Below are 114177 nucleotides of genomic sequence, written 5' to 3'. Positions count from 1 at the left end.
CTTCTTCTTTCGTAATATTACAGTAGCTTATTTTTAGAATTCGTCTGAGGCACCATTGTTGAAAGACATTGAGTTGGTGAGGTGACGTCTTGTGATACAATTCCTATAGTTTTGCCAATTGCCACCTTTTCTTTACAATAAAAATATGTTACAAACTTACATATTTATTGTGATGTTTACATGGTACATGTTTCGCTCCTTTTTGTGAGTATCATCAGCCAAACTATCATTAATCTAAGATTGTGTAAGTTCATAAAACAATTCTTTGGTTCAAAATTACTCTTATAAAACTAATTGACAATCTTATAATATTTTAAAGAAGATATTCAATACTGTTATGAAGTTTTAAGCAACGGGAATCAACAAAACTAGCCAGATTTCAAAGGTTTTTTTTTTATTTTTATTTTATTCTCATTTTAAACAATTTTAAAAAGATGTTCACCGGATAAGTTTCGGCGATAAAATGTTTAGACTGAAGAAGATTTTAGACAAAAAGTGTTAACTTAAGACATAATTTTATTATAGTGTGATTTTTAAAATATTGTAAGATTGTCAATTAGTTTTATAAGAGTAATTTTGAACCAAAGAATTGTTTTATGAACTTACACAATCTTAGATTAATGATAGTTTGGCTGATGATGCTCACGAAAAGGAGCGAAACATGGACCATGTAAACATCACAATAAATATGTAAGTTTGTAACATATTTTTATTGTATTGAAAAGGTGGCAATTGGCAAAACTATAGGAATTGTATCACAAGTAGATCTTCAATACGGACGAGGAAAACGTTGTTTATAACCTGCAACGAGGTGACGTCTTCCAAGTATCTCATGCATATAGAACCATTGGCATCATAATGGACACTTAGAACTGTAACTTTATGTCTGTGGAAAGTGAAATTGACAGTTGAGCTTGAGGGCAGCTCATTTGTAGGAAGACTGCAGGGACTTTTCCAGTTCTGCTCATGATATTAATATCTGTGTTCCTGTTATTAATCACTCAATTTTCCACGTGTTACATATTTATTTTTATTTTTTTGTTATTTCAGATAATGTTTTGTCACTAAGAAAATGTTCAAATATTGTCAATGGTTCGGGATTATCCCTAAAGTTAACATGGATCCCACTATTGCCGGTAAAATCAAATCTGTTGCGCGGCCCTCCAAAGGTAATCCAATTTCTTCTCATTCGTGTTTGTCATCGTGGAATTCATCACTCGATTGGGAAGAATAATTGTCATTTTTTCTTCACTTTCAATGGAAACCAAGAGCATTCGCTCAGTATCACTGTTTGCTAAATTAGGTACTTTGTTTAGCGCAGGAGCCATATTGCTTCAACTGCTGACCACGTGGAAAACGTGTGCACAGGTACATGAATTCTACATGGAATATACGATATTCTATGGAAATAAAATGTAGTACTTTGTTGCAAACTAACACCAATAGATGTCAGAAGTATCTATAAACTTCTGACCCTTATAAGTGGATGACGCTTATAAGCGGTTCATGCAACTTGCGAATAATTACCTTGACGTTTATAGGCGGTTGACACTGGGAAGAGGTTATCTTCAACATCTTCCAGCCAATGCTGTTTTACTGCTACAGGATCTGTCCCTTTCCTGAATTTATATGCATCAACTTTGTCTTCTCAGCACTTATCCGTAACCCCACAAAATCAGCCTTCCTCTCTACTTTAGTGGCGGAGAAGACGGCGTCTTAATATCTGAAGAATCATTCACGTTTCCGTGGCAACATGGAGGTGGTGTTTGGTATCCCTTGGAGATAGCGAAGAGTAACTATGACAGTAATATAAGCCATTGTAGTCACTTGGATGGCTATTATATTGATCTTCCGGGGGGGGGGGTGATGACCTGAATGTTTGGCCTCTTAACCCTTTGGAGTTCAATTATATTTCCAATATTTGTAGGTCCAGATTAAAATCAAGCAAATATGAAATGGAAAAATCATATTTTATACGATTAACACTTTGAATGTAAAGTAGTACCATTACAATAAGATGAAGAAGAATGTCCACGTAATCAATAGATCAGTAATCATATTAATTGCTTATAAAAACCATTGGTGTGCATGCTGTGGCTAGAAGAGAAATCATACTACAGTAGAATGTAGACATTATTCCATAGATGATTTATTTCTAGAAATAACACTTCTAAGAGGAAACAAATTACTTGTAGATGTCAGTACTGTACAGAAGTATAGATGTGCTATATACAAAAGCATGGCTGCTATTTCCCACAAATTTGTGAGAAATATAACCTTAAAGGTAGTTCTGACCTGGTCCAATAGAGGACCTGAACTGCGTGTCAGCCATGTCGATGAGAATAGGACAGAAGACTCCAAAGGGTTAAAACAACAAACCTTGTCATCTTTTTGATGGTTCCAGGTATTCTGTTTACCAAATACTATCTACTTCGTAATAGTGAATCTGTAGAATCTCTGGATCTACATTCTGCAGGAATTCACTGTAAGCCAAGTCTTGAACTTAAAATATTTTTAAAATGTTGATTATCCCTAAGCTTTTTCAGGCTGGGGTATAATATCCTTGCTGCCAAGGTATTGGTCCTTCCAGATAAATATACACAATTATAAAGATGGAAACCTTCTATCTAATCCATACTTTATTGATATATAGCTTCTGAAACATATCTTTATCACATTAGTATGCAGGACCCGTTTCAACCCCTATTCAGGTCATCTTCAGCTGATCATAGAACCTAATATTAACATAATGTACAATTCAAACCATCATTGAATCCAATAATGAATATCACATAATACAGATAATAATATTGTAGTGTTAAAATATGTTCTGGTGTTTTTCTCTTAGTCTAAAATGTTCGTCAATGTTCATATCACTTACAATATGCGTCTCTAAAACTCCACTTAATCTATTCCTAAATGCCACATAATTTGTTAAAATAATGATGTGTAATGTTCTTATAACTTAAAATTGTTCTATAGCATTCTTATAGCACACAGTAAAAACATTTTGATCTGAACTAGTTCTAAGTAAATGTTATAACTTATTTAGTTTAATATTAGTATTGAAGAGGTGTATTTTTAGTTTTACTTATCTATTAGAATGTAACTATTGCAATTTTATTTCAAGAAGTGAATTATACCATAAGTAGAAATGACCCACTTGGTGAACAATAATGGTTAAAAGTAAAATTTAATTCAATTACTTTTACCCAACTACTTCCCAATTATTTGCCACCCCTTCCGATTTACCCAGAACCTTTCCGTTTTTTAATTTGTCTTCCAATTTTCCAATTTAGTTTTACTTCTTCCTACTTTTACCAGTAAATAACCTCCAGTACAGTCAATACTTTTCCCGTAGGATAAAAGATAAATAAATAACCTCCAGTACAGTCAATACTTTTCCCGTAGGATAAAAGATAAATTCTCATCTGCTTGTATAATTTATGCAACTCAATTTGGAGGGTATTTATTTGATGCATTATTTCGTGAGTATATCATCCTTCGCCTTCGTGTGTCGTGTTTGCCGCTCGCCACAACTGCATGTGTGCTTTACAGTTGGGAATTCAGGACAGCAATCATCCTGCGAGCAAGAGGGCCTTGCGCGCACTAGTGACTACGTTATTCAGGATGAAAGAATAAGTTTGTTATTGTGCGGTTCGCACGCTGTTAACGTCTTTTCTGTGCATAGTTTCTTTGGAGTTGTAGGCCAGGTGTTTTTTCTTGCAGTTCTGTGCTTTTCCCCCTGTTGAAGTTCAATGTTAATAATGTATGAGACATATTGATCTGTTTTATATGTGGTAGTTTGGCATATTTCAGTGCATTTGTGTTCATTCTTACTTCATAATTTTAACGAGTTGAATGTAGTTCAGAGAGTTGTGTCGGTGACAGTTTCTGATATTTTCTCTTTACGTTATGGCCATAAAACATAACAAACGTTATCTCCAAGTGTTCAGAGATACATATACGATAGAATTTCCATTCATTTTACAGTCTAATAAAGGAAACTATTATCCAATTAGTTCTGTTTGTCGGTGTGATATGAATATTATTATTCTTATGTATGTGTCATAAATGTCATTTTCTTGTAACCATATTTATGTTTTCTTAGTTTAAGATTTTAAATTTACTGGTCAGTTCGCCTTGTAATTGTAGATATGTATGCCTTTTGTCTTGCCCTTTTTTCACCAAGACTGTGGCACGATATACGTGATGGAATCCAAGAATTTAAAAAATCTTCCTATTTTTGATTTCTGAAAGTTGGCAGGTATGCATTACATACCAAGCACGTGGTATGATTTGAGCCTTACTTTGTGGTTTCCTCTTGTAAATAGTTCAGTGAAAGAACTAATAAAATAATGTGATATTTTTAATTCAGTGAGTTAATTGTGTTATATACGTGTAAATGTTGATTTTAATGATACACCAAATTAGATTTATTTATTTATAGTAGAGAATTATAAAAAATAGCTGGAATACTATAAAATTCTAACCTAAACATTTGTAATAGAAGAGCACTGTACTGAGCCAAGGATGTTCTTGAATAATAAATACTAAAACTAAGGAGGACGTGATACAGTATGCGGCAAAACAAACATTCCTGAAACTACAAACATGCTCTGAACATAAAGATACGTCATTATAACCTGAAAGGTGGCAGCAACATGTATCTATCTGCGTCGGTGCAGCTTATGTTCAAAATGTGCCTGCAAGTCTTGTGCATTGTTCGTAACGGTCCTGTACGTTGTAGAATGTATTGATAAACACAGGTTGCCCCGAGGACACAAAAAATGACCGAGTCTCCTCTCGTAATTCAGGAACATTCTTAGGTGGGTCATCTGACCAGAAAATGGATTCTTTAGTCATATTCCATATGTAGGCATCTGAAGGCCTGTTTACACTCGGATGGTAATTTAGTGGTAACTACTAAACTTTTAACGTATTTTAAGTGGCTTGTAGCATGTGAACTGTGACTTTAGTGGTAAATAAGCGATTAAGTAACAGTTTAATCAAGTGGAATAGAATCCCGTCTATTTTTCCTTTTATGCAGACCTCCCACAAGCCGCGCGCATCCATCGGAGCAGTAGGGGAAGCACCGTACTTGCTACTTACCACGGACAAACAGGTGCAATTTAGTCAAGTTCATAAATTGTGAAGCACCAGAGTTGATCATCGTTGTGAGTTCATTTTTATTTCGACCATTCTTTCTAATTGCTGAGAACAGTGGCTGTGTGGACAGAAGATAACACACTAAAATTCGTTAGTGAATACGTGCAGTATGATTGCCTTTGGAATATGAAAATGCATTACGCATGATAGTATATTCTGTCTTTTGTATCAAAGGTTCAACTTTATGATGTAACTCATTAAATGTTACTTCTGACATTCGCAGTGTTAACATATTCCTGTCGATCCTCCTTGGCTATTTCTTTAAAGAGAATTGTACTTGCTCCGAGATTATTCCTTCTGGTTATCCATTTCCTCTCCCATTTTCTTTTTCTCCCAACATAGGTCACCTAATCCTCAGCTTCCTCTAAATGTCATCTAACACGCAACGAATAACGTCATTAACAAGTCGTCAGTCTTATATCTGATCTAACTAACGATGCAAGAATGACTGAATTACATGACTTGAGTGACAAATTGGCATTTACCACTGTACTAAATGCTGTCTTACGTTTAAATGAGCCGCATTAGTTACTTACTAACCACTTACTAAAGCCTTTGTGGCTCAGACGGCAGCGCATCGGCCTCTCACCGCTGGATACTGTGGTTCAAATCCCAGTCACTACATGTGAGATTTGTGCTGGACAAAGCGGAGGCGGGACAGGGTTTTCTCCGGGTACTTCGGTTTTACGTGTCATCTTTCATTCCAGCAACACCCTCTATTATCATCTCATAGCATCTCTCAGTCATTAATATCACTTTGGGAGTGGCGTCCCCATTTTACTAATAGCCTATATCTGGTTCATTCATTACATCCCTGACCCGGTCAAAGACTGGAAAACAGGTTGTAGGTTTTCATTTTCATTTTCAAAACCACTTACTACTATACTAAACACTGTCTGTGTGTAAACCAGCCATAAGAGCATGAAATCCAGGGAGTGGGAAGGGTACGGATATTTAAACAATCTCCAAATATTCTTGCAGAAGGGCAGGTGACCCCCTTGCAGTGTGGGCTGTAACTCCATCTTGCTGCATCCACTATCATTACAGTGGCAGGTGTGTCACAAATTTCAGTACTGTGTGATATTCAGATTATAATTGTAATTTCAGTACTGTTCATTTTGCCACATACAGTGGAAACATGGAAGAAAAAGTGAGATATTCGAAAAGAACATATTTTTATGCCTTGTTGGTAAGAATCATCAAATTGTACATAATTCCAATTGCCATTTTTAGCATTAATCCATCTTTCTTTATCAAATACTATACTTACCCAACCAAAAGCTGTGAAATACCAAAAAATGAATATTAAAAAAACAGTTGAAATCTGCTCAAGTATTTTTCACAGGGAATTACAAAACATGATGTTCAGTATAATTGAGATAGTATGTCAGGAATATCATGTTCATTCATGCCCACAATCAGTTTGATAACCTGATTCTTCAAAAATGAGGTTGCCATGACAAGTAGTTTCCACGTGACATCAGTGAAAATGAGTTTCGGTGAATCTTCGTTTCCCTTTTCCTTTAATAAATCAAAGAAAGATTAGTATGTTGTTATCATTATTTCTATATTTAGTTTTACATTTCTGGACATATTTAAAACTTTATTATACTGTTAAGATATAATGAAGACATTTCAGTCTTGAAGAAAAGAGAAATATGTAATAAAACCTATTTAAATTAATTGTTTGTCACTTTATACTCAAAGAATACCATTTAAAAATATCTTAATTAAAGTACATTTTTAAGGTTTAGTCTACAAATGTGAAGTTTCAAATGATTCCTCTGAACCTGCAGTGCAACAGATTGACATTGTCCTGAACAACTTGTTTGCTTATACCGAAGTGGGCACAGAAGTCACAAAAGAATTAGGGAATTGTTCCCATGCAAACAGCCAAAAACCTTATAACAGTAATGTCTTTGTATATCATCGGTGCGCCTGTGAAAACTGCTATATAAGGTTAATGGTGATGATTATGTTAACCTTATATAGAGGGTAATGGTGGTGGTGATGATCATTATTATATGCAGACGATGTCATGTTAGCTAACAAGACACGTGAGGGCCTCGAACAGCTAGTGCAAGATAGTGTTGGCTACTGAATGCATGATTCGAAACAGTGTATTGATTCATTCATGTGTCCGAGTGAATCGATTCACAGGAACGGCGAGCTCACGGCACACGATTCAGCTTACTCCCAGCGGACAGTGCTGAGTGGCGCGCTCACTGGGCGTTGACGGGGAGCCGAGCTTCCACTGCAGCGAGACAGTGAATCATGGCACATCAAAAGAATCGTGAACAAGTGCGGCTCAGTGAGACACAAGATACACACGGCTCCTTATCGGCTCACTGGACACGCGGAGAGCCGAGCTTCCGCTGCAGCGAGACATACAGTGAGCCATAGCACACCGAAATCGTGAACGAGCACGGCTCAGTGAGACACAAGATACACGGCTCCTTATCGGCACACTGGACAGTTGGACACTGGCGGAGAGCCGAGCTTCCGCTGCAGCGAGACATACAGTGAGCCATGGTACAGTAAACTGAAAGAATCGTATGCTATAATGGATTCTCGAGCTCAGCTCATTTGAAAATAATACCCATTTGCATTCACTGTCCTCTTCTTACAGGATGGTTTAAATAATAGATGGTTTTATTTGCAGTGTTAAAAAGGTAGTCACAACATAATTCTGAAGTAGCTAGTAAGTAGGCAGGCTATTAGGTTATACTATTTATTAGTTTAATGAATCTTAGTATTATAACTTAGTTGACATTTGACAATTAAACTCTACTCTAGCCTGCCCTATGACTATGAGTCATGCTCATGACCACTCAAAAGTACCTGTTTTATATTGGGAAGAACGGCTAGTATTCTCTCAGTTCATATGTCACATCGTTGCACAAGACTTCAATCATATGTGGACAGACGCAATAACCTAACCAACAGTATGTTGAATCGAAAACCAGCGGGCTACTGTACATCTCGGGTAGCCTATACAAAATATGACGATTTAAAACATCCTCAGCTGATAGAAAAATACCTATTTTCAAAAATGACTGAGCGAGTTGTCGTGCAGTTAGTATCGCGTAGCTATGCGCTTGCGTTCAGGGGATGGTGGGTTCGAATCCCACCGTCGGCAGCCGTTAAGATGGTTTTCGGTAGTTTCCCCATTTTCACACCAGGAAATGCTGGGACCGTACCTTAATTCAGGCCATGGCTGCTACCTTCCTAATCGTAACCTTTCCCACCCTGCGTCGCCGGAAACCTTCGATGTATTAGGGTGACTAGTATTTTTTTCTAAGAAAGGAGTTCATAGCATGAAGACCAGATGGCAGCTGCGAGCACTGAATGGTGTTGCTGCTGTCTTACCAGCACATACTACACAGATGCAGTAGGAGCGGTGACTAATGTGCCGTGAATCGGATCACTGTATCGATTCAGTAACATGAACGGAATCAACTGAATCGATTCAGTAAAATGATGTATGTCTCAAATATTATTACAATATTAGAAGTCCACCTGTTCAATACAATACAATATGATCCACTATTTCATATGGTCAAAATTTTTTATACATAATACATAAAAGTCAATGGTACGTTTCACCCTCCTTACGGGCATCATCAGCCTATATCAATCTTAAAAATAATACATATGGTGTCATTCTAATCTTATAAATTATAGGTTAAAATGTTGAAAAATGATTTCGTAAAACATTATACAATAACATCTAAAACAACGATAATGCACCAAAGTATGTTAAAAGAGTAAATTAACTGTTTTTGTAGATTAAAACGTGGTTAAACATGAATTCTGAGAGTTTAAAACTAAAATGGATCCTTTTTTTATAATATCATTAAGACTGTGATGGCCTTGAGTGTAAACACAATCATCAAAGGGGGATATTTCTTCAATTCCCATAGTTTGAATCCAAGATGGTAAAATCACTGTCAGTTATTTAAAACGGAAGTGTGAACGTAATAGACATGTTAAAATGTATACGGTTGGTATATCTGAAGGTAGAAAAGAATATGAAACTTCTTGTAGAGGCGTTGCTAATGATAAAACGTATGTCAAAGCTGGCGGATGTCAGTAATTATGTTGGTAGTCAATTGGATCTAAAAGACAGTCAAGTTGATGTTATAATTCTGGTGAAACATTTGTTGGAAGAAATGATCAAGTTTTTCTGAAACAAAATGTAGAAGAACCAAACCAAACCAAACCCCATGGCACTACAGCCCTTGGAGGGCCTTGGCCTACCAAGCGACCGCTGCTCAGCCCGAAGGCCTGCAGATTACGAGGTGTCGTGTGGTCAGCACGACGCTTCCTCTCGGCCGTTATTCTTGGCTTTCTAGACCGGGAAATGTAGAAGAAAGTTGGTTAAATAATACCGTACTGTACAAGAGACTTCCCGTACGTCAAAAATGCCTAAGGCGGTACTTACTCGTACGGTGCATATTAAGTACGTCGGGTTGTTTCAGCAACACTAGCTTGACTGAACTTTCTACTTCTAGTATTATAACGGTGTGGCTGAGGCAGTGAAGGACATGGAGGGGGGGGTAATGGTGGGTGGATCCTTGCGCGCATGTGTTGTTATTGGAGGGCTCTTACGAGCAAGATGGGCGGACCTAACATTTGACGAGGTGGTGGAAGCTTTAGAACGAGAAGTTCTAAAAGTTTGCGGGATTGCATTATGTTTTGAATTCACCATGCCTAATAAGAGAATAGTTACTTGTAACTCAGTAAAATGAATCGAATGTCCCATCACTAGTGCAAGAGTGGAAGATGAATCTTGAAGAATTTGGGATGAAATTAAATCTGAAGAAGACGGAGTATCTGGAATGTGGTTGTCTAACTGATGGCACGATCACTGTGAGGGGGGTGTTCCACTTAATGAAGTGACCCAGTTCAAATACATTGGGTCATGCATCTCCTCAGACTGCAGTACGATTCCTGATGTCAAGACAAGAGTCAGCGCCACATAGATGAAGTGACGTCAAGTTACTGGAGTCCTGTGTGATAAAATTCCACCGCACAGTAATTAGACTGGTGGCCCTTTTGGACCTGAATGCTGGCCTACAATATCGAAGCAAAAACAGGCACTCCATGCATTGGAAATGAAGATGCTGCAGTGGTCCAATGGGTTGATTCGATCAGACCATATCAGGTACGATGCTGTGCAGAAGAAATTCAAGATTGCCCCGATCACAGAGAAAATGTGTGAATCACGTCTGCTATTGTATGGGCTTATACTCCGTAACAGTGAAACCTCAGCTGCAAAGACTGCCCTTCAACTGAACATGGAGGGTCACCGACGTCGAGGGTGACCTCAAACATGGTGGCTGGATAGGGTGAGAGATGACATGCGGCTCACCATTCTCAGCCCTCGGGACACTCTGGATCGATTGAAGTGGAGGAAACATTGCAAGAAGGCAGACCCCACATAAATGGGAAAATGCAAAGAAGATGATGATGATGGTGGTGATGAAATGAAATGAAATTGTCGTATGGCCTTTAGTGCCGGGATATCCCAGGACGGGTTCGGCTCGCCAGGTGCAGGTCTTTCTATTTGACTCCCGTAGGCGACCTGCGCATCGTTATGAGGATGAAATGATGATGAAGACAACACATACACCCAGCCCCATGCCATTGGAGTTAACCAATTAAGGTTAAAATCCCCGACCCGGCACCCTCTGAACCGAAGGCCAGTACGCTGACTGTTCAGCCAATGAGTCGGACATGGTGGTGATGATGTTAGAGAAATAGTGGTTTTCACAGCCCCAAAAACAATATATTTTTGGAATAATTCACCGTGGGCTCTTTTTTACTAGTGATGGTTAATCTTTATCAGTATTGAATCAAACTGTGGTGTCAGTGATGAAGCCTGATCTCGATTTACTTCACCTGCCAGGATACTTCCATTGGCTGGAAAGCAGTGGAGTTCCTCATAGACCTTAATGTTTTTGATAACCAGGACTGATATTATCTTGCATCAGAACAGATGATGTCTTGTATTTCTTAGGAAATCCCCATACTGGTAATAGCCAAGGACATGTACAAGAGTTTTAATCTTGTTTTTATCTACAAGGAGTAACGTCTTGACTCCTTCCGTAGAGAGTTTTCACAGGGGCAACTGAAACTATATTTTCATTGAGGAAGCAAAATGCCTTGAGAAAATGATGTATAACTGTGAAGGATATTTAGTGGTAGGTATATAGTGATGAGTTTGAATTGTATGTTTATTGTCTTGGAATAAGACACTTTTACACTCTATAGAAAAAAAAAAAAAAAAAGACTTACTGGGAAGGCGTTGTCCGATTGTAAGGAAATTACGTATGCAAAGACATTCGGACCGACATGCAAATGATTAAAGTTTCGTGTCCAGTGAATGAATAGTTGGAGCTCCCGCGCATCTGAACTGCGCATGCATCAGGTGTATATAAGGCGCAATTCTGAAGCATATGCTCAAAGTAGCTGTTGCATTCAACTGCGCTATCTTAATGTCGGCTGTAAGAATGCCACGCTGAAGGATTCGTGCTCATTACGAGCAGATGTCAGAGTCTGAAAGAGGTCGTGCGATCGGATTCTGGTTGGTCGATTCGGGCAGTCGCTGGACATTTGGGTTGAAGTGATGCGGCGATCAGATAATGCTGGCAAGCGTGGGCCAGCAACGGCAGGCATCAGTGTCAGGACGGCATGGTCGACAGAGGGCCACAACAGCACGGGCAGAACAGCTGTCACAGCACCGGAGTCGTCATTATCAACGATCCAGTGTGACCTGCACACATGTGTCCACCAGGACCATCAACAGACGCTTGACCGAGAGGAATTTGCACTGGCCCCGCCCGTTACGCCACTTACCATTCACACCTGTTCACCGCCAAGCCAGATTACAGTGGTGCCGCGCTCGAGCAACGTGGAACTGCGCTGACTGGGGACGTATACTCTTTAGTGACGAGTCCCGTTTCCTACGGTGCCCTGATAACAACTGCAGACGTGTTTGGAGACGTCCAGGCCAGCGTGGGGATCCTGCCTTGAACATCGCACGCCACACAGCCCCACAGCAGGGGGTGATGGTCTGGGGTGCCATCTCCTTTTGATAGCCGGACCTCTCGGGTAGTCATTCCTGGCACACTGACAGCACAGCGGTATGTTGATGACATTCTACGGCCGGTTGTGTTACCGTTCGTCAGCGACATCCAGGCCTTACTTTCCAACAGGATAATGCCCGGCTGCACACAGCACGTGTTGCTATGAACTGTCTTCAAGCTTGCCCTATCCTTCCTTGGCCAGCTCGGTCGCCGAATCTCTCTCCCATAGAGCAAATTTGGGACGTAATGGGAAGGCAATTGCGAACATCCCGGAATATCGCCGATTTAGCCCAACAGTTGGAGACCATTTGGCATGAAATTCCACAGGATACCATCCGGGAACTTTATCAGTCTATGCCACGTCGAGTGACAGCTTGCATCCAGGCCAGGGGTGGATCAACACCTTGTTGACGTCCTCACTTTGTAACGCTCTAACTCTGCAATAAATCATTTGATTGTTCTGGACATTTGATCGTTTGTTTTTCTATGTCTGTTCTTCACATCCTCCGATTTTTATCACCATCGGACAATTCCTTCTGGGTGCGTCGTTTTTTTGTTGTTGTTATACAGTGTATTATCATCGTTACAAAATATACTCCAAGAAACTTGTTTGTAATGCCTATTTTACAGCCTCTATGACAACCAGACCGTATTTTGAGAATCAATCAGTCACCACTGATCTGCAGTTGCACAGGTGGCAGATTCCCTATCTTTTGTTTGCCTAATCTTTTCTTAAATAAGTGCAAAGAATTTGGAAATATATTGAATATCTCCTTTGGTAAATTATTCCAATCTCTAACTCCCCTTCCTATAAACAAATATTTGCCCCAATTTGTCCTCTTGAATTCCAACTTTATCTTCATATTGTGATCTTTCCTACTTTTAAAAACACCACTCAAACTTATTTGTCTACTAATATAATTCCACACCATCTCTCCAATGACAGCTCGGAACATACCACTTAATCTCGATAAATAATTTTCATTTCCATGTTGATGCTACTTACTTCAAATCTACCTTAAAAAAGATGTTCCATCAAATCAATACTTGTTAAGTACTGAACTAGTGTAATAATGAAATAAACTAGTTCAGTACTTAACCCTAGAACACAAACCCTAATTTGGTAGTACATAAACACAAACCCTCGTAAAATTTACGACTATTTATTTCCATGATGATAAAATGTAATTGCACACAAAATGTAATAATATAAGAAGCATGTATTAACATGTAAGTTATTTTACAGAGTGTTAACTCCTAGTTTTTCAAGTCCCTGATCTCTCATTTAGAGCAGTTAGTGCAAAGATTTGCTCTATGTTCCTGGCAATACGGGCGGTGACATTTCCTGCAGTATGTTGTCGTCATTCGCCTTTACTGAGCAGGACAGATGTGACAAATAGTTCTCTTGCCAGTAATAACCAATCCTTTACATTGGGTAGATGAACTGTCGCTTAGAACACCCTGTATAATTTCTCGTAGATGTGTTTGTAAGCTCGGTGTTTCCAGTCTCTTCGCCATCCATGGTTTGGTGTGTTCTTCACTTGGACGTATGAGAAAGTCTTTTCTCGGCAACTTGCAGCCACCTTGACGCTTATTATTGTTACAGTATATAACCCACGAATTTACACATGTGCTATTCAGCATTCCGTAAAATACACACAGTGGCCACCGCCTGGTTTTCCGGCTACAACAATAGCAATTGCACATTTGATCGTGAGCATCCACTCCATACTTAGTTGCATTGTAATCCTCTATAATGTGTGGTTTATGACTAGTGTCACTGATAGTAGGTTGTTCATGAGCAGTGGACAATAAAACACTTTATTTGGCTTTGCTTTGAATGAAACCAGAGTTTTTTCACCGTCAAAGCAAAACATAGATGTGCCAACATTTCTGTTTCTTGTCGACAGTAGTTCTGGTGGTATATCAGGTTTAGTGGTGCGAATAGTACCAATTAACGTCAGTTTGTCCTTTAAAAGAACTGTCAAAGCAAAACATAGATGTGCCAACATTTCTGTTTCTTGTCGACAGTAGTTCTGGTGGTATATCAGGTTTATTGGTGTGAATAGTACCAATTAACTTCAGTTTGTCCTTTAAAAGATCATCTGCAAGCTTTACTGAGGTAAACCAGTTATCTACTGTGACATTTCTATTTGATCCTCGTAGAATCTTGGTCAGTTCCTTGACATAGAATTCCCCGAGAGGCATTCCATCTGTCTTTGAACAATTGTCTAGGTAAGGCATAGCATCTGTAACGTACTTGGTCTTTGTGTCACAGGCCATTACTATTTTGATGCCGTATTTGTTGGGCTTACTCGCGATATACATGCGGAAAGGGCATCTTCCACAAAAACCCAACAGTTGCTCATCCACTGTTACAAATGGGCCTGCTTTATAGCACGTTCTGCAGTTGTGAACAAACTGTTCCTAAATTTCACGTATTGGTGCAAATTCCTCCTTACCTGACGAGTTTCCTTGTCGTCAAACCTCAAGCACGATACTAGGAATTCAAACCTCTCCGAACTCATGGTGGCTTTGTACCTAGTACCACACAAATCTGCAATGAACATTTCTTTGACTGACAGGTGATTATTTTTCAAAGCTGCAGTTAGTACAAAGATTCCAAGGAGTGCCTTTACTTTTTTTTCTCTCTCTCTCTCTCTCTCTCTCTCATTTGTATGGACTAATATTGTGTTTAATAATTTAGATTACAGTCACATGCATTAAATCAACGACAAGGGTGTTTTCCACAACCATTATGGTGCCACTGATGTTCAAGAAATAGTCTTTAAATGGACTATTTTACGACTGATGGACTTGACATGTCCAAGATACATTCATCAAGGACTTGTTTTTAAAGTGGTTTCCTTTTCAAAGTATGTTTCTTCTTTTTTAGATGTGCTCTGTTTCATGTTTTTAATATACAGTCAACTATATATGGCTGAAGGACCGAAACTAATACCAAAAGTCAGTTTCAGTGAGAATATAACAGATTAATGGAAATTTAGTTATATTTGGCATTGTATAGATGTAATGAATATGCGGTGAATGGGTATTACATATAATAATATGTAATTGCTGTCAATACGGATCACAAAGAAGCTTATAACATAAGAAGCTAGAGACGGTTTAAGTCGACATACATAAAAAGAGTTCTTTGGTTATCAAAATTCATTCCTTAATGCCTAGCCTATGCCTTAATGAGAGAGCTCCTTTTTGGTGAGGAATTGAGATTCCAGTTAATTCTCCAATCTACACAAGGGTAGGAGGAAATATTGACATTTATAAGCGAAGATCTCACAGGAATATGCAGAAATCGTATGACTTGCGACATTTGGTGACCTGATTTTTAGTGCATCTTCTTCACCACAAAGTGTGCAGGAACAAGAGTTTTCATCAGACTTTCAGTCCAATGGGAAAAATAATGTGATAGATATCATGTCATGACGTGTGTCCCTTACACAGTTAATGTGGGCATGTTTTTGGGCTGGAGATCTATCTGGAATTAGTATCATCAATTTCCTGAGACTACTGTAACTGTGGCAAGCAGGTTCATCAGGTAAGTATACCAGGCCATCAGCATCGTCTATACATTCCTATAAGAACGCAACCTTTGTGAGAATGATTATAATTTACTACCCATCTTACTTGGTAGTGATTTGAACATCGATGTGAAGTCAGCACTTGTTCAAGAGTTTCTCTCCTTCAAGTGTGATAGACTGGCCCTCGAATTAAACGACGACCCAGCCATTTCCACTATGAGGAGTAGTACTTGTGCCATGCTGTGTTCAGTCGCCATGTAAACCAGATAACAACTCAACAGCACGTTTTGTATTTTTCCTATTGTTTTCCATTACACCGAGTATAACTAATGTACTCCAACCTAGACTGTAGATTAATGTATAAATAAATCTTTGTTTTATTGCATCAGTATTGTATTTTATCTTCATGAAAAATACTTAATTAAACCTGTGCACTTGTGTACTTTATTACAGACACTTGCACTTTTCACTCACACATTTTCTCCACTACACAGAAGATCACAGAATTGTGGATATGAACTTGCTCTCATCTTCTAAGTCTAAAAACTTATCTATGATCCTATGCTTCTCCGTGAAGTGGAGAAAATGTACCAGTACAAAGTTTTTTGTAAGGAATATTGATCTCGAAATGTACTTTGCACATTTGTGCACTATATACATTATTATTATTATTATTATTATTATTATTATTGTTGTTGTTGTTGTTGTTATCATAAAAGAGTTTTAATTTGTACAGTTAAACTTACAACTAGAGTGTGGCTTGTACAGTACCAACTCAAATACTTCTTTATCTTTTCTTTTTTCTTTATCTTCTCCTGCTTGCCCATACACATACTCTAAATTATGTTGCATGATCATTATTTGCATCACAATTTCATTGCACCCTCCCCTAGCATTGTAGAACATGTTCACATGTCACTAGACCAGGCACGTCATTTGTCTTCCATTTTCAATGTTATGTATGACTAACGTTTTCATGTCAAGTTTAACACTCTTTTAATAGAGATTCTAAACCTGTAGGGGTGCCCCCGTGGCTCAGTGGGTGGTGTTCCAGCCTCTCACCACTGGGTTCCGTGGTTCAGATCCCGATTACACCATGTGAGATTTGTGCTGGACAAAGCGGAGGCGGACAGGCTTTTCTCTAGGTTCTCCGGGTTTCCCTGTCGTCTTTCATTTCAGCAAGAATCTCCAATATCATTGTTGGGGATTCGAGATGAATACATGAAGACACTACTTTCCAGCAATGACATATCTTTGATATTTTCCTTTAAGTCACAATTACCACCTCTTGATTAGGCATTATGTACGACACAGAAGGGAATAAAGGTATAGACATGTACTGTAAGTCAGTACTCCGTGGTTATAAACTTAGAATAAAAGTCACTCTACACTACATTTGCGAATTTTGTAGAACACTGGAATGATATGCTACGGTGGAAGAATTTCTTAAACTGACTAGTTTGGCTGGAATAACATTGTCACCGAAGATTTTGAGGATAGTTTTGCAACTGTTGGAGTTCAATGCTGATCCATTTATGATACATGAACTTCTGTGCAAGATATTCAGTCTTCAGAGGAGTAACCAGAGCAGAGACTCCTCCCGTTCGGGCAACATGTGCAAATCTTTCCATTCCTCAGACGCTTCACTGAAAATTTTACAGGAAGTAAAGAAGAAGACTATGTAGCAGTCTTTGATATTGTTATGGGCTGAAGCTTGGAAGTAGTGTGTACTTGTGTCAGAACTGACGTGGAGATTGGATTAAAGTAGGTTTAAAATATCGATCTTGCATAATAGAAGGATATCCAAAGATATGTCACTCCTGGAAAGTAGTGACTTTATGTACTCACCTCGAATCCCAAAAATAATTTAATTTCCTCTGTCAGTCATTATTATATTTCCCATATGAATGTGACAAGCTTAAGCAGCTGGTACAATTCCTATCCTCGCCGCTAGATGGGGGCTTCATCCATTCCGTTCCTGACCTGGGCGAATGACTGAAAACAGGTTGAGGAATTTTTTCATTCTAAACCTTTAAAGGACTTGGTCATGGACGATACGAGAAGTACAGGAAGACTAAGACAATGATGGTTAGACTCAGTATCAAATGATTGAAAGATAAGATGTACGGTATGGAACTAGTGGTCACAGAGCTATTTAGATATAGAGGATTGTGGAAGTGTATAGTAAGTTCACAGAGGTTTGCAGACTGAATGCTGAACAGTCTATAATGAAGATGTATGTAAATAAACTAGTGCATTGCACCATCGTGCACATTTAAATTGCCAATGAATAGTAATTATTTTAAATCATAATTTCATAACGGAATCTGAGAGAGTAAAGAATGTAATTGAATGTTTAAGTGACATAGGGTATGTAGGGAAAGAAATGTCTTACCTTGGAAGGAATCAAATATCAACTCTTGCTTAGAGCCATGAATTTGATGTTGTTCCTCAAGATGTGTTATTAAATTTATTTTGAAATGGAAGCTTGCAGTACACAGTGGTTCCAAACAGCGATTCATTAGCATAGAGCATACTTCCTCCCTTTCTCCATGGACTAATTGCATATGTCTCCCAATATTTTTAGAATTAATACTTACCCATACTGACAGCAAAAGATCTGATAATTCGACAAAGTCCATACAGAATCCAGGATAGTGTACCAAAAATTATGCTAAGTTAAACGTAATAATGGATCAAGTGAAACATACCGAGTCCGCCTCTATGGTGTAGTGGTTAGTGTGATTAGCTGCCACCTCCAGAGGCCCGGGTTCGATTCCCGGCTCTGCCACGAAATTTGAAAAGTGGTACGAGGGCTGGAACAGGATCCACTCAGCCTTGGGAGGTCAACTGAGTAGAGGTGGGTTCGATTCCCACCTCACCCATCCTGGAAGTGGTTTTTCGTGGTTTCCCCACTTCTCCTCCAGGCAAATGCCGGGATAGTACCTAACTTAAGGGCACGGCCGCTTCCTTCCCTCTTCCTTGTCTATCCCTTCCAATCTTCCCATCACTCCGCAAGGTCCCTGTTCAGCATAGCAGGTGAGGCTGCCTGGGTGGGGTACTGGTCATCCTTCCCAGTTGTATCCCCCAACCCAGAGTCTGAAGCTCCAGGACACTGCCCTTGAGGCGGTAGAGGTGGGATTCCTCGCTGTGTCCGAGGAAAAAACTGATCCTGGAGGATGAACACATGAAGAAAAAGAAACATACCGAGCAAATTGATTAATTATTATTATTAATTAAAATACCAGAGAACAGTAAATCGTGCAAACTTCATCCAGAATCCAAGACGATGTACCAAAAACCAAGCAGAGTTAAATGTAATCATAGAAAAGCCCAGAATAATAACTGTAAATCGAGAATTTCATCCAGAGTCCAAGACAATTTTTAATGTAATAATAGTAACGGTCCGCCTCTGTGGTGTAGTGGTTAGCATGATTAGCTGCCAGCCCCTGAGGCCCAGGTTCGACTCCCGGCTCTGCCAAGAAATTTGAAAAAGTGGTACATGGGCTAGAACGGGGTCCACTCAGCCTTGGGAGGTCAACTGAGTAGAGGTGGGTTACATTCCCACTTCAGCCATCCTCGAAGTGGTTTTCCATGGTTTCCCACTTCTCCGGGCGAATGCCAGGATGGTACCTAACTTAGGGCCACAGCCGCTTCCTTCCCTCTTCCTTGCCTATCCTTCCCAATCTTCCCATTTCCCCACAAGGCCCCTGTTCAGCATAGCAGGTGAGGCCGTCTGGGTGAGGTACTGGTCCTTCTCTCCAGCTGTATCCCCCGACCCAAAGTCTCATGCCCCAGGACACTGCTCCTGAGGCGGGAGAGGTGTGATCCCTCGCTGAGTCTGAGGGAAAAACCAACCCTGGAGCATAAACAGATTAAGAAAGAAAGTATAATAGTAATGTAATAATTAGAGCCCAGATTTCCATGTACTATCAATTCTCAAAATATGCATGCATTCATGCACTATCATATGACAAAACATGCACAATAAACTGAAAAATATGCACTATCAAAACTCAGTTCCTTTTGAAACACTGTACAACAACAACTTCTTTTTCTTTTTGGTCTTTGTTCTACATCACACCGACACAGATGGGTCTTATGGCGATGATGGGATAGGAAAGGCCTAGGAGTGGGAAGGAAGCGGCCGTAGCCTTAATTAAGGTATAGCCCCAACATTTGCCTGGTGTGAAAATGGGAAACCACGGTAAACCATCTTCAGAGCTGCCGACAGTGGGATTCGAACCCACTATTTCCCAGATGCAAGCTCACAGCTGCATGCCCCTAACCGCATGACCAACTCACCCAGTAACAACAACTACTACCGTCATTTCTCCAAATTGTCATCAATTAAGCTCACCTGTTTATCTGTCAGCACATTCTTACACACAGAAAATGATCTTTCCACTTCACAAGAACTGGGCAGGTGCGTGCTTAAATGAAACCATTTGGGAAAACGTGAGGTCAATTTGTACGTACTTTGCATTTTCACCACAATGCTTCTTATATAAGTTTAACAAATTCAAAGTTAGGATTTGACCGGATCACTTTGTTCGACCTATCTCTAGCTAATAATAATGTACAACGGGTGATTGTTTGGTCCGCCCTGTCAATATATTATTAGTATTTGAATAATTTATACGTACATGTTTCGGGAGCCTTAACTCCCTTCGTCAGCGTATTTACATCAAAATCTCTAGCTGCTGCAGCTACTTCTCCGTGCGATGATTGTAGATACCTTTGAATGCCCACAATAACTGGTAATGATTGCCTGCTGCGATAACAAAGACGTGTGACGAGTGAGGGTTCCATGTAGGAAATTCTAAAATAACAACGAAAGAGGGTTCAGTGCAAAACCAAGGATTATAAGCTGCTATCTCAGTTACAGAAGTGTAATACGAATTTTGTTTTGTTCGTCTAACATAGGCGAATAAATGAGCTGTCAATGAGTAATGCACAATTTAAGGTTCAATTTATAGCAGGGCCTCTCAGGGTGCATGCACTGTGCACGGTCCAAAAGACGACTTCGCTTGGTTGACCAGAGTGCAGACCCCCACTCCTTGATTTGGAGTAATAGCGCTGTCTCTCTCTTTCCCCACACCTGTCTCCCTCTTCCTCACTTGCTCCGTAGCGCTCCAAATCCGTGCCGAGCTTAGCTGAGTAGCCCAGAGACGAAGCGCTGGTCCGAGCCGAGTGGGACCGATGCACTGTGCACAGGAACTCTGTGCCGCAGTTTGCACGCGTGAGATTTCAGGCATTTGAGAGGCCCTGATGTATAGCAATATATAACTGGGATACCTTATTCCTAAGAATTACAGAGATCTACGTGGGGACTTACGGCTTACGTCAATGTTTACTCAAGCAACAGAGAAGAAAGTGCTTGTTTAATTGGTTTATAGGACCTCTACTGTATGTACTAACTTTCGTTGTAACATAAGTTCCGTATAGGGATAACTAAGTACCTATGTGTTAATATAAGAAAAGATCTTCATAGAGGTAATCACATAAACGGGATTGTAAATGAAGTGTTGTAAACAAGATAAGGTTTACAAGAACACAACTTATTTATTTGCTTCAGACAGAATTCTACAGCATGTACAGGAATAAAACATAAAATTGTCTTGAAGCAAAGTAGATGATTAATCTTGAGAGAGTTTCTGTTTCTATACACTATGTACACTCTGAATATATTTACACTCACTGCTATCTTGAAAAGATAGTTCTTGGGAAAGATATAGTTCGTGATAGTTGAAAACTATCGTTTGCACTAGCATAGATTAGCTAAGAGAGTTCCTTCTAACTTGAAGTGTCTGAGTTCATAAGCTTGTACTAAATGAAAGCTATGTTCACAATTAGAGAATCTAATGTGTGTGTCGGAGCTTGAGTGAGCTTGGGGATGTGTGGCATACAACATCGGGGCTCGACATGGATGAAGGAACGGGAAAGTGGAGTAGTGACCTGAGGTGAAACCTCATACTACCAGAATTCCGTCCACCTGGTCGAGACACATTTTTAAGAGGAGTAGCCTCCGTGTTCGACGTTCAGTGTATTCTGGAGCAGGACACAGGGGAGAATCCTCATGAGTGACTTTTTTTTTTTTTTTTTCTGGGGGGGGCCCCCAAAGCCCGCTCCCCCCGCGTGACCAACGACTCAATCTACATGGCCTCCGACATGCTATTATTTCTAAGAAGAAGAAAGAGATAGCAGGGAGGAGTGGGAAGTGATACATGGAGTATCTGCCTGTTTCCATGCTACGCTACCAGGCGATATTGTGTTAGGTATATGGTATTGAAGTATGGTATTGAAGGGTCAGGGAAAAACCACATAGGCAGAAAGAAGAAAGAGCCTACATGTAAAACCTGACATCTTTTGATAGCACATGCAAGGATGTGGGCTGGAGAAAGACCAGAGGTTGTGTTAGTTAGGAACAGGTAACATGCATAAAACATAAACCAATTCCTTGCCATTCCATCGCCTGGGGATCAGTCCGTCTGGGCATTTCTGTGACTAGCGCGGTCCTTGCCGGCTGCGGAGCCATGCGTCGAGTACCACTAGGGCCCGTCGCACGACTCCACCTCCTTGGGGTACCTCGTACCCAGTCTCCGATCCCGGAAAATGAAGCCAAGCCCGCCAAGGCGGGGGCCTCCTGGAAGGGGGTGGGTCATGGCGCCGGGCCTCCTTCCTCTCTGCCCGCGCCATGGCCCGGTAGACAGGGCAACTGCGATGGGAGGCCGGGTGGCCCCCCGAGCAGTTGGCGCACACCGGCGCGTCTCTAAGTGCTGCGCAGGCCGTGTAGTGGTGACCACCACCACAGCGGTTGCACCTCACCTCAAGCCCACAGCTGACCTGACGGTGGCCCCACCTCAGACAGCGGAAACACTGCAAGAGCTGCTGAGGGGGACGTTTTACTCTCACCTGACTGCTGCTGCCCGCTGAGTTCCTCTCCTGATTGGCTCCTCGGTCGACTGCGGTCCTGGGAGCAGTCCTGGGTTGCGGCTTGGCGGTCCTCTCCGTCGCCTTCTGCTTCCTGGTGCGGCGTCGTCTTCTTCTTCTTCCCGGGGGTTGCTTCTCTTCGGGGGAAGAGGCCTCGTCCTGGTGGCCCTCCTCCCGGCCTGGTGACCCCGGGGTAGCTGGTGGCTCCGCTGCGTCGCCATCTTCTTCTTTCTCCTGGCTGGCGGCGGCGTCGGTCGGTCCCAGGGGTTGCTTCTCGGCGGGGGAAGAGGCCTCGTCCTGGTGGCCCTCCTCCCGGCCTTGTGACCCCGGGGTAGCTGGTGGCTCCGCTGCGTCCCCATGTTCTTTCTCCTGGCTGGCGGCGGCGGTGGCGTCGGTCGGTGCTGACACTCGACTGCGTTCCCTGTCCTGGGGGGCGCACATCGAGGTCTGCAACTCGACAGACGTGCAGGCAGGTTGGACCTGGCCAGCAGTCTCAGTACGCCAGGGGGCGTCCTTCTCCACCGCTGTGCTGCTTTCCACCATCACGGGCGCGTTCCTGGTTTGTGCCCGGGTAACAGGCCCTTCCTGGTAGGCCTGCGTCTGCGACCACTTCGCCCTGATTGGCGCCTTGTTGGTCTGCGTGTACTTCGTAAAGTACAGCTTTCCAACTGAAGTCGCGGCGCTCGGAAGCGCCGCCGTCGTCCTCGGTCATTGGCTCCGTCTGCGAGGCTGCCTCCTGGTAGCCCGAGACGTCCAGGTGCTCCCTGAGTCCTGGTAGCCGGGCAACCTGGAACTGCTGGGATGCGCGCTCCTCGTAGACCTTGTAGCTGGCTGCGTCGTTAGGGCGAATGATGATCGCCCAGGTAGGAGCAATAATGCCGATGATCGGCAGGAGTGGCTCTCCGATGTACTCCGCAGTCGCATTGAGGTGGTCGAATACGTGCAGCGTCCCCTGGTGGTCGTTCTCCCCCAGCCAGTTGAACACCACCAGTCCCGGGCATTCATAGCTGGGGACATCCATCGTGTCGAGCGCGTCTAGTAGCTTCTCAACAGCTCCCTGGTAGTCGTAGTCGACCAGTCTCACTGGTATGGTCGGCTTCTCCATCCTGGTCCTCCTGTATGAAATCCTGAAACAGAAGAAAGAGCGAGCACTGAAAAGTGCTACAGCCCAGACAATGCTCCTTCGAAGATGTACTAATAAGTACAAGTGCCTGGCTGATACTTGAGAAGTACAGAGCGCCTGGCAAGGAGAGAGAGTGTGGAGCGAGAGGCACGTATGTCCTTCCGCTACGACAGTCAGCTGCTCCTTTCATGAGTGACAGACAGGGAGCTCCTTATATACTGCACACGACGTAACAGACACGCGCACTGAAGACTGCGCGTCGAGTCTCGAATGATCCACGCTTGCGTGCGTGCGTGCGGCTGGCTGGCGCTGAGCGAAGAGAGCGGAGGACATACAACACCCTCTCCTCCTAAATACGCCGATACGGCGTGAAGCGGCGGCGGCGCTGGCGGCGGCTACGATGCTGGGCAGGAGCTTCTGACGTCTCTGTTGTATTGTCCGGAGCTGTGACTGGGCGGAGTGGCGCTGCATCGTCCTGAAAGGAACCCATGGTTATTAAATGGTCTAAAGCTCGTTCAGCAATAGATTTATCTGGCTTAACAAGAGAATCAATAGCTGGATATGGACGGTAGTGCAGGCGTATCTGGTCCTGGTGGCGGCAAATGCGTTTCTCAGCAGTCTGAATCTCGTAGAGACGATGGCCCAAAGATCTGCAGATGACACCAGGTAACCAGAGCGGGTTTGACTTGAATGTCCTTATGTAGACCCTGTCGTTGACGGTGAACTTTGTTGGCGAGGTCTTAGTCTGGGCCGGAAGAGGCTGCAACAGAGAAAGTAAAGTTCTGTGAGGTCGTCCATGGAGCTTTTGTGCGGGAGTGACATTATCAGCGCCGGGCAGAGTTCTGTAGTTGCTTAAGAGTTGTAACAATGCTTGGTCTTTAGTTAAGCCTGAAGAGACAGCTTTTTTCATACTTTTCTTAAAAGTTTGTACAAAGCGTTCAGCTTCACCATTAGATTGAGGGTGAAAAGGCGGTGCTGGAATATGGCGAATGCCATTATATGTACAGAAGTTCTTAAAAGCAGTAGCTGTAAATTGCGGTCCATTGTCAGAAATTAGGACTTGAGGTAAGCCTTCAGTTGTAAATATTTTCTGAAGAGCACGAATGGTAGCTTCTGTAGTAGTAGTCGAATGCATATCCACTACATAGGGAAAGTTCGATAGAGAATCTATGACGATGAGCCACATGGAATTGAGGAAAGGACCTGCGAAATCGATGTGAACTCGTTCCCATGGAGAAGTAGCAGGAGGCCATGAAGCTAAATCAGAAGACAGGGCGTTCTGATTAATTTGACATTGTTCACAATGGCGGATGAGCTTTTCGATGGCGGCATCAATACCAGGCCAGTAGCAGTGTTGACGTGCCAGTTGCTTAGTGCAGGATATACCCCAATGATTTTGGTGTAACAAGTCGAGAACTTGTGTCTGTAGACTAGGTGGGATAACCACTCGGAAGGTGGTGCCGGTTTCGAGGAGTATAACTCCGGCACGAGTCGTAAGACGATGCTGAATACGATGATAAGGCGCAAGGTGGGCAGGAAGTTTGTTCTCAAGGGGCCAACCATTGCGGATGTAAGTACGTACCGTAGCCAGTGTACTGTCCTTATCCGTAGCTTTAGCAATGCGGGTAGCGTCAATAGGAAAGGTGGATACGGTGTCTTCGAGTTCTATGTCTAATTGAAGACATTCGGATTCTTGAGAATCGAAGGCGGTATCAGGACCGACTGGTAAGCGAGAGAGAGCATCAGCATTACAATGCTGGGATGTGGCACGATAAGCGATCTGATAGGAATAATCAGAAAGGAACATGGACCATCTTTGAAGCTTTCTGAGGGAATGCTCAGGGATCTTATTACCAGGATGGAATAAGTGTACTAGAGGCTTGTGATCAGTAATGATCAGGAAATGGTTGCCATAGAGATATTCATTGAAACGGCGAATACCAAAGATGATTGCTAAAGCTTCTTTTTCTATCTGGGAGTACCGACGTTGATGCTCATTAAGTGTCTTCGAAGCAAAGGCGATGGGGCGTTCTTGTCCGTGACGATCCTTCTGGGAGAGAACGGCGCCGACGCCGTAATCTGATGCGTCAGTAGCTAGCGTGATGAGCTTGCCAGGCTGAAAATGAGTGAGTTTAACAGCTTGAACAAGGGCTTTGTTGATCGTTTGCCAGGCCTGTTGGCATTGCGGAGACCACTGAAATTTAACACCTTTTTTGCGTAAGGCGTTTAATGGAGCTGCAACTGAAGCGAAGCGGGGAATGAACTTGTTATAGTAGTTCGCTTTGCCTAGGAAGGATTGGAACTGCTTGATGTTCTGTGGTACAGGGATGTTTACAGTCGCCGAGACATTCCGTTCACTAGGTTGAATGCCGTTTTTATCGAGGATGTGTCCCAGGTAGTGAACTTGTGGCTGAAAGAAAGTGCATTTAGCGAGATTCGCTCTTAGGCCATTGTCTTTCAACTTCGTGAGAAGGAGGCGCAGATTATGGAGATGTTCTTGATGATCTGCGCCAGTCACAATAATATCATCAAGGTAGTTAGCACAACCGGGAATGGAGGCGGTGAGTTGAGCTAAATAGCGCTGAAAAATAGCAGCTGAGGAAGAGACGCCGAACGGGAGACGCTGGAGCTGGAGCAGTCCGATAGGAGTGTTGAGTGCTTGGATTCTTCGTCTAAAAGTAGCTGTAGATAGGCTTCTTTAAGATCCACTCTAAGAGAAGAATTGTCCACCAGCTAGACGACGGAATAAGTCCTCTGGACGGGGAATTGGAAATATATCTGTGTCGATTTGTGCGTTGATCGTAGATCGGAAATCCCCACAAAGTCGTACATTGCCATCAGGTTTCTTGATTACAACTAGTGGAGTGGCCCATTGACTGGAATTGACTGGTACCACTATTCCAGCTTCTACCCATCTTTCTAACTCCTTAGTGACCTAGTCTTGAAGTGCCAGGGGTACTGGACGTGCTTTGAAAAAGCGCGGCTTAGCTCCCGATTTCAGCTGTATGTGATCTGTATAGTTTCTGGGTTTCTGTTTTATTCTAATTAATGGGACTTGTAAACCGATGGTTATAATAATTGGATGATGCTGGCTGAGTGGAAAACCTGATAGTAAATATCTTGTGTGAGGTAAAGGAATATGGTTAGCATCCATTGTTATTAGACAGAGATCAGGATTGGTGTCTTTATGCCATCTAGCAGAATGGAAAGATCTTTTCTCTCTTGCATCATAGGACAGGTGAAGTTCGATCTGGTCCATCCAATCTGAAAGCTTTCCTGCGTTTTCATTGCTTTTGCCATACTCTCATGAAGTGTGATGACTGTTGAAATCGCCAAGTTAAACACCTGGATGACTTATGGCTGTCAGTTTGACATGCATTGCATGTAAGCTTTGGGAAAGCATTCTTTCTGATTATATTAGACATGTTTGCAAAATTAATAACTGGTTTGATAGAAGGCCGTTTGGGTTTAGGAATGGTTATTCCACTGAAGCTCAGCTTGTAGGATTTCAACAAGATATAGCAGATATCCTGGACTCAGGAGGCCAAATGGACTGTATTGCAATTGACCTATCTAAGGCATTTGATAGGGTAGATCATGGAAGACTCCTGGCAAATATGAGTGCTATTGGACTAGAAAAAATAGTGACTGAATGGGTGGCTAAGTTTCTAGAAAATAGAACTCGGAGAATTAGAGTAGGCGAAGCTTTATCTGACCCTGTAATAATTAAGATTGGAATTCCTCAAGGCAGTATTATTGGATCTTTATGTTTTCTTATATATATCAACTAGCTGATGTACCCGTGCTTCGCTACGGGATTCTCAGAAAGACTGACTTGGTGGTTTTCCTAACTGAATTCAACATAGGTCATTACAAAAACGTCAGTAGGAATGTAGCGATTGAAAGCAATGTTATTATATAAAATACTCGATCAAATGAAAAACCGCACACTTTCTCACTTTCAACGAACAATACTACGGTGCCGATCTAACAGTCCAAAGTTCTAGAGCTGGAACAACCAGGTCGCACACTGCCATCAACACTCCTCTGTCATTATTCCATTAAATATGCACGCTACTCATTCCAATCAGTGCCTCAGAGTAGGGATTGAATAGCTCGAATGCTATGATGAACCACTGTGTAACGTACATGCAGTATCAGAAAATGTATGAACCAGAGGAGTGGCATGCTAAAGAAGAAAGTTTTCCAACTCCCTATCTATTTCCGCCAATGTTCAGTCAGGCTGTTATACTCGGTACGCAGTAGTAATCCCATCTATCGGAGTTGAGCGGCACGAAGAACATCACAACAAACAATGGTCAATGTAAAGTTATTGTTGATCAGTGTTATGCACTTTGGATATTGTAGGCCTTCTGAAATACCACTCTTATCATAGTCGGTACAGTAAAACTGAATGAAACATAAATGATCGGATATTGTATTGTCTATAACTTTTGTTATGTAGTACCATACTTTTCGATAGCACCAATAACATAGGTACCGGTATTTAAAAATTAAAGTTCAGGCGCCTTCCCCTAAACTACCATTTCATCTCGGGAAAATAAAATTATTTACAGCTTAGACTGTAGTTTCTTATTCCCCGACTCTACTGTATATAGTGGTTTTCATTAAATTCTGTTAACCCATTTTCTCGTGGCTCGGCGTTGATATGGACTTAGCAATAAAAATACAAATTCATTAATATCTGTGTTATCAGAGTCGGTACGGTAAAAATGTATAAGACATAAATGATTGGAAATTGAATTCTATATAACTTTAGTTATATATTATTTATCGATAGGACTGCTAATAATATAAATATTCGATAATTAAATTTAAGGCCTTCCCCTAAACTACCATTTCACTCAGCGTGAATAAAATGATTTATAGCCTAGATTGTAGTGGCTCATCACCTACTGCACATACCGATTTTCATTAAATTCTCTTCAGCCGTATTCTCGCGATGCGTGTACATACATACAGACAGACAGACAGAAATTACGGAAAAGTAAAAAGTACATTTTCTTGTTACTATAGACATGACCGATACAGAAATACCATTCTTGTCAAATTCTGAGCCAGGTACAGACAAAACTCTCATTTTATATATATAAATGATATGTGTAAAGAAGTGGAATCAGAAATAAGTTACACGATTGTGAGGGGCTGCAAGGTGACCTCGATAGTGTTGTGAGATGGACGGTAGGCAAAGGTATGATGATAAACGGGGTTAAAAGTCAGGTTGTGAGTTTCACAAATAGGAAAAGTCCTCTCAGTTTTAATTACTGCGTTGATGGGGTGAAGATTCCGTTTGGGGATCATTGTAAGTACCTAGGTGTTAATATAAGAAACGACTTTCATTGGGCTAATCACATAAATATGATTGTAAATAAAGGGTACACATCTCTGCACATGGTTATGAGGGTATTTAGGGGTTGTAGTAAGGATGTAAAGGAGAGGGCATGTAAGTCTCTGGTAAGACCCCAACTAGAGTATGGTTCCAGTGCATGGGACCCTCACCAGGATTACTTGATTCAAGAACTGGAAAAAATCCAAGGAAAAGCAGCTTGATTTGTTCTGGGTGATTTCTGACAAAAGAGTAGCGTTACAAAAATGTTGCAAAGTTTAGACTGGGAAGACTTGGGAGAAAGGAGACGAGCTGCTCGATTAAATGGTATGTTCCGAGCTGTCAGTGGAGAGATGGCGTGGGAGGATATCAATAGACGAATAAGTTTGAGTGGTGTCTTTAAAAGTAGGAAAGATCACAATATGAAGATAAAATTGGAATTCAAGAGGACAAATTGGGGCAAATTTTCATTTATAGGAAGGGGAGTTAGGGACTGGAATAACTTACCAAGGGAAATGTTCAATAATTTTCCAATTTCTTTGCGATCATTTAAGAAAGGGCTAGGAAAACAACAGATAGGGAATCTGCCACCTCCGCGACTGTCCTAAATGCAGATCAGTATTGATTGATTGATTGATTGATTGATTGATTGATTGATTGATTGGTTGATTGTTTGATTGATTGATTGATTGAGGATGCCAGGAATACATTCTCTGCGTCTCTCAATAACATACATACTGTATAACGTAGAAAAAGTGTCCCTAATTCTGCACACCAACATTCAAAAAAGGCACTATCAATCAATCAATCAATCAATCAATCAATCAATCAATCAATCAATCAATCAATCCTGATCTGCATTTAGGGGAGTCGCCCAGGTGGCGGATTCCCTATCTGTTGTTTTGTTAGCCCTTTCTTAAATGATTTCAATGACATTGGAAATTTATTGAACATCTCCCTTGGTAAGTTATTCCAATCCCTAACTCCCCTTCCTATAAATGAATATTTGCCCCAATTTGTCCTCTTGTATTCCAACTTTATCTTCATATTGTGATCTTTCCTACTTTCAAAGACATCACTCAAACTTATTCGTCTACTGATGTCATTTCATGCCATTTATCTGCTGACAGCTTGGAACATACCACTCAATTCAAAAACAGTAAAGGTGTTTTATAATCCACCTATTCAATACTTTTATTTTCACTTATAGTGTTTACATAAACAGACTATCAGTTAAATGGGACATGTTTTGCCCTCAATATAGGGCATCTTCAGGCTAAAAACAATCTTCAAGAGTACATCTAATATTAAATGTACCGGGTGGTACACCTCTACGCCGCACGTTTAAATCTTCCGCCTTAAAGTACTCCTCTACAAGACAAACAGTGAGCTTGAAACTGGACCAAATTAAATTTTTCCTCTGAAGATGTCACTGTGTGAATTTCGACTTGGTTTTGTTCACTATTTATAAAGAAGTTTGGACATTCCCTCATAGATGTCACTGCCGAAAAAACTATGATCATGCACCTTGGTGCAAAGTAAAAGAACCTTATTTGAAGAAATGTTGTATTCATAAGTTTGTTCTTTACTAAATTTCGTTCATTCAGTTGTGGGTTGGCGATATTTATCTTTCTTTCCGCAGTTTTGAATCTAGCCAATCCAGAATTTCTGTAATTAATTTCTAACCAGTCACTGGCTTCTTCTTCGTTTTGATGTGTAACTTTAAACTAACCAATAAAAGTGAGAGGGTGTGGCTTTATTATTCATGAAAGGTTTTGAACTTTCCCCGAGGGTTTATAAACTGCTGATTTTCACATCTCGTGGCAACTTGATTAACATCTAACCTAGTGTATGGACGTGTAGCAGGAGGCGGGGAGCGCCTCTTTCATCTGGCAGCAGATCTTCTGCAAGATAATGGCCGTTAAACATCTTTATTTCTTGCTAGCTCAGCAGTTTAACCCGCGGGAAAGGTCCGAAACCTTTACGATGTAATCTAATTTCCTAAATATGTAATTTTCTGCCAGCTTATGTAAAAACTTAATTAAATTTGTAACTGGAATTCGGGGATAGAGTGTGATTTACCCTCTCGAGCTCCCCTTCATTTTGGTTTGAGGTGACTACGTTTTGGTAACTGAATTTTTCTCTTCCGTAATGTTTAAATTTCCTTCTTATACCAGTCACCTCCATAGTTTGGGAATAGCCCCTGTTTCATCGGCCTGTATCACAAGGGATTGTGTTTGTTAGCGGATTGCTTCTCCGAAAGATTACAAATATGAACAGAGATCACAATTAATATAGTGACCTTCACGTAGTACATTAGATAGGTCTCCAGGAGCGATGAAATAGGAGCAGGTATTTGACCGCTAATAAAGGGAAGATTGCAAGCAGAATGATCTGAAGAAAATTTGCTCTCCTATTTGCGACGACGTGGCAGATAAAAAGCGGCTGCTCTATAATAATGAAGAGGACAGATTCTATGGACTTGTCGAAGCAGAGGGATTCTATAAAGAAGAAACTGGAATAAACCCTCAACTCGCCAACAAATTGCTGTACTTTTTAATTTATGCATTGACGAAGAAATTTACGATTACATCTGCCTACTTCATGGTTAAGGCATTACAAGGAAATGAATTTTCCTCCTGGTTCAGTAGGTATTGCTTCTTTTTGCTGGTTGGTTTACGTCGCACCGACACAGATAGGTCTTATGGCGACGATGGGATAGGAAAGGGCTAGGAGTGGAAAGGAAGCGGCCGTGGCCTTAATTTAGGTTCAGCTCCGGCATTTGCCTGGTGTGAAAATGGGAGACCACGAAAAACCATCTTCAAGACTGCCGACAGTGGGGTTCGAAGCCACTATCTCCCGGATGCAAGCTCACAGCTGCGCGCCCCTAACCGCACGGCCAACTCACGTGGTGAGCAGGTTTTGAAGGCTGGATTCTACGTTGTTCGTCTTGTGACGGACAAGCATAAAATAAATGCTCCCATGTTCAAAAAAATTGTTGAGGGAGAATTAAGTCATGTTTGGTTCAGCCATGAAACACAATGCAACAGTTTCTGTCAATATGTTGAAGAGATACAAGAAGCTCCAAAGCTCCCAATAATAATAAAGAAAGACTTGCCGAAGACTCCTTGGCAGAATGGTCGACGTTGAGTTCTTTGGTACAGAGGGTCCCGCGATTCCCGTCCAGGACGTGTATTTTAATCGCGTCTGATTAATTCTCCTGGCTCGGGGACTGGGTGTTTGTGTCCCTCCCAACATGCAATAGTAATTAGGCCTACATGCCTCCATATAGGGTTAGCGTCAGGAATGGCATCCGGCCGCAAAACAGGAGAACATCCACATATGGGTAGCACAGTTTGCACCCCACAGGTGTGGGAAAAGCAGTGGAAACGTCGCACCGACATAGATAGGTCTTATGGCGACGATGGGATAGGAAAGGGCTAGGAGTGGGAAGGAAGAAGCCGTGGCCTTAATTAAGGCACAGCCCCTGTATTCGCCTGGTGTGAAAATGGGAAACCACGGAAAACCATCTTCTGGGCTGCCGACAGTGGGTTCGAACCCGTTATCTCCCTCTTTCATTGTTCATCTTGTTTTTTTTATCTGTTGACATAGAAAGGAGAGCCATTCGAAGCCATGTTTAGGGCTATAAAATTGGAAGAGAGAACAGTGACATGACTGACTCAAGGGCTGTTCAGGATTCCGTAAAGAGAATTCTGAAATTCGGTATGTTTTATGTTCGCCGATGGTGCTAGCAAAATGCACAAGCAAAATTCACAATTTTCTGCCTCAATATCTTCTTCCAGACTTGACTAAAGAGAATTAATGGTATTTGATTTACTGGAAAATATTCGTGAGCTCACTCAATCAGTGTGTGCCACATTGGTAACAGCTTCGCAGGCACTAGTGTGTGCGGTTATTTGATGCCTGTAATCCACGAAGAAACTGAATGCAGTACGTGCCTGAATAATGTCACTCCTCAGTTAATCCATCCCTACTGGTTAACTTGATCAGTCACTCGGACATGCCTGCGATATCTCCAGCCACTATTTACTGACCTAATTATGGCGCTATATGAATTTGTTGAGGTTGCTCTATCGTACTGCATGAACTCTTCGAGTCATTTAAAGAGTTGTCGTGTTTACATTTTCTACATTTAATTTCACTGTTGAAAACGTCTTTCGAAAAAAAAAGTACCCTTTTTAGTAACTCTCTTCGGGGCAAGTACTGCGTAGCGGAGGTGACAAATTCCGTCGTTCACTGCAGAAGTGCCACAGACGATGATTTTCGGTATCTGAGGGCTCCTCGATCTTGAAAACGAATAAGACCCAATGATGAACTTGAATAGCTGGAGAAGAGATATGTTCTAAACAGCCTTTACAGTCTGTTTGTTCTTTCGCCACACGAACCATAATGTCATTTTATTCCGCTTGGCGTCTTAGGTAGCTGAAGAAGAGCTCGATGTCATCGCTTGTTAAGTTCCTCGTCAATGCATAATGCAAATGTATACTTATGAGGTATTTTATGCAGTCCACAGTGGATTGGGTAGTCAAGATCTATGCTTGATACATTTCCCTCATGAATCTTTTTTACTTTCTCTGATTGCATTAGAATTTTCTTAATATAATGACAAAGCAAAAACCAAACCCCATGGCACTACAGCCCTTGAAGGACCTTGGCCTACCAAGCGACCGCTGCTCAGCCCGAAGGCCTGCAGATGACGAGATGTCGCGTGGTCAACACGACGAATCCTCTCTGCCGTTATTCTGGGCTTTCTAGACGGGGGCCGCCATCTCACCGTCAGATAGCTCCTCAATTCATATCACGTGGGATGAGTGGACCTCGAATCAGCACTTAAGTCCAAGTAAAAATCCCTGATCTGGCCGGGAATCGAACCCGGGTCTTCCGGGTAAGAGGCAGGCACGCTACCCGTACACCAAGGGGCCGGCTCCTTAATATATGATAGGAAATCATTAATTAACCAACTGAGGCGTTCATCTTCAGTACTAAAAGATGCTCGTTTGTTCTCATTCCTGGAATATGTCCCATGTGAGGTGTTGCAGACGTCATGCGCATCGAACAATTTCATAAAATGCTCCATAAAAAAATTATTTATTTTAATCTGTAATGCTCTCGGGACAAACCATCTTCATACTTTTCAAACCAGAGTTTGTTCTGGGGGGAAATACAATACGGTATTATTAGCTCTTGCTACATTCATTTTCTCCAAATTTGTTGGGCAAATTGTTTTTCTGGTTGGTTTCCTAATTTAAAATTTCTGAGTTTGAAGAGGCCTCTCAAATGATCGCCGGTCACGGTAGCAATGTATACAAAAAAGTCCAGTGACAAATTTTGGGATCGCCCGATTCTTATGACGTAACTCGGATCAAAACTTAAGCCTCATTCACAATGGGAACGTAACGTAACGTAAACTTAAAATTAACGTTAACTCAGAAGTTAGCGGCCATCTTATCTAATGAAACCATTCACAATGCGCCGACGTAAACTTAACTGCGAGTTCGTAAAATTAAGGGATTGCAAACTCCAAGCTCTTGCGGTTAATTTTACGTTAACTTTAAGAACCAGCTAATCAGAGCAGTGGTAAACATTGTATTTTGTGCACGATATAATGACTTCTTTCGACGAAACACTTGTAATTCTCTTTCAAAACAATCTTTGGAGAAAAAATTACAAACACGCTGTACCGAAAAATTATAGGTGGAAATAAATATCCCGTAGCAATGAAATCTGACGGTAAATGGCGGGATACAAGCTCGCAGCGCTGGCGAACGGACGAGAGACAATCCCTGTCATAAATAAAACAGTGTCCCTGTATATTTCTTAACATTATACGGACAACTAGTTTACGAAAACGTTATCATCCAAACAAATAGATCCAAACATCTCATCGGGGTGTGATAGATAGGGCCATAGATGTCGGTAAAGGAGACCTTACATTTCTTTTTATTAGAAAAGGGGAAGTAAATCGAAAGAAAGGCAAACAGTTCAGGTTTCATCCACATGTCCAAAACGAACTGATGAGGGTCATTTCTTACATTAGATTACCGAAATCGCACTGAGGTAACCAGGTAACCTTCTTTGATTCAAGGGATGAATCCATTTTCTGCACCGTTGTTTAGATCGCCTTTTCCCAGGAGCAAAGCAATAGATGTTTGAAGTGATATGAATTTTTCTACCACGTTGTTTGATTCCATCGAGGTATTGAAATATAAAACTGCGAGATAGTCCAAAACCCGACTTCCGTGCTAAATAACATAGCAATGTTTTGATTGGCTGCTGTGTACCCTTTACGTTAATGTTACGTTCCTCCATTGTGAATACCACAAATTTTACATTAATTTTACGGTTACGTTACGTCGTTAAGTTTACAGTTACGTTTGCATTTAGAATGGGGCCTTAGGAACCTAATTTCATCAGGTGGAAGTCGTATCTCATGCGTAATACTTCCTCTGTATAATGTTTCGAACATTGAACATTCACTGGAAACTTGTGAAACGAAATTCCACTACCTTTAATTTCTCGTGAATAAACCATGACTGGAACTGCGAATGCTTAACATCAGACGAATGAATGGGAATTTCCGCCCCAACACTAATAAAACTACACAGCTAAAACTACTGCTATGGAACACGGAAGGTGCGAGAAATGTCTTGATACGGTACATGTTCCCCACGAGACTCTTGTAAACATAGATATTATAATCGCAACAGAGACTTTCCTCTTAGAACCAGTACATATCCAAGGATTTTACAGTACACATTCATTCGCAAAGTCTACCGACGGTAGGCCGGAGGGAGGTGTTTCATGTTTCTTCAAACCGACTATTGGAAAGATAACCAACGCCACGAAAGAAGACAATTTGCTAATAACAAGAACAACACTTCTCACAACAGTAAGCCTATACATGCCTCCACACTGGACAACGGAAGATGCAATAGAACATCTAATGAAAGCATTGACGGAGGTGAAACATGATGAGTCAGTCCTTTTAGCAGGAGATCTTAGCTGCAGAAGAGATAAACTCAGTAACAAGACTGAACTGATTCTGGAAGCACTCAGCGAGGAAGGCTTCAAACTTGTAAACGACCCAGAACTCAAAACATACTTCGCACACAACGGCACCAGTTCAATTGATTTAGTATTTTATAGAGGAAAATATGTTCGAAATCTTGCCCAAGAAGGTTTATGGTCGTCTTCTGCAGCACCAATCAGAAAACATATTCCCATTGAAACTACATTTGAAATAGAAAATATGCAGACAAAATACATGACTAAGACCACCAACGACAGACCATCAAGAAAGATTGATATAAATATCCTCAAACAAAACGAGACGCAAGTAGAAACTTCAGTGCTCTCATAGATGAGGGCAACACAACTGGAGCACTAGAACTAATCACTAACATACTTCAACAAGCTCTTATTCCACCAAGACAACGCAGAGTTCAGCCCTGGTTTAATGAAAAATGTTACAAAATGCGCACAGAAACACTAGAATCGTTATACACAGCCAAAACGACAGGAAGAGATGAAGATCTTAAAACCTATCCAACTAAGAGGAGAAATTACAAGCAACTTTTGAAGGAAACGAAAACTGCATTCATGGAAGAAGAAGCGAATAGAATCGCAGAAGCAGCAAAGAAAGACCCATTCATTCCCCTGAGGAAACGAAATGTAATACAAGCCACAGTTATACCGATGAAAGAATGGGAAGAACACTTCAAGAAAATACTAAATCAACAGAACATTAATGTAGCTGTGTGCAGAAGCATAACTGAGGAACGGATTCAAAATCCACTACCGATAACACCAGAAGAGACCACAGACGTCACCACTAAAGCGAAAAGTTGGAAAGCCCCTGAGCTAGATAATATTTGCATGGACATCTTAAAAGACTCATTGGAAATACTACTTCCTTTATGGACCAATCTCTTCAACAAATGCCTGCAATCAGGGACAATACCGGAAAGCTGGAGAACTGCGAAGATTAAAATGCTATACAAAGGTAAAGGGGAAACAAATGACACAAATTCATACAGAGGAATAGCACTGGAGAATAACATCTTCAAAATCTATACTAAAATACTAACGAGGAGACTTGAACAGGAAGTAGACCCAAAAATACCAGAATGCCAATTCGGGTTCAAGAAGGGTAGAAACACAACACAAGCTGTAAAATTTCTTCTGGACGAGATAGAATCTGCACTACGAATGCCCAAGGGAAACTACTACGCAGTCTTCATTGATTACAAAAAGGCTTTTGATCTTATAGACAGCAAACACCTACTACAAAACATCGAAGACATGATTGGAAAGACACACTACATTAGTAAAATAATAGAAGACATCTTGACATACAATGACATTGTAGTAGATGATGGAATAACAACATCTAACAAAATCATACAGACAAATGGTGTACTACAAGGGGACCTCATCAGCCCAACACTGTTTAATATAGCCACTGCGAACATCACCAATATCCTTCGAAATACAATGGAGACGACCTTCCTGATGTACGCCGACGATATGGTCATAGCGGGCCCCAACAAAGAGGAATTACAGACGACATTAAAAGCCCTGGCAAAATGGGCACTGGAGAATGGTTTTGAGATAAACATGAAGAAATCAGCACAGATGACATTCAGGAAAGGGGGAACAGCATCACCAAAGGACACGCTGTTATTGAACAACGAAGAGATGTAAGTGGTTAATAAATGTAAATACCTAGGCATCGCCCTGCAGACAACGGGTCGATCATTCAGCTACCATGTGGAAGAAAGGACAACAACGGCTATTAAATACATATGTGGACTCAAGGACCTTAATCGCTTATCGCTGAATACAGCTATGACTCTTTTCGACGCCACAATAACACCAATAATAACATATGACATAGAACTAATATGGGGAAATTTAACGTACAAGAACCTCGAAAGAATTGAAAAGGTGAAAGCAAGATTCATAAAGCACTGCCTGTGAATAGGGAAGTATGCACCATCGAGACTTGCCTATGAATTAGCAAGAGAGACCTTCTTCATAGAGGATATCAGGTATAAGCTCAGCCTGCCATCTACTGACGCTTACCAGGCACTTCTAGCTGCTAGTCAAAGGAAACGAATGGACATCGACTTGGAATTTTACAGACAGATCATGGACAAACGTTAACGAAGAACAAAAACACACAATCAAGACTAGCCATTCATGGCTACCACCACAAGTTATGTAGTACCGGTAATAAGAAATTTCACCTACCAAGCGGGAATTGCATATGCTCGCTCTGTGGAAAGTGCTGCGAAAAATACCATATTGTATTGTGTTCAAAGAGGACCAAAAGCATCACGCAAATTAGCAAAGAATAATTTCAAATTTGATGTAACCATATTGTATATGCCAACGAGCTAGGCCCTTTCGGTTGCTTTGCCTATTAATAATAATAAGGTCTGAGCAGGTTCTTCTCTCTTCTCTTTGCTTCGATTCGTATAGTGCCGTATAGTGCGCCAAGATGAATGACAACATAGTGAATGTGGACCATACTTACTCGTTTTCTAGCGAAACATGCATTGGTTTAACTGTGCTCAGCCCTGCTTTAGTAGGCGTTAAGTTGAATTTACCTCCTTTGCTTTCTGACAATATTGATCTTCAAATTTGCGATAAAGACGTAAGTAAGAGTGAATATTTTTGATTTTATTTTTCTTTGTTTACATTTTGGGGTTAACGATGATGGTTGCAAGTTACTGAAAACCAGAAAGCGAATAGTTACATCAGTTTTAAGTTGTTTATTTTTTTAAAGGAGTGGTGTTATTAATCATTTCAGTTCAAGGATGCCGTCGACATTCAGAACAAACACCCTTTTCCGTTGGCTTCAACGAACCTGTTCCACGCTCCACTACTGAGTGCATCGACTATAACCAGCGGAGATGACGTTAAGGAGGTCCTTGAAATTTTCCTGGACGTCAGTTCTATGGTAACGACATAATTATGATGTACATTAAGGAGCTTCTCACAAGGTATATGGGTTTCCTTTGCTTCTGCCCTGGTAGGGTAATTATATTGGTTTTTATGCTTCTACCCCTAAAACGTAGGCCTGATAGATAACACTTTAATACTTCTGTTGTACTGTATTGATTGCGTTGTATTGTGCTCATTGCTCTTAATCTTACGTGGCTCTTTGTTTCGCATATTTTCCATCTTTGAACAGAGGCTAACCGTTGTAGGGTTCGTAGATAGTCATCACATCAATACTTGCTCTCCCTTGATCTAGGACTTTCACACGTGCGTAACAACTTGTTTTTATGCTTCTCGTGGCCTTCTCGGGAAGGTTGTTGTCATGCGGTGCACAATGCTGCCAACCTCTCTATTTAGGAACTAATGGGCGGTTGTGGTGGTGATTATTGTTACACCATTGATCTGGACTGATTCTTCCCGTGCAGACGGTTAGGATAGGACCTGGACAAGACCAGTGATACAGGGACAAGTAAAGGTGGTTAGAGCCGCAAAGCGGCCTTAGGCCTCTACTTTCGTGTGGAAACACCCTTGGTCTGGACTGGTTCTTGCCGTGGGGACGGTTAGGGTAGGACCTGGTCAAGACCAGTGATACTGGGGTAAGCTACGGGGTCTGGGGGCATAAGCCTCCAGGTTAGAGCCGCAAAGCGGCCTTAGTCCTCTACTTTCCTGTGGAAACACCATTGGTCTGGGGTGGTTCTTGCATGCGGACGGTCAGGATAGGACCTTGACAAGGCCAGTAATAAAGGGACGAGACAAGACAAGATACCTAGATGCTTGTGTCGTTCAGTGTGTCGTCGTGCGTAGTTTAAAATCATTGTAGTGTATTATAGTAGGTATCTTATTATAAATTAGTGTGTTTATTCTATTACTGTGAAATATTTGTGTAGTATGGTATTTGTAGTATCTATAGTATCTGTGGTATCTGTATTAACTCTCTTACTAGAATTCTGTTGCAGTAATTAGGGTAGACTTACCTGCAGTTTAGAATTGTGTAGACCTAATTCTTGTGTATTACTTTCGGTTTTCAGTAATTAACAGCAATTTTCACTCTGTTAGGGTGTTGTAGAAAAAAAAAAAATTCGTACAACTAAGTAGTATTGTAGTGTAGTCGTAGCTTATATTAATTACTTTATTATTGTGTGATCTTTGTGAACTATCCTAGACAATATTTCTTTCCTTTCATTCTTATTTGCACAGAATACGTTATTTTATTTTTCCTTTTCTTCCCATTATTCCATAAATAATGGCTAAGTCGTGCAAGTGTAGGAACTGTGGGTGTGGCCAGGCATTAAGGAGGATGAGGGAGGAGTTGGAAAGTTTGAGGGAGATAATTAGGATTCTCTCAGAGGACAGGAAGGAAAGTAGGCCTCCCTCAAATAATGTACAGGATACAGTAGGTGTAAAGGAGGGACGGGAAGGAAATGGGGGGGAATTGTAGAAGACAGGTGGTCTAATGTTTTAAGGGGAAGGAGATTGCAGGCTAAGGGCTCTGTTCAGGATCAGAATTCAGGACAGGTGTCTGTGAGAAATCGGTATGAGTCACTACAGGTAGAACAACCAAGGGATGATGAGGAACAAGGAACTGTTGCTGAGAGGTGTGGAAGTAGGAGGAAGGAAAAAAGGTAGGAAAGGGAAATGTAGTGTAGAGGAAAGGAAAATACAGGTGGAACAGGGTCATGGGAGGAAGAAAAGGGAGGAGAAAGTAGCTTCTGCAGCAGTGAGAGAAGATAGGGCTGTCAAGGAGGGGAGGGGATCAAATGAGGTGGGTAGGGTTGAGGCTCTGGTCATGGGGGATTCGATCGTTAGACATGTGGAGAAAGTGTGTGGAGGAAAGGGAACCAGGGTAGAGTGTTATCCAGGAATTAGGTTGAGGCAGATGTTGAGGAAAGTAGAAGAGAAGGAAGAGGGAAAGGAGAAGGTGGTAGTGTTTCACGTTGGTACTAACAACGTAAGGCAAGCTTAGATAAGTACTAACATAGTTGGGGAGGTGTGGGATCTGGTAAATGCAGCACAGGTGAAGTTGAAGAAAGCGGAGATTGTTATCAGTGGAATACTGTGTAGGAGTGATACTGACTGGAGGGTGATTGGGGATTTAAATGAGACTATGGAGTGGGTATGTGGGAAACTGGGAGTGAGATTTCTAGATCCTAATGGGTGGGTAGGAGACAGGGATCTGTGCTCAGATGGCCTTCACTTAAACCTCAGTGGTACATATAAGTTAGGAAATTTGTTTAGAAGGGTTATAGGCAGGTACATTCAGTGAAACGTGGTGGCCTAGGGAGCGGTGTTAAGTGAACAGGGAACTGGAAATCAAGTAGAGATTACATAAAAATGTTGTTGCTCAACTGTAGAAGCATTGTAAACAAAGGAATCGAATTAAGTAATTTAATAGATATATACTTACCAGATATTGTAATAGGAGTTGAATCATGGCTGAGAAATGATATAATGGATAAAGAAATATTCTCACAGAACTGGAGTGTGTATCATAGAGATACGATACGAATGGTAGGAGGGAGAGTATTCATTCTGTTGAAAGAAGAATTTGTAAGCTACGAAAAAGTTAACGATGAAAAACATGAAATTTTGGGTGTAAGGCTCATCTCTAAAGAGAATAGGCAACTTGATGTCTTTGGAATGTATAGACTGGGAAAGGGTAGCCCTGACGCTGGTATGGTATGTAAATACAAAGTATGTTACAAGTGTTTTTTTTTTTTTTTTTTTATATATCCACCTATTCAATGCAAAGAGATCTTTTTAGAAATTAAATATTATTATAAAATGTTAAGGGACATGTTTCGCCCATATTAAGGGCATCATCAGCCTCAAACTCAAACCTGTATGGTGAAAAAACAGGATCCTGATTGCTCTTACAAGTCATAAAAAGAGGATATCATTGTAGGTGTCTGTCCAAACATAAAAATTATTAGAATGTCCTTGGCTAAAATTGCAGTATCAAGCTGCATGTCAAAAGTTCACACGATTATACTTTCCCTCCGTCCCCGCCCCTGCTAATCTTCCACAGCCAACAGCGCGTAAGCTCAACCCTCCGCCCACCTCCTCTTCTCCATTACACCCCTCTCCCTCAATTCCGCATCTTCAACAGCCAATAGCGCGCAAGCTCAACGTTTCGCCCATTTCCTTTCCTCCATCACACCCCCCTCCCTCAGTTCCACACAGATACAACACATGCCATTCAAATCTTACTCGTTCCGAGACCATGCAGACAACCAGTTCATACCACAAAAATCGAGAACGTAAGTAATTGAATACATATCATTTCGCCTAATTCAACCGTTTTTTTCCTCTAAACTTCATATCTTTTTATTCTCTTTTCATTACAGATTCCTCACCATATATCCTTCAATAGTTACTCTATATTTAAAGCTACAGCCAACAACAAGTAAGAATGTTCCCATTTAACTATCAGTCTAAGAGTTAATAACCACCTCAGTTAGCAAAGATCTATACGGCAACATTCAATTATGAACTTTTTATCACTCCTTCAACAAAATTATGGAGACCGCAAACCCACTTCGTAAATAACGAGATTAATAGATTAATGGATCCAGCTTTATCATCTACACAGCGCCATACTACTACGGTTTAATATCACAAGTTTTCAACAAGAAAGTTTCAGTGTCATCTTAAGTGGCTACTAAGGTCCATTAACCTTCTCTTCAACATGTAAATAAAGTTGCTTTCAGTCGAATTTCACTTGAACTTTGATACGGCAACTTTAGCCATAGACCTTCTTGTTATTATGTGGATAAGGCCTAGTTTGTCTATTTTATAAAATGTTTTAAAATGACTAGTGTAATATCATACCAACTTCAGCCTTTTCTTCGCAAACATTTTAAATGAAGTTTCAATTGTAAATTATTATTTAGGAACTCATAACAATTTCTCACATTGTATAATACTCATTTCCAATCTTATATTCTCATTTTTATATATTTTTTTTTTACCATGACAATCAGGATCCTGATTTTTATCTTTGAAGTATCAGTGTAAAAAAAGGCTGATGATGCCCTTATAAGGGGCGAAACATGTCCCCTCAAATTTTAGTGTAATAGGATGTAAGTCCTAACTTTGGAAATTCAGTTGTATTCAATAGGTTGATCCTAGTAAATTTTGGTAATATCTTAAACTGATGTACGTTTCAATACGGACCAAACATGAAATTTGTAACCTGTAATGCCAAAGCCTGTCGCACTCCTCTGGGGCAATGATTAATGACTGACAAATGAAATGAGTACCAGGAGAGAAACCTGTCCCGCCTCCGCTTTGTCCAAAGGATACATAATATATTTTAATGTTGAATGTGTTCTCACTAGTAAAGTGAAGTGTGTTGATTGGGCGGACCATTAAACCTAATACTAGTTCTTAATTTAAACAATTCCTATGCTCGCCGCTAGATGGGGGCTTCATTCATTCCATTCCTGACTCGGTCAAATCACTGGAAACAGGCTGTGGATTTTCAATTTCCCTCATAATTAATAATAATCAAATCTTTATAAAATATTTTTTGAGATATTAACCCTAACTGAAAATTAGAACTTGTGTAAATCAATAATTCATAGGGGGCGTGAAATAATTTATGGATACAGAGGGGGCGCAGGCCTACAAACATTTGAGACCTTCTGGTTTAGAGTATGAAATTGTTTAAATTGCTTGTCTCTGTTGATAAAACTTATTTTCCTAGCCAACTTACATTGATTACAGGAAGGTCGTCCTGAGTTCGTGCCAGGAGATACAATTGGAATCATTCCTTGTAATTCAGATCATGAAGTTGAACAAATCCTCAGGTACCTTGGGCTCACATCTGAAGCTAACAAGGAGTATAGCATCATCTTAAAACCTGGAATAACTGCAAACAAGTTAATCTCTATACCTCCCTACATTCCTTTACGAGGTTGTCTTAGGCATGTGTTTAAGACCTGTGTTGACTTCAGAACTATCCCGAAAAAGGTAAGAAAAGTAATTATATTAATTAATAGATTGTCGTGATTATATATCATGTCATATATACAAAGATGAAAGGAATACAAAATGAGACAAACACAATGACAGATCAGTGTGGGAATAGGGAGAAATAGAAAGAAAACACAAAAGAACAAGAACAGTCTCCACATCTCCATTCACTGCCGTCTTCAAATAGATCGTCCATCTCATCGATCACAGTTCTTCTACAACCATATCTTCTCAGCTCCCGGCGCGCTTGTTTTTACAGGGAGCAGGCTTTAACAGTTGTTAAAGGAGCAATGTTGACAGATCTTTAGTTTGCACTTTATAGTTCCTTTCCATTGCTTATTCTGATAATTTGAGGTAAGCTGCCGAACAACGCATTTTTCATGGTAGAGACTAAAAACGTAAAATGATTGAAATAAATAATAATTTAGTCCTGATATCAAGGAATTAGTCATGTTATATCATCACAATACATACTAACTCTTAATCAGCTGTCGATAATCAAACGTTTCAAAATCGAAGTAGTTTTAGAGGGAATGACACTGAAACAATGATGTATGTTACTTAGTGGGACAATACTGTATGTTATTTATTGATGAACTTACTAATAAGAAGGGCCTGGATTCATATGCACTAAAAACTCCAAAAATATGCGTGCACATATGCACTAAAAGTGCTGAAAATATGCACTAAAAATAAAACAAAATACACTTACTAAACACATTATTTAATTTTAACTCAGTGTTAAATTGACAAACATATATCATTCTTTGAAAAATGATGCATGACAGTAGGTTTCCAACAATTTTTCAATGTTCTTAGGGGTCAATGACTTTCTGTTGTTGGACATAATTAATTTATACACTGAAAATGATCGTTCTACATTGACGGATGTAACTGGGCAATACTTGTACACTGGCACTGACTGCTCGGAACATTCTTCTGGCAAAGACTGCCTGATTCCACTTATGTAGTTGCTTATGGATTGAATCTTCTTCAATCCTGTGTTTGAGTCCAACACCGCACTGAGTTTCCTTTCTTAACTTTTTCTCCAGTGTCACATGGACACCATTAAAAGAACCGATGATGTTTTGAATTAACTGAAGGGATCTGTGTAGTAGTGCAGCACGAGATTCTAGACCCTTAATCGCCTTCGAAATTGACGAATAATTCACATGGATGAAACTGACAAAATGCGCACTTTGCTTCACGAACACACGCAGTATGACTATCATAAAGACTTTTAACTACATTTTTAACTTGATTAAAGTTCTCCTGGTAGAACAATGTTGTGGATAACCAACTTCCCCTTCTTGTGAGAACAGGTTCTGGTGGAAGAGAAACCTGAGACAGATGAGTGTTGTACAACTGTGCGCGAGCCGGCGCTCTTAGCAAAAGTCGTTTCTCACTTGAAATTACTTTGTTGACAGTTGGAAAGAGGGTATGTATTTCTTCTGCAATACAATGTAATCCATGCACCAAACATGTGACATGGATGAGATTTGGAAAAATACTCTAAAAGACTGACCAGCTTTCAACATATACGAAGCTTCATCTGTGACTAAAAGGGGCACTTTGTAACAATCACTCTCCGATTCACTAGGCCACAGAAGTCGCAGGGAATCGTTAACAAGTCTCGCAACTGTAGCGTGGTTGGTTTTTTCTAACGCTTTGTATGAAAGTAAATGAGGTTTGCCGGGTTCTTTCGGACATAATTTACCCACTGTGAAGTTCGCAATGTATCGACCACACAAATTGGTTGTTTCATCTACCGATATCCAGATACAGTTCCCTCCATGTCAGATCATATCGAATTAATGACAGAAGCGTGCAGTAAAAGTAAAAAAATTGTTCTTCCTAAGGGTTAGTTCATCTGGTATGCTTTGATTAGCACAATACTTTTCATCTAATTTTTGATATTCTCTATTGGTGGACAAATATCTAATTCCCTCCATGGTAACTTAGAATTTCCATTCGGAATTGCTAGGCGGGCATTAATTCCATTGTGGAGTTTTATCTCCTGTATGCAGTTATCAGACTGTGCCTCTTAAATAGGCTTCTGATAAATTCACCTGCATACACCCAGCGTCAGTGGGTAGGGTCTGACACATCCCACTCTGAAGAGTCTAGTGTCAGACCTAAGACGAAACGCTGGTTAATAGAACAAACGCCTGAAAAGCCATACATCTAATTTTTGTAGAAAATAAAGTTCCACTTCAATTTGATTATTAATTTTATTCGCATTTTTACCTTCACATTCCCTGAAACAATGATTTAATTTGTATAAAAAGAGTATTACTATAGTAGGACTCGAACTCACGTCCTCGCGGTTCGGAGACAAGTACGATGACCACTCGGCCACTGCTCCACTTATCTTGGTTGAAACTCTTCAAGTATATACGTGTTGTATTAGAATCGGGGGATTCATAAATTTTTCTTAAATTATTAGGTTGCACACCTGACAAGTTTGAGTAAAATGTGTTCGCATTTCAGTGTTCTATCGCCTCCATGTGGTCCGAAGCGGATCCTTTGTCCTCACTGTTTGAAACTCTAACCTATTTTCAATATCGTCCAGTATCTTGTTCATTATGGCTTTGGTAAGAAATATATCTTCTGACAACTCTAGAAAGTAGTTATTTCTTTGTATGGATCGTCCTTTGCCTTCTTCAGTTTATAAATAGTCTTCATACAGCAGTAAGGCTTCAAACTTAACGTGTTCTACATGCCTCCATTTTGAAATTTTAGCAGCTGTTAGAGGTTTAACACAGGGCTGCTGCCAGGTTAATTTAACACAAGTATTAACAATTTGTTAGAGATAACAGTTCTTGATGAGACGACCATTTTGTTAAATTATGTGTTAAGTCTGCTTAATAGCAGAGTTAACACTTCACATTCATTGAAGAAACCGGGCCTAACTGTATGCAGTAAATTAATGAAAGCTGCAGCTGTAAGAATTTTCTTCCTGACCCTATCCATTGTAACGTCACAAGCAGCTATTTTGGTGTAGTCACAATGTTGAATTAGTATGTTAACAAAAGTTTATTAACATGTTGAGAAATGTTTTCATTAACATTGTTTATTAACTTTGTTTCATTAGCATTGTTTATTAACTTTGGTGTGAACTAACCATAAGAAACATGCACCTGTTTTAATATAGAACTGTGTAATTCATTAAGTGTTTGTAAATAGAGCATCAAGGCCATACCAGTGCCATGTTGTGCTATCATACCATGACCAATATACATCTAATGTATTCGAGAAGAGTGCAAATCAACTTTTAGACAAAATTTTAGACCTGAAGCTTTATTACTTGACGTATCCACAAAGACGCTCACGAAATGCTGTCAGTTGGTACAGTTATTTATTCACATCTATTTACAAATTAAACACACACATAACCTTAATCACTGCTGTCACTAGCAAAATACACACATCAACAAAGCCACCATTTTAACAACTGCCTATGACTTCAACATGGAGACTGCAACCACTGCTTGTCACAACAAGACGAGGTCACAAGTATACTCCTGCTACACCATAACTCTGCTGAACAATTACTCCTCTGTCAAGATTGCCTCCTTATAAATGTGCCTGGCCAGGCTTCTAGAAAAATACGTTACAAAAATTCCTTTTTGAAAATTCTAGAGTGCTTAATACATAGGGGAGAGTGTTGTACCTTGGAACAGTTTTGACATTTAATTTTTTAATTTTCTTTTGGTTGTATTTCATGGATCCTACTTATTATTCCCCATTAATATAGGTCTTTCCACCTATTTTAATGCAGTTTGCACTATGCTTAGTGTCAGAGTTAAGTTCTTAAAAAACATTTTGTTGAACTCTGCAACATGTTCCAAGGTACAACATAGTCATGTACCTTGGAACAACTTTAACCGTTATGACAGAATTACGGAATATTACAAAAATATTATATTTTTTACAAGAAATGATGATGTTATTCATCTGTACATACATACATACATAATATTACAGGTCACTGGACACAGTATTATTCTCTCATTACAAGTTAATAAAAAATTACTCTTAACAATTTGATGAAAATGACTATTAATAAGAAAATAAAAAGTATCAGATTAAACTAGTTCTGTTATCGGTTTCGCTTCATATTATAGCAACAGCACAATCAAACACAGGTTTGTTTCAGTGAACGTTGTACCTGGAAGTTATGAAATCTATTTAAAAGTGCATCTGTTTCTTTTGTCGCTGGGTGCCACCAGAGACATTTGCCTGAGGCAATTTCATTATGACGTCTTCCTTGAGAACATCATATAGTGTATCCTTGTCAAAGATGAAGTTTTCAGTGTTACCCTGTCTCTTTAAAAACTGAATTTTATACTCGGAACAACATTTCTCATGTTCACGTGTTTTACCAACATAATGTAAGAGAGACTTTTTTGTTTGAAACTGAATAGGAACAAATTCTCCTGGAAGACATGGGTGATCAAAGTGTAGGCTTAATGCAAAGTCATCCTCTTGCTGCTCTTCCAGCAGATCAGCTACATAATCTGCTTCATAACCACTAGACACAAAATCAGGTTCCTATGAATTGAGAATATTCCTTTCAGTCCTTTTGTTTGAAGTCGAAGTTTTAGATTCATTATTTTCTTTCATATTGGACAAGTTAGGTTGGCGATCATATTTGTCAGGAGTAGCTGTTAGGATTGTTGACTTTCCTTTCCTTCTTCCCCTGGTGCTGCTCCCTGGTTTCCTCTCTTCAGCTGTGGGGAAGGGCCTAATAATTTGAGGTGATATGAGAGGACGTCTGTTTTGATCAAGAGAAGATCAAGATCTGTAGAGTGCTTCAGATTGTTGGGTCTAGATCTATTAATACTGAGTTGGATTCAGGTGAATACAGAATAAGAACAAGATAATGTTTCAAAATAGCATCTAAAAGAACATAGTGTACCTTGTAATGTACCTTGGAACATGTTCCAAGGTACAATAGGTGTGCGTGTTCCAAGGTACATGATGTAGCCATTTCAGAAAAAAAACATGAATTTCTTTTTATAGGTTACGTAGAACAATAATGTAACATGTCTAGAAGTTAGTCCATTTACATACTAACTTAGTGTAAATATTGAAGGAATCTCTTTTACATGTGCCAATTTGAAATCACTTTAAAAATACTTTCAAGTACTAAAATGCTTTACACTTAAATAACTTGGAACTGAAACCACAATGGATGCCACCAGAAAAACTGTGCTGCCCAGGGTGGCAAAGTAATGAACTCAACTCAACTGATCTAAAGAATGTTTACTAACATCAAAGATAATGCAAACTGTTCCAAGGTACAAACGTTCCAAGGTACAACACTCTTCCCTACATATGGTGTACAAAATATTCTCCATCGTTTTCAACTACCCAGTACCATTCTGGAAGTTACAGTGTGTTTCACTATTTTGTTGTGGATTACAAATTATATATAGAGAGGTAAGAATAAATTATATACAGGTTCTTACATCAGTTGAACTGATATAAATGTCTATATACAGTGTATGTTTCATGACACCTTCACAAACAACGCGATCATATCCTATGTACATATGATGTAATAATAATACTAAATGGATGTAAACACTTCATAGCTATACATTACAAGTAATAATAATAATCATAATTGTAAAATAATAATAATAATTCGAGTTTGATACTTGCATTAGTTACCCACGGGTGAGAGAATATTGTTTTCAAGTTATATCCGTTTATCACAATTGTGTCATACTCTAGTCTGATGCATTTTTATTACAAACTGCATTATATAAACTTGGAAATAAGTAGTGTTTTTAATATTATTGTATATGTTTGTTTTATCAAGTAAGATTTTTCAGCAGCTGAAGATGGCCTCTAATAGAGACCGAAACTGGTACTGGTAAATGTATTTGTAATGTGAATACACTCTTGTTCATAAAAACCAGAACACCTTGAAAGACTAGAGGTAGGAAGTTCTTATTCACAAGACATGTGCATTAGTATGTTCTGAAAAAAATATTAGCATTTGAACCAGGGCCTCAGGTTCAAGGTCCACATCGATATCTCGGCACACCATCACCGACTGGTAAAATATGCCTGCGGCTCTCGTTGGCGCTTTAAACCTAAGGTAATGGATCAGTGTGACTTGAACAGACCTGCAGGATGCCTCACAGACTTATGCGAGAACCGTACCGTCAAATGAGTGAGTTTGAAAGAGGGTGCATTATTGGCATGAGAGAACGTTACGTGATGCATCCATCCGGGAAATTGCTGCTCGTGTGGGATGAAGTTTGTCGGCAGTGCAACGGGTGTGTATGGAATGGTTCACAGAAGGCCGTAAAACACAACGAGATGGGTCTAATCGCACCACCCAACCACCACCCGAGAAGATTGACCCCTCATCTGAATGACATTGCAGGACTGATCGGCGTCCTTATCGGCTCTGGCGCAGCAGTGGAACAGTGTAACACATCGTTCACTATTAGGAATGACAGTCCATCGCTGTTTATTGCTGTCTGGGTTACCAGCGCGCCGTCCACTTCTTCGCCTACCTTCGACTAATTTGCATAAACAAGCTAGACAGCAATGGTGTACGGAACGATGTCACTGGGGACAGGAATGGCAGCAGATAGTGTTTTCAGATGAATCCAGGTTTTGTTTGGTTGAAAATGATGGCCGCAGCCAGGGGAGGGGCATCACGTTGACTGCATTCACACACAACGTAAAATGCCAACTGAAGGCCTTATGGTGTGGGGTGCTTTTGGGTACAACCACAAATCACAGTTGGTGCGTGTCCAGGCCACTGCAACCAGTTTGACCTACGTGAATGACATCCTGCGAACCGTTGCCATATCATACCCTTTCTGCAAGACGCCCTATGCGTGACCACATGTTGCTGCACGAACACACGCCTTCTTTTTGTCACAGGATGTCAGACTGTTGCCCTGGCTCACTTGATCACCAGACTTGTTGCCAATCGAAAAGGTATGGGATATGTTGAAACAATGGGTGCGGCGCTGGGACCCTATGCCAACTACCAGTAATGAACTGTGGAACCAGGTGAATGCAGCAAGGATGGCTACACCCCAGGACGCCATTCGCACCTTATACGCGTCAATGCCATCATGCATGGAACAAGTTATCGGTGCACATGGAGGACCCAGTGCCTACTATGCAACACGACACCTGCTGAACCTAGGTGACCGAAATGCTAATCGTTTCTGCAGAACATACTGATTGACCTATTTGCATTCACACACAACGTAAAATGCCAACTGAAGGCCTTATGGTGTGAATATGAACTTCCTATCTCTAGTCTTCCAAGATGTTCTATTTTTTTATGAACATAAGTGTACATTGGAAATAAATCATGTATTGATTAGGTTTGAAATCCAACTTCATAATTGTAAACAGATTGAGCGTATGTTTAACAGCAGCTTAACAATGAAAAGATAAGAAGTCAGTTCGTTTACATAGGTTCTCTGGAAATATGAACTTTAATACTTGGCGCGGAGTGCAATGCACGTGTCATCAGTGCTAAGTGAAAGCGGAATCATGACGCATGTGTCATCATCAGCCGCGAACCTGTTAAGCTCATTAGAGCTGATCCCAAATACAGTACAATTGGCATAAACTGGCCATACAATAGTCCAGCACATCCACCTCTTTTCTGCCTGGTGTAGGCCCTACTATCAAAACATGTGGATTTGAATTGTGATTCATATTAGTGCATTGTTTAAAAAATACCCAGTCTTCTTTGTTGCCATTCATGTGATTTATTGTTACACCCCGTACTGTATGATGCACGTTGAACTATGCTGAACTCTGACGAACACAAGCACAAAATGTTATTGTTTTGTGAAAAGGTGAATATTGCGACTTAATGTAAAAACTATTGTATGTGGAAAAGGTGAGATACAGACTGTAAATGCACAGGACAACCCAAAAAGATGATGAAGAACTTATTGCATTGTTTCTCCATGAGCACAGCCAGAATGCACCCATTATTTATTTATTTATTTATTTTATTTTATTTTATTTATTTATTTATTTATTTTTTTTTTTTTGCTAGTTGCTTTATGTCACACTGACACAGATAGGTCTTATGGCGACGATGGGACGGGAAAGGGCTAGGAGTTGGAAGGAAGCGGCTGTGGCCTTAATTAAGGTACAGCCCCAGCATTTGCCTGGTGTAAAAATGGGAAACCACGGAAAACCATTTTCAGGGCTGCCGACAGTGGGGTTTGAACCTACTATCTCCCGAATACTGGATACTGGCCGCACTTAAGCGACTGTAGCTATCGAGCTCGGTATATTTATTTGTTTATCGTATGATGAATCTATGTACACACATGCATATAGTTCAGGATAAATGTGTGTAGTCACAAGTCCGTACAATACTATAACTCTAGGTCTAGCATTTTGACCCAATCAACTGCTTCATCCGATGCGCGGTGATGTCCATTGGCGTTCCTTTGAAAGCTTGAATTGGGCAGTCAGCAACAATGTGGTGGATTGAGTGAGAAGAGACACCACAATCACAATCTGCAGAGCTGTCCAACCCCATTTGCACAACAGATAACCACATCTACTTTGTCCAGTTCTTATTCGATTGATGATTCTCCACTGTCGTCTTGGAAGATCAAGTCCTTGTACTCGTTTGGAAGGATTCTCAACTAGATCTTTGTTCACTACTGAAGACTGATCCCACTGGGCTTTCCATGAACTGTTAACATGAAAAGAGCTTCGTTCAAGATCCATTGCTGTACGCCAGGGTGGTTTCCTTGATTTCAGTCGTTGATGTTCAGTGTGCGTAATATCTTGATGGATGGGTAGTTGGGGGTTCTGCTGAATGTTCTTCCAAACCTTTAGGAGAGCTTCTGATCGTCTTAGGGCTGGAGGTGGAATATTGCTGAGAACAGGAAGCCATAGTGTGTTCGTGCTCCGAATGCAACCCATGATTATGCGCATTGCCTGATTGAGTTGTACATTGATCTTCTTTGTGTGAACACTATTGATCCAAGAGGGGCAGCAGTATTCAGCAACAGAATATGATAAGTCTAATGCTGTTGATCTTAGAACATGAGTATTGGCTCCCCATGATGTACCAGCAAGTTTCTGAAGAATATTATTTCTAGTTTTTACTTTAGCAGCTACATTTGAGAGATGTTGCTTGAAAGTCAAAGTTCTATCAAGTGTTATTCCCAAGTATTTTGGTGTTCTGCAGAATGGCAATACTTGACCTCGGAATTTTATTTTTGGTTTGTAATTAGACTGTCTGTTGCATAAGTGGAATGTAGATATAACTGTTTTTTGAGGATTTAGGTGAAGGCACCATTTCTTGAAGTATACATCCAAGGCTTCCAGATCAGTGGCTAAAGTAGTTTCAGCATCATAAAAGTTGGAGCACTGAGTCACCAAACAAATGTCATCGGCATAAATGAATTTTCTTGATGTGTCTGGGAGGTCGTATATGTACATACTGAAAAGAAGGAGGGCGAGGACTGATCCTTGAGGTAAACCATCGTTTAATTTAAACACTCTACTTCTGTCATTATCAGCGTAGATCTGGAAGTACCTCTTACTGAGCATATTGCTAAGTAAGGCCGTAAGTTTACGATATGGGATCACACTCAAAAATTTTAGGAGTCCTTCTCGCCAGACAGTATCATAGGCAGCTGATAGATCCAAAAAGGCAGCCACGCTTAGTGATTTCCTCTCATATCCATTTTCGATATGCGTGGTGAGGGACAGTACTTGATCATTACAACTTCTTCCAGGTCTAAATTCTGCTTGCTCTATAGGAATGTAGCTGTTGATTGTTTCATAAATTCTATTGTAGATCAGTCGCTCAAGGAGTTTATATATAACCCTTAGAAGTGCTATTGGACGGTAGCTTTCCACTTTAGATGGATCTTTATTTGGTTTCAGTATGGCTATTATCTTTGTTTTCTTCATCAGAGGTGGGATGTTTCCAGTTTGCAGAATATTAGTGAAGAAGTTGGTTAACCATTTTATTGTGGCTGGTCCGCAATGAGCCAAAAATTCAGGATAAATTCCATCAAATCCTGCAGCTTTTCCAAATTTCATACTTTTTATTGCGGCTTTAGTTTCCCCTTCTTTGAATGGAGTAGAGAATTCAGAAAACTGCGGTGCTGCTCTTTTCTTGATGTTCACCTTTGATTTGATATCCTTTTTGGTTCGCTTGTCTTTTGTGTTTTTGGAAACTGATATTAGATGATTAGCAAAATCATTCAGATTGATGGCTGTTTTTGATCTCTTAGTTGCAGGGTTTCAAGAATCCAATTTCCTAATTATAGACCAGGCTTTTCTGCTAGAATGGGTGTAGTCCAGGGATTCCACTGTTTCATGCCAGATCCTTCTTCGACTCTCATCCAAGGATTGGAGGAGACCAGCTGCATTGTCGGAATTAGGATGTTCTTCATATTCTCGTAGTAAATCCTTACTCTCTGAACTCCAGCCAGGGATATACTCCTTACGATATCCTCTAGGGATGCATCATCTCACTCCACCTTTTATAACCCCTACAAATCTGCTGTAGTTGTTGTATGTTGGTTTGATCCATCTTATATTGGAGTCTGTTTTGCTTTACAAATTCAGTCCAGTTGGCTGTCTTGAAGTTCCACCTCGGTCTAGGATGTGATCAAACAACAGGTAAAGACATCCCAACCTCCAAGAGAACAGGCCTGTGTTGACCATGTGGGAAATCGTTGAGCACTGTACGTCGAACTTGATTGTGTGAATTATGAAGCCGATTTGTGAAACAAAGATCTGGAGTGTAGCCTCGAGACCAGCAAGCTGATTGAAAGGTAGGCAGGTCCTTAGCATCAAAAATCAGATTCAAATTTTCAGTTTCCATCCAGTCCACAAGAACTTCACCATTAGAGTCATCCTTGTTATATCCCCAAAGATGACTGTTGAAATCACCGAGATATATAGTAGGATACTGCAGAGAAGGTATAGGAGGATTAGGCCAAGTAGTATCTGGTGGCTTGTACACATTAACTATTGTCAAGTTTTCAATGTTAACACAATGCTGTCCGGCCCATCTGACGTATAACTGGTCCCTGCGGCCGGAAGGTTTTGGCAGAGACATGGAGTTATTGCAGGGTATCATAATTTAATAATTTTGGGTTCATTCACAGTTATATCTGTCCACTTTAAAGTTTTGGTGAGATTTTATATTTCAGTTAATTCTGGTAATGATATCTGTTTGATTCCTCCACCATATACTCCAACAAATCCTTACAAATGAACAGCTTGACATCATAACCTACATTTTCAGGTTCACTCGGCGAAATATTAACGCCAGGCGTGCCCGAGAAAGACTCCAAAAACAGTATAATATCCTGTTTAGACCACTCACTACCAGAAATAGGGAGAATATTATCAACAGTACTTACATCTAGACCACCTTTGCTATCTGAAGCAACAGGTCATTGCTCGCATGGTGCAATAAACGCGTCATTCACTGCATCACTTCGACATAAATGCATGACACTAGCACTAGAATTATCATTAGACAGTTGAGGAGCTAGATGCAGTAACAGCGTAAGTCTACTTACACTGTTATTGCATGAATACCGTTTTCAAATTTCCCGGTCCTTTCACTACAACCCTATCCAGGTCTTAGTTCGCTAGGGTGCCGCTAGAGGTCAGGAGCTCACTAAAACTGTTACCATGCGCTACGCTGTTATTGCATGATGAGGCGTGCTTCATGAGCGGCATGATCTGTTGCCGCCAGTTCTTTAGCTGGAGAAGATGTCAGCGAGTGGCAGAGAAGGTTTTGTGGCTGGTGCCGATATTTCTATTGACGTCACTTCTGATACATCAGTAGGAAGTGATTCAGAAGTATTTGATGGTACTGCCTGTTTAGATGACAGTTTTAAGCCCAGGTGCAGGGAAAGAAAAAGGATGAAAGATGCTGATACTTGGAAAAGAAATATTGTAAAGCGTGCAAGAAACAGTGGTAGAAGTTACATTTCTCTCACAAGTGGAAAGGAAATCGGAAAGAAGACATTTAGGAAAGTGGATAAATGTTGCAGGAAAAGGTAGGTTCTTCTTTACAAGTTCGGATGGTTTTAGTCTACCTAGCGTTAATAAATATAATGAATCAGAACGTTTCATTTTATTAATGTAGTGGTGTTGTGAAGGAGGGTTGTTCTTACATTTTACATCTTTTTCAGGTGTTTTGAAACTGTAACGTATGAAGATCAGAAGAATAGCTTTAGATCATATTGGGAGACTGGTGACAAGTTACTTCAGGATGCAGTTTTGCTGGGTTATATGTCAAAAAGGAAAAGATCTTTCAAAAGCATAACCGATCTAAAAATAGAGATAATATATGGAGTTACTGTGTAAAAGTGAAGCATGATGAGATGCCTGTTTGTAGACAATTTCTGCTTTCTCTATTCCAAATATCAGAAATGCGACTGAGGACCGTGCAACAATCCTTAAGAACAGGTAAGTGTAATATGGTATGTAAAGTTATTATGGATGTGCTTGTCATAGTTACTGTTTGAATAAGGCCTGACTACTGTTCAAGTTTATAGGTGCTGTTCTGGAAGATCGTAGAGGAAAACACAACAACCGTCATAATAAAATTGCAGATAATGTCTGGCAGCTTGTGGAAGAACACTGGGGACTGATTCCTCATCGGGAAGCTCACTACAGCAGGGAAAAAACAAACAGGAAGTACTTTGAGAACCCTGAATTAAACGTTAAGAAATTATATACAGCATTCAAGCAATATTATTATGATAAGGTGAGTAAACCTCTGAGAGTAGGGTATAGTGCATATCACAAGTACTTCAGGGAAAATTCTGAATATTCATTCCGACAACCAAAGGCAGATACCTGTGATTACTGTGCAGAATGTGAGGTATATCTCAACCCTGATCATGATTGCAAAAACCATTACGTTTACCTTAAAAAGCGAGTTGAGGCATACAGTGGGTTAAAGAAAGAGCTACTGAATAGTGTAAAAAATGAGGACAGCGATATTCTCGTGGTTGAATTTGACTATGCTCAAAACCTGCCTTTACCTCGGCTTAACATGACAGCTCAATTTTATAAGCGTTTGTTGTGGCTTTATAACTTTAATGTGCATTGTCACAATGATGGTAGTAGTGCTTTCTATTGCTTTCTGGAGAGTGATTCTAAAAAGAACCCCAATTCAGTGTGCTCTTTCTTACACGACTTTTTAACAAGAAAACTACAGGAAATGCCCATCAAAAGGAAAGTTGTGCTCTTGTCCGACTCATGCGGTGGTCAAAATAAGAATAATGCTATGGTAATGTTCACTGCTTGGTTGTTGAAAGATCTGAAAGTTGAGATTGAACATATTTTTCCTGTTAGAGGGCATTCTTTTAGCCAGTGTGATAGGAACTTCGGGAAATATGGCATTCTTCTAAAACAGGTTGAATGCATAGAAACTTGTGAAGAATATCTGAACATCATGAAGAACAGTAGGAAGCATCCAGAACCCTTTAGTGCAGTAATGGCATCATATTTAATAAAAGACTGGGTATCAGCACTTCGACCTATGTTTCTAAGAATGCCCTCTGCTAAAAGCAACAGATTCATGATACAGAAGTTTGTGCGACTTTATTACCATAATGGTGTTGTATCAGGGTCACAGTCCTACACTCCTAACTATGTGCCATTTACCTTCTTAAAGAGGAATGCTAGCTTTCTCAGTTTTAATGATTTGAGGCTACTTGATGTAAGAAAGTGTGGTGTAAAAGCAGACAAAAGGGATGATGTTCTTTCACTAATGAAATACTTAAAACCTGAAAATGTTGAATGGTATGTGAAGGTCATGTCTGTGTGTAATGATCTCCTAGAGTCTGCTAATGCAGCATGTGAAGATGAATTATCCTGATTTTGGTCAATGATGCAATATTTGAGTATTTCAAACAAGTAAGGTTTAGGTTGAGAGAATAATTTTGTAAATGAAAATAGGAATAAAAGTTGTTCAGAAAGGAATGTTTCTAATTTTATAACATTTCAAATATCTGTTGGGGGGGGGGGGGGGGGGCAATTACCGTAGCCTAATACCGTAGTTGGGGGGAGCACTGTAGCAAACTTCTCTCGGCCCTTTACGCAATAAAGGGAAAAAGGTGAATATTAAATAAAGAATAAACGTATTTTTTTTTTTACTTTTCTTAGTTGAACATTGTTTTTTGAATTTGTTCCTAATTTTAGTAAGTTTAGACATTTTGGAGAACTGAGGTGGGATAAACAGCCACTTTTGTTCCTCTATAGTGGGCGATCATGCTTTCCTAACTCCCTGATCAATACTAGTAGGTGGCAAAATATAATATTCCTGCTCTTCATGCAATAACAGCGTATAAAAGGAAATTTTAAATAACTCTGTCTTTCTTATTAGCTAACAGATCAATAAAATTCTTCGGGAAATACATTTCCTGGCTCTTTTAAATGTCTTTAAATGAAATTCAGGTTGATTCCTAATAGAACATTTAACTCGGAACATTTATAAACTTCAAGCTTCTGTTTCTCAAAATAACGTAAGTCTACTTACACTGTTATTGCATCCAACTCCTCAATTCATCCTCACTCTTTTCACAATCACTGGAAACATATGACAAATTATCAACGTATAATTCACATATAATATCACTAGGAGTCAATCCAATGTTTACCGGCGCTGCCATTTTTGTTTACTAGCATTGATGGATACTCGGGAGATATTCGAAGGCAAAAACAAATGCCATTTACGCTCTAAAACGGGCAAAACCAGTACTAAAAGATGCGTAGATTTTCTACAATTTAGGTACATCAATGATAATCTCCAAGTAGTTCCTCAATAAACGTTAGATGGCATCAGAAGACAGAGCTGCACCAACACGTATTCATATGTGATCGGCTGCAGAGCACCGTGCTTGAAAACACGTATTGATAAGTGAGCGGACAGCATTATGTTAACTGTAGTAGTAAAAATGTCATTTTCAGAGTTTACTGATAGTAATTGGTAATTTGTTATATCATTCCTGACATAAGTTGCAAGGCCATAATTTTGATGATAGTTAGATGCTACCAATTTAAAGCCTGGAATTTTCCCCCTACTCTGTAACTGTAGTTCATCTGCTGTGTGTGTTTCTTGAAGCATGATGACATCAACTGTATATTTCAGTGCAATCCTGGAAAGATACATTTCGCTCGAATAATCCCTTCGATATTCAATTGACAAATGCACAACGATGGTCCAATTCTACGAACTTGAAGGTCCTGAAAAGGACCACACATCTCCTTCTTGTTCGCTCTTTGACCGAGAGGTCGTTTCTGACAGTTCGGTCTCATCTTATCACTGTTGCTTTCTTAGCACCACCCGAGGGACACGTGTAGGGCAGTGTAGTGGTTAAACCTATGGAGGTGAAGCAACGCAGACCCCCAATGCTCCCATTAATGAAGATATTCTTAAAGAACAAGCAAAGTTCTACAAAGAAATTCCAGGCAAAGATGTCTTTTGTGCTAGTGACAGTTGGCTGGGTGCAAGTTGAAAAGTTATTTAACCTCTTTGAATGTCTACAGTTTCTTTTGTATTCCCAATAATCCAGCCTTTCTAGTAATCTGACACCTCTTCAGTTACAAGTTGTCCATTTCATGACCGTATCGAAACATGTCCCGTAAGTTTTAATTTTATTCAATTTTGCCTGAGGCATTAATAAAGTATCGATTAGGTGGTTATTTATACTTACTTCTTGACCTCTTCAGTTCTCAAAAAGATCAATTTCCTATGATTGTGCAGTATTTCTTTTTATTCTAAGTTTAAGTTGCCTTAAAGATGTCTTTTTTCAGTGCCTTGATTATTAGGTCTTGATATGTTTCTGTTTCTCAGGCTTTCCTCCGCCTTCTCGCAGAGTACACATCCAGCTCTGACCAGAAGCGGCGACTGGAGGAGTTGTGCAGTCGACAAGGTGCAGCAGAGTATACAAAGTATATCGTGGAGGCTAGAACTACGGTTCTGGACATACTAGCGACATTTCCATCGTGCCGTCCACCCGTGGCAAGGATACTAGAGCACCTGCCTCGTCTGTTACCTCGGCCGTATTCAATCGCATCATCGCACCTCACTCATCCAAACAGTGTGCGTATCGTTGTCACAGTTGTAGAAATTCCCCGGCCTGGCCTGTGCTCAAACTGGATCAAACATCAAGTGATGACGTTTGGATCCTCCATGACTCTGGAACAGATGATGAAAAGCTTAGACCTTAAGGAAAAACCACTTAATGTCAAAGTAAGTTCAGCTCAGCAGAACTTTGTCTTTAGCTTGATTTGGTTATAGTTTAGGCTTGCGATTTGAAATTATACTATAGTTGAAATGAGGTAAAATTGGACCTATCAAAGGGTAGAGGAGGATCCACCTGTTCAATACCATTAGCTTGTATAGTGTCTAACTGGGACTAGTTTCAATCCCATATACACTGGGTCATCTTCAACAACGATCCAGTTGGTAAAAACATATGTTCTCATGTTGTTTGAGTCGTCAGTCCATAGACTGGTTTGATGCAGCTCTGCATGCTACCCCATCCTGTGCTAACCTTTTCATTTCAACAGAACTATTTCATCCTACATCTGGTCTAATCTGCTTGACATATTCATACCTTGGTCTACCCCTACCGTTCTTACTGTCTACACTTCCTTCAAAAACCATCTTCACAAATCCTGGGTGTCTTAAGATGTGTCCTATTAATCTTTCTCTTATTCTCATTATTCTCATCAAATTTAGCCAAATCGATCTCCTCTCACCAATTTGATTCAGTATCTCTTCATTTGTGATTCGATCTACCCATCTTACCTTCAGCATTTTTCTGTAACACCGCATTTCAAAAGCTTCTATTCTCTTTCTTTGTGAGGTAGGTCTCATCCACATTTCACTTCTATACAATGCCACGCTCCAGATGAAAATCTTCAGAAACATCTTTCTAATTCATATATCAATGTTTGAAGTGAGCGAATTTCGTTTCTTAAGAAAGTGCTTCCTTGCTTGTGCTAGCCTGCATTTTATGTCGTCCTTACTTCTACCATCGTTAGTTATTTTACTACCCAAGTAACAACATTTATCTACTTCCTTTAAGTCTTCATTTTCTGCATCACCTGCCTTCGTTCGACTGCACTCCATTACTTTTGTTTCAGATTTATTTATTTTCATCATGTATTCCTTACCCAAGAATTCGTCCATACCATTCAGCAAATTCTCTAGATCTTCAGCAGTCTCAGATAAAATAACAATATCATCAGCAAATCTCAAGGTTTTGATTTCCTCTCCTTGGATTGTGATTCCCTTTCCAAATTCCTCTTTGATTTCCTTTACTGCCCCTTCTATGTAAGCGCTGAAAAGGAGGGGGGACAAACTGCAGCCTCAATCCTTTCTGGATTGCTGCTTCTTTTTCAAAGCCCTTGATTCTTATCACTGCAGACTGATTTTTATACAGATTGTAGATAATTCTTTGTTCTCGGTATCTGATCCAATCACCTTCAGAATGCTCACATACAACCAACAATAAAGTAAACAATCTGGTAAACTTAATAGATGGTAGGAGGCCGTGGATTGAAGGCTACCTTATTACCACCTGGTGTAGTTTTCCATTGGTTTGTTTCCTCCATGCTCTACCATTTTGATTAAAATGTGTTTGATGTGCTTTAATTTCCTCAGGACTTCTGATACTGCTTAGGTTGTTAGGCTAAGAGATAGAAAACGGTCGCCCCTAACATGGGGATCAGACACTGACCAGTTCGTCACCCGATGCAAGTAGACAAGAACAGATTTGTTGACTGAAGACAGTTCCTCCGCTTTATCAACCGTTGGGACAGTTTATTCTCTTACATTTTCGAAAACCGTTGGCCATCTTCATTGCCTCAGTTGATCTGTGGGTGTATTATCTGGTAATGTCTTATTCACACCTGTCCTGTATATCTACAGGAACATCCCCTATCAGCCATATGCACCGTGTCGAGGTAGAAACAACGTAATGTTGTAGAAAAACTAAACCAAGCAGTCACCGTGATGTAACAAGCACCGCGAGGCATTATAGCAGCAGTCAGAGTGACGCACCATCACTTAAGCATTGTGAATAAGGATAATATATCAACATTACAAGATTTCCAGATTGATGTCCCTTTTGACTAAGCAGTCATAAAAACGAACAGCTTCGAATGTCAAGTCCGCTCGTTAAATAAAGACCAGTTTGAGGAAACTACCAACATGTTGCATTTTACTGTTTACCATTAATAAATTACAGAAGCATGTCTCAAACCAATACATCATGCAGAATATTTCCAACCCCTTTAACACGCATATTAAGACTTCAAGCTTTAGATACTATTGAGATTCAACAGGATTTATGACTCAAATTTTAATGTATACAACATAATAAGTCAACTAACAATTGTTTTTAAAAAACAAAGAACTTGGGAATTTTAGCCAAATCTCATTACTGTGAGGATTTTACTGTGTTTTGGATGTCAGTGTATTTAGAATCAATGTCTATCCCAATTCTAGCACTGTCATTTTAAATTGTTAAACTTTCCATTGTGTTTACAAATGCCTATGTTCACGTATTTTACCTCTCAGTTTTTAGAATCATAATTAAGTACAAATTAGTTATAAGCAAATTAACAATGACAGGTCTTAAACCTGAGACAAGTTACAAAGGCTGAGGATGCTCGGAAACCGAGCGAAACATGTCCCTTTTAATGTAATATGGTAGTAAAATGAATTTCTAATAGCACAAAATCAATTGTATTGAGTAGGTGGAATAGAAAAATAAAAATTTGTGTAAATTATAGCAAATTTCAATACGGGTCTAAACATGAGAATAGTTACATGTAACATGTATGATGTGAAATAAACATTGTGTTTATTTTATTACTGTATATTTAATATTGACTGGCGGGTTCAATTTAAATTTCTTGATTCAAGGTCAGACCTCTTCATTTAGAAAAAAATAATTGTTTTTAAACTGAAGTTATGGGAAGGTAATTATTTAGTTGTATTTTCCCCTTAAAGTCAATCCCGTTGTTTAGGAATAGTGTGTCTGCCTTTTACCAAGAGGCTCCAGGTTTGATTTCCAAACAGTTCAAGTAATAAAATAATTATTACTTTAAATGGTAATTCAATTCTGGATTGAGGGTACAAACAGGATTCACCCAGCTTTGTAAGACCAACAGAAGTATCTGTATCTGCAGGCCATCTAGCTATGCAGGACAAGGCCCTAGTGGGCTGTTCCGCCACAGGTGTTTTTTCTTCTTTTTATCTCTCCTTATGAAAATAACAACCACTACCATCACTTAGTCCTCTTACCGAGCGAGTTGGCTGTGTGTTTAGGGTTGTGTAACTTTGTGGGTTTGAATCCCTCTGTCAGCAGTCCTGAAGACGGTTTCTTGTGGTTTGCCATTTTCACACCAGGAGTCGAACTTTAATTAAAGCCGCAGTCACTACCTTCTCAATTTGAGCCCTTTCCCATCCCTCCGTCATTGAAAACCTTTTGATGTGTTAGTGCAACATTAAAACACTAGTACAGGGTGTCTCACATAAACTAAGACCGGACGCACGGTGTTTGTAGTCTGTGCTATGGAAGTTGCCTCAGCTGAACTTACCGTATTTTCTCACATAATTAACGCCCTTGCATAATTTACGCATCCCAATATTTTTCGACCCAAAGTGGAGACAAAGAAATACTCACATATTTGACGCACTCACTTTTTTGAAAAATCCATCACGCAGCTCCGGATGTGTTTCGAAATAAAGATGTCAATTGCTCAGGTAGCTGCCTTCCTATTGTGAAACCGGGCATTCCAAATACTGGGTAACGTGTTATCAGCCAGTAGGAAATACCACTACACTAGTTCAGTGAGAGACTCGGTGCAGAAGTGGCTAGTGACACACTATTCCAGTCTGGTACAAACGTATTTCACGAGTGTTTCAGGTACGAGACATGCGTTTTCTGTGATCTCAAAATTGTTTGTTAATCCTCAGAGAGGAAGAATTCGAATAATACTGTATCATATAAACTTGCGGTGATCGGGTACACCGAAACTTGCGGGCATAGAGCAGTGGGCTGCAAGTATTCAATGTCCGAATGCAGGGTGCGCTACCCCGGCAATGGAGATTGCACTTCAAGGAGCCGAGTCTCGCAGAGCATTTCGCGGACCAAAAAGCGGCAAGTTTCCGAAAGTAGAGGAGGATCTGTTTAAATATATTTCATTATGCAACGTTGGATATGCTGTTTCTCACAAAATGCTGTATTTTAAAGGATGAGGAATAGCTGCTGCACATGGAATCAGCATCTTGGATTTGGTTAGCCGAGGTTGGATGATTAATTTTTGTGTAGAGAAATGGACTTTCTCTTCGACAAAGAACAACATTACTGGTATGCCAAAAAATGCCAAATGATTTCAACCAAAAAGTAATCGATTTTCATCGCTTTGTCATTGAGAAAAGTAAAGTAAAGGAATATTTGTTCTCCCGAATAGGAACCTCAGGACAGACGCCAATCGGTTTCCATATGGAACAAAGTCGAACAATCTATAATAAAAGGCACATAGAGTGTTATCGTACTCAGTGAAGCTAAATCAATTTGGTTAGCCGAGGCTGGATGATTAATTTTTGTGCTTGCTGTAACAGGTGATGGCAGAAAGCTTGCATCTTACTTGGTTCTAAAACGAAAAACAGTGCCTAAAGTAAAATTTCCGCGAGGGATCCATGTTTGTATCGAAGAAGAAAGGTGGATGGACTCATCACTCGTACAAGATTGGGTACGAACGATTTGGGGAAATCTAGCAGGGTCCCTCCTTCGATGCCCGGCCCTTCTCGAGTCAGACAGTTCTCTTTCTTGCCGTTATGCCATTATTATAGACTTACATGTCTTGTACTTTTATTAGTTCACAAATCGTATTGCCAGTTCATAATGGGAAGAATATTTTCCAGTGTCGGTACTTCAAACTGACGTGTCCTACTTGCCTGATGTACCCTTCTTGACATTTTAGAAAAATCTCGCGCTGAAATTTTACACCCAAATGACGATAACTGAAAATGAGTTGAACCAATATTGTGTGTATATTATATTTGATGTATCTAAATGTAAATGAATTGTAAATAATTTTTTTAATATCCGAATTCCTTGATGAATAATTTACGCATCTGAAGTTTTCGTCCAAAAAATGATAATTATGCGAGAAAATACTGTATGTCGCGCACGGCCGCCCTGCTTTCAGCGTGTATACCTTTATATGAAATCTTACCTTACAAAAAATGCTGGAAGTGTCACCCTCCCGGGGTTATACAGGCATTGTATCCAGTACCCACATTCTGGCTGACGCGAGTGAGTTCTGCAACTGTAATGTTTCCGATTTCATTCGTAATATTTTATTTTATTTCCTCCAATGTGTGACGATTTGTTCGATACAAGTACACATCACACACTGTTAGATCTGGAGAACAAGGGGGAAATAGACCGGCACTGATCACTCTGTCTGCAAACACTTCCGAGATTGTAAGAAAGGAATATTCTGCTGTATGTGCTGAGACTGAATCTTGTTGAAACCATCCATGTGATTTTTCTTCTTCCGTTAACTGTTAGAAGAATTCCATCAAAATGTCACCACTTTGTACTTCTCTGCATTTACTCTTGTCTCGAAAAAAATAGGCCCTATTATTCGTCTTGCACTAACAGCACATCAAACATAATCTTCCTATCATAATGAAGGACTTCATAAACACCATTAGGATTTTCTGCTCGCCAGTATAAAGAGTTATGACTATTCACACGACCATTAAGATGAAACCAGAACTTTTACATACGAAAATACGGTGTTGCAATGATATCTGTCTCACCATGTTAACTGCTGAGCTTCAGGCTGGCGACTGATGCTTGCAAGGTCAAGAACTATGCTCATGCCTCCCATACTGGTGCTTACGTATCGGAGAGTAAAAACGCTGCTTCGGCGGTCTTAGTTTATATGAGAGACCCTGTGTTAGAAAAACTTTGTTCTTTTCTCCAAAAGGTTGTTACTCTTCCTACCTATTGTGAGACCTGAAACTACTGTACGATTGTTTCTTGTCTCGTGCTGTTTCAGATCCCAGTTTTCTTCAGGAAGACTAATAATTTCCGGCTGCCAGTTGATCCATCCGTTCCACTCATTCTGATTGGACCAGGAACTGGAATTGCACCCTTCATTGGTGAGTGATATGTAGGTAACGCTTGATGTTCTCTTCAAAACTTTATACGAGGGCAAGTCGGTAAGTATCTGCAATTTTGCTCTAATTGTCTTTAGGTTGGCTCTATGGCGTTGTGTGCTCATTAGCCGCTAGATAGCACCATTGTCTATGTCTGTGCTGGGTTTCAGCATTATCAGATCAGTACAGCTTATGCTGTTGCAAGATAAAAATGGCCGTGTTACTCTCTGTTTGCACCAAGGAAGAACAGCGTTCCGTAATCCGTTTTTTGTGGTCTGAGGGTGTAACTGGAGCGGAAATTCATAGAGGACTTTCAGCACAATACGGGGACAATGTTTTTCCACAGCAAAGTGTTTACTTCAAAAGGAGTCACACGAGTGTGAAGGATGAGGAAAGGTCCGGGTATCCATCTGCAGCCGTAACTGATGCCAATATTGAACAAGTGCGTGATATGATCCTGAATAACAGACGAGTGACTGTTGAGGACGTGGCAAGCCATATGCTCATTAGCCATATTTCTTCCTTGGTGCAAACAGAGAGTGGCGCTGCCATCCTTACGTTGCTACAGCGCAAGCTGTACTGATCTGATAACTATGAAACCTACCTCAGACTTAGACAATGGTGTCATCTAGCGCTTGGGGAGCATATAACACCATAGAGCCAACCTAAAGACAATTGGAGCAAAATTGCAGATACTTATTGACTTGCCTACATACAAGTTTTTAGGTTTCAAACTGGCTGTCCGAAGGAGAGGAATGTGATCACTGCATTGACTCTATTCTAACCTATTTAAACTTGTCACCCCATTGATTTTTGTTTACTGTACTCTGAACACCTGCACTTCTAAGCTGGGCTGAGTGGCTCAGACGGTTGAGGCACTGGCCATCTGACCCCAACTTGGCAGGTTTGATCCTGGCTCAGTCTGGTATCATTTCATGGGGGCTCAAATACATCAGCCTCGTGTCTGTAAATTCACTGGCACATAACATCTCCGAAAACCAAAGTAGTTAGTGGCACGTAAAGTCAAAAACATTATCTAAATTGACAATTAGCAAACCACATGACCAACACCTTACATTCATTGCTAGCAGTCTACTGTTGCGAGAATAATTGCTGCATACGACCCTCGCACACAGCTCTCGTAAAATGTAATCCTCGGATAAGTTTGTATATTTCAGGAACACATTAAAAATTAATTCACGAATAAAAGTTGGCTTTAATTTGTCTTTTATTTAAAAGAAATTAATCCTGCAATGGTGTGCTCCAAAACTAAATACAGTAAAGTATAAATTTGAGCAGCCCATCACCATTTTCAGATGCTGTTGGTTTTGCAACTCGCAGATCAGAGTTGTCACACGGTATGCTTACCTTCTGATATTTGTAAATGGCTAGTTCTGCCTATGTATTGTTGTAACGAGTATGGTGTTCGGTATTAGCTGTATAGGAACGTTTTGTGCAAAATGCCCGGCAATTTTTTTTTTTTTTCGATCACGAGTACAACTTTCTCTGATATTGTACTTTCTTCCTGCTACATGGTGTCCAGTGTTTTCTGAATCTTCAATAACCCTAAGCTTATGTTTAACTGTGAATGAGCCATTACGAGAACTTGTAGCCACACTAACATGGTACTGACTCCACACAGGCCTAGGCTTGACAACTCTATGCAGGGTGTAACTTAATTATACCGACAAAAAAATCAGGGATGCTCTTAGTGTTTTTTAAGGACATCAACACTCCGTTTTGTGTTTGTTCTGTGTTCCAATTATTTTCCTATTCTTCCCTTTTCCTGTACTTATCTGCATACCTGCCAACTTTTAGAAATAAAAATAAGATTTTTAATTCTTGGATTTCATCACATATATTTCGCCATGGTCTAGGTGAAAAAAGGATAGGATAAAAGGCATACATATCTACAGTTACTGTGCGAATTGACCATTAAATTTAAAATCTTAAATTAAAAAACTTAAAAATGGTTAAAGAAAATGTACCTAATTCTCCTTTATGACACATACATACAAATAATAATATTTATATCACACCGACACATGCAACAAAATAAATAATGGTTCCCTTTATTAGACTGTAAAATGAATGGAAATTTAATTTTATAGGTATCTCTGAACGCTTGGAGAGAGCGTTCATTATGCTTTTTGGCCATAACATGAAGAGAAAATACCAGAAACTATCACCGACACAACTCCCTGAAATACATTCATTTCATTAAAATTCTGAAGTAAGAATGAACACAAATGCACTGATATACGTGAAAGTACCATACACAAAACAAATCAATGTGTCTTATACATTATTAACATACTACTTTGACAGGTGGAAAAGCAGAGAACTGCAAGGAAAAAACCACGTGGCCTACAACTCCAACGAAACTACGCACAGAAACGATATTAAAATCTCGTGAATCACACAGTAACAAACCCATTCTTTCATCCCGATTACCTGAGTCGCTAAAGCGCGCTAGCCTCTGTTGCTTGTAGGACAATAGCCGTCCCGAATCCCCAGCTGTAAAGCACACATGCTGCTGTGGTGTTGCGAGAAACATGATGCACGAAGGCAACAGACGATACACTTGCGAAATAAAGCATCCGAAAAAATTGTCGTAGGTACGACATCCTAACTGTTGTAAAACCTTCAGTTATTATGTTTAATTATGTTTAATATATTTTAATTATATTTTATTAAATGTTAAATATGACTAATACATGGTTTCCCTGCAAATATGTATTATAAAGTCATATAACCTCAAATACGTATTGTGCATAAGTTTAACCTCAAAATCTATATAGTCAAAAGCTGTAGAAAACTGTATAATGTTCCTCATCATCATCATTTCCCTTTATCCAGCTGTAGCCGGGTAGGGGCAAATATGGTTCCTCTCCACTTTCTTCGGTCTTTCCACCACTCCTCTTCCAACACTGTGTCCCAGTCCAGGTTACTTTCTATAATGCTGCATTGGATGGTATCCTTCCATCTCAATCGTGGTCGTCCACGGCCTCTCCTTCCTTGAATTTGCATTTCCATCACCTTTTTTGGCATTCTTTCGTCGCTCATTCGCTTTATGTGCCCAAACCATCTTAGTCGGCTCTTCTCTATTCTATCATTCATTTTTTCCACTCCAATTTCTTCCCGGATTTTCTCATTCCTTATTTTGTCTCTTCTACTCTTCTGTATCATACTCCTCAAGAATTTCATTTCGGCTGCCTGTATTCGACTCTCATCCTTCTTTGTCATTGTCCAAGTTTCTGCTCCGTAAGTTGTTATGGGTACGTAATACATCTTGTACATAGTATCCTTTGCTTCCATTGGCACATCTTTGTCCCATAACATATTTCTTACACTATGATAGAAACAACTTCCAGCTTGAATCCTTTTACTAATCTCAGCATCCAGTCGAGCATTCTCCATTAATTCACTCCCCAGGTATTTAAACGTTTCCACTACTTCCAGGGACTTGTCTGCAAGTCTAATCTGACCTTTCCCTTCTTTCTCCCCTCTAGTCATAACAAGAGTTTTACTCTTTTCTACACTTATTTTCAATCCACATTCTTCAATCTTACCATTCACCATATTCAACTGTTCTTGAACCTTCCTGTCGTCTTCTCCCCAAATCACAATATCATCTGCAAATAACATCATGTTCATTTCTCTTCCTCCATATGCTGCTTTTGCCATTCTCATGATGTCATCCATTACTATTGTAAACAGGATTGGTGATAGAACACTTCCCTGTCTCAGCCCACTAGTTATTTTGAACCAACTTGTCCTGCCAACTTGTGTTTGCACGCAACTACAACATTCCTTATACAATGCCATGATCATTTTTATTAATCCCTGTCCAATTCCTTTTTGCACCAGACTGTCCCAAACTTTCGTCCTAGGGACACTGTCATATGCCTTTTCAATATCAATGAATGTCATCACCATATCATTCCCGTACTCCCAATGCTTTTCCATTAGTTGTCTCATAATGAAAATGGGCTCTATTGTTGACCTTCCACTTCTGAAACCACACTGATTTTCCTGTATCTGCTTCTCAACCCTCAACCTTATTCTACTTTCCAGTATCCTTTCCATTATCTTAGCAACATGGGATATTAGAGTAATTCTCCTGTAGTTCTTCAAAACTTTCTTATCACCTTTCTTGAAAATTGGGATGATTAATCCTTTTTGCCAATCCTCAGGGACCTCCTTATTCTCCCAGACATTCCTGAGAATCCGATATGTCCACTGCAAGCCTACAGCTCCAGCTGCCTTTATCATCTCCACTGAAATTTCATCTATTCCAGCAGTTTTTCCATTTTTCATCTTTCTTACTGCCATTTCAATTTCATTCATTGTAATTTCTTTATCCATTTCTTCGTCAACTAATTGCCTTTCCTGGCCGTCTATTGAATGACTGTCATCTGTTCTTATGTTCAGCAGCTTCTGAAAATACTCTCTCCATCTATTTCTTATTTCTTCGGGCTTTGTTAAAATTATGCCACCTTCATCCTTCACAAATCTGGTGTTTACTTGATCTCTCTGTTTGTTTCTTAAGATACCATACAGTAATTTCTTGCTGCCCTGCGTATCATCTCTCAATGTCTGTGTGAATAAGGCCCAGCTTTTCCTCTTTTCTTCCTCCACTACTTTCTTGGCCAAATTCTTTGCCTCCACATATTTTCTTCTACTTTCTTCAGTCTTAGATGTTTTCCATGCCATTTTCTTTTCCTACACTTTAATCTTTACCCTATCATTCCACCAGTGTGTTTCTTTGTCTTTCACATTTCCTGATGTTCTACCACACACCTTTTCTGCACATCCAACCAGTGCTTCCTTAAATCTTTTCCATTCCTCTTCAACATTCCCCACCTCTGTCCTGGGTACCAATGGTATTATTTCCCTTTGAAATTCTTCTTGTATGCTTTTCTCCTTCAACTTCCATACTTTAATTCTTTTCTCTCTTCTTAATTGGGGTTTTTCAATCTTTCCAACTTTCAATTTTCCTATCACAACTCTATGATCTCCACCAAAGGCTTCTTCAGGCATGGCTGTTACATCTACAAGGTTCTTCCGGTGTTCTTTCTCTATGATTATATAATCAATCATGGTCTTTGTCCGCCTGTCTCCCCAGCCATACCTTGTAATCTTCTGACTGTTCTTCTTCCTAAACCAGGTGTTTTCAACAATCATTTGATTCCTCATGCAAAAATCCACCAACAACTCACCTTCTGGATTTACATTTCCACATCCGAAGGGCCCTACAACATCTTCCTTTCCTTGTCTTTCCATTCCAACTTGTGCATTTAGATCTCCCATCAATAGCACTTCCTTATCTTCTATCTGTCTCTCCACTTCCTCTAAGAAGTCCTCTAGATGTTCATCTATGCAACCAGTTTGTGGGGCATACAACTGAAATAGATCTTTCACGCCATTTTCAAACTGGAGTCTCATCATCATCATCCTATCGCTGACGTACTTTGTATATTCCAGATATTCTTGGATTTCTCTTCTAAGTATGATGGCCACTCCATTTTTTGCTTCAGGTCCTCCGCTGTAATACAGCCTGTATCCTTCTCTCAGAGGGATCTCCCCTGTACCCCTCTTCTTGGTCTTGCACAGTCCAAGTATGGCTATATCTTTTTCTATCATGAAGTCAACCAGTTCTTCTGTCTTTCCCGTCAGTGTAAGTACATTAACTGTTGCAATTTTGATGTAGTTTGGTGCTGGTTGCCCATTTTTCACAGTTCCCTCAGCACCTGAAGAGCTGCGCGTCGCTTTTAGCAGGGGACGCCCTAACCTTTTCCGAGGCACCATATTTGCTTTGTCCATATAGGCTATTGTTACGATGGGCTCGCCACACCCAAAGGCATTTTATACCTACTGCCAGATTCAAAATTAGGCTGCCCCTAACATGGAGACAGACGCCTTTCGTAGCCGCTCCTCTGGAGTACAGACGCTACGGGTATGCCCCTTCCGCCATCCCCGCCGTACAGAAGTCCACCTTCTCTGCCGTAGATGCCGTTGAGGTCTTCACTCGTAACCCTGAGCTGGGACCCATACTAGATGTTACACACCGGGTCAGTGTGCTCTGGGACTCACATAGGCAGGGGCGCCACTCCCTGGGTAGGGCTGCCTCCGAAGAGGGTCCCTACCTGCTACCTGTTTCCTATATTAGGTATATTCTGCTATAATTGTGTATGTGTGAAGGATTCTGGAAACTTTCTGTAAGGTTTATTATCCAGATACATGTAGAGACATTAGGAATGTTGGAGAGATTTCCACGTGTATTGGTAAACAGTAAACGAAAGTTCGAGCTGGATCTATTACTGGAGTACTCCATTCGACTAGCTGGTCGATCAATGTTTCGATCCAATTAGAGTGTTGCAGGAACCCTTCCAGAAATCGATAATTCTAGGCAGTTGATCGAACAGTACCTGTCAGTCAGTGAGGCAGTCAGGTGTTGGACTTGGAGTGACTGTTGGGCTCCGAGGTGGAGTCAGTTCAAGTGAGTGTAGGTTATAGTGAGCGAGTCAGTGTTGTTGATATCTGTACTTGTCAGAATTGACTTCAGGGTACTCCACGATTAAGTGTTGTAGTGTCACTTGCTATTGTGTGTAATTGTGTGTTGTGACTTGTAGAGACAAAAAAGTAGTTTACACACAGAAGTGAATGTATTCTCGTGTGATATTTATTTACGTCAAATAAAATTGCATTGAGAACGATAAAATATGCTTGAAAATGAGGTTTGCGTAAATTATGCAAGCACATAAAAATTTATCCTAGGCGAAGAGTACTGACCGCACTGGTATTGGTAAAAAAAATAGGAAGAAGTAAAAATAAATCGGAAGAAGAGTTAAAAAATGGGAAGTTTCCAGGTAAATCGGAAGGGTTGGCAGGTATGTTTGTACCGGTTGGTACACCTATACTCCGCACATTTGAATTTTCTGCCTTAAAGTACTCCTCTACAGCTGAAACTCTGAACTTTGAAACTGAATTAATTCAACAGTTTATCAGAAGATGTCACTGTGTTAATTTCGAATTGTTTTTGTTTACTATTACCAAGAAGTGTGGACATTCTCTCACAGATGTCTCTACCAAAAAACTATGATCATGCACCCTGGTGCGAAGTGATGGAACTTTTCTTGAAGATATTTTCTACTCATAAGTTTTCCTATAACTAAATATCGTTCTTTCATTTGTGGGTTGGCAATATAAATCTTTTCTTTCCGCCAGTTATGAAATTAGCCAATTGTAAATTTCTGTCATTAATTTTCAGCCAATAGCGTCTTTCTTTACCAATTTTTGATGCGTAAATTTTAGTTATCCAATAAACGGCTGTGGGTGTGTCTTAATCATTCATGAAAGGTCTCGAATCTTCCCCGAGAGTATAAAAACTGCTGATTTTCCTGGCTCTCCGCCACTCGTACAACATCTAGCTTAGTGTATGGAAGAATAGCAGGAGGCGGGAAGCGCCTCTTTCATCAGTCAGCAGCCCTTCCAAAAGGTAATGGCCGTTTAACATCTTTATTTTCTGGCTAGCTCAGCAGTTTAATCCTCGGGGAAGGTCCGAAACCGTTTTGATGTAACCTATACCATTTCGATGTAAAATTTTCATGTTACTTTAACTGTAAATCGGGGATAGAGAGTGCTTTACCCTCTCGAGCTCCCCTACATTTTGATCTGAGGTGATTCCGTTTGTAACTATGTAATGTCTTAAAATTTTCTTACACGAGTCACCTCCCTAGTGTGGGAATAGCCCCTGTTAAATCGACCTAGCGCCACTTAGGTTTTAACAAGCTTTCATGTAGGAGGGCAAGTACTCGCCTCCATTCATCTTTGTATTTTGGGCCATTAACTTAACCCATTTTTGTTTTCCTTCCTGCTTAGGCCCAGTAGATTGGGTACGAGATACTCCTGTTTATATTTGTAAGTTGTGCCTTGATGGCAGTTTATTGTAAACTCTGGTAATGCCTTTAATAGGCTTGAAAGATTGAGAGCGGGTCAGCTCTTTCTGGTATTTTGAAAGGTCCCTCTAGGAGGCTTGACATTACTAGGTGGGAGCAAGTGCTCTATGGAATTAGAGGTTTTCTACCCTTTGGTATTTTGTGCTTGTGAGCTGAGAGCTCAGGAATTGAAAAAAAATGGGGGCTTGTGGCCCAGATTGTTAATGTCTCTCTCTAAATCTAGGCTTTCTTGGTCTTGTACCTGATTTGACTTGTTGTTATTTGTTAAAATCTGAAATTTTAATGTGAAAATTGTTAAGTTTTGAAAATATAACCTTTATTGAAATTTTAATTCATCTTTCGGACTTGTAGTTAGACCCATTCCAGCCCGCACCTTCTTTCACATCTGCTGTTTCACAGATACCTCAGAACAATGTTATCTGGCTTTCTTCTTATTCTGCACTTATCCTGCATTGAGATTGAATATATCAAGATGACACCTCAGTGAGTGTTGATGCCCGCCCTCCTGATGAAGCCGGGAAGCAGAAACAAGCTCTTCAGGGGCTGAGAAGAGATGGATATACAGGGTGAACAACATAAAGCTGAACCAGTCCCGCAGCCTGTTCACAGGAGGTGTGTGCATGACAGGAAGTCAGCAGTAAATACATTGTTCCGTAAGCTATTTCAACAAACAACACAAAATGCACAAAAAAATAAACGTACTCACGACAGGAGATGTTGAAACTGCCTCCCTTCATTTGTTCAAGCATTTCTTTCTCTCTTTCTTTCCCTCTCAGTTAATTCTCCATAAAACAGCCGCAAAATGGTTTGCACATACCTATCACTATTGATAGTTCCCGAAAAAATATTGGGCCTGTTATTCTCTCGCCGCTAATAGTGCACCACACTCCTATTTTTGCATTGTGCAAGGGTGCTTGGTGAAGCCGATTAGGCTTTTCAGTACTCCAATAAGGATTATTTTGTGTATTAATATACCTTTACAGGGTCACCTATTTTTTCTTGCACTGTAGTAATTTTATACGGCTTGAACTTCAGTAACTTTGTACCCATTCAAACAGAATCATATTAAATTTTAATTTCCTGAGTAAGTTGTCAAAGTGATTTTGTAGGAGACCTTTCCAGAGCATTACGTATGTTACCTACAGATTCTTGTGTGAATGCTGTACATCGCTTATTGCGTTTTTTATCAAGAAGGCTTCCCATCTTGCATGATTTATTTACTAATCTGTGAATCAGAGTCCAAACTGGAACTTGTACATCTATACAGACATATGAATTGAAAATGAATACTCTTTGGGGAACGGAATACAGATACCTAACTTGAGCCATCTGAGCCATTTCACTGAATTCACACACTGTTCTAATGTCACCAACTAAACACGTGCATACCTGCCAACGTTTACGGTTTATCCATAAAATTGACGGAAACTGCAGCATTTTGTGGTTTTATGGGTGGACGGTGTCATTTTACGACTTCACGGACAAAAATTTGGAACATTAACACTCGATAATCACTTCTATACAATCGATTGTTTGCGTGGGTCGAAGGCAAGTCCACGATAGTCGATAACTCATGCATTCATATGATTGGTATTTTTAACTGTGTGATGTTTATGTTGTTATGGGAATTGAATTTAAAGCCGGGATAACAGTTCTTCCGTGTGAATCTTAGGTCAAGAAATTAGTATAAACAACCACCTAATCGATATTTTATTATTGCCTCAGGCAAAATTGAATATAAATTAGCACTTACAGGACATAATAAAGTATCGATTAGGTGGTTATTTATACTAACTTCTTGATTATACTCATCGATACGGTCATGAAATGGACAACTTGAATCTTAGGTGTCGACAGGCTCTGCTCTGCAAATTCTTTGTTCCGCTTCATTCGCTTGTTGTGATTTAACCTATATTCTTTGACCACGTGAGTGGTGTTCTTTGTTCACGAAGTTGGCATTCCTTGAATGTTTTGGCCTTTTAAGACTATGACATATTTTAATAAAATGTTCAAATTTTTGTGTTATAACTTTGTGCTTTCCAGTTTCCTGTATTTGTTGGACTAATTACACTCGTTCCATATACAGGGCATACCGCTATTAGTGAAGCCCATTCAACTATAAAGATGAAGAAGAATTACATTCGTTTCACGTGTGTGTGTTTTTTTACCATGTGCATATTCTTTGTTCACGAGGTTGGCGTAGTGTTCATTTAATTGTTTAAGACTCAGTGTGCTTTGACATGTTTTAATGAACTGTTTGACTGCCTTGATTGTTTGTTATAATTTTATGTGATGTTCAGTGATCCAGGTTCCTTCCGATGTTTCAGTAGATATCAAGACATTTGTTCTCGGACATTTTCATATGCTATATTCCTGTTGTAGATTATCATGAATAAATCCAACAAGAAGCAGTACTTCCAGACATTTAAAGAATCATATTCTGCTGATTTTCCGTGCATACTACAAGAAAGGGAGAAAAATTTGCCTTTTGCACAGTATGTGGGTGTGATATTAATATTGCACATGGTGGAAGAAATGATTTAAGTAATCAGGTGAAGTGCGATAAACAAGTAAGTGATGTTAAATCGAAGGGACCGGGTGAGTTGGCCGTGCGGTTAGAGGCGCGTGGCTGTGAGTTTGCATCCGGGAGATAGCAGGTTCAAATCCCACTGTCGGCAGCCCTGAAGATGGTTTTCCCTAGTTTCCCATTTTCACACCAGGCAAATGCTAGGACTGTACCTTAATTAAGGCCACGGTCGCTTCCTTCCAACTCCTAGGCCTTTCCTATCCGATCGTCGCCATAAGACCTATCTGTATCGGTGCGACGTAAAGCCACTACCAAAAAAAAACAAAAATTAAGGGAAGATAACATGAAAATCAACACCTTTCTTGCCAAGTCTGGAAACGTTGACAGTGACGTAATTAGGGCTGAGTGTCTGTTTACTTTTTGGTGGGACACAATGTGCCCTTAAGTGCGGCTGATATGCTGGTGCTTTATTTAAGGTGATGTTTCCAACACCAGAAGTTGCAAAGAAATACAGCTGTGGTCGCACAAAAATGACATGCATTTAAATAAAATGGCAAAAAATGCTTCATCTGAAGGTGTTAAGTGCCTTCAGAATGGACCATTTTCTTTGGCAACAGATGGAAGCAGTGATACGAATGCCAAGTTGTATCCTATTGTTGTTACATTCTACAATATTCCGCAGGAAAAAGTAGTGAGCACTGTGCTATCCATACCAGCGTTATACCGAGACTCAACAGGGCAAAACACATGTAACCTGATGTTATTCACAGCTGAATTCTCATAACATACCAATTGAAAACTGTGTGGCTTTCTGCTCCGACAATGCTCCTGTTATGATAGGACACAAAAATGGGGTTTCATTAGTTCTGAAGGAAGTTTAACCAGGTATTGCCATCATAGGTTGCATATGCCACCTGATTAATCTAGCAGCTGAAAAAGGTGCTGGAAGATTACCACTTAAAGTGGATGAGATGAGATCCTTGCTGATATATTTTATTTCTTAGAGAAGAGTGTCAAAAGGAAAGAACGCCTTCAGAAATTTCAGAACTTGCACAATAAAGAGGCAAAGAAAGTTCTGAAGCATGTATGTACTAGGTGGTTATCTTTAGGCAGATGTTTAGATAGACTACTGGACCAGTGGGATCCACTTCTTTCTTTCTTCTGGGAGGAAGTAATATTATGTACCCAAAACATTTCCACAAGCTTGACATCTTTCAGAATATCTATAGTTGAACAAAGTGGATCCAAAGAGTATCAGAAGAAGAGAATTCTTGATTCTGCTACTACACATGCTCCTAAAAGAATGGCATATTCTTCCAAATGTGGCAAACCCATCCTAAAAAGTAAGATTTCTGCTACAGCACGTGAGGAAAAATTGTTTATGTTCCTATCCTCAAACTTGAACAAGGCCTTTTGCACTTTCCTTCATGTGACTATTCCTGTCGTGTGTCCGTCGCATCTCAGCTCTGCGCCTGATAGCTCCGCAACATGCCGCAACCCGGATCTTTCTCGACTCTACGAGGTACTGCAGTGCGCTTGCTTGTGACGTCAGCCAGCGCTATAAAAGGACGCTTCATTCCGAGGACTCCACAGTGTCTAACGCCAGATTACACTGCACGTCGAACACGGAGGCTATCCCTCTTAAACATGTGTATCGACCAGGTGGACTGGAATTCTGGTTGTGAGATCTCACCTCAAGACACTGCCTCACCTCCCGCTTCCTGTAGCCACGTCGAGCCCCGATGCCAGTATTCTATTCATCCCACAGTCCTCACTTAGGCTCCGACATTAACATTAGTATTCTACTAATTGTAAATATTTATGTCAGCTCCTGACAAGCCTACGGCAACTACTAGCATTCTGTTAGTACGAACTTTCATCGCAAGTTACGCTTGTAATTCTTCAAGGCAGATAGTTTTCGACTATCTTGAACGTTCTTACTTGACAGACTATCTCCGCAAGATAGATGCGTGTGTACATAGACTCTCATGTATATAAAGTGTATATTTCCACAGACCCTCAGTCTACAGTAATACTACCATTAATTGCTTACAAATGCATCCAACTTGAAGAAAATTTAGTTGAATTTATGTACATGTTGTGTATAAACTTGAAGTAACAATAAATTTATGTTGTGTTTTCTGTATACCAATTCCTTGTATACAACAATTCCTGTATTTGACAAATTCAATGTTGCCCTTCATATTTCTTCCCCACAAGTTCACTTTTTATTAGAACTTCTAATGGATTTGCTAAAGCAGTTGTTCACCAAGTTTGTTAAGCCCAAAATTGTCAAAAGCTACTCATTGCTTGAAGTTGAGTGCAACTTGATTCAAATTCAAAGAAGTGATGATGAGTTAGTTATTGGCATTCAGACTTCGAATATAGTGAATGATCTCCAGGATACAAATTCTTTTCTTGCAAAGGAAAGCTACAGCTAACACGATCTGCAGTGCCAAAGAAATTACCTCAGGAGCCTAATGCAACAGGCTGAAAATAATTTTCAGGGAAACAACTCAAGAGACCTGTACAAAGGACTTCAGAAGCAAACGACCCAGTACACAACTCCTACACTCATCCTACATGGGCCAGATGGAAAACTTAAACTGAACGATAAAGACTGCACCAAAACTCTTGCAGATTATTTCTAGAAGCTACTAAACGTAGAGGAACCTAAAGAAAAGCTTATTTCCCATGAGCCTTCACATAGGAACCGTGATTCTCAACCACCTACGAGAGAAGAAATAAAGGACATCATCGGTGGTCTCAAGAACAACAAGGCTTCAGGTGAAGACCGCATAGTTGCCGAGATGTGGAAACATGCAAATGACCAGTCTTTGCAGAACATCCATCAAATCATAAACGACATATGGACAACAGAGTCCCTACCCAAAGGATGGACATCTGCTGTGATTCATCCCCTCCACAAGAAGGGAAGTAAGACAGACCTCAACAATTATAGAGGTATTTCCTTGTTACAAATTACCTACAAGATCCTCTCTGTAGCCCTGCTCAATAGTCACCACACAGCTAGATTCACAGTTAGGTGAATACCAAGCTGGTTTCCATAAAACTAGATCTCGTCCAGAACAGATACACAATCTTAAGACAGTTCTCAATTACAAAAGCTGAGGTGGACATCCCTGGGTGGTGGTCCTAGTAGATTTTCAGAAAGCTTATGACTCTGTGGACAGAGGCACCCTTTTCTCCATACTATGGGAACTTGGTCTGGATGGGAAGACCCTGCGATTCGTTCAAGCCGCTCTGAGGAACACGACGTCCAAGGTCAGGTTCAGAGATGAACTATCGGAAAGCTTTCTAATCAGAACAGGTGTTAGACAGGGTGATGGTCTCTCCTGCATTCCCTTCAACTGTATCCTGGAAAAGATCATTAGGGCATGGAGAATGATGCTACCATGGGGAGCTGGACTGAAGCTTGGGTACAAGAGAGACAAGCTCATTGTCCTGTGCCTAGCCTTTGCCGATGACCTCATTCTACTGGCAAACAATATAGAGGAGGCTACCTACAACTTAAAGTATAGTGTAGCGGTTAAGACTGGTCTGAAGATCAGCATCCAGAAGACTGAATTTATGACCAATATCAAGCAGGCCCCTTCTACAATTCCTCTTACAGGCGCTACCATACGAAAAGTACCTGCAGTTAAGTACTTGGGAGAATGGATCTCTGTGAATCAGAGTGAGAACCTAGCCATAGATGCCAGATGTACCAAGTTTGAAAGGGCTCATCACTCGTGTCGTTATCTATTCATCTAAGTGCCTCTCCAAGAACCTCAAACTCAGACACTACAACTCGGTCGTCAAACCATCTGTTCTGTATTCTTCCGAGTGCCTTGTAATGGCTAGGAAGGGCCCACTCAGAAAGCTGGAGTTAAAAGAGAGGAAGATCCTGAGGTGGATATTAGGACCAATCAGAGAGGAAGGAGGCACTTACAGAATCCACCATAATGATGAACTGTATGAACACCAGGAGGACATCGTCACGTGTATAAGGAAAAGGCGCCTGACCTTTTATGGACACTTGGCCCGCCTGGATTCCAAAAGACTCACCAACAGGATATTCACAGTAACGGAAGAGCCAAGGCTTCTAAGAACAAATGGATCACGTCAGTTAAGTCGGATATGGAACAACTAGATATCCCACTGGGACAAACTCATGACCAACTACTGTTGCGATCTGACAAAGGAGTTTTCCCAACGTCCCGTACAAGTAAGAAGACTACAGGAACTAAGTGGACAGATGAGAGAAAGCAGGCTCATAGTCAGCAAATGAAGGAGTATTGGAAGAAGAAAGCAACAATTTTACCGAAGAGTAGATACAAGCCCCGTGGTCCTCATTAGGCCTAAACGACAAAGAAGAAGTGAGAAACTTTTGTAGTGCCTGTGACAACATCATGAACAAGTTTCCACTCGTGGATGATGTGTTCAAGTATGTTAAGATGCACAGTTTTCTTCCATTTGTTTTTCCTTGGAAAAGTTTCCTATCATGTTATGCAAGGAAGAGAATGAAACTACAGATGTGGTGAATGAGCTTCAGAGGCAGTTCACAGCTCTTCAGGTAGATGACCCTTTGGTTGCAAATCAAGATGCTGCAAGTGATTCCAGTTGGGCACAAATATCAAGAATTTGTGGAGCCGATGGACTTCTTAAGTATAACCAAATTTCTAGAGTAATGTTCTCTATTCTCACCATCCTCACAGCAATGCAGAATCTGAACATGTTTTCAGCCTAGTGAAGAAAAATAGAACAGAGTTCAGATCATCCATGTCCAATGAATCTCTGGAGTCTATTTCTGTTTTGAAAACTAGTAATTCTGGTCCCTGTTATGACAGAACATTTTCTCAAGACTTTTTGCAGGAAGCTAAAAAGGCCACAACTATGACCGTAAAGTCAAACTACCGTGTGATTTGTAGTGTGTATTATATCATTTCTTACCTGCATTTTATTGTGTAAAGCCTTTTTCAATTATCCCATATCTGCTTAATTTGTCAAGGAAGTCCTGTTATGTATGCTCCAAACTAATATTCACACCTGCTGCTGTTTTACATGGTTTTCTTCTTGATTGTTATGTTCATCTACAAGTCATTGGCCTATGATGTAAGTAGATATGATTTCATTGAAGTGTCCTGTTTAAAGCATGAATCATTGTACAGTAGAACCCCTATTTAATGTTTCTTTTTTTTTTTTAAACCTTAAATCTAGGTTTCATTAGGAAGCACCCTTTTTCCGCAGATATTTGCCTGCATTAATATAAATTGTACCGTCATATATTATTTACACAGAGACAGCAATAAAACAAGGCGATATCTACCCTACACACTGTATTGTAGTTACAGTTTATGCTTCACTTTGAGATATTTTTGTAGGTGAATGCAAAACTGCTTCAGTTTAAAGTTGTTCTTATAACTATATATATATGATTTTCTTCAAAAGTCGGGAAAACTACCAAACTCCCACCAAAAAAAATTTAAAAAAATTTAAAATCTGTATGAAACAGCAATCGGTTTGTTTAAACATTTTTGTGGAAGTTTTCCAAGCAGCAGCTTACTCATTGGTTTCATTCGTAAGAATTGTAATAGCATCAATCCAGAGGATTGTGGCAAACATTTGCATTTTCTTATTTCAAACGGCGTCGCCTAACCTAGGTTTAAATAAATACAAAGTATATTGCAAGTGTTATTTTTTTAATATCCACCTATTCAATACATTACGTACATTTCAGTACGGACCTAACATGAGAATTATAATGTGTAACCTAGGTTTACCGTGCACGTATTATAAAAATATATTTTAAGCTCCCTGTAGAATAATGATAACATTTTTACTATAAATTTTCATGAGAACAACCTTTCTGAAATTTAACAAGACGCAAAAGTACATAACCTAACCTTTGAAATTAGAAGTATCGCATTCTTATTTTATTTCAGTACATAGTATTAAAATTTGTACCGGGCGGTACACCTCCACTCCGCTAATTTAAAATGTGCGCCTGTTGAAACTCCTCTGCTGGAGGAAGTCTGAACTTTATTGACAGTATTAATTTTCTACCGTCTCAGAAGATGTCACCACGTGGAAAATTTTGAGTTTTTGAACTGTGTCATTTTTGATGTGTTTTTGTTTCGCTTGAAGTAAGAAGTGTGAACTTTCTCTTCTAGAGGACACTACTGAAGATCTACAATAGTGCAACCTAGTGCGGAGTCAAAGAACTATTTTTTTGGAGAAAATTTAATTTCAAGAGTTTGTTCTTTGTTAAATTTCTTTCTATCATTGTTTAAGTTGGCAATATTCACCCCTTCTTTCCCCTTGTGTTGAACCTAACCAATCCCGAATTTCTTCAATTAATTTCTATCCAATCAGATGTATCTTCCCCCAACTTGAATCTGTTGCGGGGTCCTATCCAATAAAGAGTTTGTGGGAGGGTGTTTTCTTTCCCCTAACGCCTAGAAACTTCCGCGAGAGTATGTAAACTGCTGATTTTTGGGTCTCTCGGCCACTTCTGTTCCATCTTTCAGTGTGTTAAGTACATAGCAGGGGGCGGGAAGCGCCTCTTTCTTCTCCAGCCGTTCAACACAAGGTAATGGCCGATTAATAACTTCTTTCTTTGCTAGCTCAGCAGTTTAACTTTCGGGGCGGGTTCTAAGCGTTCAGCCATGTAACCTTTTCCTAAAATGTAACTACTCCTTTCATATATTCTCTTTTAAAACGACATATTAATAATGTTATTTGTTTTACGTCCCACTAACTACTCTTTTACGGTTTTCGGAGACGCCGAGGTGCCGGAATTTTGTCCCGCAGGAGTTCTTTTACGTGCCAGTAAATCTACTGACACGAGGCTGACGTATTTGAGCACCTTCAAATACCACCGGACTGAGCCAGGATCGAACCTGCCAAGTTGGGGTCAGAAGGCCAGCGCCTCAACCGTCTGAGCCACTCAGCCCGGCAAAACGACATATTGGGATAGAGAGTGCTAACCCTCTCGAGCTCCCACTCACATTGTCTTGAGGTGAACTTATTTTCCCAACCTATTTTTCGTTAATGTAAAACAAATTGTTCTTTCTTAAGTCACCTCTTTAGCATGGGATTAGCCCTTGTATTAACGGCCTAGTGCCAAGTAGGTCTTAATCAAAGTGTATTAGGAGTGCAAGTTCGCCTCCTCTCAAATTGTTATTTTAGAGGTCATTTAATTAACCTGCTTTTCTTTTAATAGACCTCAGTAGATTGGGTATTTTACCCCTGTGTTTATGTCCGTTGAGGACAACTTGAAGGTGGAGTTTGGTGTGGCCTGGGAGAGGCTTAAATTTTGAGAGCGTGTGGCTCTTTTGAAAATTCTGGGTTGTATGCCTCATGGAGGTTTTTCAGTGTAATTTGGAGCAAGGGCTCCTAGGTATGAATGGGGTTTTCTCCCCCTCTGTTAAAACTTGTGTTTGGGGTAAAACTGAGTTGATTGCCCAAGCATTGTGAAGTCAGGGCGCGAAGCCCAAATTCTGTAAATATTGTAACTAACCCCTTTTGAATTGCTACTTTGTACCTGCCATGCTTGTTATTTCTTTGTTTTCGAAAAGAAAATATAACCTTGTTAATTTTTAAATTAATTTTACATTGCACTATAATTTCGTAGCTTGAAACCCATTCACACCCGCACCTTCTTTCACCTCTACCTACCACGGAAAAGTCCGTAACAAAATTAACCAATGATTTATTTCAGTTTTTATTTCTAAGGAGTTAACAACTACTGGCATTGCACTTATTGCAAAAACATATCCTGATGTTTGTTTATACGAGTCAGAGGCTCGGAGCAAAAAGAATGAGTGACTTGGAGTTGTGCGGAGGCCTTCTATTCTATCCTCTTTGGCGGAGACCTCAGGCTTGCTCGCACGTAGCGAGGAATCAATACGAAAGGTGATTGATAGCATTCAATATAAACGCTGGAGTAGAGTCATATACTGTATTTGGAACAGTGTATAAATATTGATAACGGATACAAATTAACGTGCTCAAATTTACCCGTAATAACAGATGAATCAGTAAAAGGGTTCACATTGTACCCGAAGGATATTGAACAGATTAATATAGGAATTTTCAAAGGTTATAATAACATTGTCATTAAAACGGGGTGTTCTCTTCTGCTACAGCGGCCGGGGTCGGATGTGCATCTGAGTTGGACATCTCACTTTAGCCCTAAGTACCCGAGCTCTAATTTCCTCTTCTGCCTTGAATCATCCTTAGCATGTTTATGACATCTTTTTCATAGGTTTTTAATGTCCTATAACCAAAACAAATAGAAGTAAATATTTGAGAATTTTAACATTTCATTAATGCTAAATGCGGGTTTTGCACTGTTGTGAATTATGTTAAATCGAATATAAAATAGCATTACTCTTATGGAATAAATTTCAGGACTGGAAATTTATTTTGTTAAATGAGGGTTTACGTTAAATCGAGGTTGTGCAAAATCAGGGTTATACTGTATTTTGTAGCCCAGAAGTATTATTATTTTCATCAAGCCAGGGTATCACAATGTTAAAAACAGAAGGGTTCCACCTATTCAATACAATGATAAATTGTTGCACAAACTTATGTTACAACATGTTTAATTTGGTTTGGGACCGGTTACGATGCATATTTGTCATCATCAGCCGATAGAAAAACATGCCAGGAAGTATACAAGTATCAACACACAAAAAAACACATTAAAGGGTAACTGTAACACATATAACACTTTCATGAAGAAGTGAACAATTGAAGTTCATGTTGTTTTTACACTCTTGCTGTGAGTGTTAAAAGAACTGAAGGGTACAAGTGAAATGTAACACTTTCCTATGAAGATAATTTTTTGTAAAGATCATAAGCAGTGTGATGTTCTTGAGCACTCTTGCTGCAAGCTTTGAAGTCAATATATTAGATCTCGAGGTTAAAAAGGATCTTGAAGGATGCAGCATAATTTACTGTTGTTGCAGGGCAGGAATACACTTGTTGCTAGGTAACGAATAACATGATTTTGTTTTTGGTACTTCTAAAGGTGGATAGTGATATATTATATAAAAACTCCTAGAGTATATTGTAGGATATGAACTTACCGGTATTGATGTGGATTTATGAGATCTATAGAAAATGGAAAATAAGTTCGAAAAATAAATTAATAGAAACAGGAAAAAATGTTAAGATATGTAATACTATGAGGCTCACCTTGTTTAGCTTGCCATGAAGTATAAGAGGAAGTAAGAACAGAAATTGAGCACAGGTAGGGAAAGGAGGTGGGGGCGGGGGGAGTAAGGGGAGGTGTCTAAGGTGGATCAGGGGGGGTGTTGTGGTAGGGGCAAGTAGCGTGAGAAGGTGTTGTGTATAACATGGAAAATTGACTGCCTACTTGTCAACTTGAAGCTTTTGAAAACTATGATAAGGAAGTGAAAAAGGATGTTCGGTTTTTCAGACAAGTCATAAAGGTTTTGCTTAGAATTAAAAAATTGATCAAGGTGTATTAAACAATTTTCAGTGATATCAAGAAGAGGGCCTTTGTTTAGGTTACTTATAATTTCAGTATCTTGGTCTAACGTAGTGAAATGATGTTTTTCATTCCGCATGTGTTGCCCTATTGCTGAAAATTTATTGTATTTTATCACGTTAACGTGTTCTGAATATCTAATTTTGAAACTGCGTCCTGTTTGTTCTATGTAAGAAGAATTACAGGTATTGCATTTAAAACGGTATGCGCCTTATCTTGAAAATATATTAGTTCTGTTTAACGAATTGGAGTAATATAAATCATTTCAGTGTTTCTATTGTTTGAAAGGAAATTTTGGAATTATGTTTTTTGAAGATATTGGCAATGCTGTAGACGTCTTCATTGAAGGTGCAGGTAGTGTAAGCTGCTGGTTTAGGATTGTCATTTAATAGCGTTGTATTGGTTCGGTGTTTAAATTTATTTATTACTCGTTCAGTAAAAAATCTGCTGTAACCATTAAATTTAGCGATGGAATGGATGATATTAAGTTCTTTATTTAAATTATCTTTAGATAAAGGTATTTTGAAAGCGCGGTTAACCATACTGTTGTAATTGGCACACTTATGTGATTGTGGGTGTGAGGAATCTTGTCTTACGGTAGTAGCTGTTTGTGTGGGTTTCCTGTAAATCATATAAGATAAAGAATAAGGTAGTCTGCTAATTGTTACATCTAGAAAATTGATTGATGTGTTGGATTCAGTTTCAAGGGTGAATTTAATATGAGGATCAATCTTGTTGAGATTATTTAGAGTGGAGGGTTCATTAATAATCCTATCATCTAGAATTACCAATGTGTCATCCACGTATCTTGCCCAAAATAGTATATTCTTGAAATTTTTGTTGTTATTGATTAAAGTGTGTTCCAAAAAATCTAAGTATATATCTGCCAAGATTCCCGAGGCCGGTGATCCCATTGCCAAGCCATCTTGTTCTTACTTCCTCTTACGCTTCATGGCAGGCTAAACAAGGTGAGGCTCATAGTATTAATTATCTTAACATTTTTCCCTGTTTTTATTTTATTTCTAACTTATTTTCCTTTTTCTATAGATCTCATAAATCCATATCAATACTGATAATTTTATATCCTACAATATACTCTAGGGTTTTTTATATATATCACTATCCACCTTTAGAAGTACCAAAAACAAAATCATGTTATTCATTACCTAGCAACAAGTGTATTCCTTGCCTAGAAACAATTGTAAATTATGCTGCATCCTTCAAGATCCTTTTTAACCTCAAGATCTAATATATTGACTTCAAGGCTTGCAGCAAGAGTGCTCAAGAACGTCACACTGCTTATGATCTTTACAAAAAATTATCTTCATGGAAAAGTGTTACATTTCACTTGTATCCTTCAGTTCTTTTAACACTCACAGCAAGAGTGTAAAAACTACATGAACTTCAATTGTTCACTTCTTCTTGAAAGTGTTATATGTGATACAGTTATCCTTTAATGTGTGTTTTTGTGTGTTGACAATTGTATACTTCTTGCCATGTTTTTCTATCGGCTGATGATGACATAAATATGTGTCGAAACCGGTCCCAAACCAAATTAAACATGTTGTGACATAAGTTTGTGCAACAGTTTATCATTGTATTGCATAGGTGGAACCTTTCTCTTTATAACATTGTGACTCTCAGTTCAATACGGACCAATTATGAAGTTTTTAACTTTAAATAAGCCAGGGTATGTTGAGAATCGTTAGGTTTTTTTGTGGCGCATGAGATTTTCTTATAGCCCTTTTCAAAATTTGGCAGGTATGCATGTGCTACGTTTTCTAACGTTCAACAAGGACTGAAACCTGGCGTGGTAGCGCGGCCTTGAGTACATTTGGCACTGTATTTCATCAACGGCCGACTCGCTCGCTCGCTTGCTCAGGAATTCCCGCGCACAGGATGGAGCGCTTCCGCTTTATTCTGCTCACCCCGTAGAAGAATTGGGATAGGAGAGGAGAGAGCCTATCTATTTGAATACAGCAGTGTATGAAGATGTGGAGTTGTTCTTGTCCTTTTGTGTTTCCATGTTTGTCCTCGTCTGCTCTTTCCGTTGCTCCCTCTTCCCACACTGATGTACCATTGCGTTTGTTCTATTATATGTGTTCCTTTCTTATTCCCCCCCTCTCTCAAATTTTAAAATGAATTTAAAAATTCAGCTGCTGTAGAAACTTGTGAATAGTATTCATATCCTATATGTGATTGTTGAATGACCATAACTTATCTAGATAACAGCATTGTAAAAATGGCCACCGGTGGCTTTCTCTCTTAGTTGCGACGAGCTCAAAGATCCATCCTCCCGCCGTGCGAGTTATAAGGAGGCAGTGAGAGGCGGCTGACATTGACGAAAGAATATGATTTACTTTTTATTATTGCTGCAACAATAACAAAATTAATAGTAATCTATGCCTTAACAATCAAAAGCAAGGTTTTTTTGTTCATTATACTGTCATATGTATGCTATCTTACACCTAACCTAGCCCTTGTAAAACCTACAATTATTATGTTTAATATATTTTAATAATCTTTTGTTAATGCTGAGTATGACTAACATATGATTTCCCTGTAAATATGTATTGTAAATTCATATAACTTCAAAATCTGTTCAGTCGAAAATTGTATAAAACTTTGTAATATTTATATGTTGGGGATAATCCACTATCATTCTGTTACACATGGAGGTTTCTGGAAGCTTACCGTGATGTTTTATTATCCAGATACATGTGGAAACTTGCGGAATTATATAGTCTCTTTTAGTATGGGTTTGATATTGTAGACGAATATTCCAATTCAGTCTTCATTGGAGTACTCCATTCGAGTAGCTGGTTGATCGATTGTTCCTTGTATGTTTGGGTGTGTTCCACTTGGAGTATTGCAAGAACATTTCCAGAAGTCAGATTTCTAGGATAGCTGTTGAACGCTATATGTATATCGAGCTGACGGCCGAGAGGTTGGTAGTTAGTCTTGCCTAGTGATGGTGAAGTGAATGTTCAGTGTGAGGACTTGTTGATATCTGTACTCATCAGAATCTACTGTTAACAGCTTCAGTATGTTTTTCTGAAGTGTTACAGTGTTGTTTGTAAAGTGTGTATAACTGTAGTCGTAAAGCAAACTCAGTGGGAAGTGTGTGTTTAAAGGAATAGATTCGGTAACAATAAAGTGGTTTTACGATCAGAAGTGAACATGACTCGTGTGATTGTTACTTGCACAAAATAAGATTGCATTGAGAACGATGGTACAAATCTACACATCTCCACTGATAGGTACCAATATTTTCACCAAGGCACGTGATGCACTCGGATGGGTTATAGAGGTAGTTATATTGTCAAATTCAGATTTTATCTCCAACAAAAACAACAACAACAACAAGAATCTTAAAATAGGAAAAATATTGGAGGTGTCGTAAAAGGATTGGACACAGTTGATTTTACGCCTCTCACTGCAAAAACGATACTTACTATATCCTAGAGGTACCCAGGCAAGCAACTCATTGTTGAAACCATCCTAGAGATATGAGATATGAATTTTATGTAAATAAAATATAATAAAGTATGAGAATATATTCTTTACTCCTAAAAATTGCAATCCTTTTCTTAATCGTTATCCAGTCGATTAGATTAGCAGTTTGCCTTTTTGTACCACTACGAGCGCTAATGTGAGTCAATGCAGAGTTTCACTTAAGCCCTTATAACCACATTCGGTGTGGACATTTTTCAAAAAAATAAAAAAAATGCCTGAGGGTAATGAACGAAGAAACACATTACAGAACAAATTATATAAATAAGTTAATTTGGATAGGATTTGAATCAAAAAAGAAAACTGGAAAAGAAACAAGCGATTTTAGGCTGTGTTTCCGGAACTGCATTTAGGCCAGAAGTGATTTTTGAAATTTGTTTTTTTAGTTCGATAGAGCTATCAACAACTCTCAGTTTGAAACATTTCTGGGCTCTTTAGCCCTTCAACTTTCAGCACAAGTGAGGAAATTGCTTCATTTTACATTTTTCGTAGTATAGGGACCCCTACTTTTTCTGCAAAGACATGTTTTCAACATTAAAAACTCCCTGCTTTTGGAAACTGATCAAGGAATGGCCAGCAGGAAACCATGGTAATGCCAGTTCAAGATGTTATAATAATTGATGAATAGCATGTTGGAGTATATAGACTCTGAATAATAAAATAATTACTCCTCTAAATGGAATATTATAACTTGATCAAGAGTTAGGTGAATACCAGGGAGGCTTCAGACCTTGGAGAAGCTGCTCTGAACAAATAATAACTTTGAAGCTAGTCATTGCATATTACAGAAAACAAAACAAGCCCCTTTCAATATCATTTATAGATTTCAAGAAAGCTTACGACTCCATCCACAGACCATCATTTTCGGGAGATAGTAGGTTCGAACCCCACTGTCGGCAGCCCTGAAAATGGTTTTCCGTGGTTTCCAATTTTCACACCAGGCAAATGCTGGGCTGTACCTTAATTAAGGCCACGGCCGCTTCCTTCCCAGTCCTAGCCCTATCCTGTCCCATCGTCACCATAAGACCTATCTGTGTCAGTGCGACATAAAGTAACTAGCAAAATAAAAAAAAAAAAAAAAAAAAAAGACCATCATTACTAAAAATTTTAAGACATTTCGGGCTTCACCCAAAGCTAATTAGATTGATTGAACTTGCTCTAACTAATACAATTTCTAAAATTAAGTTCAGAGGAGAACTTTCTGAACCATTCTTGGTTACAACTGGTTTAAGACAGATTGTCACCTCTTCTTTTTAACTGTGCACTAGAGTACGTTATGAGGGAATGGTACAAGAACAACTCAAAAAATATAAAAATTGGAACCCAGAAGGATAACATACATTTGAACTGTCTGCGATTTGCTGCTGATCTAGATCTTCTGGCCAATGATATTCAGGAAACATAACTACAAATAAAATCTTTACAGGATATAGCTCAAAATATTGGTTTGAAAATTTCATTTGAAAAAACAGAAATTATGCTAACTCAACTTCTGTTTGCAAACAAAATTAAGCTGGGAGATCAAGAAATAAAAATTGTAGAAAAATTTAAATATTTAGGTGAAATAATAACATATAACATGAACGAGAAACAAGCATGGCAAAATTAGAATAGATAAACTAGTTACAGCACAGCATGTTACCAAGGATACATATAATAAAAAGTGTCTCTCAAAAGCAACCAAATTGAAACACTACAAAACAGTCACCCAACCACAAATTACATATGCAAGTGAACCATTATTCAAAGTAACAAGCACAGTTGCAATAGATAGAGTACTCAAGTTAGAAAGGAGAATAGTGATGACCTGTTTAAATAAAAATGATCAGATAAACGGAATCTGGAGACTAGCTTCCAATGAGAGAGTTTATAAAGAAATAGAACCTGTGACTAACACAGTGAAAAAGAAACGATTATCTTTCTTAGGCCATCTAATACGGTCACCAGAAAATAGAATCAGCAGAAAAATAATAGAAAAATTATGGAAGAGTAAGAGTAAAAATAATATTAGATGGATCACAGAACTTAAAGAAGACATGAGAGAGTTGCATATTACAATAGGAAATTTAAAATACAAAACCAAGACACTCAAAATATTGAAAGATAAACACACTAGACTGCAGACAAAAATCAAAAAGCAGAGAATAGGAAGAGTGATTCCAGAGGCAGAATGAAATTACATTCAGAAAGGATGAAACAGTATTAGGCTGAGAAAAAGAAGAAAAACTTCCATAAACCTGTAGTCCTATGTTGGCTAAAAAATTAAAATAACATTAATAAATGGAATCTTATATATTTTCCACTATTCAATACTTAAAAATATATAAATAGATATATTAGAATGTGTTTTGGACTATTTGACCTTGAGAATGAATGTAAATGGTCCGTTATTGGACATCATACATTTCCCAGCTAACTCATTCCTAGTTGCCAGCGTTTCGCCCCAGTATGCTAAGTTGGGCTCATCAGTTGGTACATAGCACACGCACCAAGACGCATGGCTAGTGCATACCGTGGAGGCCACTGTGTAGGCTGGCAGTGCCAATGCACTATGCACTATGAGAGACTTTGTCTCATAACCAAAAATTGATGCCTGCCTGGGCCATCACATGATATAGATATTGATTCCCATAGGGAACCTGAAATATTTGTCCCTTTTCACCCTCCTATTAGGATTTAAAGGAAACAAAAAAATACGTGTTCCTTTATTTTAGAGGAGATTCTAACTACCAATTTTTACATCTGTAAATTTTAAAGTTTTAAGATGTAGACACACTCATTTTAAAAAATTCACCCCCCTAACACCCCCTAATATTTCGATTTTCCAAAAACAAAAAAATACGTGTTTCTTTACTTTTAAAGTAGATCCAAAATACCAATTTTCAGGTCTGTAATATCTTCAGGTTCTGAAATATAAGTAGCCTCATTAAAGGCATTCAACCCATTATTAACCCTTTTACACCCTTCCCATTGAGATTTTCCGAAATCAAAAGAATACGTGTTTCTTTATTTTTAAAGGAGATTCAAAGTACCAATTTTTACATCTATAAACTTTAAAAGATTTGAGATATAGATACACCCATTTTAAAAAATCACCCCCTTTTCACCCCCCCCCCCCCCATTAATTGGATTTTCCACAAACAAAAAATATGTGTTTCTTTATTTTTAAAGGAGATCCCAAACACCAATTTTCAGGTCTGTAATATCTTCAGGTTCTGAAATATAAGTTGACTCATGAAGTGCATTCGACCCCTTTTTCAACCTTTTCCACCCTTCCTATTAGGATTTTCCGAAAACAAAATATACATGTTTCTTTATTTTTAAAGGAGATTCTAAATACCAATTTTTACATCTATAACCTTCAAAAGTTTTGTGATATAGATACACTCAATTTAAAATATTACCCCCATTTCACCCCCCCCCCCTCCCAATTGGGTTTTCCAGAAACAAAAAAATACATGATTCCTTATTTTTAAAGGAGATTCCAAACACCAATTTTCAGGTCTGTAATATCTTCAGTTTCTGAGATATAAGTACCGATATCCTGATTAAAGGCATTCAACCCATTTTCCCCCATTTTCACCCTTTTTCACCCCTACTATTGGGATTTTCTGAAAACAAAAAAAGACGTGTTTCCTTATTTTTAAAGAAGATTCTAAATACCAATTTTTACATCTGTAAACTTTTAAAGTTTTGAGATATAGATACACTCATTTTAAAATTTCACCCCTCTTTTCACCCCCGTAGCGACGGAATATCCTAAAATCCTCCCTTAGTGAGCACCTACATCTTAATATGAATATATCCCCAAAATTTCATTACTTTATGTTCACTAGTTTTGGCTCGGCGATGATGAATCAGTCAGTCAGTCAGTCAGGACAAGTTATTTTATATATATAGATTTTAGAATATCACTAATTTTTAAATATTTGTTTAAATAAGGTTTTCTTGAGCATCGAGCTGCACAGCTAAGAAATACCTCGGATAAGGACTGTTTTGGAGAAATCTGGGTGTTCTTTGGCTGTAGATATTCAGACAGAGATTTCCTGTACAGGTAAGTGGGCTGCTTTTTCTTTGAAGTAATGTAACATCTCTGTCCTCTTTTTTTTTTTTTTCCTTCCCACATAAATATGTCTTAAGAACTGGGGGTCATCCAAAAATGTGTGTAGTGAAATAGTGTGATGTAGTAAAATGTGTGACATGATGTTATGTAGCAACAGTACCATGAGAACTTCACAGGCCATGGATCCATATAAAAGGAGCTGCACATGCTGTGGATCTGAATGTCATGGCCATCCCTCAGTACTTCACAGCACAGCTTGTACTGTTGCTAGGTAACATCACGTCACACTTTTCTTGAAAGGCATATTTATGGTCATTTGATTTTTCCGAAGGGAAATTTAATAATATTTAGTGGCTAGTGTGTGTGTGGAATGATGAACTCAAGAGAAAGCATCTGTAATAATGTCTGTACGGTAAAGTTAGGTTTGTAATGTTTGATAGATTTTCTGGCACGTAAAAGAACTCCTGTGATACAACATTTCTAGCACATTGGTGTCTTCACAATTTGTAAAAGTAGATTGTGAAACCTAAAACTTGTGAAATGGAGGTCTTGACATTTCAGGAGGGAAAAGAAATAGTTTAATTCTAATTCTATATCGGCTAGGATGAATAGCGTGCATTGAAAAGGTGTGCCAGTCCAACTGAAAAGCTAAAAGTAAAAGGTTCTTATCACTGTGATATTTTAAAAACTGGTTTTATTCAGGAAAGTAATTGGATCTTTTGTTCAGTCAAACTTGCAGAATTGGAAACATTGTTAAGAAATGGACACTGATAGTTTCAGAGACTGGATCATGAATGGCTGCCTTAACAGTCGTGAAGAATTGTTTACTAACTCATGAAAAACTATTTAAAATACCGTAGTATTCTGGTTAAATCTGCCTTGTCTGTACAATTGATATTAATAAACCTTATTTATACATTGTACATGTATCAATAACTTTCTCTTCATTAGCTATCACACAAAATTACAGTGAGTGGCCAAAAGTCATGGTAAGACACTGAATATGATGTTAATAATGAGTCGCTCCTCCGCGAGCCCTCAAAACGGCAGCAGTACAGCAAGGCATCGAATGTACAAGGTGTTGGAATCGTGCTGAAGGACTCTGGTCCCACGCATCTTACGCTGCTACCCACAGTTGGTTTTGTGTAGTCGGTGCGGGGTTCATGGAGCATACAATAGCTGATATAGATGTGGATTCCCTTAGGGAATCTGAAATATTTGTCCTGAATGAGCAAATTTATAATACCAATATAAATGGTCCGTTATTGGACATTATAAATTTTCCAGCTAGCTCATTCTTGGTTGCCAGCGTTTCGCCCTCGTGTGCTAGGGTGGGCTCATCAGTTGGTACCTATAGAGCGTTCCAACCTTAAATTGCAGTACAGCGTAGATGGAGCGCGCTGTTGCGAAATCGACTCATGGAGATCACGCTCGAGTGTGACTCAAACAGGGCGTCACAGTTCCACATTTTTCCTTTGTCATTTTGTAATTTTAAGTTCCTTCATTCATACATTAATATTTTTAGGCACTGGCGTTGCTCTCAGACATTGGACTTACACCTTCTATCATTACTGCAAGGCCTGATGTTCCCGCTTTGGATGAACTGGGTTCGGGAGATGAACTTGAGGATGATCCGGACGATGAAGAAGGTCGTATTAAAAACTTTTCATCACCGACATCGTCCTGTAATTCGTCTGCTTTCCACAAACCGCATTTTTCTTTTTCTTTACTTCGTTCACGTAATTTGCCCAATTGTCTTATGTTTTTATGGCATAAAAATGTTAGTTCAGCATTTGAAACAAAGCCATGTTCATTACCCGCGTAGACGGGTCCTCACGGTCCTCGGCTTTTCGGTGGCGTAAGTCCCGAACTCACCCCTTCAATGGCGCCTGGCGTGCACTTTTCACTGCCATATCCTTCCATTCTTTTGTCACTGTCTGCCCAATATTTACCCACGATTAATCTGTGTAAATTATAGCTTTATTTTGTGCCCTCAAACGTTTTATCTCCCGGAGATATCTGTGCCTCCGATTAATCATTTAATCGGTTTCAATGAAAGCTGCTTTATTACCCCTATATCATGCAAGAAGCGATACAACGTAGTTTTGGAAAATCGTGGCAAAGAATCTTCTCCATTTACCCGACTCAAAATCACGTTCAATGTCGGTGGTATGTTAGCAAATAAGAGAGAGTGAACGACCCGACGCACTCCACTTCGCATAATTTCATCATATTTAGTTTTCCTTGCATTTTTCTGCCGTCCTTCTCTTTTTTGCGGGAGTTCGCTAAGGACCATGTGTGTGTTCCTTCCTTATAGCATAGATTGTTCTTTCGGAACAACTTGTAGCTTTAGCTGTTTCACTGACTGCGCTGCTTAAAAATAATCCAGGATACTCGTTATAATATTGCGTTCTTTTCCCCTTACCTACGGAACGTTTCTTTTTAATTTGACGATCCATTGTACATCCTTCTGCACTTTTTCTTCGAACTAAGGACACCCTGCACGAGCACGAACTGACAACTACACAGACTACACAAACACAACAAACACAATCGACTTGTCCTCAAGAACTATACATTTATCACTGATCATGTCCGGATCCATGGCTAAATGGTTAGCGTGCTGGCCTTTGCTCCGGAGGGCCCCGGGTTCGATTCCCAGCCGGGTCGGGGATTTTAACCTTCGTTGGTTAATTCCAGTGGCTCGGGGGCTGGGTGTGTGTGGCGTCTTCAGAATTAGAATTCATCACAGGTAGGGCCCCAGCGAAGGTCACCTATGCGGCGTCAACTCGAAAGACCTGAACTCGGCCTCTTCGGAGGCCACACGCTATAAAATATTATTGATATATATATCACTGATCTTTATTTAATGAATCTTATAATACTGATTAAATGAACACCACTGCACACGGCTGTCAGTATATTTAAAAGATCAGCCAGCCGAGTCACTCGTGAAACGTAAACAAACGAGACGTTCTCCCTGTCATAAATTAAGAGATAACGAGATAAGGACTCGAGGTATGATTTAAAAATAACTTCCATATTCGAAGACCGTTTGCTTTGCTTTAACCACGCCATGATCCTTCTGCACTTTTTCTTCGAAATTAGATCCCCACGCACGAGCACGAACTCACGAACCACACAAACGAAATACACTTTCCCTCAAGAATTGTACAAATGTCACTGATATGTATTTAATCACTATTATACATACTACTGACGAAATGGGTACTGCACTGCATGCGACTGTCTGTAAATGTTAAAAGCGCATGTTTGGGAGATCACTACCGGTACTTCAGCCAGCCAGCCAGCCAGACAGCCGAGTCACGCGCGAAACCAAAATCCAAGGAGATATTCTTCCTGTCACAAATTAAGAACTAAGCAAGATAAGAACTTCGGGATTATTTTAAAAATAACTTCCATATCTGAAGACCATTTGCCTCGCTTTGACCCCCCATGCAAATTCAATAGGAAAGACGCTGGCCAGAGACTGACTTTTTCGTGCCTGCACATACAATTCCCTGAACATGACTGAAAATAAATGCATATACTGCATTTTGTTATCATTTAAATTTAAAAAAAACTTCCCTACATCGAGCTGAAATGCTTCTTTACCAGCAGTGAAAAAATTGGGAAAATAATGAATATAAAATAAGAGTTATGACATGATAAGTTCTATGCAATGAAGATTTTGCATTTGGCGAAACTTTCCATTATATTACCATTTTCACCCTAAATTATTTTTTTACATTTTTTTTGTTAACGGCATCAAATGCGCCTTGAAATTCTGTACATAACACGATATTCACCCATTTTAACCGATAACATTCTGATTTACGGATATTTGGCAAACCCGCTGCATTAGAGTAGGACAGCGCTACCCGAAAAACATGGGAGAAGGAAAGAGACGGAATTATCCCATTACTGCTGTACTGCAATTTAAGGTTGGAACGCTCTATAGCACACCTACCAATACGCTGGCTAGTGCATACTGTGGAGGCCACTGCGTAGGCTAACTGGAGCCACCGGCAGTGCCAATGCACTAAGAGACTTTGTCTCATCACTAAAAATTGATGCCTGCTTGGCCATCAGATGATATAGATGTGGATTCCCTTACGGAATCTGAAATATTTGTCCTGAATGAGCAAATTTATAATACCAATATAAATGGTCCGTTATTGGACATTATAAATTTTCCAGCTAGCTCATTCTTGGTTGCCAGCGTTTCGCCCTCGTGTGCTAGGGTGGGCTCATCAGTTGGTACCTAGCACACCTACCAATACGCTGGCTAGTGCATACCGTGGAGGCCACTGCGTAGGCTAACTGGAGCCACCGGCAGTGCCAATGCACTAAGAGACTTTGTCTCATCACTAAAAATTGATGCCTGCTTGGCCATCAGATGATATAGATGTGGATTCCCTTAGGGAATCTGAAATATTTGTCCTGAATGAGCAAATTTATAATACCAATATAAATGGTCCGTTATTGGACATTATAAATTTTCCAGCTAGCTCATTCTTGGTTGCCAGCGTTTCGCCCTCGTGTGCTAGGGTGGGCTCATCAGTTGGTACCTAGCACACCTACCAATACGCTGGCTAGTGCATACCGTGGAGGCCACTGCGTAGGCTAACTGGAGCCACCGGCAGTGCCAATGCACTAAGAGACTTTGACTCATCACTAAAAATTGATGCCTGCTTGGCCATCAGATGATATAGATGTGGATTCCCTTAGGGAATCTGAAATATTTGTCCTGAATGAGCAAATTTATAATACCAATATAAATGGTCCGTTATTGGACATTATAAATTTTCTAGCTAGCTCATTCTTGGTTGCCAGTGTTTCGCCCTCGTGTGCTAGGGTGGGCTCATCAGTTGGTACCTAGCACACCTACCAATACGCTGGCTAGTGCATACCGTGGAGGCCACTGCGTAGTCTAACTGGAGCCACCGGCAGTGCCAATGCACTAAGAGACTTTGTCTCATCACTAAAAATTGATGCCTGCTTAGCCATCAGATGATATAGATGTGGATTCCCTTAGGGAATCTGAAATATTTGTCCTGAATGAGCAAATTTATAATACCAATATAAATGGTCCGTTATTGGACATTATAAATTTTCCAGCTAGCTCATTCTTGGTTGCCAGCGTTTCGCCCTCGTGTGCTAGGGTGGGCTCATCAGTTGGTACCTAGCACACCTACCAATACGCTGGCTAGTGCATACCGTGGAGGCCACTGCGTAGGCTAACTGGAGCCACCGGCAGTGCCAATGCACTAAGAGACTTTGTCTCATCACTAAAAATTGATGCCTGCTTGGCCATCAGATGATATAGATGTGGATTCCCTTAGGGAATCTGAAATATTTGTCCTGAATGAGCAAATTTATAATACCAATATAAATGGTCCGTTATTGGACATTATAAATTTTCCAGCTAGCTCATTCTTGGTTGCCAGCGTTTCGCCCTCGTGTGCTAGGGTGGGCTCATCAGTTGGTACCTAGCACACCTACCAATACGCTGGCTAGTGCATACCGTGGAGGCCACTGCGTAGGCTAACTGGAGCCACCGGCAGTGCCAATGCACTAAGAGACTTTGTCTCATCACTAAAAATTGATGCCTGCTTGGCCATCAGATGATATAGATGTGGATTCCCTTAGGGAATCTGAAATATTTGTCCTGAATGAGCAAATTTATAATACCAATATAAATGGTCCGTTATTGGACATTATACATTTTCCAGCTAGCTCATTCTTGGTTGCCAGCGTTTCGCCCTCGTGTGCTAGGGTGGGCTCATCAGTTGGTACCTAGCACACCTACCAATACGCTGGCTAGTGCATACCGTGGAGGCCACTGCGTAGGCTAACTGGAGCCACCGGCAGTGCCAATGCACTAAGAGACTTTGTCTCATCACTAAAAATTGATGCCTGCTTGGCCATCAGATGATATAGATGTGGATTCCCTTAGGGAATCTGAAATATTTGTCCTGAATGAGCAAATTTATAATACCAATATAAATGGTCCGTTATTGGACATTATAAATTTTCCAGCTAGCTCATTCTTGGTTGCCAGCGTTTCGCCCTCGTGTGCTAGGGTGGGCTCATCAGTTGGTACCTAGCACACCTACCAATACGCTGGCTAGTGCATACCGTGGAGGCCACTGCGTAGGCTAACTGGAGCCACCGGCAGTGCCATTGCACTAAGAGACTTTGTCTCATCACTAAAAATTGATGCCTGCTTGGCCATCAGATGATATAGATGTGGATTCCCTTAGGGAATCTGAAATATTTGTCCTGAATGAGCAAATTTATAATACCAATATAAATGGTCCGTTATTGGACATTATAAATTTTCCAGCTAGCTCATTCTTGGTTGCCAGCGTTTCGCCCTTGAGTGCTAGGGTGGGCTCATCAGTTGGTACCTAGCACACCTACCAATACGCTGGCTAGTGCATACCGTGGAGGCCACTGCGTAGGCTAACTGGAGCCACCGGCAGTGCCAATGCACTAAGAGACTTTGACTCATCACTAAAAATTGATGCCTGCTTGGCCATCAGATGATATAGATGTGGATTCCCTTAGGGAATCTGAAATATCTTAGGGAATCTGGATTCTCTGCCATAGGACAGCACATACAAGACTCCAAACATAGTTTCACCAGTATTGACAATGACATAAATATACTTAAAATCATTAACAAAGGCCCCCTCTTAAACATTACTGAAAATTGCTTTATCCACCTTGACCAGTACTTCAACCCTAATTTCAATTTAAACGACATTTCTGAAAAACCCAATATCCTTTTTGACTTCCTAATTCTTCTTCTCAAAAATTCCAAATTCCAAAACCCCAATTCTATTTTCCATGCCTTACATAGTTCCCACCCACATTTTCTACCTCCAATAACCCACCCTCCTAACCCACCCTAAACTACCCCTCCTTCTTTTCCCTATCTTATCCTTCCTCATTACCATCTAACTTCAATTTCTTTTATTCTTTCTCTTATTTCACCATCAATCCTCCTCGTTTAATTTATTTTTACTTCTCTATTTAACTAAAAAAAAAAAAAAAAAAAAACCACGACCTTCTTTTCGGTTCTCCTCTTTCAAATTTTAACTCTTGTCTTGCGCCAACTTCGACTACTTCAATCATAACCTAAAAATTTTTCATTTAAAAAATAGCGCACTGTGCATATAAGTTTTCATTTGTTTTCCGATATTGCGCTTTTTACTACATTTTTTCTTCTCTCTACAATTGTTTTTTCAAGTCAACTGTTTTCCAAGAACTTAGCACGAGTACAAGTACTCATTCAATTATACTGATTTGCGTCGTATATTTATATACGTACTTAACTTCCCGCAACTGTGACAAATTCTAGACCTTCAAAACATTCTCCACTCTACTTTGGCGTCCGACCGCAGCGCATGACCTTGAATGTGCCGCGCTGATCACCAAGAGCTGGCGGCTTTCTACTACAAATCTATTCGTCTGCGACTTCAAGTTATTTTTGATCTTCATATATTAGTTGATAGTGTTGTGACTTTGTGTATGACAGAATGTGGTGTCGTGTCTTTGTGCCTATCAAAGTGTGAAACTGACCTCCCTATATTCATAAACATTGTTCATGTTTTTACGGCTGATGATGACCTGGACTAAGGTCGAAACCAGTCCCATTTAAATAGGAATGTGATTACTGCATTTTTTTCTTTTAAGTATTGAACAGGTTGAACCTCCTTTTCAATCATTTAATTTTTAACATTTACAGGCAACGCAAACCTATGGTGTTCATCACATAAGAGTACTAACAAGAGGGACCTTCCACTATCCCGTGGTGTTCCTCATATAGTGGGTACTAATCATAGGCAAGACAGAACCATGGTAGCTATCATCCCATGGTCCTGCTCATATGGTGGTACTAATCACAGGTACTGCAAAAGCCGACCGCAGGGTGCTCCTGTGTGCTACTAATCACAAACCTATTTGGTACCTAATATAGTGTTACTACGTGCAAGTAAAGGCGACCCAAGAAGTTCTCCGCGTGGTGGTACTAATCACATATAGTTCTATGGTTCCAAGACAGTCATCCCTTGCTCGCTCCTTTTAGTCTCCTCTTACGAGAGGCAGGGGTTACCATGGTGTATTCTTCATCTGTGTCCCCCACCCACAGGGGGTTGTGTGTTTGGTCCGTGAGAAGTATTTTATTTCCCTCAAGTCCGCCTGCAAGCTGGTTAGAACCCCACTATCCACCACCTGGGACGAGCCACGTGGGATTATCACCTCTCCCCCTGCTACACCAGCGTAGTAGGTTGGTGGGCATGAATACTTAAGATTGTCTACATATTAGTAAAGTTGTCTTTTTAGAAGACTGTATTTTCTCTTTCTCAGAAGTCTTTTTTGGTAAATGGAACAATATTTTTACATTTGAGTAACTTTTGACAAAATTTGTCAATTAAAATAAAATTTCATAAGAGCTCCCATTTTCATTATTGTAATTATTACTATTATTGAAAATTTATTATTTTTATATCGTACTCATTATTGTTGTTGTTGTTTTGTATTTGCAATACACATTTTTTTATTAGCAAAATAGGGTAAATATAACAATATTTCAGAAAACTGTACTTGCTTAGTTATCCGTCAGACCTTTTTTCCATTTGCAAAACATGGTATAATATATAAACAATTTTAAAATCTCAGGTGATAGTTGACATAATACAAACAGCGTTTTTTCAAAACTAGATGCTCAAACAAGCACAAAGAAAAAAGAATCATGCAAATATCTCCTACAGGTACAGAGATATTATGTTTTAAATATCCTTAAAAATGCCCAGTCCAGAACGTTTGTTAGGGATGTTAAGGCCCAAACTGGAATGGGTTAACCAACATCCTAGTGGATTGTGACCCCCTCTCAGTGGCATTTCCGTCCAATGAGATAATAGCATTGGTGATTCTTCACTTGTTGATTGCCATGAGTTTAGTTTTTTTTTAATGTTTATTTGCTTGCTTCATTAATGCTTTTCATAAGGAATTGAAGGTCTTCTAAATTGTCTGGCGGAATGTGTGTTATCCGCATAGCGGATGGTGTTTATTTTCTTGCCATTGATCTTCATTCCTTTGTCAACTTCATCAAGGGAAATATGAAAAATTGTTTGGGTATTAGTTAAGAATTAGAGGATAAAACATTACCTCAAATAATTCTGTATCATGATCTCTTCAGTAATGTTATTTCCAAACATTACATGAGCCGTTTGGTTCGAATATAGCTTCTTGATTATGTTCACCACTTTACTGTCAAGCCCAATGTGTTTCAGCTGATATAGGAGGATACTGTCTAACATTGTCTAAAGCTATTGCATAATCATTGAAGCGAGCAAAGACAGTTTTTTATTGGTCAGGAAATTTTTGGAATAAAACTTGAATAGAACAGACACCTGGGTGTCCCTTGTACCAAGGCCATTTATAAAATCAAAATGAGTTTCACGAATTTTTTTTGCATTTTTCTTTATTATCGGTTGTATAGAATTCTTAAAAATACTCTCAGCGCATGACTCATTAGGCTTATCAGCCTGTACTCACTGTGTAAGTTAGAATTTCTTTGATAGGATGATAAAGGTGGATTCCAGCCTGCAGGGATATTTCCTGTGTTGTAATTGCAGTTGAACGGCTTTAACAGGAAGTCATTATATATATAATTCGCTGGGGCCATCAAGGACCCCGTTAAGTCTTGTTGCATTTGACACTGAACTTGGCCTTCTTTAGAGCCCAAATTTCCCTCATTCTTTGTGAGTGGGCCTACTTACGCTCCTCTGTCCAAGGGGTACCGTGTCTTCTCTTCGGTTGCTCGTCTCGGTTTAGCCCGTTCGTCAATATTTTCTTGCGGAAGAGATCTCTGTTAAGGGCGTCTTCAGCTGAGATATGTAGCATTTGAAGGTCTTCTTTGGTATTTCTAAACCAGGGAATTGTGGTTTTGGGGTTTGAATCAAAAAAGTGAAATATTTCTTTAGTTAACTTTCTTCCGTCCATTCTTTTCAGATGACCGTAAAATCGTGCCCGTCTTTTTCTGATTGTGTCAGTAATTTTCTCTATTTTGCTGTAGACTTCCTTATTGGATCTCTTTTGATGGACTCCATTTCTGTACTTTGATCCCAAGATTCCTCTCACAATTTTGCGTTCTCTTTTCTCCAGTTCTTCAAGGAGTCCTTTGTTGGCATTTAGAGACAGGGTTTCGGCTGCATATAGAACTACTAGCTTCAGAACTGTTTCATAGTGACGTATCTTGGTGTTTTGGGAAAGGCATTTTGTGTTGTAGATTGTGCGGGATGTTTGGTAGGCTATTTCCAGTTTGCGTACTCGCTCCTGAAGTGCTTCTTTGTCCAGTCCATTTTTCATGATGATCTCACCCAGGTATTTGAATTTGTCTACTCGGGTGATGTCCCCGTATTTTGTATGGAGTTTTGGTGGAGCCTCTTTGATGTTAGTCATTACTTCTGTTTTCTCAAACGATATCTGCAAACCAGTTTGTTCGGCAATTTCCTTTAAAATTTCAACTTGAGCTCTAGCGGTTTCTATGTCATTTGAGAGAACAGCAATATCATCGGCAAATGCTAAGCAGTCTGTTGCGATCCCCTTAGATTTGGTTCCTATTCTCAATGGACTGTAGTTGGTTTCCTGTAATCTCACCCGCCAGGTTCTGATGATCTTTTCAAGAACACAGTTGAAGAGTATCGGGGATAGCCCATCACCTTGTCGGACTCCTGTTTTGATGTCAAAGGAATGCGAGAGACATCCGTGGAACTTCACCTTGGATTTTGTATCGGTCAGGGTGGCTCTAATTAATGCCAGCAGTTTCAAATCAACTCCAAATTCATTTAAGATGTTTAGCAGGACTTCCCGGTCAATGGAGTTGTACGCTTTCTTAAAGTCCACAAAGACAGACACATACTGCTTGGACCTTAGTGTACAATATCTGATGATCATTTTGAGATTTTGGATCTGTTCAGCTGTTGAGCGACCTTTTCTGAACCCTCCCTGGTACTCACCTATTTGATGATCGACTTGTGCTTCCAAACACTCCAGGATGGCAAGTGATAGAATTTTGTAAGTCACGGGTAGCAAAGATATTCCTCTGTAGTTGTTGATGTTCTTCATGCTGCCTTTTTTGTGTAATGGATGGGTCAAGGCTATTTTTCAATCTTCGGGTAGGGTCTCCTTGTTCCAAATTTCTTCTATTTGCCTTTGCAAGATATCAAGTGATTCCTCTGGGGCATATTTCCATAATTCTGCTACTACTGAGTCTTCCCCCGGCGCTTTGTTATTTTTGAGATGGGCAATGTGGCGCTTGATTTCATCTCTGTCGGGTGGTCTGGAATCTGGGTACCTGAGTAAGGGTTCCTTGGTTTCAATGGGGCTTTGCGGTTTAGAGCAATTAAGTAAATTCTTGAAGTAGTCTGCCAGAATGCTGCAATTTTCTTCATTTGACGTCGCCAGTGAGCCGTCCTTTCGCTCAAAGCATAGAGATGGTGGTTTATAGCCAGTGAGTTTGCGTTTGAAGGTTCTGTAGTACTCTCTGCTTTCGTTCTTCCTAAAGTTTTGTTCTATCTTTTCAATGAGAGATTTTTCGTATTTACGTTTCTCAGTTCTGAACACCCTAGCTGCTTGGGCACGTTGGGTTTTGTAGGTTTCCCAATCATTTTGTGATATCGTAGAGTAGTACTGTTTCCACGCATTCAGTCTTTCTTGGAGGACTGATTCGCAGGCACCATTCCACCAGGCATGCTTTTTGCTTCTCTTGATTTCTGCAACGTCTTTGGCGGCCTCAACAAGGAGACTTTTGGCGTAGTTAAAGTCACATTCATTTGGTCTAGCCTTCTCCTGGAACTTCTCGACCCTTTGCCGAAGTTTATCATTGTCGAAGCGTGTGATCTGTTTGGTTGTCTTCCTTGTGTTTGCGGGAATTGGTTTGAATTTGATAAGAGACATATAATGATCTGAGGCCACATTGATGCCTTTCTTTACCTTGACATTCATAATCTCAGGGCTATTTCTCCTGGAGATTGCAACATGATCAATTTGGAACTCTCCGAGAGCTTGGATGGGAGAACGCCAAGTCATTTGCTTTCTGGGTAGATGGCGAAAGTGGGTCGACATGACCTGCAGGTTGTGATTTTCGCAAATGGACACCAGTCTTTTGCCGTTGGGATTGGTTCTTTTGTGAGCAGGGTAATTTCCTATAACTTTCTTGTACTTCTGTTCACGACCTAGTTGGGCATTGAAGTCACCCAAAAGAAGCCTGACATGGTGTTTGGGGATTTTGTTTAATTTTTCATCCAGTAGGTCCCAGAAATTATCAACTTCGTCTGGATCAGACTTGTTCTTATCGTTTGTAGGAGCATGTGCGTTAACTAGGGCGTAGGTTTTGTTCGCGCATTTAATTGTGAGTATGGACAATCTGTCATTCACAGGTTCGAAATTTGCAACCGATTTAAGGATCTTGGTTCTAACAGCAAACGCGGTTCCAAGCATCACAGCTCCATTGAGGATTCCTTTTTGCGCTTTGCTCTTGAAAAATCGGTAGCCTTCGGATTCAAAAATCTCTTCATCTGGGTACCTTGTTTCCTGTAGGGCCATTATGGATATCTGATTTTCGTGAAGAGCTTTGGTGAGGGTTTTCAGCTTGCCAGTTTGTGTAAGTGAATTTATGTTGAAAGTTGCTAGAAAGGTTTTAGATTTTGGCCTGAGTTTTTGACTCTTCGGGGTACACCGAGACGCTCCGACTCGTCTCTTGCATGATGTCGAGTCTCCCCCAGAATCCGAACGAGACTCGTGCGCCGTGGCGTTCACGACGAGGGATTTATCCGAAGATTTACTCCCTGGGGTATGTTTCTTGAAATGTTGTGCCATCATGCTTTTTGACTTGACTTTGCTTTGGACGGGTACCCATCCTTTTACAGCTAGGGTTGTTAGCCCTAGAGGTTGCCTCAAGATATTTTCTGGCTTCTGGTCATTTACCAGTCTTCGCCGTAACCCTGGCAAGGGACCAGTTTTTTTTTCACGGTGGTATTTTATTTCCCTACTACCCTCTGACTCTGCTGGCGGCAGAGCCAGCGAGCTTCCCCAATTCCAATGGGACGCGCCCGATGGAGGTAACCGGTAAATCCCCACATGGGGGAAGTCATTATTATATATATGTTATTTTGCTTTGTGCCCCACTGACTACTTTTACGGTTTTCAGAGACGCCAAGGTGCCATTTAGTCCCACAGGAGTTCTTTTATGTGCCATTAAATCTGCCAACACGAGGCTGACGTATTTGAGCACCTTCAAATACCACCGGACTGAGTTCAACCTGCCATGTTCAGGTCAGAAGGCCAGCGCCTCAACCGTCTGAGCCACTCCAAACTTGTCCTCAGACACTCCCGGCACTAAAAGCCATACGCCATTTCATTTTTCATTTCAGCGTGGTTATTGTATCAATTGGTTGAGCATTTCTGCATTAATTTGGTCCAGAAGCTTTGCTAGATTTTGCTAGGCCTAAACCTTTCTCTAGCTTATTCTTCGGAATCTCTGGACCATCCAGTTCCTAACATCATCAATTTCTGGGCAGTCATCTATGATGTAGTTTTGCCATACGTGCTCTTCATTATCCACTGCCGACTAGTTTTGTGTTAAATCGTTCCTGGCTCCTGTACATTCTTTCTTTGCTCCCTTGTGCAGATTGAAACACTTGTGGCTGTTTGTCATGATAGCTTTTTTGTTAGAGCCAACCTTAATGGAGATATTCACTAATTGCCAAGTTCAGTATACTCAAAATTTTTAGAAATGATGAAACCAGTATGTATATAAACAAACCATATGAATGATATATTCTTTATGAGTGCACAAAATGTTACCGGGCTGTGGATTTGAACCCAATCCCCTACTCTCTGCATGGATGAGATAACGGTTTCTGTTTGGATGGCTAGACATGCTAGAAAGACACATTGACCTATCTACACGGGAGGTGAATTATATTTTGATAATAATTAAAATTAAATCTCCACCGAGCGAGTTGGTCATGCGGTTAAGGTGTGGAGCTGTGAGCTCGCATTTGGGAGGTTGTGGGTTCAAACCACACCATTAGCAGCCTTGAGGATGGTTTTCCATTGTTCCCCATTTTCACACTAGGTAAATGCTGGGGCTGTGCCTTTGTTAAGCCCACATCCGGTTCCTTTACACTCCTAGTCCTTTCCTATCCCATAAGACCTATCTGTGTCGGTGTGACGTAAAGCCAATTCTAAAAAAAAAAAAGTCTGATAAAATACGAAACGAGAGGAACACACAATACCATGCATACTTTCTTGTTTTTTGAGCATTATGTATTTTTATCTGGAAAATTAGAAAATGTCCGAGAATTTTCTTTTGCATATTAGACGTCTTGTCATTTCACTACGTCCTGATTTTGTTGAATTAAGACAGTACACACCTTTCACTTAAGACACTTAAACTTGTTGCAGATCTGAGTTGGACAAATTCCTGGAAGATGGTGTGTTGTCTAGACTGTTCACCAGTTTCTCGAGGGAAGATAATAGCATATCTCTACCTCTCTATGTGCAGGTACATCTCCTTCATTTACAAAAATTTCTGTAACGAAGTAATATCATGTAACAAAATGTGTGATGCAATGTTATCTAGCAACAGTACCTTGAGAGCTGCACATACCATGGATCTGTATGTCTTAGCCATCCATCAAAACTTCACATCACAGTTTGAACAATTACTTGGTAACATTGCATCATACATTTTATTGAAAGACATATTTATGATTATTTTATTTTCCCAAAGGGAAATTTTTCATTGCGTTTTATATCTACGTTTTCCATACCTTTTATGCTAGTTTGATATTTCTGGATCGTAGTTTATGTACTTATTTATCAAGTCCATTTGCTTGGCTCCGTTCCCAGAGATGTTTAAATTTATCTCTTCTTTTGATTTTTCCTAACTTCTCTCATTAATAGAACTATTTTTTATTGTTACAGGATAACATAAAACTGCACAGCAAGCAATTTGTTTCCCAGCTCTTAGACAAGAATGCTGTTCTTTTTGTGTGTGGGGATGCCAATTCCATGTGTAAAGATGTCATGGAGACCATCATCAATGTTGTTCAGCAAGAACAAGGTTAGAATATACAGAGTGGTTTTTTTTTTTTTTTTCTTCAAATCTAATGACTATTTCTGGTAGTAATAATTACATTATTTTTGTAATATACCATGCATTATTAAGATAAGTACTCGACTGGAGCCTGCATTGTGCTTATTATGTATTCTTGTGTTGATCATAGTTAATCTTGGCTTTTATTCAACTGCAACCACCTGCACCTGCAACTGCACCCAAAACAAAAAAAGTGATGACCCACACATCCAAAGGCTGGCAAAAAGAGAGAAAAAAAAAAACTCTGCCCTCAAACCTAAAGCAAAATGCTACCTGACACTGCCTCAGTTGATAATCCAATGTTACACCTCTCGGCATCCAGCTGTTTGCATCCCATCAGGTGGAACAAACACCGCGTCTGCCACCATCACACAAAATGGGAGGAACCCGAACAAAAGCCCACTTGTCTCAACTGTATAGATGACAGCTTAAGCTCCTTTCCTTTCCGTTCATTACAGAAGCAGTCGGAAAGAATTAAACAAAATTATGGAAATTATTTATTTTTCAGTTTTGACTCACTTAATTTAGGTTCTTCAGTCTGTTGAAACTAATTTAAGAATAAATACATCTAGAAACTACCTAAAAAATGAAAACATATAATATAATTATACCTGAAAAATGAAAAACTTAATCAAAAATAAAATCACATGTTTTGTTCTTGAAAGGACATCATAAGATTCTATCAAATCACACTCGAAAATGGTTAGAAATGTATAAACATTTATGTGTAAATACTTGAAATTTTGGACTTACCTTAATGAAGTCCTCCAATAGTGCTTCCTCACTCCTTTCTAGTCTAGCATAGAATGCAAGGTCTCATAAGAATTTCCTAACCCACATTCTTGCCCTTTGAGTCAAAGTAACCTCTTGTGGTATTTATCAAGCACTAATGCAGAAAGTGTAGAATGTTATTCAGAAATTAAATTGTGCACAAACAGGTGAATTTTCTTTTTCGATTTAAATTTTGATATATTCTTAATGCACATGTAATTGCTTTTTTTTTTAAGTTCTGTTGTTAGAGCGTACATGCTTTCCAAAGGCTGAATGCCGATTGTATCTAATCAGATTTTTGTGTTCATTGTATCTGTTGGAGGACTTCATTAAGATAAGTTCCAAATTTCATCTATTTATGGATTTAACTCCTTCACTGCGGAAGTCTACTATTGTCGACTAGTCTACTTGCATCCCTATAGCATTTGCTGCAGTAATTGACTTTTGTTGACTTGGTACTTTCCTGCTATAGTCTCTACGTACTTCTTTAATAAAGGGGCATTTAATAAGACAAACATATTTTGTCATCTATTGATTCTGTACCAAGCATTGTTTGAAAACGTTGCCGCCATGACTCGGCGGCGGTTACTCATTTCCGAGTTTACAGATTTCTTGACTAATAGCTCACTTCAATTCACACCAGTTTGTGTTTAAACTTCCGGTGACTGTATAGGCCATACGTCCACACATCGCGCAGCTGAAGGACGGGGGGGAGATCTTGACTGGGTTTGGCAAAGTTTGCGTTCCTGTCACTTAGTATCTTTATGTCTGCGGCGTTCTTGTTCGAAGTGTAGAACTGAGGCACAGACACTGTGCCGCCAAAGTAAACGCTCCTTGGCAAGTGTTTCCCAGGTTTGTGGGTTTATTCTGCCGTCGTTAAGATTTGTTTCAGCTGGTCTTTGAAGCGCTTCAGGGGGCACCAAGTTCACCATAGAGGATCTGGTGCTGTAGTCTGGTGTCATTCATACGGCGCACATGTCCTGCCCATCTGAGGCAATGTCCAATGCTTCTACACTCTTAGCCGTGCTTTCTCAAGAACTGGGACATTCTTTATTTATGTTTCACCCCCCCCACGCGCCAACATTCCTGTCAGCTGTCTGGCCGGTAACAGGCAATAGTCAGCAGCTATGAGTGCACGGAACAACATTACTAATGACAGTGAAGAAATCTTCATTCTTTTAGTGGCCAATTCTAATTCAGACTGTTCAGTAAATTTAGTGCATGAAACAAGTGTACAAAGTGAGGATATGATAGTGATAGTTTGTTAGAAAGTGGTAGACACTGTAAAATTCAGAAGAAGTAAAATTTTACAGTGTCTACCCCAGTTCATTTTTATATCGCCTTTTCTACTGATCCGGAGTGTACTTGACATTTTATTTTATTTTCCTATGCATTATTTTTCATGTTCTAATCGGCTGATGATGACCGGGACGAGGGTTGAAACCGGTACCAATTCTACTTATTATTAAATAAGGATGTAATCACTGCATTCTTATTCTTTTGTATTGAATAGGTTGAACCTCTTTATCAATTATTTCAATTTTAACTGTAATACTTTTCAATACGGAACAATGAAATTTGTAACTTTAAAAACGTTGGATGTCTTCCGTTTGAAATTCTGTTGTCTCACAAGGATGTAGTCAATCTGAGTTGCATTGGAGCCACTGTAGTACGTGATTAGATGAGTATCACACTTTTCGAACCAGGTGTTCATGATGATCAGATCATGAGTTTCTGGAGAATCAAGAATTCGTTGGTTGTCGTCGTTCTTCTCTCCATATCCATGTCCACCATTGGCAGTGCAGTCTTCTTTCCTCTGTCTGACATGTCCATTCAGATCACCAGCAACGATAAGGTAGTCTTCTGGTGGCACTTCAGCAGTCTTCTCATCAAGGAGTTCTCAGAAGGTATCTTTTGTTTCCATGTCTAGGCCAGTTTGTGGAGTGTAGGCACTGAAAAAATGGACATTCCTTCTAACCGCGACGTATAAGATTTTCATCAATCGATCATCGTAGCATTGCATCTCAGAGACAGAACCATCAAATTTTGCTCATATAACACCGTTAGTTCTTCGGGTTCCGTTGTATATGAGTTTGTACCCACACCCAATGTCACAAGACTTTTCTTCGCTCCGTCTTGTTTCCTGTACCGCGCAGATGTCTATGCCTTCTTTTAAGTGCTGTGGCCAGTTCACTGCTTGGCCCAGACATTGTCCCGACGTTCAGTGATGCTATACAGAATGTGGGGGCTCACTTGTTTAGCTGTCGCCGCCCATGCGACAGTAACCCTTGCATACTTTTCGTGCTGGCTGGGCCCTGCCAACGCGCTTCGCTTTTAGCGGGGGACGCCCTAGCCGCGGTTCCGATTCCACGAGACAACATTTCCATAAAGATGTGACGGTATGTTTTTACAGCCGGCTTGTCATGGAGCCTGTTGCCAAGCATTTTAGAGCTGCTGCCAGCAGGTAGTTAGGCCGCTCCTGACCTAGAGATGCCTTTTGTAGCTGCTCCTCTGGAGAACAAACGCTACGTTACTCTCTGCATTAACTCCCAGAAAGATAGAGTGCCTCATCAGCCAACTACACCGGACCGATGGTCTCCATCAGTTGCCATTAAGGATTTTGGCACACTTCCATGACTGATGAAAGTTATTTCTAGAGTGGCCCAAAGACCAGGAATATACAACCAGGATTGTGAGTCCTGGATGCAGCTCTTCCGCTCTCTCCGCCGTTGGGAATCTGAAACTCCTCCTCCGTCTTTGAGACCGTTGGCCAGGTTTCATCTAGTAACCCTGAGCAGGGGCCCTTACAGGGTACTACCATCCAGAGCCAGATGGACCCAGGTTTTTTAACGAGGTGTTACTCCTCTCCCTCCTCCTTCCCCATCAGTTACAAGATGGGGCCCTGAATTTGGGACCGACAATGGTGGAGTTATTAATAATAATAATAATAATAATAATAATAATAATAATAATAATGATGCATGGAATCTGTATAGGCTTGGTGGTGACCGAATAAGGATGAAACAAATGGCAGAGACATCATAAATACCCAGTCCCCAAGCCAGGGGAATTGTTCTGAAACTGGGGCCATCGGACCAAAAGCAACCATTCTATTCATTTAGCCATAAAGCCGAACTTCAATTTCTAAACCTTAAGCTACTATCCCCCCTGATCAGGTGTTCGAATATTGCCAGTAGCAGAGGCCAAGGTAGTTGCTTGACAACACAGTAGGTTACACTGTTGGCTATTGGCTGCAGCTGAAAATGCTTAAGGCTTGACATTCACTAAAACCAACTATTGAAAAGGGGTAACCATAGTCTAGTGATAGCTCGCATTTTAATCCCAGCATACGCCACTGCTTTGTACACCTGTCAGTAGCCTACTTTTTAAATATTAACTTTATACTCGGCTTTAATGTTGGAAGGAAGAGATGAAATCAAGACCAGTAATAATACAACAAAAAAATGAAACTGCGAAGGTCCACAGAGACCCAGGAAGCGAGTAAGTCACAGCCGCCGACAGCCGCATTTTCACCTATGTATGGAAACAGCTTGTGGGTTCAAAAAAAATGCAATCCTGCACATGCTAAATGTTTGTCCCATCAACAAAGGCTCAGAAGCTAGTTACTTATAAGAAAATTGAAGTGAGATAATTCTTTACAGCAACAGTAAAACTATTGTCATCTATGTTTTTACCAATTTCTTCATTTTTAATGCACTAGTTTGTCTGTCCATTAGACAGTTGTTTCATTATATCAAAATTGACAAGATTTCATTTCTTTTGCAGGAGTTTCGCAGGACAAAGCTCGTTCTATCATTCTGAATCTTCAGAAGAGTGGCAGATATTTGCAAGACAGTTGGCTGTAGTTGTACACATCTTGATTGTAAGTTACGGAATAAACATATCCAGTATTATTTGGAAACGTATTTATTTCTGCTTCCCCCATTTGAGGCTGCCAAAAAGACAAAGTTTATATGAAGAGTTGAATGACAATTACAGAGATAGTGTAGAATACTGTATATTGTCTATAAATAATTAGTATACCATATTATACCTATTGTTCAGTAAAAATCATATCAATCAATATTCTGAAACCTATCACAAATTCCTTATAGGACAGGGATATAGCTGAGAGAGACTACTAGGAGTATAAATGATTTCTGACTATTGTTACCGAGCCTTCATAACCGCTAACCCCATCGTCGTCTTTTAACTGTCTCCAGTCCTCCGGGTGCTCT

General features: G+C 39.8%; 1 protein-coding gene across 1 annotated transcript; it reads left to right on the top strand.

Annotated features, from left to right (window-relative positions):
- Positions 1-38488: 38488 nt before the first annotated feature.
- On the top strand, positions 38489-113853 carry LOC136884524 (methionine synthase reductase). The gene is made up of 9 exons (XM_067156761.2): positions 38489-38884; positions 39041-39190; positions 43957-44202; positions 60071-60469; positions 66310-66412; positions 93873-93984; positions 108475-108574; positions 108997-109135; positions 113726-113853. Exons 1-9 carry the CDS (start codon positions 38729-38731, stop codon positions 113803-113805), a joined length of 1485 nt encoding a protein of 494 aa, XP_067012862.2. The 5' UTR covers positions 38489-38728; the 3' UTR covers positions 113806-113853.
- The last annotated feature ends 324 nt before the right edge of the window (positions 113854-114177 follow it).

Source organism: Anabrus simplex, chromosome 12, assembly GCF_040414725.1.
Source record: "Anabrus simplex isolate iqAnaSimp1 chromosome 12, ASM4041472v1, whole genome shotgun sequence".
In the NCBI taxonomy this organism is placed as follows: Eukaryota; Metazoa; Arthropoda; class Insecta; order Orthoptera; family Tettigoniidae; genus Anabrus; species Anabrus simplex.
This window is presented reverse-complemented; position numbering and strand designations above follow the sequence as displayed.

Bases quoted from the DNA above. Each gene is read 5' to 3' on its own strand.
- LOC136884524 (XM_067156761.2), top strand. From the start codon at position 38,729: ATGAATGACAACATAGTGAATGTGGACCATACTTACTCGTTTTCTAGC. The intron at 60,470-66,309 runs GTAAGTTCAGCT...GTGCTGTTTCAG, and splicing joins AAAAACCACTTAATGTCAAA to ATCCCAGTTTTCTTCAGGAA. The intron at 93,985-108,474 runs GTAAGTGGGCTG...AACTTGTTGCAG, and splicing joins GACAGAGATTTCCTGTACAG to ATCTGAGTTGGACAAATTCC.